The sequence below is a fragment of the Pectinophora gossypiella genome, chromosome 2 (assembly GCF_024362695.1).
Source record: "Pectinophora gossypiella chromosome 2, ilPecGoss1.1, whole genome shotgun sequence".
Lineage (NCBI taxonomy): Eukaryota > Metazoa > Arthropoda > Insecta > Lepidoptera > Gelechiidae > Pectinophora > Pectinophora gossypiella.
In genome coordinates, this window is record NC_065405.1 from 18236543 (window position 1) to 18380721 (window position 144179).

The 144179-nt window shown below is 39.9% G+C and overlaps 1 protein-coding gene across 1 annotated transcript; it reads left to right on the plus strand.

Moving 5' to 3' along the window:
• The first annotated feature begins 17678 nt into the window (after positions 1-17678).
• Positions 17679-109495, plus strand: LOC126375910 (Down syndrome cell adhesion molecule-like protein Dscam2). The gene is made up of 35 exons (XM_050023004.1): positions 17679-17733; positions 39892-40069; positions 64937-65079; positions 78650-78811; positions 86387-86536; positions 87009-87126; positions 87460-87670; positions 90341-90578; positions 97846-97999; positions 98453-98601; positions 98715-98805; positions 99020-99201; positions 99279-99424; positions 99505-99640; positions 99717-99750; positions 100457-100605; positions 100681-100888; positions 100990-101144; positions 101229-101299; positions 101389-101623; positions 101786-101913; positions 102181-102349; positions 102587-102707; positions 102984-103156; positions 103583-103765; positions 103947-104144; positions 104354-104542; positions 104888-105175; positions 105473-105608; positions 105898-106046; positions 106613-106804; positions 107178-107306; positions 108062-108182; positions 108875-109005; positions 109404-109495. Exons 1-35 carry the CDS (start codon positions 17679-17681, stop codon positions 109493-109495), a joined length of 5364 nt encoding a protein of 1787 aa, XP_049878961.1.
• Positions 109496-144179: the final 34684 nt, after the last annotated feature.

Consider the following 144179-nt stretch of genomic DNA (forward strand, 5'->3'; position numbering starts at 1 on the left):
TTTACACTATCTATATGAGGTATAAGAGAATTCGCCCACTTTATCGTTGCAGAGTTGCGAAAATTGTGTATTTATTTCTTTCCGGTGTGTCGTGACTACGTAGAGATTGTTGAAATTAGGTCAGAAGTAGTAGTAGCAGGTAGGCATGCCTGCTACTTCAACGAGTTTCACAATGGTTACGGGCATTTTAAACATTTCGGAGGCCGCGGCGCCGGGCTTCGTAATGCTGGGAATGCGAGCGGCCCGCACCGCGCGGCCCTGCCAGCGCGGCGCGCCGTCGCTGACGGCGGCTTAGCTGGATATTTATTATGCAATTTCCAGCTGACACCGCGCCATGCAAATTCTGCTGGAGCACGCGATACCGTCGCTACAGTTTATCTTCGCCTACATTGTATCATTTTTTTGTTTCGAGACAGGTGAAGTTTATTTCACAAATTGCCTTCATACATTAAATCTTTTGACTCCACTCTGGAACTTTTTTCCTCACAATTCATTATTCGTAGAACGTCTTGAATGTTTGTAGGTGTACAAAGCGCTCGAAATGCGCTCCAGCGTCGTGGAGCGGCGACGCCACTGCCGGGGTTGGCTTCTTGACGGGAGGGAGGACCGAATTCAATCTTCTTCGTCAAATACGGCTTTATATTGTGTACCGTACGATTGTTGCATGGACAACATTGTCCGTATTTGCCTGTCGTCAGCGACTCGGCAGCCGAACTTGTGTCGTGCGGCGTCGGTCGGGAGTCGTGCGACCGGCGATATAGCTTGTACACGCTGACGAGGACCTTGGGTCATGACCTCGTATTGATCTCTTCACATTACTGTAAAGTTGGATGCTGCAGCTGACCTGGCAATTCTCATGTTCTCTTTGCTTGTACTCACAGTAAAAGTCCTTCAAAATAATTAAGGTTTTGATCATCCGGCAGTTTTATTTAAACAACCAAATGAACAATGTGCGAAATAGATATTTAGGTACTTAAATACATTCTGAAAGAAAAATCAAAAAGTGTCTAATTATTTTTCTGTTTATTGTGTCGATGGCAAACTAAATAGTATCGGTCCAACACTATTGCAAAAGTATTAAGAATTATTGTCAGGTAGTAAAGTGCACTGAGCAGTCGGCATTAGCTCATAAGTATCAATCTATGTAGGTGCCCCCTCCCCGCTGCACGTCGCCGCCTGCACGCCGCGGCATCCACGCAGCTTGCCCTCAAACACGTCCCTCTCCTCAGTGCAACTTCACGCCGCACTCGCGGTATCGGCGTGTGTTCCAGCTCACCCTTTGGCGACTAACTCAATACCATATTACAATTTCTACGGTCGCGACGTGGAGTTACTAAAGTGAAATTCGCAAATCTCTTCCGAGGGATTAATTATAAATTCAGCGCCCGTGACGCCGACTCTAATGCGGGGCTTTGCAAGCTTTGCTCTTGTCTGTGAGGACAAACGACTTACTTGATATAAGACTTGTACGGCTTTTCGTTTATCCTGACGTCGAGGTAATGTTGACGTTTGAAACAATTACGAGATTTGAGATGAATGGAGGAAAGCGACGAGAGTAGAGAAAGTATGAAGTGGGTGGTTTTTGGCAAAGATATTAATACGTAACGCACAGCGGCGGCGCGGCTAGCGCGGCACGAGCCGGCAATAATGAAAGTAAAAGTAACGAATGCCATAATAAATCTCCAGCTCGCGGCTATAATGAAACACACGTGAAATGTTCACGCTCAGGTATGAAGTATTTCCGCGAAAAGGAACGTTGTTTTTCTTTTGTTATTTTCCTCTAGTACCGACAAATATGAATTCTTAATTACATTTGATGATATACCTAATAAATACATACAAAAGACAGCATGAAATTGAACTGAACAGGATGTCTTTAGCAATTAATATTATGTACTTGGTACGATTCTAAGAAATGGGCGTTATGAGTGAAGTCAATTTTATTGTTTGTAGCCGTCGCTAGACATCTATTATAGCTGTCTACGTCGCGTCGTCGTCCGCGGACGTACATTCATAAATACATACATAAAATCACGCATATTTTCCATCGGGGTAAGCAGAGACTTTGGAATTCCATTTGCTTCGATTTTGACACACTTCTTTTACTTCCTCCACATTCATCAATCGTTTCTTTTTTTATTGTTATGCATTTGTATTTATTTGGTATGCCTACTTACTTGAAGCAATACTATTCTTTTCACATAATCTTTCGTATATATGATCATGGTCAGAATTATAAAGAAAATTTAGCAATTTTAATTATAAGATATCTCTGTTCTGCCCATCACTATGGGGCTATCATTGGGGCACGAGTTAGTTATTGTATTGTTTGTAATGTATGTAAGGAGTGTATTATCTGTCGGATCAACAGTAGTGATGGACGATTGTTCCAATTTATAATAGACTTGTTAGAATTATTCCATATTATGGTATTAAAAAGATCATTCGTCATTCAAATGATAATTCAATATTCGAATTATTATTGGCTGTAATAATTCATTCGAATGATTTTTTGGTCAGGTACTTTTCATGTGTGTGCTGCATTATATCTATTCCTTTGTTTGTGTTATTGTCGTGATATCTAGTTATTTATTATATTTTTGAAAATGTTAATAAAGTTAATTCGAATTATGCAAATTCATTCGAATGTTTTTTTTTTAATTCGAATCATTCATATTCGCCCATCACTAGTCGACAGTCGGTGTTTGAGTAGCTGCGAGTCCCCCCCGCTCCCCGCGCCCCCGCCGGATTACTGCCCCGTTGTCAGCACTCGCATCCACTTGCCGCGAACAGTTAGATTGTTCGGCGTGCAGACCCACTTGCCGCCACACTCCGCCACCGTTTGCATATTCAAATGTAACTGTACGATAATGTGCTGTAAACTTGCTCTCTATCCTACTTCTATTATATAGGTCTTAATTTAAGCATAAATTAGTAATAGAGGTTAATGTTCGCGTCTGTTTCAGGGATTCATTTCACTCTATTTAAGTTAAAACGAGCGAAAGTTTGTCTAAATATTAAAGCCTTATGATTGCCGTTGACTCTGCATTGTGTTCAAGATTTAACAACCAAAAGACTTGAGAGAATACAATAAAATGATGATAGGGGAATGTCCGTCCGTTACTATTATCCGTTAAAGCCAGTCCGTCAATCCAGCACTCGTCAGATCAGAACCTCGCAGACAATGCCGCCGGCGGCGGGACAATACTAGCCCGCAGTCAGCAGCTGGCCGCGAGTCTAATCCCCGTTTGATTGCCGACGATCACTCTTATTAATATCACCGCATACTTTTATTGCACGGACTCTTCAGTAGACAGAAGCAACTTTTGGAATTCGCTTCCCAAGATCATTAGACTACATTGAACTGTTATGATCTGCCAATTATACTATAAATTTACACAAGAAGCGCTGTCTTCGTCGATTTCAAGAATTATAGTATGACTATTTTAAGTTTTCTTTTCGTCGTTTCAACCATCCTTTGAACGATATGTCAATATTAAAGTAGGAATTACACTATGACTTGGGTTAAAGCATGAAGAAATACTGAATTAGTGTGAGAAGGGCGAAATCCTTTGCGTTGGCAGAATGGTGAGGGCGCAGGTAGCGGCGGGCGCGGGCGGGCGCTGCAGTGTCGCGATTTGCATGTGACAATACTCCCGGCGACAATGCCCGTTAACTGACGATTATATTCTCACAGCCGACAGTGAAACTACGCCGCCCCGCCACTGCTGGGTACATTGTTGCATTCCAACACGATCGAATTTTGACAGGATTAAGGACTTCGGACCAAATTATCAATTCCTGATTTCTGAGTATTTTCCTTCACATTTACTCCTCATCACGAACAAACTCTTGTATTTGGATAAACGAGGAACATTTTCACGACGTTGTTTCCACTTATATTTTGTACCAACTTGATGAATTGGGCATCCAATTTCATACGGTTTGTTTTATCAATTTGTTTGCAAATTAAATGGAGTGCTTTGAATTGGAACAATTATTTGCACTGGCAGTAGTTCTCAGTCGCAGTCGTGTGTGATCTGTTAACATTGCGCGGCCAGAATGTACGCAATTGTGTGACGGAAGGGTGCTATTGATTTTGGATTAATCACTTCCAGATATAATATAACATAATAATACGAGTCTATATATTATGTCGCCATATGTTACGTATGACGCTTGTGTTTGGGAGATTATCCAATTATGTTCCGAGTAGTTACATCGGAATACGAGTAGTTGGTCGTCGTTTGAAGTGGATATATAAAGAATGTCATCGAATGAAATACCGGTCCAGTATAATTGGATTCCTCTCAAATGCGAGTTGTTCCGGCGAGGTGTCGCCACGCTCGCCGCGATGTGACCTACATCAATCCAATTCTTTGGGAACCATTTGTTACTTTTACATTTTTTTTATATAAATATCCTCAAAACAAATTACATGTAATAGCTGAAACTGGTAGCTTTATAGAAAGTCGGATACTTACATTAATTATCCGTTAATAACTGTGTCTCGTAGGTATTCATTAAATGTGATTAATATCGTCGAGTTTAAACAATTATTTGTTCCGAATATTAGACCACATATGCGTAATAATTAATTATTTCGTATAATGAAGCATTTGCCTATTACCAATAGTGTGTTCCTACTAAAAAAAATAATAGACTGGATGACTAGGAGGTGTCTTCCCTCACGTCGCAGTGATGTGCGCGATTTTTACCAATTTTCCGTCTCGTTTCCGATTAGTTTCAAGGTTTGCTCACAATCCCATTTGACACCTCAATATTTTGTGCCTTCCAAAGCACGGATCATTTTACTTTCGGACAATCTACAAGGATAAGACTGTTCACGCCTGTAATATCACAAACACAAAGTGATTTTTCGATTCGGTCGCGGGACCAGCGTAATCGCTACACAACAACGGGGTCTGTGGCGGCTCCATAGTAACCCTGACACCAGGGTTGAGGGGGATCATTGGTCTCACAAACCACACGAGAGAAGTAGAGTAACTTCTGTGATAAAAAACGAATAACGATTACAAATCAATATGAATCTCCATCGTACATCATTGGCTCATACAGGTCAGGGCTGCCAGAATATGGTGGCGTTGTCCAGTACACATTTGAGATTTGAATTACATCAAGCATCGTACGTAATGAAGTCACAAGTCGCCCCACACCCTCTGCCAGCCACAATGACACACGTCCAGCGATTTTTGTTTCCATATGCAGCTCTTTGATCAAACTTGTTCGTTATCCAAAAACACGTGGAACTACAAAGCGGGCGCAAAGGTAGAACAAGGATTTTGTGGATGTGAATGTTTTGATAGAGGGCGAAATGTTGACCGTATGCCTGACGCACAATGAATACGAAAATAGCTTTGTATGTACGATCGGAAGTGGAATATAAGTGGCAGCGCGCGCTCATTACGACGTGACGTCACGGCGTCGCGACCCCGCCGGCGATTGCCTCCGCGCTACAAAGCTTTGTGCACTCAACGGCTCGCTCTAATACGACTAAATCGAAATTGAACAATTGAAAGATCTGATGGAATCGAGACCTTAGCTCGCTGCAATGTTTCTTTGTAAAAAGCGGGAAAATCATTTTGGTTTAGTGGGATTAGTTTGTACCTTGTGACTTTGTATTTCGCACACAATCTTTGAGGTAGCTTGGACTCGATTCAAAATCGCTGGTCGGAATGAACAACAAAAATAATTTAGCTGGGCATGTGTGTGTGTGTGTGTGTGGTGTAAACTGCAATGTCCGGCAGCGTGTCGCCGGGAGCACCCCTTTGCCCGGCCGGGGCAGAGCGGCAGCAGTACACAGCCGCTAACTACAGGGCGCGCTGCATTGTCTGCCAGTTCCGGTAATCTCATTCAGTGGCTTGTGCTCGCTAACGACAAGGCGAGTTGATTCGATTCCACAAAGTGACAAAGCATCTCTCTGACGGCACTCGACGCTCTTTTATGGTTGTCCCCTTTTTGTTAAGCCTCGCCCCTTCATGTTTAAGTTCTTTCGAGCAAAGAGTGACGTATTCATTGACGTACGACATCGGTCAGTGCAACGTGCCGTCACGTGACGATGCGGAGCACGCCTCACATATTTTCGACGGATTTTAATTAAAACAATTGAACGTTTCGGATGTAAATTGGCGCGGCAATAAATTCTCTCGCTGAAAAATGCGCGCACCTAATGAATGTTTGCACGCGGCGCTCCCTTACACGCACAATTTGATATTTTGGGGATCATTGCTGTGATACTTCTGTGCGCTGGAAGTCGGCGATGAAATTAACTTCTAATAGAATTAATTTTCATGTAAGTATTGTAAAAAATCTGCAGTAATAGAAAATTGTATTACCTATAGGTAACAGTTAACAAGAGCAGCCAAAAATATGAAAGAAAATACCATAATACCATTCTTAAGCCATAAAGTAGTGGTATAGCTGGTCTGAGCGCGGAATATTCGACCGAGTGTGTCAGAACGCGCTATAAAAGCAATTAGTGACAATGGTGGGAGGTAATGGGCTGTATGGCGAGCTGGCGCGGTGCCAGCCCGCCTCCGCCTCCGCCTCCGCCTCTGCGCCCGCTCCGCCGCTGCTTCTGGCGCAGGAATTTCTCATTTTGTTTCGGATACAAGTACTATATACTAGTGCTACCTACAAACAATTTCTGCACATTCATACCAAGTTTCATGTCGAGTACTAAATTCCCAAAACATTCACCTTACTTGACTGCAAAACTATAAAAATACATGTCTACATTTTTTTAACATTATTGATAACAAATAGACACATTAAATACACTTACTCCACAGTGGAGCAGCGTGGTGGAGTATGCTCCATACCCCCTCCGGTTGACTGAGGGGAGGCCTGTGCCCAGCAGTGGGACGTATATAGGTTGGTTATGTGTATGTGTATTGATAAGAAATAGACACATTAGATACACTTAATAATATTGGTAATACTGGTAGTAAATGTAAGTAGGTACTGCAACTCCTGTAAGACGGTACGATCAATATGAACGATTTTATGCAAATAAAGCGATGTTACGCATTTAACATATTTTTGGCTTGAAAATTTTTTTTAAACATCGTTAAGTATTTTATTTCAAAATACATTAACATCTACATAACTTAAAATAACTTACTTTAGGCATTAAGATTACAAATAAATAAAACTATACTACTAAATCTAAATTAAAAAGCTCAATTAAAGATGCTCCCTTTTATCACCTCTCGACCGAATGTGCCCATCACGCTCACGCCATCACGAGAAAATTGAGCAATAAACTTTATAAGTAATGTAATTTAATAGTGCATTCGGTAGCTTAGCTGACTGTCACGTGCTCAGGCGCGGACACGTAGTCCGGCTTCACGATACCTTACAATAAGACATGACGTCGTTACGGCCGACGAAGAGCTTTCTTTGAAATAAAGAGCTTTGATGGCTGCTAATTAACTCAACGCTACAAAACGAATGTCCCTCCGAGGACTTTTAATAAAGAAACCGAATAATTTCCGGAATCCCTTTTGTTATTTTTAAACTCTTAACTCCTATGTATGACCTCTAAGCATGTAAAATTGCCAGAAAGGTAGGGATATCTGAACAAAGGCGGCGGCTCGAAAGGGATTCAAAATGAATAATGTCGGTATCAGAGCGGCGAGGCTGCCGGCCGGATCCGGCGGCGGACGGTAATTGTCGTCCGCGGGCCGCGCCGCCGCCGCGGGCGCACCTATCATGAGGAATTTGGAAAACGACGTCGATCCCGGATCAAAGGTGATTCCGGGACTTAGAACGAACAGAGCGAAGGTGACAACGATCGTAAAAGAATTTGCGGAGGTTTGCATTTTATTACAAAGAAGATCGCCGCACTTTTCCTGGGGGATTTTATCATTTCCGTAGTTGCAGAAAATGTGAAACTATTTGATATTTGAGCGGCAGGTCGGAGTGTGCCGGCGGGAGCATGCTTTATGGATTGGCTGTGAGTGAAGCACTGCCTGCGCTCGCTGGGGCGACGTACCAAGAGCAAAAGCGGGCAACCCTCGTGTGATACCGTAACAGAGGAGAATTCGCGGGCATCGTTATAGTTTTGTCTTGTTTTATTTTGCTACTTACCTAATATACATTTTACTTTCGTTAATTTCAAATGTCCTAGTTATAATTTGAAGACATTTATTTACAATACCACCACAACGCAGTTAGTAAAGGCAACCTGGAAGAATCACAATGTTCTAACTCTTCACGATAGAGGTCGTTTACCTTCAATGAGGCTTGAAGAAGATTATAGTATTTTAAGTTTAAGGAGTTTTTTATTGATTAGTTGTTTACTTTAGTTTTACGTTTAAATTATGTATACTTGTTATTATTTATTATGTTTAAGCCTAAAAAATATGCTTTAACTCTCCTTTAAATTGTTGTGCCCAATCCGGTTCCATATGTGTTACTTACCTTATATTACCAACCTCCTAACATGTGGAACGCAATAAATGATATGATTATGATTAAGTTTGATAAACATAAATACATAATAATTAAACATATGCGTATAAACGACTTATTAGTAGAATCTTCACAATGTGCTTAGAAACTATTCCATTACCTGTCCCATAAGATTCAATACTAACTTAAAATGAAAACGAACTTTACTTCCTTCAAAATCGTGTACGCTTGTGCCTCACGCCGGCTCCCGAGACCGGCAGATTGGCTCTTGAGCGGCTGCATTCCTGCGCAGCCCGCTACCAACCCACCACACACCACCACACGCCACCACACGTCGCTGCCTTACACGTTCACAACCTCTTCGGAACGGGAACATTCACTCCTCGTTCCCACTGGACCTCTACAACATGCATTCTGGGAACACTTATAATACTGCTCTGTAAAAATCGGATTTCCGTTTCTTTTTGACACTAATCCATGACGGCCCTATTCGGTGACTTAGGTATTTCGGTGACGTAGTGTAACTGATTCGAATCCTAATCGGCTCCTATCCGGTTCGGGCGTTAAACCACTGAATTCAATTTCATTTCATGTTTGGATTCTACGATCCTGACTGTTCCACGTGGTTTTCAGGATTTATATGCGTTAAAATACAATTCAATACACTCCCTATCTGCCTATCCCTTCGGGGATACAGCCTTGATGCTACATATGGACCGGAAAATAAATTATGTACTTATACAACTTTGGATGTGCGTAATGCTCCGCCAGTCCTGGGAGTGACGTCACACGTCAGGAATGTTCCGGCGTGACGTGCGGTACACCTTACAGGTTCAAACGTAGATAAAGGAGATTTAAATGCACTCAAGGTATGAGGTGTAATCTTTGAGGGCTGTTAACTCCGTGTTTTGCCCGTATTAAGAGTACTTTTTTAGGAAGTATCTAAAAGTTTATTATATGGAGCAGTTTTCACAAATAATCTAGGGCTCATGACTACCTCATATATAGGTTTTTTTTCTATTTTAGTCAAGTGTTAGTTTCATTACCAATAATAGTAATAACTTTGTTTTATTTTTAATTTGGCACTTTAAATCAAAGATAAAATAGTAGCAGATGACTTTCTAAGGAATAGGTATGAAGTAAAATAAAGTAATTAGGATGAAAAAGATAGCAACAAAATAATGATTTCTGACGTTAGATAGAAAATCTCGAAAAAGGTACAAAATGGGTCATATCTCTTAAACCGTAAATAATATGTGAACATATATGGGGGTGTTTTTGGTAGCCAATAGGCCCCTCTATCTATTTTTTTATATTGAACATGAACCTTTGGGCCACCCTGTATATTTATCCTGGGAAATGTAAGAGCTGGAGTGTCAAGCACCTGAAATTTCGGGGTTAAAGTGGAATGCTCGGCGTTCAAAGCCTGAATGGACGACGAAAATATTTGCCATAGCTTACGTATCTTTTATATTATTTACGATGTATAAATAATAATAATATTATTATGGAACTTTTAAACAAAATGTATTAGATATACTTATTTAATACTTTTAAAGTTCTTAGAACATTTAGTAGCTATTTGTGTTCAAAGCCGTCTCCACGTGTGATATATATTATGAGCGCGATTAAACTATTAAAGAAAGGACGCGGCCTGCCGGCATGACGGCAGTTGCCGGAAACTCATCGATTTCAATTAGCAAGACCGCGAGCAGTACTGACCTGTGCTTCGTTCGCTCCGTTCGTGTCGTCCGCTTCGCTCGCTTCGTTTTTGTCCAAAACCCCCGTCAAGTGACCTTTGTCAACATTAAATTGTGACAATTTAATTGAATCTGCAAGTTTGTAGTTTAAATTAATTACATTTTAGAATCCTTATAATCGAATTTAACTTTGAAATAGGAAGGCAGAGAATTTAATAGAAGACGTGATACTTGGAAGGAAATAAGATGAATAAACCTTCTTTTAAATACTGTTCAAGTATCTATTCAAAAGGTGGACGGTGTGTCAGGCCATAGACCCGGACAGCGTCGTCTCGGGCTCCGGATAAAAAAGACGGGGAGTCCAGTCGCGACACAGAGCAATGACGGCTGCCGCGTCGCGTGACGTCAGCCGCGCCCGCGCCGCCTGCAGGCGACACTCACAGATCTCCATCACCATAGTCATTTGTTGCTGTTTGCTGCCACTGAGAAAAACTACACTTCTTTGAAATCTATAAGTATTTCAAGTACTAAACGTGACGGCCTACTTAATTTGATATAGGTTAAAGAACGTTCGTGTTAAATATAATTATTATGGCTATGCAAGTCCTCTTCTGACCGATTGTATATCTACACTGCTCACTATAATGTTTTCACCAACTAGACTATTGACATTTGGTTCAATAGTCAGTTAGCAAACAAAAAAGAAAAAAAATGAATAAATTCATTATTGAAGAAAAGACTTTTGTTACAGTCACGGAGTTTTAATTTGAATCAAATAGTATGTGGATATCAGCGCACGGATATTGAACAAATATTGAAGTTCAGCGATGCAGCGCGTATGCTGGCGGGAATGATGTGGAGCGGCGCCGAGTACAATGCACGCTGTGGACTGGTGTTTACTATACCGGCCAGGACCCACCGTGGCAGGCCGCTGACATTTAGAACGTATATAGTAACAGCAGGTCCGCTATACAATAATAAAAATTCGATTACGACCTCGATTACTATTGTTGTTAACGTCAACCGCACCAGCAGGGAGACTCTCTAGCTCCGCACACGCTTTATCGAGAAAACAAAAACCAATAAAAGCTTTTATTTTCATTTGGAAACCCAATGTTATCCCGACATCTGCTGTAAACAAATATTTTCTCGCTAACAACCCTTAATGGAGGCCGATCGATAAGGCGTGACGCTTTAGCACGCAATATTATATGAAACGTCTAAGATTAAACAAACTCAATCCGGGAACTCAAATAGAAAATCAAGACAAACCCAGGCCGGGAGACTTGTAGGGGCAGGGTGAGCTCCGATTCAAAATATAACCAAATAACAGTTCCCGAGTAACTAATTGAAATTATAAACACGACGTAATCTTGGCGCGAGTGATTCGATTACGTCCGTGAGCCACGCCGCCGCCGCGCCTGCCGGACCCGCGCTGAATACACAAAGCCTGTCGATTTGAAGCCACTTAGATTATTTCCAAACTTAAACCAATTACAAGGATTTCCCGTAATTTGGTTACTGCGTTTTTCAGTTTTCTACTAACTTTAGCTATTCGAATCTAAAACAAAGTTACCTAACTCAAATAGTCGACAGCTTTCGTGTAAAAAAAAATATTTTCACACTAGAAAATACAACAAAATATTCAGATAAATAAACAAATAAAATAAAATACTTTAATTATATCTTAAAAAAACTTTTATGATAATGAGTGGCTAGAACCTCGTCTTAAGCTAGAATAGCCTGTGTCAGGAGGTACTGATATTCCAAAGCTATTGTATTATCTAATGTGCTTTGGTAGCCTATTACGAGTATCTTAAGTAATTATTAAATTATTATAATTAACTTAAAAACTATATAACAACGTAAACTGATCTTAAAATCCATTAAAATACCTATTTGGTATATAAGTAGACCAAGTAGGTATTTTAATGGATTTCAGGAGTGCTTGTCAGTACAGCACTCATATACGTAGGACAGTTTTTATGAGTTCTCATTGAACAAAATTTAATATTCACATTTTTAATTATACTTGTCTCCATCAGTGTCTCTCAATTTCACAAAGGGTGGCGTCGAGGTGGATTGCCGACGAAATAAATTAGAAATTCTTGACGAGTCGATCGCTGTTACAAGTAACGACCGCGCGGCGGCGGAGTGCGCGATGATGGCGACTATTTAAACTCAATCCAACTTTATGTTCCTGTAACTTGTCTCATTTGCAGTAAGTCACGGGAGCAAGGTGCCGGCGCCCCGCGCCCCGCGCCCCGCGCCTGCTCCCGCGTCGTCCCCGCCTCGTGCCTGTAAGGAGCTCCTAAAACAGTTAAATTTAATTTGGTGCCAATGCTCGCCGGCACTGGGAACACTTATTGGAAACATTGTACATTCACAAAATAATGTAAGTGCCGCTCGGAAATTCTTAAATCTTCATTGTTGAACTTTTATAAAGGGAATTGGATTTCCAATATTTGATATTGGCACAATATTGAATTGTTTATTGTTGTCACTCGACGGATTGGTGATATTGGTTGCTTGGGAACGGCTTGACAGGAGTACACCTACACGCTGTTGTGAAGTGTGTTGTGCTTGTGTGGGTGTGAGCAATTAACTGTAGAGGTTGATGGGATGGTCGGGCCGGCAGTGGCGCACGACTCGGCGGCGGCACATTGCGGAGGCGCACGGCGGCGGTCGCACCAAGCACCAATTACGTCGGCACTCACACGCCGCACACAGGACGTGCGTCCCTCCACTTGCACACCGCAAGTGATGGGAAATGTGCAGACATGCGGGAAGACGGGTGGGCCAATTGTAGATAGTCAATTCAAATTCATAAATTACTTATTAAATGTTATATAAAATTATAAAGTTTAGTTTTAGATAATGTTATACGTACATACGAGTATACAGTGAGGCATAACACATCATGTAACTCAAATTTTGGAAACATCTTTTATTCTCTTGAAGTGAATTGTTCTATATTTGAAGTCGCTGTTAGGTGAGATCAGGCGAGTTGTCCCAACTTGGTTACGGCCACATCACTTGCGTCGATGGACGCATCCATTTAGGAATTAGCCCCTCTCTGCCTGAACTTGATGTACATCCTCTGTCTCAGGTATGCCCCCCCCCTCCTCCACCCGTCCCCTCCGCCCCGCCGGCCGCGGCTAATGGTCTGTGAGCACAAATTAAAATGTGTTCACTGCTCTGTAGTCTGCCCGTTCAATTATTACCCACTTACTTCTTGCCTCACATTTGGGGTAACTGCAGCGGTTAAATGAACCTGCACGGCAATATCGTCGCGTTAACTGGTGTTTTTTTACTATTTTCATTTAAATTTGAACATCTGGTTTTTCTCTGTTATAGAGCGCTGGAGTTGAAATTTTTAACCTAACCAATTCCGAGTATCTTTTGGGAATACTTTGTACCTACATGTTTAAGTATCAGGGAGTCCAAAAAGGCCACATTGAAGCAATAACACTAAAAAGAAATGCTTCAAAATGGCCTATTTAGACCTCCAGTTCTATTATCACAACAGGACTTGTATTTGTAATTCGCCTGAAATGTAAGCTCACAGTCTGGTAATCAACATTATTTTGAAATTTGGATGATTATAATAATCACGCCAATTATTTTAGTATTTCATATGCTCTATACATTGTTTTAAGTTTACGCGGTTATTATCATAATTAAAACACATAATAACGGGTTCTTACCGCGTTTGGGAGTCTCATATCCCCATTTAAACGCGGTAAGAACCCGTTATTATGTGTTTTCATATGCTCTGTTATAATGAAATACAGTTTTTTCCCACATAAAAGAAACACTATTATCCTGTTAAGAAGCAGATGTGACTTTATTATGTTAATAACATCGTTACAGTTAACTCCGCGAGTCTAACGGTCGGTTAATCCAGAAAAAGTTTACGAACTTATTTTATAGCAATAATAAAGTAACCGAGGCGTGACTTTTTGCCAGCAGCAAGAAGGAAATCTGAGAATATCCATACTGCTTATTGTAATTGGCATTTCTTATAAGTCCAGTGATCATACGAAATATTGAGTTAGGTGATACTATTTGCAGCTCAAAAGTATTATGCTTCCGTATTTGAAAATTAAAAGTGTACGCAGCGTAGTCTGTGTCTACTTGTGGGTCTGATTACCACGATATGGATGACGTATGTACCATGTTAGGGGCGGGAGCGTGGGCGGCGACGGACGCGGCGGCGGCACCCGCCTCCCAGCGAGGGCATTATGCAGATGAGGGCACGAGCCGCGAGCCACGAGCCGCGCGGTAAATCACCGCCACGTCGCTGCTTGAAATAATTACGACCGCTTTTAATCAACGCAGCCACTTCTGAATATAACGCTCATAATTTTTGCCGCGTTCGTTCGCTAATTATCTCTTCCGCCAACTTCTTTGGCGCCGTCAACTGCAGTGTTTATCCGTTATCGCCACTTCACAGTGCTAGTTAAATCTGCATTTTCAGTTAATTTTATGCCTGTAATAACTTTAAATTCGCTGCCAGCTACAAAATAAAATTTAATCCTTAAGCTAATTGAAATAGGTACTTCAAAAAACGAAACAAGTAAATAATATAATGTAGAGTTTACAGCAAGTTTGGAAATCGTGACCCAATAAAACGTTACAGCGTTATCAATAGCGGCAGCGTGTTTGTGGCAAAACATCCGCTGCGTCTAGTGTCGGCGGTGCCCTTACAGCGCTGCAGCGCTGGAACGACTCGCGGCGACCTCTGAAGCGATATTTTATATCTACGTGACACTGTTAGAGGAAAATTACAAAATTGAATCTACTTTTGTCGCATTCTCAACAAAACGCCTTTGTCACGAAGATTGATTTACGAGACGGGAGAAGTAGCTCGTGAACGTTTACAGTTTCAAATATAAGTTATTGTGCTCGAAACAACTTGTACAAGTCATCTACCCGATGAGCCTATAAACGCGTCCATTTCCCAGCATTCGGGCGGGTAAAGTTGCGAATCATCGTCGGAGAGTATAGTTCGGCCGGCAAAAACCTGGCTGGGTATAAAAAGTGTCGGCGGAGCGGAGAGCGGCTCCCATTACACGTTTGAGTGGGTCTAATTGCAGGCCGCGGCCGGGGCCCGTCAGCCGGTGGCGGGTGCCCTCTGATACGCATAACGTCTGTAATCCTAGTTTCGATAAGCATAACGTGTTAGTTAGTGTAGAAAATATGGCTAAAAATATTTTTTTCGGCGTAAGTATAAATTACATTTGTAAGTCAGAATTATCACCAAGGATCGCGAGGAGTGGAAATTTGTTATTCGAGCCCTATATCCCTACAGGGGATAAAAGGATTAGAAGAAGAGATAAGTCAGAATCATACTAAATTCTTATAGGCACCTATGTTAATTTCGCTATAAAATTAGTTAGTTTTGATAGGTACTTATGCTGAAAACAGCAGCCAGATATGGTTCTACGTGCCCCTCAAGTCGTGCCCCCGCCCCCCGCACTCACTCGTCGCCCTGTGTAAAGAAGCTCCTCACGTGTCAATATAGATATTGCATTTGCCTCTCCTTTATAAGTTCTCTGAAAGAGACGCCAAACTAACACAGAAACGCTTTTTTTGTCAGAAAATTTTCGTTATGACATTTTTCATATGAGATTGAAAAGCCTTTAGTGACTTGTTGGTGAGTTGTCACGATATTCCTTTATTATTTACCTATTCACATATTTTTCTATTGGATCTCCGTTTGTTGTTAAGAAGCTTTTTGATGTATTTGTAAGTAAGTAACAAACTGAAGTAGAGTGTGTCCTCTCAAACACGAGAGAGTTTTTGCATCATCATTTTGTTTAGAGTAGATCAGAGAGATCCCATCTGCCTACTGAAGCGATACAAGCAGTGACCGCGAGGATCTGTCGTTTAAAAGAAAACATAATATAACATTCAGTTTGAAAGTACCCACTGTCATTATTAATATGTTAGGTAGTAAATAGACTTGCAAAACAATAACGACAAATGACAGGACGACATCACGAAACAAATGTCTTTAGAAAGAAGCAAGTTTAATTCTATACATTTCGTTCTTTTGTTCATTTATTTAAATCACGGTGATAGAACTGAATCTTTGTTCCTTTCAAATTGTTTTTATCACTCCTCGAAACACTTCTGTAGCGATTTTTTCTCTCGAAAACATTTCAAAGCGTTAACCGTGAGACATAAACGAAATATATTACGTTAGGAAAGTAAACTGTGAAAACCGCTGCATGCCTCGCCCGCACCAGTTGTACATCCATCACTCGTTTCATGCACGTCTGCGTTAAACGTTCCGAGGCGTGTAAAGAGATACAAGTGGGTTACACCTCGACATGCATACATTTATGTTCGAGTTCGTCCGCTACGCGATTTGTTCCACGAGGTACTGGAGGGTACGCTCGGCGTGGTGTTGTCATACGATCCTCATTACACGCGCGGCCGCGCTCATATCAAATAATGCGGTCGCAGAAACCCTTCACTCTTTGTCTTTGCTCGATGTATTGTTTTTGACGTTGTCAACGTGGAAAATAATTTTGATTATAATTCAGGTGCGGACATGGTAAAAAAAATGTGTGCTGAATTATAAGTAACTTTGGTAGCAGCATTTCATGAATAGCATAACCTGAAAGTAGACTATAGGTAAATAAATACGTTATTGAGGCTTTACTCGTCTTTTTAAATGAGTTCTTTCACCATTTATCACAACAAACATCCTGCGTATTTGCATGTAAAATGGGACTCTCTACGGACTCAGTAAGATGAGTCCCGTTCAAGCGCCGCATCTATGTAGCAGCGCAGTAGCGGCGTAGTGGAGAGTGCGGCGGCGCCTGCGTCAGTCATTACACGTCTCGCTGCTCTAATTGCTTCCGCCCGTACCTTGTAGCTGCAACTTACAGATGCAGCCTGTACTATCTCACTGCACTATATTATTGCCAACATTACACTACAATGTTACTGTCTACAAGCAGTTTGTTGCTAGTGACGGTACACTTGAATGAATCATTAACAACTTTTATACGTCGACTTGCTGGGCGCAGGCCTCTCATCTATCAGAGAAGGTATAAAGCGTTTGCCATTACTTTGCTTCAAGCTAGCGACTGTTCACCACAAACTTGAACCTAGATTTACGAAAATTCTGCTTGTCTTTACGTTACAGCACAGCAGGGGCTAACCAATTGTACGCATCGAATCGTGACGTCCCGAAGACACGCAGCTACTGTAGCGTAAGGTGATCATTTAATTCGGACAGGTTAATACGCCATGTTACGCGATCGAACGTTATTGCAAGTTGGTTATTCCCTCTGATGTCCTCCAGCTAGCACTTTGAACGATGCTTATGTTTGACTAATTGTATCTTCTCTATCGACTACGCCACCGTTACGAACTCTTAATGCCAAACAACACAGTCAAAACTAATAAACAGTTGGTAATTATAGTCCAGTAAGTTGTAAAAGTTTTTAATAGTTATATTTTTGGACAATACTGCGGGACGGTCCGGATCTGGTAACCCACGTGCTGGCACAGTGGTCGTGAATAATGCGCGGCGCGGGCGGCGGCGGCGGCGCGTCATTGGCATCAATGTTGCACGCAGGTCGCTTCCACATCTATTTTGCAACCGCAGCCGTGTTCCGCCTTCTGACTACACTGACACAGTATCAAGATATCAGTAGGTCCACTTCATACAGCCGTGTACTATCCGAACGCCTAATTAAATAGATCTTCCGTACGGCCCCGGCCATAATAATGTCATACCAATACGTTGCGCTACCCGCAGACCTTGTACAGGGAATCTACCGTTTGTAAAAAACAAACTAAACTACACTCCCGTTTGTGGCAATGGAAGCATCGCCTTTTCTGTTTCAGAATTTGCAGGACCTATTCATACTAAGAAATTCACTTTGACTAAAACACATTTAAACGGTGAGACTTTAAGAGCTCGTTGAAAGGCGCGCGTAATTTTCTGTTACGTTGAACACTTGTGAATGCCGAAAATACCTGTTAGTTGTATTATAAAACGTATATTCGTCAGTTGTATACAGGGTGGTAGTGACACCGTACCGCGTACTGAGGGAAATGATTCAGCTGATGATTCTGGGTTAATATCAAGTGGAATTTTCCGTCAAAAATTCCCCCCTCAATATTCGGTCACTAACACCCTGTATAATTATAACCTATAGCCGTACAGTTAATATATTTTTCGTTTCCTAAATATTAAATTTCACTTTTCTCAATACTCGTAACCTTATCAGGTATAGCACGATTCCAGCTAATTCAATCAAAGCAATTGCTGTCGATTGCGGTGTATGGTAATGTGGTACAAAGCTCCCGGAATGGCATCCAGTGCGAGACGCTGAGTGCCGGCGGCGATTAGCAATTCGGATGCGAGCCGTTTGCTGCACTTGACAGCAACTGCTATACTATAGGACCATCTACACACTTATATCGGTCGTCTTTGATCTACTCCATTTCGACGGATGCCATAAACAGCATCTGTAAGGCATCGGTTTGTAAAGGAATCCAAATATTCTCCATTTCAATCTCAGGGAAACAAAGTCTGAGAAAATTAAAAGTACGTAGGTACCTAGTTAAAATCAAGCTTTTTGAGTGTTCTTTCAAAAAATGTCTCAAGGTAATAATACTTTTAAGAGTTCTTACTGGTGTCAAGGGGCATATTAAAACAAAGCGTTGTTTTCATTTCGCGACTTTGACAACAGCAAACAAGCGCGAGTCGCCCTGGGTGTGACGTCATCAAATACACCGCCGCCACCGCTACAGTACCATAGTCGGTACTCGAGAGCACGCCGCCTGTCTGTGGTGAGTGTTTGCGACGCCGACTGCGAGGCTGCCAGTCGCGCCACCAGCTGCAGATGGCGGCTAATTAGCAATTCCTATGATTCCAGTTCTCGAGGCCTCTCACTGTGCATTGTGTCTTATCTATCACAACTTTACTGTTCAAACTTGACAGTTTGTGAAAGTAGAAGTTTCTAAGGAACAATTGCAGAAGTTTGTTAGGTTGTAGCTTATTGAAAAGTGTAATTATTTTGAACTAGCCGACGTGCCATGTAAAATTATCGGTATGAATGATATTCCATGCTTCGGTCCATAAAAAATCTCAAAATTATGGATCCAGTTGAAACTTGAGAGCTAGTTCTCTCACATAACTGATTCAGTGTACTTATATAAAGGCTTTCACTAAATACAGCGGTGCAAGTAAACGAAGCATCATAAACATGGCGTCATGAGGTAGCGAGGTGAGGCTCAACAGTCGCGGCACTCGACGTGGATTTGCATCCGACAGACAGACAGACTTGCGAGCAACATTACAATAAACAAACGTCACAACACACGCCGCACTCGACGGCTACAACACCACTTTGCATAACAAACGACTCGACGTTCAAAAACGATATCGTCAACCACGTTAGAATAGTTTCGCGAATTTGGCCCCGCACCAAATCCGATCTAATAGATTAAATTCAAATAGCCTGTCACAACGGACCGACTTTATCTCGCAGAGACGCGTACGATGAATAATTTCAATACCAAAATTAATTTCTGCTTGGATCAGAGAATGCCTTTAAGACGCTTAGGTTTACCTTATCTGAATAATGTTGTAACAATCTTAGATGAGACGGTAACAAAGAGGTTGTCGTCTGTTAGTCTCGAGCGGGCGGGCGAGATAATCGAGACATCAAGGTGGTTTATAATATAGGAAGTTAGAATGGGAGTGAGACGGTGCGGCGGGACGGCTTCCGCCGGCGGTGCGGCGTCGCATCGCGGCGGCGGCGGCGCGGTATCGGGTGTCGGCTCAGCCGCGCCTCATCCGCACCCCGCACTCCCGCGGACGATCTTGTAAACTGATATCACGTTAATAGCTTAGCGACAATTGTCTCGAACTGTAATCAGTTCTCGAATTTAAATAATCAAATTCATAATAATATTAAAATGCATCATATCGATTTTATTTTTACTCGAGTGAGTAATCGATTTGTAGGTTATATATGTCATAATAACACTGGCCAGAAAAAAGTTGATGCTTTTGGCGGGCTGTCATTACGAAAAAAAAACTAAATAATTTTCAGAGAACAAAAGAAGGTGCATTAGAACAGAGAACAGAAATCAGTGAACATTCAGATTATTCAGAAACAGATTAGAGAAGAAACAGTGTGTTTTCAGGTATAACAATCAACAACAGTTTTATCAGACTTCCTGTCGATGTGCAGGAAGAATATTCAGTTAAGTCTTATAATACTTATATATTTTCCTAATTACTTAGATATCAGTTATGCTATATTTGTATTAGTGGAATGTGTCATAGTTATATGAAATACCTATGGGCAATCGCCTCCATTGAGACCGCCTTCTGATATGGATGTCGCGTAATGTACTTACATACTTTACAGTGTTGTCCATAAAAGCCACTTTCAAAATGTTTCCTCCACTTTTTATGAAACATGGCCACAGCCGGGATTACGGCGTTATAATAAACATTTATGTGTACTTTATGCGCGCAAAACTCGGCGTTGTTGGCGCAAATTTATAGTTGTAATTATTTGCTGCGGAATATATTAGTAGAGAAGTTCATTAAAGTCGGTCTCGCTTTATTTGAGAATCCAGAAGAATGTTAATTTTCCTCAGGGGTTGAGCTGAAAAACGGTGCGAAGAGAAAAGGGCGAAATCTAATCTGCAAGAGGACAGGAACAAATTGATGGCGATACCGATACTAACGCGAGGGCGTGCAAAAAAGGACATCGAGTGAACGACACCTCGCCACACGAGGGATCGCGTCCCTTGTCGGGAACTTTGTCAGATTGTTTCGATAGACACACGTGTATAACACTTAACATACAAAGCGGATGCTCTAGCTCGTGTTCTATATAGAGGTGCAGGTACACGTCCTAGTATTATCCGCGCGCTGGCGGAGCACGAGGGTTGTTGTGGGTTTGTTTCCGCGCCATTTACCCGCGACCTGCGCTTGACCTCGCCGCAATACTGTCCTCGTTACATCGCCACAACTCCTGACATATTCACGTAAATGAAGGAAGCGAGATACACGTTCTCATCAGTCCTACTTGAGATTCTAGCGGAGTATTCTCGAAATTATTAATGAGAACTGAGTCCGATGTTTTGAAAGAAAATAGGTATCCTGGTTCGCGTACTTGACGGCTCTCTAATTACATCCCGCGAGTCTGGGAGTCTTTCAGTGCAGTGTCGGTTGGTGAATCAGCAGGGCTGTGCACGATACGTCGTCTAATGAGTGTCGCGTCCCTAATGAACCGACGATATGTCCCCGCCTCATCCCACTCGGCGCAGAGATGATTAATTAAGATTTTTACCGCGAAAATACATTATGATACTTAGATGTCGCATGGGATACTGTGTGAGTGCTCGACAAGAAATATTATGTGATTTATCTCATCACACTGAAAATGTTTCGTAGTGCTAAAAATGTGTGGAGTTTCACGTGAAATAGTGAATTATTTTTACTCGACAGTTTTAATCCGTGAAATTTTTTAATTTTGTTCTTTTAGGACGCGTATCTCTACATAGTATAGTAACTGTTAGGAAACGATTTTATTGGTTGGATCATTTGAAGTACGAGTACTTACATAACATAAATAGCCTATATTCATCGCACTGCTGGGCACAGGCCTCAATCAATCGGAGGGGTATGAAGCATACTCCACCACGCTGCCTACTGCGCCTGCCTACGGAAACCTCTTACTTTTTCGGATAATCAGGTGACTCAGGTGAGTGAAGTACATCACCCTAAAATATATATTTTTTACCTATCTCGAATGCAACATGCGCGTAACAATCGTGGCTTTTAGCGAAATTAGCAAGAATATGTGCATCAGTATTGTGTAGTGACTGTGAGGTTTTTCTCCGCCGCGTGAGCACGGGGTGAGTACTGAGGGAGTACGCGGTGAGTACGGGGTGAGTGCCCTCGAGCTGCCGCCTGAAAGCCGACACACTTACCTTAGTACTGCGTGGTTCTGTGGCCTCCTAACAGAGGCGCATTCTGCCTTCCGTGCTACGGAGCCTGTTTATTTATTTTTACAATTAGTATTTTGTTGTCACTTGATTTCATAAATATACATAATATATATACAGGCTGTTAGTGACATCGCAACGAAAACTTTGAGGCATGATTCAGGCCATGATTCTGAGTTGATATCAAGTGTAATTTTCCGTTGCAAAAATATGGAACTGAAAATAATTAAAAAAAAACATGAATTTTCCGACAGGAAATTCCACTTGATATCAACTCAGAATCATGGTCTGAATCATTCCTCTTAGTATTCGTTACTATGTAACTAACACCCTGTATTATTGAACCTCACGTCCATAATCTATGTTACACGCTATAACGCGTTACGTGGTGCTGTTGCTCAAAGTAAGTAACTTGTACTCTGAAATTCACAACTAACTTTCATTGTTTCATAACAGCACTGAGTTTTGAGTACCGAAGTTTAAAAACTAGACTAAATATTTTCTTTATTCATTTCTTACTTACGTATAAACTAAACGGTTTAACACCATATTAATGGTTCTGATATATCTTATATTAATTATATTTGAAACTTCTTTACGCAAATGAACCCACACTGAACCCGACAGTTGGAATCTTTCTACGGTCACGAGCATTAATATGTATACACTTTGGTACCATGTCACATTAACTTTTTTGACCAATTGAACTGTAAGTCTCACTAAATGTCAAATATGTTGGTGCGATAGAGTCCTAAAGTGGGTACATTATATTGCTCATGACTGTACAAGTCCCCACAAGTGCATACGCCTGTATAGCACCTAGTGTACACGCACGACTCGTCATGACGTCACATCGTTCTTACGACCGCTCCCCGCGTCTCCGTCTCTGGCGACGATTTGATGGAGGCGCGCGCTTTGTACCGCAGCACACGATTGAACAATGACAGACTCTGGCTACTTGCCGCTACTCGCGTGCACAGTTGTCAGTTTGCTTGATGCAGACGGAGGATAGAATTGCAGGTCCATGTATTTTAGGTGCAATAGCCTATAGTAGCGACAGCAGCCCGGGCGCTAAGAATTGTATAATGTCTTTATTGTTTAACGGCACGATAGGCAGTATAGAAATTTTATTTTCGCTTTCTGTATACGCGTACATATAGAAAGAAGTAAATATTTACATTTAATCAAGTGAATTGCAGGTCCATGTATTTTAGGTGCAATAGCCTATAGTAGCGACAGCAGCCCGGGCGCTAAGAATTGTATAATGTCTTTATTGTTTAACGGCACGATAGGCAGTATAGAAATTTTATTTTCGCTTTCTGTATACGCGTACATATAGAAAGAAGTAAATATTTACATTTACTTAAAGTCTAGTGAACATTCTATGCAGCCAGAGCGTTGTAAAGTTTAGCGCGCAGTATCGAGTGTTGTGTTTACATCGGCTGATACAACAACAAGATGCGTGGATTAGGTAAACGTGGTTCTGAATTGTTTAACTTTGGCGTTTAATAAATCTTCAAGACATTTTATAAAACTTATATTTTAAACATTTAAATGCACCTTGATTGATTCAATATTCATCAGTGACAAAGGTGACGTCAGTGAGTACGTACATATTACGTTATTATTAGTTTATTTTCTTAATTTAGTGTTAAAATTACTTTTTAAATTTTGCGGTGGTCTTATTATGTTCTGGTTCCGTGTGTCGGGTGCGAAGCGGACGCGGGTCTAATTAGTGGTCAACTTTTAATGAATCAATGATCCGTCGCGTCGCCGGGATATCCCCCCCCCCCGCTCCCGCTGCCCGCAGCGGCCGTCGCTTCCTCTCGACGTAGTTAGCCCGCTACACTACCAACTTGATCTCTGTTCTTTTTCTTTTCTTCTTCCTTTTCAAACAAGCCGCAGTTCTCAACTTTGCTGTAACTTGCTACTTAACTAATAAATGAAATATCCAGCAAAGCGTTCCACTTACTTTATTTTATAGGGTTTGCAATCTCCAGAAATTGGCACTTCTACCTTTGAAACTATCCCGGAAGGTAACACCGCAAGATTGAGTCTTAAAATCATATTAGATTTTATGATATCATAACTGAAATTGTTTACTTTTATACTGGTCTATAAAAGTAAGTTACAATCTACGCCGTAATTGCTCGCGGCGCGTAGCTGCAAGTAGCTGCGCTATCGGCTAATGAACCGATGGTCGTACACCGCGTGCAGACTAGCGGCTCTAACGCCCACACTAGTGGAATTAAATTGAGCAACCCGTGTGCTATGTAATTCGCAATAGGTTTCATTACGCTCCGAAATGACAACGTATTATGCTTTTGCATGTTAGCAGTTAAACAATATTTTATGAACAGATAATAATTAATCTCTACAAACAGGAAACACACTCAAAGATAACTCATTTTTGTGTGAGTTTTTAGATCTGATGTTTTTGTATTATTATTGTTTATGGCGCCTTTTCATAATAAACACGTTTTTTCTTCCAAAGGCTTCGGCGTGTTATTAGATTTTTTCAAAATTGAGGGAGATGTAACAACCACAAGGAAGTATGAAACTAAATATATTTAGGTAGTCAGTTTTCTTGATGCAGACGGAGGATAAAATTGCAGGTCCATGGATTTGATATTGTGATGAAAACGTAGGGTACATTGATAAAAAACGATTTTAAGACATAAGAGTTCAAATGTTCAGTGGAGTGTGAAACTCCTACTGAGTAGACAGTCAGCTTCTCCAACTAGAAGCGACATCACGCAGAAAAAATTGACGTTACCAGCCTCATTACTTAAAAGGCAAGTTTGAGTTGACGTTCATATCCTGAATGAAGAGCGGAGGTAAACAGCATTCACGCAATATTTAGCGGGATCACGGATAGTGCGGGCGAAGTTTTAATTAACTCTGCGCACAATGGCGGCGCGGCGCGAGCCAGAGACGACGCGACGACGGCGGGTACCAGGAAACTCCGTAAGATAACGCCGGCATTCTTGCTCGGATATCTTGGGATTGTACTAGACTTTTACGTGGAAGGAACCGGCAGTTTTTTTGTGTTACTCGTCGCCTAGCTAAATTTGGAACGGAGTTTCCAGACGGGATCGTCGGAACTCGGGATGACTGATCGTGCTCTTGGGAATTCACAATGTCTGTAACACACCAATTGTGGTTTTATTGTATTGGATGTCGTTTATCCGAGGAGGTTTAGTTGAACTGTTTTATTACAGCATCATATTTTTTAATTTTAATATGGTTACAGTCTGTAGGTTGTTTATTTGCTTTTCTTTCATTCCTAACTTCCAGTTTCATTGACTTCTTTCGTTATGCTAGTTTTTGTTGTGTAATCTTTCAGAAGCTCCTTTAAAACTCATTTGCAGTGCGGACAAAGTGTATGTAAATTTTGGTAACATTAAGCTTTAGTTCGTCCTAAGTTGAACAACAATGCTAATCCGAGGAGAGCGGCGGGCGGCGGGTGGGGAGATAGTCGCAGGTTCATTACTCGTGTAATCCTCTAACCTGCAGCAATTGTCTGCGGATGCAATCTCGTCCTGCGCCGTGCACCCGGCGTCCTGCGCCCTGTGTCGCGTCCTGCAGCTGCAGGTACAATGCAGGCCGTATTACGGAGCGTACAATTGTTTTTTCGCGAGCACATATTGCGTCGCCGCCCGCGGGGTATTAAATGTGAAGCGAGTGCGTTCATATCAGCGCAGACGAGAATGTTTTGTGCGGCGGTAATTTACTACCAGGAAGTACGGCGCTATATTAAATCCTTCCACCGTCCCAAGTTCCATTTCTCTTGTATTTGCAAATATTTGCGCAACGGCTTCAGTCACCAGTTCGATTGTTTGTTCAGGGCTTATTGTATTTGTGTTCGCGTGTTCCCTGTTTCTAAGTTCGTGATTCACAGGATTCCCAATTGAGGATAAGGTGTGATATTGATTTTTTTGAGATAGTCCTCTCAAACAGTGTATTAATTATAAACAACGACGAAAGATCTAATTCTTTCGGTTTAAAATTATTATGGCATGTATCTGTTGAGTGAAAACTTCGGGTTATTTTTTTTTACTTAAGACTGTGATTGGACTTACGCTACTTAGCCATTATACACTTGCCTTAGAGCCTCTCTAAAACATCAGAATAACCCATAACCCTTGTCACTCCTCAATATCTATCACAGTCTATCACCCAATTCCTACCAAAATTTGAATAGGAGCACTTAAACAGTGTGTAACAATGTTACTAGCTAGTACAGCGGGGTACAATCATAACTTAGCACTCAGAGCGCGCGGAGTTATCGGAGCTAGGCTCAGTGCCGGGCGTGGCGCGGGGCGCGGGGCGCGGGGCGCGGGGCGCGGAGGATTACCGCGGCCGAGTGACGTCACCTTGTAATGCTGATGAGTTTACAACTAGCAGGGGCTAATCTGTTTGTTACAGATAGATTAACTATTTCATGTCGTAGAGACCGTTCCAAGCCTCGTTGAACTATGGAAACCTTATTAAATAATAGGTATAAAAGTAGAAACAGACTGACTGACATTAGTAGTGTTGAGTATCTGCTTAAGCCGCTGGAACTACAAAGTTGAAATTTATAAAGCTTTCTTTTATATTGTAAGAAAGCACTAAGTAGATATGTTATAGGAACTCAACCTTTAAAAAAGTCGTAGTCATAGGCGAAGTCAGACTGTTATTACATACATACATAAGCTTATTATGACATATTATTCTTTATTCCTTTTTTATTTAGGACTACTCACAATGTCACTGCAGCAACACTACACAGGCATAAAACTTAAATAACGTCGACGTGACCCATGTTACTATAGAACATAACAAGAAAATAAATAAACCTAAAATTTTCTAATATTAACCAAAACCAATCGAAAGAAGGCATTGAAAACATAACATAACCTTTTCCAAATAACACGTCGTCGGCAGAGCGGACCCCGTATAAAGGGAATTGAAACAAACCGTCTGACAGCGCACGTTTGTGACGTCACCACACTGCCGCTGACGTCACGCTCACGTCGTCAGAATTGAATCGCAACGAGAACATTACAACTATCCAATAAAATAATAAAGTGTTGCTAACCTTACGTGGATAATACATAAACGTCCGTAAAGGAGTGAGCTGATCCACAAGTAACCAGAAGACTTTTGATACGAAGACCTAGGATGGTTAATTATGGACCGTACTGAGACCGTATGGTGACGGGACAGGTGATCAGCCCGCCTATTATTATGCCCAGAAAGGACACAACCCTTTCGCTGGTTTTTTCCACGTTTTCTATATTTCGCATTCGCTCCCAGACCAGCACAGGTGCTCGGGCAGTCACAGCAGGATATCAGTCGATACGTAATCTTTTCGTAACTTCCGAGTTATATCATAAAGGTCCAAATATAAGAGCTTTAATCCCAAAAAATATTACTAGTTTATCGAAATACAGGTATTATAATGGCATTTAATTTTAAATCGCAGAACACTCTAATCCTACAGATTCCAATAGTAATGCTTTATTGTTACCGCCTGCTATAACGACTCTATCTGAACGCTGGTAACAGCTACCGTCGACCGTATTATGTAATCCTATTGTCGTACTGTGGAACGTTCTCAAACGACCTCCAGGGTGCAGTCTACCTGGCTCCCAGTTGCTCAATCGTTACAACATGATAAACCTGTCATTCAATATTAATTCAGGCGAAATTAATTCACTCGTTATTCATGGGGCGAGTCGGGGCGGAAATTAAACCGGTTTGTACGGATCCGGTGAACAACGCCGGCGCTACTACACAGGACTCGGGACTGAGGCAGGACCATAGACAATTGTTATACATACGTGCATGAACCTATCTATCAAGTTGTCTACGGCCACGCTATCTACGGAACTGAATAGCGACCTGAACATTGTCGATAGCGCTCAATGTGAACATAATGGTCCAAAATGTTAGACGCGAAATGGTCTTACAAGACATTCCGGAGCTGTTTTTGTTGGCCGGTTGCCAATAACAGAAGTGGGAACTATTTTTTTACATTTTGATATTTAAATACCCCATATTTTTACCCACCTCGGAACTCTTCACATATTTAAACTAACCTTTTCTAGTAGGTGTTTATGGCCCCCCTGACCTCACTTAATGCAGGTCCATTCAGCGCGCGGCGCAAGATTCAAAAGGCTGAGCGTTGGTCACAAAGGGTACGTATCATAATGCATAAATTTAAAATCTATAAGTTTACAATGTATAAGTTCAAAATATATAAAATCAAAAAGTATAATAGTCAGAAGAAATAATCATCAATATGCATAACTTACGTTATATATAAATATCATAATGCATAAGTTTACAATGTATAAGTTCAAAGTATATAAAATACTTAAACTAAAATCTTCACCGCCGCCTCTCGGCCCTTCGGGCCTCGATGGTCACAAGTAACCTAACCCACTCGGCTATATGGCAGGGGGCTCGCTTTGCTCGCCCCCTGCCATACAGCCTTCGTAACCTATATCTACAGTGTCGGGGTGCCCGTAACGCGGAGCTCCATAGAAAAAAAAAATAATTTTAAATTATTTATAATAAAAAAAAGGTAAAGCCAATATGCCAAAAACCACTATGCTACACAAGAACAGGGTAAATATCTTTAGGCTTAACAAACATTATGCTAAGTAATGTTATAAAACGTAGCCTTAGGAATCATTATTATGCATTGTGTTTGTTATATGTTTCGACCATTATGGCATTCAAACTTAGAAATTTAGAACTTATGCAAAATTACTTTATACATTTTGATGCATTATATATTTTGATTTTCGGTATTTTAACTTTATATATTCCAACCATATGTATTTTGAAATTATATATTATGATACGTACCCGTCACAAAGCGCGGCGCGTCCGGAGTTTGACGGAAGTTCCGGCCGCGCTGGTCCCCACTCGCGTTTGTCCGGACGCAGGACGCCGGACGCCGATCCCGGACACGAGCGCAATTAATAATCTTCGCCCCTGACACGTTTACACACGGCTTCAAGTATGCCGCCGTTACTATTCCATTGGCGTACGTAATGGACAGACTCGAGCACTTTTGTTTTCTGTCGAATCTTTTTTATTCTGCTATTATATTCAAGGAATTCCTACGTCTTAGTAAGTATCTGTATCTGAATCTTAAATTATTTATCAATCCAACGCAAATTTTAAGCGTCACAGACTATGTCTTTTATTTATTTAATGAGCATAAATTGTTTTAAAACTAAATATAAATCAGCCTTACTAAAAAAACAATTAACTGCAGAAAAATTGAAACATTCCTACTGGAAAATGCTCAAGTTAAAAGATCATTTTTGATAAAATACTAACCCCATTCATTATATTACTGTTAAAATAGTTTACTTCTGACATATATATTCATTCAAACACAATCTAACCCAACAAACACGCTTACACACGCACGCACGCACACACACACACACACACACACACACACACACACACACACACACACACACACACACACACGCATACACATACACACACACACTCAAGAGTACCTACTTATAATTTTAATTGATTGTCTTTTTATTGTTTCTTTTTTCTACCTAAAGCTACTGTATAATTCTATTTAATATCCTCTAGCCCTCGTTGACAATTACTTCCGCACAATATCTCAGGAAGAGGAAATGACTGAAAACCAGCGCTGGATGGCGCCATAGCATGGCTCCATCGCAGCACAAGCTGAGCCATTTCCTTTTGCCCGTATTCGCAATATTCATAATTACTTAGTTTATATAGCAAATGTAAATTGTTACTGGCAATAAATTTATTTTATTCTTATTCTTTCTTATTCTTATTAACTCAACAACCCACGTCTCTTCACAGCGAGAACAGTTCATAGTACTGTTGTATAGAATTGAAGTCACGTAGTGGGTAGCAAGTTCCCGGGTACAGACCCGCGAGTGTAATTGCATCCGATACCCGGGCTCAACTACTCACTGCCACCATTCTACTCTTTATCCCTATATTAAGCTATTTATTAAACTATTGTTATCGACAATGTTATGTTATTATACATGTAATTTAATTAAGGTATAAGATTTTAAAGGAATCGCTCATCAATCATCATTGTTATAACCTCGTAACGCTCGTAAGACCCGGATTTCTTGACACTACAGTTAAACAATGGGATTTGGATTTTAGAAGGCATCTGGGGCAAACAAACCCGTGTTATACTCCTTAAACCACTGAACTACACTGAAAGCTATTGCGATTCGACAATTAGACGATGCGTGTGTCGTGCCATCCACTCTCTTCATACTTGTCAAGTAATATTGAGTGCAAAGTGTATCAAACAGCGTTGAACTATGTTCAACTACTCAGAGCGCGCTAGACTTGAAACTTCAGTCTGTGGTACGTTATATTGATTCTGTGTATTCCATTAGTTTGAAGTTCATTTGCATGAGTACCTATCTAGCTTTAATAAGTATATCTTTACTATCTCTTACGAAACTGTAACTTATAATTATGGATTCTATTTGCAATTCAAACTTAATAAGTACTTAGCAGAATGTCTCGAAACAAATTACTTAACAAAATATAAATTGCTTTTTCATAAATTGCATGCGAACAATAACTGAAAATGAAATAATGTTTTCAATGGGACTCAACAGTACAATTATTTCAAATGAGTATCTTGTCCATATTAGACTGGGTACAGTACTTACTTTATAATTAATAATTAAATAAATAATTATTTGTACTAAATACATATAGGTACGTAGATACAAGGTTCAATGAACCGTGCCGATCATAGTGACAAGACGGTCGTTTTAATAATTACCATAAACTTGCGCTTAATTACTTTCTAACGCTTTCTCGCAAATATTTCACGTTAGACAGTGAAGTATACAGCGGCATAGTGAAAATGTAACAGTAGGTACATTGCATACGTAACCATGCCATTATCTGAAACGGTTATTTAAATAAATAAAGATGAGGCATAGAAAGATGGTCGTGTCAATTTGTTATTTGACTTGATGTGGTTAAATCATGGGTTGAAGAAGAAGACACAAAAGTGTCTCATTGGGTACTTTAGGGTCGTGTTAAGTTGGTAGCGTTATGAGTCGAGCAATCTAAAAGTATGCGTTTGAATTCGTACTGCCTAGGCGCTTGTAGAAAAAGAAACAGCTTGTAAGAAACTTGTGCTTGCTGTAATGGTTACACTACGTCACCGCAGTGTGTATCCAGTTTGCAATGCTAATATCTCGGGCCGCGTCTCGGAGTCGCACGGTAACTTCGTTTGCATCTTATTGATCTACTCATCGCTAGTCCGTTAACTACTTATTACCGCCGCTTAACTTGCGAGTGGTTGAATTGATGATGTATAAAACATCTATCATAGGGTAGATTCATAGGTCAAAGATGAATTATGAAAATCTGATTACTAAATAAAGACAGATCTAATGGTGACAATTTATTTTTCTTTTTCTATTTCAGTACTTAACTTATTTATATATTTTAATAAAGAAAAAAATAAGTGCGAAATTTTGTCACGTTTTTCTATTACGTCACAGGTTGTTTTTTCATACACATTCCATAGTAATTTCTTGTTTTGACATTTAGTAAAAAGTAACTGATTTGACTAGTTGGAGATTACCGTATTATAAGTGTTGCTGGAAAACATACCATGCGTTCAGTAAAAATCTTGTAATATTCGTAGACATTATTATCTGTGATGATAATGTGATGACGATGAATTATGTAATGATAGGTGACCGGCACACTTGTCACCAAATAGTACATCAAAATATTATATCAGGACTTCGAAAAAAGTATCTGCGAGGTGTTTGTTCTTTTGGGTGTGCGCACGGGGAGTAGAGACCACAAGCGTATATTTAAGTACGTACGAGTATGTATGTATGTCAAATTGTCAGGTTAGGTAAGCGACTCTGTGAAAAAGGAAATAATGCTAATGGATGATGATCTATGTTTGTGTTAATTTCCTCGTTTACCTAAAATCAGGGTTGTGGAAGTTACGGTTTCGAATATGGATAAGGATAATAAATAATTTCGGATTATCCGTTAGTTTTGAAGAGTTACTGTTATATAATATTTTTTTAAGAAATTTTCAAAATAAAATACTAATAGGAAAGTAATTTTACTTTATTTATAAATCATAAATGCAAACTTGTCCTGTATGTAATCCAACAATGACTGACTATGTACGCAGCAATAGAATAAATAGACAATGCAGAAGACACGGTGTCAACTCGCCCGGGGAGAAACACAAACCTATCGCAATGTGATAGACGTAACGTGTCATTTAGACTCTGCCCCTATCCGATTTGATCCGAAACTTTATCCGAAGTTTTTTATTTCGGACATCGGATAATTTCGGTTTCGTAGTTCTATAATATCCCAGTCTAGAATCTACAATAGCGTCTCTCAAGTAACACAGATACACATATGCACAACACGTAAAAACCAGCGAGTGCACCACATGTGACTGCGGTGGTACACCGGCGTGCGAACAATGCGACTCGCGAACTTGCCGCAACAACAGCCGGATACTTTTTGTTCCGCCCACTACCTGCACGGTCGTTTGTTTAGAAACCTGGATTATACCTACCTAGGACTCTTGTATATCAACATAATCTCCCCAATGTTTATCCCATTTTTATTCTACGTAGGGGCCGCTAACCTAATTTGAAGTTGTAGGTAACGACTGCCATTAGCCAATGAGGTGTATGTCAATTCAGAAACGGCTACAAGTTGTTTTTAACCGACTTCAAAGGGGTTATGTAAAGTCTATCGTGTTCTCTCCATAGGGAATGTATCTACCTGTACAAGAGAGGCTAGTCGACTGTTTCTTGAGTAAACAGACCCAGACAGCTACAGACAATGAACTCGTCGTGGCAGTGGGTTTGACCCGGTGACGACACTGCAAGTAATTACATTGGCATTTAATTGCAGTTGTGGAGACGAGGCGTACCACCTCACCGGGCTGCGCTGGTGGGACGGGTATTGTCCGGACATTTCTCAGGAATGTGGGATGCCTCGCGATGTTTTCCTTCACTGCTGAGCAAATGATAATCATTCAAAGGTCCAAACAAAATAATTGCACATAACACACAACAGGACAGTACATACTAACAACATATACATAGAATCACAAGGGGATTTGTTGATTAACAGCAATTCTTACACCTTCGATTAATTCTGTTTTGTTCCGTTTATTTTACCTTCGTCTACTACCCATTATCAATATCTTCTCTTCTCTTGACTAGAAGAGATAATCATTAATATTTCTCTATCCTCATCCTTTTGAGGGTCAAGCCACATAATTCGAGTAATTTCCTTCTTCCTGGAACACTACACCCAACCGCGGCAGGTCGCGGGCGCAGGCTCGGGGTCGGCCCGCTTGTAATTATCGCCACTAGCTGCAATTAACCCTGATTAACGCAAATACCTACTACCGTTTGTTCACGTCACATCCTAGGCACCTATAAAAATATAAGTTGAAACTAAAACCCGACTGCGGAATAATCGCGCTCTAAAAAGTATGAAACAAGAAAATGTTTCTCTGAAATTCTTCCAAATAGTGATGATTGGAATTCAAATTGAAAATATATATAATTATATATACATAAAATATATAATATCATCATCATCATCATTGGCCTTATACGTCTGTTTCAGACGATTTATGACGTCATTGCCTCGAAGAAATGCACTTAATATTAGGTATATACATAAAAATATAAAATATATATATATTCAGTAGAGCTATATTCAGTGGAAATAACGTGCTTCCAATATGTGTTTTATGCAAGATTTAGAGATAAAACCGACGACTGTCACGTCTCCAAACTAAAAATCACTACACATGACCGGTGATGGCAAATGTTATAAAAGCTATGTATTTAGTAACTGGCTATTAATAATAATTACAAACCAAAACAAATATTATTACTAGTTCAATTTACAATTGCAAATATCGGAGTGCAGTACGAATTTGTAATTAAAATTTCCTAGCAAACAACAAATCCGCAGTGGCCCAGAAAGCGCAATAATTTAATGGTCGAAATATTATGTTGAAAAATGTTTCCCTCACGAGGCCGTGGCACCGGCTGGTTTCTTGCATGAGTGCTTCCGCCGGAATTACCAACATTTACATACATTACTCCCGGGATTATAACTGACAGATGTACTCAAACACATCTCAAGTTTGCAAAGAGCAATAATGATTATCTCAGACGATTTGGCTTATTCCGTCATGTGTCATCAGAGACGGCGGAACTGTGACGTGGGAGGCAGCTGTGCTGCTTGGATGAAGGAAGCTTTCAAGTTACCTAATGAAATCTTTAAACTACTTGATTTTTTGTGGAGAATGAGACCACGGAGAAAACTTTATTTTGCTAGATAAGAAATTCAAATGCAAAAGGTATAGTGTCAAGTTTGCGTTGAGTATCGCTCGACGACGTGTCGTGCTCCAAGCGAAATATTGAAGCGACGGCGGGAGTAGCTGGTGACATGTTCAGAAATCGGCACTCTACATTTCGTCTATAACACAAGGCAGAGCGTGGCGAGAGATCTCTGTTCATGTATCGTGAAGCAGCCGCGTCATCGTCGCATTCTTCCCGTAATGGGAGTGGGAAGCGGGAGCCGTGGGGTATTGGGGACACGCCGTAAAACATGTTATGGCCGTAGACGTAAAACGGCGATATTTTTAAACGTCGGCGATAAAGGCGCATCTGCGTGATGTTCATTAGATTAGTACTCGACGTGTATGTACGTCGTAACGTGGTGTGTGTGTATCGGTCACATGAAACGTGGCTGCACTTAAACTTAGAGCAGACTTTATGGAAGTCTGATGTAAACAAGTTAGCGTGCATTCGTTCTCATTAATGCTGTACGCGAAGAAAGGTGCCGGAGTACACGATCTTACTGTCTGTATATAGCTTAAGGCATCTACCTGCTAAGGTTCATCATAAGGTTCACCATAAGGTTCATCATATCCATCTTAGGACTTCGTATCAACAGTGGCTGCAAGTTGTCTTTGATTGCTTGTGGCTCTGCCCACCCCATTTGGGATTACGGGCGTGAGTTTATGTATGTATGTATGTATCTACCTGCTCGCTACATATAGCTAGTCGTAAACGGTGAAGAGCTGGAACAATTGACACCTCACTTTCAAGACAATCACTCCACGCCACCTCTAACATATCTTGATAATGATGGAAAACTAAGAGAGTTTTCTATTTTTAAAGTCATAATTGACGTCAATGACATTTGACGTTTTATCAATTTAAAGACAAAAAAGTAAAAAATACGTATTTTTTGCCTTTAAAAGAGAAACCATTTACTTTTCAGGCTCCATTATTGTGTTTACTTGTTCAAAATATCGTCTAGATATTTCTTTGATTTCATTTTAAATTTATCGCAATTATTTAGTCTTTGTCTTGATAAAACACAGTTTATTCATGTTCAAGTAGAAAATGTTTTCCAATCCTTTTCCTAAGCATTTAATAGCCGCCTACCATACTTAGTCATACAACAGGCTTACTTATTTCTACAACAGGCTTACTTATTTATTCATAATGCTGCGTTCTACGAAATTATAAGTATAGTTACTTTTTATATGAAAAACACTAATCTCTGGCAATCGGGTAAATAGAGTATGTGCTAGGGAAGCAATAGTATTCTAATTGTCACAGCAGCGGAGTGGAGCTCGGTGTAATTGGTCGATGTTTGTACGTATCTGCTACGCTCCGCACTCCGCTTCAGACCACAAATATAATATGATTAACAGCAGCAAATATAATGAAGCATGCTCGTGTTTCATAGTACCCGTTGTCAGCCAGCGGCCTCAGTGGCGACGCACCCTAAACCCCGGATAGTACGCAAGTAGCGGCCCGCGCAATAACCGCGCGTGTGACGATTAAATTTAATTTACGCGCAGCTCGACGGCGCGCCATTAACCCCACTTCAAATTACTTCGCTCACATTGAGCCACAATAAGTCACACACGTTTCCAACTCTTAATCTCCCTTATCTCGAGGCGTCAAAGTTGGAAGTCACTGCTTCCGGGAGAGACGGTGAAAATTGTCGTCTTGTAAGTACCAAAAAGTTTATTATCCTATTTCTATTGGGGTTTTTTTTCAAGAGTTAAGTACTACTTACTTGCCTACAATTTACTATTATGTCTAAATAGAGTAATATAATTTCCAGATCAATCATTTACACATTTGTACATCCGTTTATTTCGACGATTCTCCATGTTATGTATTTATATAATTAGCATTCGCTGAGTTCAGTCGCCCGCGTTAAGTATTTGTCTAAAATAAAATAACTATGCCGCTGAGACTGTAATAATGACAGGCATAGAACATGTTCAGAATGTATTACTTCGGTACTCGCGCATGACATCCTTATCATATCGAATTAAAACCAAATTAAATTTTAATCCAACCCCCTTATCCGCTCGTGGCTTGCGGCAGGCCCGCCGCTGTATATTTGCGTCACTCCTCTTGTTTAGGGTCAAAAGGGGTGAAAGTTAGCGGGTCGTTGCCAGCTATACCGCTATTGATGGACTTTACAAACTATAACTAAGGCCTATGCGCAACTCTACTCCACTAAACTTACATACTTGACTGAACTTTGTGAGGCGTCATTAGTCGATTTGCTTTTGTAATGTAAAGCCTTGAATATATACATAATTATGTATTCATCATCAGCCTATTAACGTCCCCACTGCTGGGGCACGGGTCTTCCCTATGGATGGATAGGGAGATTGGGCCTTAAACCATCACGCGGGCCCAGTGCGGATTGATGGTTATTAACGACTGCTAATGCAGCCGGGACCAACGGCTTAACGTGCCTTCCGAAGCACGGAGGAGCTCGAGATGAAAACTTTTTTTTTGTGGTCACCCATCCTATGACCGGCCTTTGCGAAAGTTGCTTAACTTCAACAATCGCAGACCGAGCGCATAAACCGCTGCGCCACCGAGCACCTCAATTATGTATTATCTTAATATAAATATTTTCTTAAAATAAAAGAATGTATTGAATTGTTTACCAAGCGATTAAAAAAAACGCACCCGTCCACTTCTAGGTATAGCTGTGAAAGCATGGAAATAAACAAGTGTTACGACAGTTTAGCGCGCTACGGATCACCATAAACCGCGCTAACACCTGCCGTTGGCCGAGCGCCCCCTCGCCCCGCCGGCCCCGCGGGCCTCGCGCGCGGCGCGGCACCAGCTCCCTCGCGGAGCACTTTTTACGGCCCCGGAGACGAGGCAGTAAATTTGAGTGCTTCCTAGCCTAAGCTCTTCTAAGCCTCGGAGCGCGTAATTTCGTTTTATTAAGTTTCTTGCCGTCATACAGGATATTAAACGTCCTTATCCGTGAGGGACGGCCGCGTCTATTTGTCGAGTGCGAGCTGCTTCAACCCAGTGATAAATGGTTCCGTGTTCTCCTGAGATTAGTGTATTGGTTGGAGCCTCCAGCCCATTGTTCTCGGCCGGGCCCGCAGCCGACACCCGTCTGTCTCGTCAAATATTTAATTAAGTCCCTGCGGCTTGGAGATATAATTTTCTAGAACAGGCTTCGCCAGGGACTTTAAAGTTTCTCTATTATTAGCGAGAGTCTCAAGGTAATAAATAGCTAAACAAGTTCAAAGCTACATTTCAAAGGGGAGGTTGTTTTGAATAATCGTTCGCTACAATTAAATGTTGCGACACAGGCCTGCCATTATCAACTACTAGTATCTAAGTAAAAACCTCAAAAGTTTAAAATTTTTCCTTATAAAACGATTTTTACAGTTATTCGACAACACTTATGAGTGTCAAACTTAGTGCTATAGTAGTATATATTCTACAGTATGAAATAAAATAATATAACAATATGAAATTGAGAACAGTGTTCACATTTACATAAAATAAAAAAAAAAACTTGTTGTATTAGCTCTATGTGATTGTTGGTGTGAACTGTAAGGTAAAATAACAACTAGTAAAAAATAAAAATAAAAGTTCACAAATTAAGAGTGTTCCCATTTTTTACCCAAATGTGAAAGTGCCAGCTAGTGAAAAAAATATTACTAGTAGTAAATTAAACTACCGACTGAACTAGGCGCGCGCTGCAGCGCAATCGATAGGTACAAACAGACTACACAATACACATTCATAGAACTCATATTTACTAATATGTACTTACATTATTCTAACATTAAGTATATAATTATATATAAATTTGTGTGATATTATTTGTTTATCTACACCATGTACGCTATTAACACATATATTTATGGAACACGGCGTTCATGTCTCACTCAGCAGGATCCACGCACCTAATACCAGCGACGTGGTTCACGTCGCGACTTGTGCTGAGTGAGGCGCTTTTGTCTCAGGACGTCCACCACCACTTTATGGTTATTTCGACGAACATCCGTATTGCGATTTTGTAATTGTTTTGTGAAAATTTTAAATAATGTTATTGCCTTGTTTTTGTTTGTAGTGTCCTTTTATAATAAACAATTTTCTATTTTATTCTATTCTACGATAAATTTGGGAATATAACATACTGAAGTAAAATCATGTGTAAATTTAAGAATAAGAATAAGAATAAGGAAGGAATAAAATATAATAAAACTCACCTTCTATATATATCAACATATATTTATTCATTCCTCTTCTTTAAACATAATACTCTTAAGCTTCTTATCCAATTTTATAAACATCCATGACAAACCCAAAAACAATTCCCCGTCTACCAACATTTTACTTTTTAAACCGTATTTCTAATTCCGGCCAGTGTTGCAATCTCACGTAAACATTTTACTCGTGAGATTTTACTCGATTAGAATTGACCTTACACTCGTCCATCCTGACACATCCAATTTCCGAATCTTTCTCCTTTGCTGTAGTCAACAAGTGAGTGATCACAACACCGCCGGAAGGAACCCTCTCTGTCAGCGGTGACGGTGTTAATAAGGCTCTATACAGGTGCTAATTACGTGCGTGACATCCCGCCGTGAATGCCGCTAATTGTGCACGGAGCCTTATACGCAATATGTTGTACTTTGCGTAATAAATGTCTCGCTGACGCGTCAAAGCGGCGAGGGGATTTCTTAAACATTGCGTTTTGAAGCAATTAGGTTGCCGACCACATTAGACGCTACAAGTAATCTAAAGTTGAATTTATTGCCCTCAACAACAACGACCCTGGAGGACGGTTAAGCTATTCATAATTAATAACAATGCGGTTCATACGTTATATAATAACGTTGATATAATGATGTAACCAATTATGATAGTCAATGAGAATGAAACCCTCAATTTGCCACTTTAATCCGTTTGGATACGGTCTGATGTGTAAGCACGTGTTGGTTACTTATAAATATCTTATTTACATCGATCACAGTGATGAGGGTTGCTTAGTTGATATTGCTCACGTCAGGTGGGCTGAAATCTAAAATTAAATCTCTATGTTTAATAATACCTGAATGTTTACTCTGCAAAAGTACTCTTTTGACAGAGTCTGCTACTCTTGTGGAATCGTAAATACTGACTGACAGGCAAGTACTCAACGTGTAGTATACGGTTTCAGTCAGATTCCGAATTGTGTCACGCCAACAATCCTAACCCGTTTCCAGAGTATGATTCGTTGAAAATGACAACTCCTGTCAAATTATCAAATTCAGGATAGGTTTCAATCTGTAAAGCAGTTACACAATTGCCATTAAGGATAGATGACTAAGTACATAATATGTGTCCGGCAGTGTACGGGTGCGGCGGGCAGCTGGTGTTCCTGGTGGAGCCGCCGGCGCGGCTGTGGTTCAGCAACAGCTCGGGCGCGCGCGTGGCCTGCGCCGCCCACGGGGCGCCGCCCGCGCCGCCGCCCGCCGTCAGCTGGCTCGCCGACGACGGCGCGCCGCTGCACGACGTGCCGGGGCTCAGGTCAGTACTGCCGCCTGCCGCCTGACGCCAGCACTGTTGTTGATTGAGCTATCACTGGTGTTGGCAATATGCAGCTTGAATTTATTTTGAACTCAACTTGCTTTATTTTCAATATCTTGTCTTTCGGGATTCTTTCTCCAGTGTTTCCTTCGGTCACGCTTCCAGGACAGCGTCCAAATCATCTCGTTTAATAGTCACATTATCATAAAACATATTTTTTTATATTATTCACCAAATAAACAATCTGAATCAGATTTTTCAAATCTGTAACACCTAATAAAATGTTGAAAGTCAATATTCCAACATGAATCGCAGTATCAAATCAAAGATGACAGTTCAATATGGCCGGCGTCACACATTGCGTGTCCGCGAGCCGAGATTAATACTCCTATCCGCCCAATGACGTAACTGGTCACCAGAGACGGAGCAGAGCGGCCCCCGGGGGCCTGCCCAGCCCTGTAGTCTCGCACTATATAAACACAACTAATGCTATGAAAGTATCACTAAAAGATAGCTTGCAGTCACTCTTGAACTTGCAGTTCCAAGCTGATTAATAAAAAACCGTTTAACAGCAGATGACCGGCCTATCGATTGAAATGTAATGATTAGCAAAGTTGTCTTTGGATAGAGATAGATGGAAAATGCTACAGCGACAGGGCCGTGGCTGTTAAGTTAATGACGATGAACCAACTTACCACTACAACTGACAGACTACAATGTGGAGAGAGCATAACAGTTCAAGAACGTTTAGTGGCTAATTTTACCTGCTTCATATTTCTAGTGAATATCTGTTGGGCTCATGTTGTCCAGGGCCTTGGTCCTAGCGACGCCACCGCGACCGCCATCTTTTTGCCGTCCCCCGTCCTCGCGGCCAATGACTGATGCGCCTGCCCAATGTGCCCACTGTGCCCTTCCAACAAACGCTGGAAGGCAATTAATTCCTGTCACTTCTTGCGCTGACGTAAAAGAAATAAGATAATATGACCCCTTTGACAAAAACTGCGCGAATGGATGTTTGACTGTAGTTGTCTGATTGAGGAGATTTTCGAGTTGAACTGAGTGTAATCTGTTGTTGTCGCTACTATTTTATAGATTTGTAATTTAAAACTACACAAAACATAGCATCACGCCTGTATCCTCAAAGGGATAGCCAGAGGTATATATAATGTACACCCACGTCTCGCCAGTTATGTTTAATAGAGGACGAGTCTATTCCCATTAACCGGGCACAAATCTTAGAAACCACGTTATTAATTTTAATTAGCCAATGATCTATGATCCAAACATGAATTCAAACACATAAAGTCGAATTCTGTATATTCATATCTACCTAGACAACCTTAGACCAACCCGTTATAATAATCTACGCATATTTGATGTGTAATGTTCATTATAACCATAAAGCAGTCAGAGCCACGAGTAATTCTATTAGAAACCCGACACAGCAGAGTGGACCACTCGAACTTTGCATTTTCGTTTCTGGCCGTGCAAGAGACGTAATAACGTTTTAGCATAGAAAGCGTTCGACAAGTAGTGATATTAGCAGGCACTTGTATGTAGTGAGTATTATTGCTTCTAACAACGTTACGAGGCAAGACGGCGCAGTTCAATTCAAAGTTTCCACACGAGAGGCTAGGATAGTTTAACAGCCAGCTGAAGTGGCGGGGATTACCCGCGCTGACGCCTGGACGTCCGGTATCATCACAACTTCACCCGGTAACTTAATGAACTTAGCACACAACTTTGACGGGTACGGCTCAAGATTATACATGCACGTTTTCACCTGAGTTTGCCTGTTATTTTGCAAAGTGTTAATATAACTTTAATATAAGACTATTTATTTCATCCAGGAATTTAAAATTAAATAACCCGAGACGTGAAATAAACGTAATATATATAATAAGTAGAGTGGAACAGATAACATTGAAGTTATGTTACTGAGAAACCATAAAAATATAGTATTTTCACAGTAATATTACTCTAGCATCCTGTTTATTATCTCCACTAAAGTACCAAGATGACAAAGCAAGTAAGAGAACATAATTAACGCGTATGAACATCGCGGTATCTACCATTAGTCATGTCGGGCACACGACGTACTTTAATGAAGCAAGCTCTCACAGTGTCGTCCTTCCCGGATTACTGTCGTAGACACATCTGACATGGCTGTCCGTGACACACAAAATTACCAGGATGACGGTGCACGGGTATAGGAGAGGTCTGGGTAGAGCCCGAAGCGTCCGGGAATAACCGGAGTGACCGAAACGGGCTGGAGGGATCCCCGCCGCGACGCTAACGAAGACAAACTGCTCGCACCGTCCAGAGAATATCAACAAACCGTTTTTATTGACTACATTATACTTATAGTAATGCCAATTCGGACACATTATTACGAAAAGAGCTCCACCAATTTATTTATATTTCCGCTGCGTAGCTGATACAACGTAACACCATCAAGTGCTTCCACATTAAGTGGCACTTTCATCACGGATTCCAATTTGCGTTTTAAATTTTACGCTAAAAAGGACATCAGACGTTGGACCTGACGATTTTCATTTTTAACTCTTCGCCATTTTCCCAAAAAAAAAGGGCGAAAAAGGGTTGAAATGGGGCTCGTAACTTTTGACGCGGTCGTCGCGTCACTCCGTTAACCTCCCGCTCATGTACATAATTTATCAATCATTTATCACCGCGGGGCGTGGAGTGAGGGGGGCAGCGAGGGGGAGGGGGGGGCGGTGGTGAGACGACGCTCTCGTGTTGTCTGATGGATAATGAAAATTGGTCTCAAAGGTACATACAGGTACATATTTTGTAATCGATTCTTGCTATACATAACACTTCATCAGATGGTAGCGTTAATCACTATTAAAATAATTTCAACAGTGTCTAGAAGTATAACAGAACACAAGGTAGCCATATTTGTATTTGGTTTCAGTTCCATTTTCTGAAAGTTTCTTTTTGTCATTTGTCTGTTTCTGAACGTTTACGTGCGAGTAGTCGTTGGCAAGTCGCCAGCGCGGGCCACCTGTCGCCACCAAAGAGTATATACATCACGGTATAAAATCGAGGACGGAGGTTCTAAATTGGTAATTGTCATCATCAATCTTGTCGCCGGCCCTTCCGGCTGATTGGGCGCGAATGATCGCAGCGGCCGGCGGCGGCGCCGCGGGATTAGCGAGCGTCGGCCCTCATACGGGGGCACTAGACCGGAACGGGGTTGATAGACGCCCGGAAATACCTCCTCGTTTATCCTGAAGGTTGTATCCACACTTACGTAATACAGGAAGCGGGTACAATCTGACCTAAATACGTTATGAGAAACTAACCTGATTCTGAACCAGAGTATTTTATACCAATATATTTTAAATCTGTCTGTTTTTGTATTTCCGAATATAAGGTAAGCGCGTCAGGTGGCGGTGACTTATTGACTTGTTCCAGAAAATACGTGGTTATTTGCGAGCGCATTATTCGGGCGGCGCTAAGCGGCCACGCGGGGGCGCTATTCATCTTCGTTAGAGCCGCCCCCCCCGCACTCCCCGCGCCAATAATTGCGCATGATGTATGCTGCCGCCGGAGCCGCACCTCCACGAGTTATGGAGTCCGCTGAGCCAGCACCGCTCGCTCCTTCACAGGATCATAGCCAACGTCTCCACGGTTGTCATATAACTACGTAGCGCAGATTTATTTGTGTTTGTACTAACACTATAGGGTTCAATCCGACTGTGAATTTTCTGAGAGAAACTGCTTGAGGTGAACATTGAGAAGGTGTCAGCATTTTCCGGAACATATCGGCAGCGCGGGCGCGGCGGTGTCGCTCCACTCAGCCGTGAACGCGATAGGGCGCCTCCTCAGCGGCCATTCCAGCTAGAATCACTTTCACCACACTGGAGTGAAGACAAATATGATGCGTAACCTCGTTTACATGCCACATCGCGCCGGTTTATCTATTCAATATTCTTTCCTTTGAGACAAAAGAAATAGCCCGCATATTACCATAAACAGAGCAGTCGGGACGAAAAGCCGCTTTATTTTGTGATAGAAATATTCGTAATCTGTAGACAATACGTTTTATTGGACGAGAAAATTTCGTATTTCTTATTTATGTAGTTATTTATATGCGTAGTTATCAGATCGGAATGAAAGTGGGAGGCAATTGTCCGCCGTTCACACTTGTTCGTTAAGAGCGTCACTGTTCGTGTAAAATTCACAATTTACATGAAAATTGGCGCTCGACGACGCGTGTGCACAATTATCGGACGGTGGAGGCTGCGGGTAGCCGGACGCATCGCTGCTAGATATATCATACGAATTCTATTTTTGATATGGGACACGAAAACTGGGGATACGATTATATATAATTGATTGAAAAAAATATTACTGTTTCTGCAATAAAATACTAGATATATATGTCATTCGATTGAATAAGAAAAGTCTTCTACTACTTATGAAATTACAAGGTTGTTTTTCATGTATGCAGAGGATTACCAACGTAAAAACCACGACAATTCAAATGACCGAATCCTACTTGCCTCGCTGACGGGTCAGTACAGCCGTCACTTTCGGAAGCTATCTCCTGGAGGCAGCCCCGCGGGCGCGCGCCGCCCGAGGCGAGGCACAAAGCATGTCGCGGACATGTGACAGGGCACGGCGCCACTCGGAAAAACGTCCGATAACTGTGACATCCACTCTGTTAGGAACCCGCCGGCTACTCCTATTGCAGATACACCTGCGGACTATAGGTAGGCTTTATATAATACAATGACAGTTAAAACAATCTAGAGAACTGTATCGATGTCATGTTTCGAATTATATATTGTTCTACTATGTCACATAGTAGTATACTCTCTCGCGGTGCTAGGGCAGCTGTAAGACTAAACTAAGTAAATTTATACGTATGTGTGTAATGTGTATGTATGTGTGTGTATAATATGTTCTCAAAGGCATAAAAAGAGCAGTTTAAAAGCTATTGAATTTCCTTTCACGGAATTATTCCGTCGCATCGACAGCCTGTTAGTTTGAAAAGACGGTCGGAGTGTTCCCACTGTGCGATTTACTTTTACATCGAGTGTCGGGAACCCATAAACCGCTTGGTGTTTGCGGCTCTCTCGTTTTATTTTTACTCCGACAGTGTCGCCGGGACCTTTCCCTCCGTATCACCCTCTCTATTGGCATTTATTTCTCGACCCTCGCTTTATGATTCCTTTTATTTTTGGATGGATCAGATTCTATTTCCAACGGTCTCGCGGAATGACAACTGTGCGCTTTTCCAGGGATGTTATTGCCGTTATATTTCAAAGCCATGTTGGTATTCAGCGGTCTTGAAAAGCATTGAATTTGGGAATAGCTTTTTCACTGTATAGGTACCCTTTCATTTATACTCATGTCAAACTAAACTGTTATTTTTTTGCGCCATAATCCTTAGTGTTGACGGTCGTGACCTTCCTTCTGCATCAGTTTCCCTCGTACGATCTTCCTCCATCTGTTTCCGTCGCTGGCGGTGTGGAGGGCGTCGTGGACTGTACAGTCAAGAGCGGTGCGGGTGAGGTCATATTCGTGTGCGTCCACGAGGCCTGTTCTCATTTATTTTGCCTGTTACGAGTTCTCGAGGTTGTTACCGTCTTTTCTTGCAATGTGACTGGAGTACTCAACAAATGTAACATAGGACGTTCTAAGTCATACCCAAGGTGTTAAGGATATTTAATTATGAATTTATAAATTCGGACCTTTACCACCACCAGATACCAGTGTGAAACGAAGTTCACAGCCACCAGCGCCCCCTGAAATGGTATATTTATTACTGACTGAGAGCCCTCCAGTTGTCTGCTTAAGTATTTAATACCTTTAAGAAAATGTGAACTAAAATAATTATATTAAATCGATCTTTATAAATAACGAAACGGACGCTCAGCAAAATTACTCTCATCTATTTTAGACCCTCAGAAAAAAATAGTAGACACCTCTTAAATTAATAGAGAGAAAAACCAATAATTCTACTTTACTAAAACGATCAACGTCAAGAGAATGGAGAAACTTCAACCTACATTTTTACAAAAAACTAAGTGTATGTACACGCGATAATGTTCTTTCGTTCTTCTACATATATAAGTATATTTTTAACTTGTTTAAAAAACTACAGCAATTTGGTGTGGAAGTAATAACCGTTGGCGCATCAATCAGCGCGCGGACGGCGCCGACAGAGACGCATCGCGGCCGATCGTGGCTCGTCTCACGCGCAGGCTGCGTACACACAACACGATAATCGCACGATGATCTTTTGCTGTGGTAAAATGTAAAGTAACAAAAATCCGGCGACGTAGATAAATCTATAAATTGTGAAGAAAAAGTGTGGTCGGGAAAGAACAAATGCCGCTTACATTACCCCTTATTTTGTCTGTGTGGCGTAACGTTGGAAGGGTATCCCTGTGGGGCTTCGACCAATACAAGTACGACGTTTACCTACGCTAACAGTATTCACTGTATCTATTTGCGAAAGTCCGTCTTATTTGTGGCGACGTTCATTGACATGAGTTGAGTATCTTCACGACAATTCAGACGTGCCCGTTAGAAAATTGAATTGTACAGCGACGCCTGCGAGCAAACATAATACTTCTTTTTCGACTTCCATCTTCAAAAGTATGTTGCTTTCTAACCCCTAGTCCTCTAGCCACTCTCTGAATACACAATTTGTTATAGAAACTACAAAGTATTCAGTTGCACCGTACCCGCATGTTTGAACGCAGCGTTAGACTTGTAACAGACCATCCTTTTTTGTTGGTTTACAAAACTCGATTGATTAAATGCACAGCAGCGCAACACAAAAGAATAGAAAGTCAATTTTATGTCTTCTAAACTATTTTAAACTTGACTTGTCTTACTGTTGCTTAAAAACTAGTTTCCAAAAGTCTAATAGGCAAAAAAATGGTTCAACAAAAACGGTTACCTAACATTCAATACAATTTTTGTCAGCGAAAACGATAAAGCAAAAAAGTATTAAATTAAATTCTTTATAAGCGCAAAAGTAGACTGGCGATATTTCGTTGGCGATGGAAAGCTTTGCCGTTAGACTGTTGACAATTAAACGAGCTAGGTATGCGTAAAACGGCTTCGATCGGCGATAAAAGTCGGTCGTCGTTGGGGCATAAACCTGTGCAACTCGGCGCTCGTCTGCGCCGCGCCTTATTGGCAATAGCCAGTGAGCGCGGGAACGATTGCCCTCGACCCGCACTTACCTTGTTACGAGTTTTGATATCGGACGATAAATACACTATGATACGTTATTACTCGCTTAATGTGTTCATCTATGAATGGCTTTTCTACGTTATTTATATACTTACGTTCATAGTAAGAGTTCTTAGTACGTATTTAGAATGCTGGTCAAGGATTATTTAAGGCCGCCAGATTGTGCTGTATCTTTCGTCCATTTGTGTAAATTTGTTTTATATTTTGTGTGCAATAAAGTATATTTGATTTGTTTTTGATTATTTTTAATTTTTTGTTTTGCAAACATGCCTTCAAACAAAAATATCTAGTCAAATAAAACACTTTCTATTTTAAGTCGAAAAAAAGACAACTCATAAAAGATAAGACGCAAGGTCCAGGAAAAATACCTGACAATCAGTCCTCGGAACCAATAAAGCAAACGTTGGTAAACTAGACTAACAACGGAGCGTAGTGACAATATCGAATTACCGCGTTCTAAGTCGTCGCTCCGTTAGCGTTTGTTAAGAGCTGCGAGGTCCCGTGAAGATCTGGTCATTGCCGTGGGGCGCAGGGGACAGGGGACGGGGGACGGGGGACGGTGGGGGGACGTGATCACCTGCGTCCGGCTCTAACGAGCACCCGCTCGCCCGTGATACTGGATCCGGCCCTGACCTTCGCGAACTTCACCGCCCCCTGTCGTCCCTTCAAATATATCCATAGAGCCCGATAATTTAAATTATACTTCAAAGTTTGGCGTCAAAAAGGAATTTAAGTGAAAAGAATGTGAAAAACCTCAGTGAAAAGTTTAATAATGAAAATGAGCAGAAAAAATATCCAAGGGGCCCAATATTAATGTCTGCGACACGGGACACGAGAAACAATATTTTTTTATTCGGTTATTATAATATAAATCAGTGTGTAAGTACTATAAATTATAGTATTATGTTATCATGGATAATTGTTTATAATAATGGTCAGTCTAAATGACTACAAATAAGGAAAATGAGTCTCAGCGACAGAAAACTATTAATATAATTACGTAATGTACTTGTTGGACAATGGAAAAGATAATCTTGGTGCGAGAGAAATGAGTCTGTCATTCATCTGGCAGTGGAAGTAATGTAATTATGTTTCGTTTAGATATTCAGCGATGGATGTGCGGCGCGCGTCACAACGGACGCGTTCCAATTGCCAACCAGTCAGACAATATTTCACGTAACGAGCGAGAACCCGTGATGTATGGACTGAGGATCGACCGTATAACCAAGTAGATTACTAATGTTTCTTTTTTCGCTTAGAAATTATTGAGGGGGGGACGCACGCTGTGTTTTAATTGGTTTTCACATAAAGCCGCCAATTACCATGTACCATTAAGTCTCTTTTGTAACTATTCCTTATTTTATTTTTGTGCAATAAATAATAATAATAATAATAATATAACGTTTATAAAGGATATCTGAAAGTTCACGGAGATGGTCGCGATTGGTCTCAGGCGACATGTATTGTCACATCTGGTCTTTTTGTCAGATGTTTTGACAGAACCCGTGCAACTGTTGTTAATGGTCTAATCTAGAGGTTGTCTCGTCGATGTCTTGGAGCTAACTATAGCTTGTAGTGTTATGTACTCTGTGGTAGAGGTTGGTGCCGGCATCCAGTCGACACGCTCCAATACAATAATACTCCTCTGTCACTATATTTTATCCACGATCACAAAAAATCCACAATGGAATTGAATAAAATTGGCCTCAGACAAAAGAAATAAATTGAAAGTGGAAAACGAACATTCAAATAATAGTTACACTAAAATTCATGTTGTATTTTATATGTCAGCTGCATTGTGGATTCTGAGAATATATTGCATTTAATTGTTTTGCAATAATATTTTTAATTGTTCTTGATTTATTCGTCAAAAAGATTGGTATTTCAATTTAATTACATAGACCGATACAAGAAACATTGTCGTGTTGTCAAGAATTTATAAAGAAATAATCTTTCTTTTTGATAATAATTCCTCTACGTACATCCAAAAATTCAGTACAACTCAGTGGTGCAGGGCCCAAGCCGGGATTCGAGCCCGTGACCTACAGATGTCACTTTAGATATAGTGCAATAATAAATAGTAACAATGAAAGCTGTACATCCAGCTGTACAAAGTAGGTACTTAAGTAGGCTGAGGCGGCGCTCCATCACACTGCGTCATCCCGGGACGCGGCCCCGCCGCCGGCCTACGAAATAACTTTCTCTGCAAACACTGACGAAAACACTATTTAACACTATCCATTATACTTAGTATTTGAAAGATGTTACAGAAGTCACGCTATGTGCCTAATTACATAAAATCCGATGATAGTCTCTACACTTTAGTTAAACCGATCCTGGAATAAACTTTATACTGACAAACGATACTTACTACTTACTTTATACTACTACTACATTACTACTACTACTACTTTTTTTTCTTTTTACTTTTTTTTACTTTATACTGAGTATGGATGATGTATAATGTCGAACACAATGTAAAAATTATTAACGATTACATAAATTAAATTAAATTAAACGTCAAATTCTATTCAGACTACCTTATAAAGAATATACGTATAATACATACACGCCGTCACGCCTGCATCCCTATAGAGGTGGGCAGAGCATTTAAGACCTGGTAAAGTAGCGTTTATACAACGGCGTATTATATACGCCTGACGCACAAAGAAACTCAAAGATGTGAAAAGGTCTCTTAACGGTCATACACCTTATTGCTGGTGCGACCGTGGTCGCTAGTGGAATAGGGCCCTAATATTCCGACTAGAGAAAGTACTAGAATATTGCATATTCAATTCGTTCAATTCTTTATTCACAACAAAATATATTAAAATGGTAAACGATACGTGTAATTAAATGTTATTGGACTATGATTGTTAAAGTCCCTCCCTGCGGATTTACAGCTACAATACAAAGTTATCAAGAGAATGATCTACAAAGCAAGTAAACTAAAACAACAAGACACTTTAAATTATTACGGAGGAAGAATAATTAGGTTTAACTTTCTGTGTAGCGCGAGCCAAAACTAGCTTGTAAGTTGTAGCTGTCGGAATCACAGCGGAGAGATAAATCTGTGGGATCGCTCCAGAGGGGACACTTTGTGTGATTCCACGGGAAATTAGCATACGTGGACGGCCGGGTTGGTAGGGGATGGCGGGGATGGTGAGGATGGTGGGGATGTGTGGTGGTAGCGAGTGGCCGGAAGCTCCAGCTCATTACAGCCTCACGGCGCAAACAAGCAGCTAAACTAACTCAGCACTATGTTAACGTTCCTATATTTGCACACTCGCGACCGTTTCACCCGCATATTTGCTTACTGTTCAGTTTTCTCATGTCCCTTGTGTTGTGTTGCAAGTGGCTAATAGTAACATTCGCAAAACTAATACTATAAATGTCAATTGAATCTTCTTCTTTGCGAGTCGATGGCGATCGAAGCTAAATTTTTGCTGACCAATAATTGGCCACGCTTACGGCATTGTCAGTGGCTTCGTACAGGTCTTCAATAGTGCAGGTGTTAGGGCACTTAGGACAGCACAAAAGGTGAGCCATAGTTTGTGGTGATACTCCACACTCGCAATCATCGCAACCATCAACCAGGTATCCCCACCTGCAGAGATTATCCTTGCAGCGGCCCACCTGTGTCCGGAGCCTATTTAAAGACTTCCATGTGGGCCACGCTAGATTACTTACAGGCGGGAGACCCTCCGATGGCGCGATAAAAGGGGCGGGAGAACACTTCCGCCGCCAAAGATTTAAGCGGGCTTGGCTAGGTTCGGAATCCAATGGAGCCACCTCTTTAAGGAAGCTGTGACGACTTTTAAGCCTTTGAGGCACCGAAATGTCACCATGCATCGGAATTCAAGTCAATTGAATAGTAAGCCATTGTTCCATCTAAAGGCATCAAATGTCTATAATTCTTACCGAATATTATGAACATATTACGTATCTTTAGTTTTATTGCCCATATACAACTATTGCACCTGCACGATATTAAAATAAACAGGTAAAACTTCTGGAAGTAGTCGGTTAAACTTTATGTATTCACGTTCGCAAGTTATGGCGGCGCAATAAAATTTCAGCTCGTGAGGTATTCATACCGTCTGCTTGTAAGTTTACGTTCAAACGATGACGTATTAAAGCGAGGTGGCAGATAAGCGTGTTATATTGATTAAATAAAGCAAAAAGAGGCGTTAATAACGCGGCAGTGAGCCAGTAGGAGCGAGGACGCCGGGGCTGCAGTAACAAGGCGGGTAAATAATTAACGCGCCGACGAGGAAGTCAATAAACGAAACTCCTTTAAGAAAGCAACTCTTAATAACGTCGTAAATACTTAAATCCAGCTAAAATTGTTTCCAAGACATTAATAAAGCCTCGAGGAATACGTGCAAACTAAATCCTTACAAATTTTTTCGTTTTTGTTCGAAGGAGAGACCTCAATGTGAAATTAAATGGTTTGTGAATGAGCAAGTAAATATAAAAGGACTTGTGGGTTTAATACATTATAACCCACTTTGAAATTGCAAAAGTAATAAATACAGATAAGGCTGACTAACTTCGCAGCAGGATAAGCCGGCCATAAACAGTGCGGCGGCGGCGCGGTTGTCGCGCTGCAAGCAGCTCGCGGGGAGATAGATAATATTACATTTGTCTGAGTTCCGTCGGTTTGTTTATTACCAAAGTTGAGCTAATCCGTGGCTGATTAGTTCGCCGCCGACTGAATATTACAACAATTTTCCAACAACTTGAATTACCTGTCACTCGCGCGTCTAATTACAACTCGTCTCTGCAGCCTCTGGTTTGAACCTAACTACAGGAATGGCTGCATAATTAACATCTCTCAAAGTTGAAATAATGAGCAAAATGGCGTTTGTAACTTTGAAACTAATTTAATACTTGTTTAAATCGTTATCTGTGTGTAAAACAAGCGGATAGTTTTATCAAAAGGAATCAAGCCGCACATAAACAAAACTGTCAAAGTTGAGTGAACAAAATTATGCGGGTTGGTCCCGCGGCGCGGCGGGGCAGCGGGGCGCGGGTGTAGGGGCAGGGGGGAGGGGGGGGGGTGTCACACGTGCTCGGCGGGATAATTGGCAGCCGAAATCAAATGCTCAATGGATATGGCTTTCATTGTGTCTAATTACAAAATTGCTCTACGGCACCTCGTACCTTCCGTGGCATTCGTAGCTCATCGTACCAATTCCCCGTAGCATTGTGTAGGTACTGTCTACGCAAATGTAGGGTAAGCTTCCGAATTAGACTTTTACTTTTTCTTTAGTGAACAGAATCGCAAGGCACACAATGTTGATCACGGAGGAACTAATGCGTGTTGGCGGCAGACGGCATGGTGCGGGCCTTTAATTTAACTTTTTTATTCAGGGAGTAATTTATGTTGCGCGATTGTTGTAGCATGAAATAAGCGGCTGTATGCAAAAAACCAGGTGCCAAATGCTGTAATTTTCAGAAAAAGAAATCCGTTGTTTAAAATTTCACGTTACAACTTTTTTTGACCTTCACGTTGCCTTTGCCAGGCTGCAGTATGAAAGCTTTCCGTTTTACTTTTTAACAACAACATTCTCGGGGCGCCTGTGTCTGTCGTACCTGGAATTCACCTTTACGGTATTCCGTCCAAATTTATAAGTGTAAAGTTAAACCTTTGTCTAGCTTATATTCAAGTTGTAATAGGAAGTAGGACAGACAGAGAGCAGTTGTAAATTTGTTTTACTCAGGGAAACACTCGGCAAATTCATTTAAACACACTCGAGTGGAACAAAAGAGTTTAGGCCCTTTCCCTTTCGAAGTCAAACCAAGCAACTCCAAGTCGGAATGGTCGGGAAGTTTGCTCGCGACCCTTTGACGATTTTTCAATTAACGTCGCTCTGCCGAAATTAATTTCATCCATCGCTACGAGTTTTAATAAAGTGAGAGTTAAACAAAAATGTTTAAGTCACCCGGATTAATTCTAAGGAAGCCAACAGACTATTAAAAGAGAATATTAAATCGAAAAAAAATCTGAATCGGACGGGACTTGAACTCGCAGCTCTTGTCAAGCCGGGACGAGCGTGTTAACCATTACACCACCGGGTCCTCCTTCTATTCCGAAATTCTTTATTTAAATACTTTATTCTATTTTTTGCGAGTTTCCCTAAGCACGGGAGAGTGCTATAAAAAACAAAATCAGTTAGCTGTTACAATTTTGTGAAATATTTAAAATTACTTTATTGAAAAAGTTATTTAGCTTTACTCCTACTTCAACCCTCCTCCGAGCAATAATATTCTATCTTATCGGTGATACTTTGAATTATGTTCCGTTTTCCTATATTTAGTTAGTATTATATTCCACTACATAATAATAATAGATTACTTTTTGCTAGCGCGAAGTACCTTGGGCGTTATAAATACTTTGATATACGGGCGACATTTTTTAAGGTCTGCAAAGATAAAAATAGACTGCGGAGGGAACTGAAGGAAACGTTGAGTGTTGACGGCCCGGGGCAGCTCAGGACACACGCCGATGGTTTGAATTAACAACAAGTTCACGAGCGCGAGATACTTCCCCAGACGTCCATTTAATTTGCCAGTCGAGGAATTGCCCGCAATAAAGGTCCCGGCCGCGGCGAGGGTCGCCCGACATTGCTCTTCTATCACAAATATTCGCCACCGCCCGCACCACACACGCATTATAAACCCATCCGTTAAAATTAAAAATACAATACCATTACAAAACAACCTTTGTTCGCTCGCAGTATTGTTCAAAGAAAATCCGGTTTCCAATTTGCGATTCTATCAACAAAGAGCCGTCGGAATTAACTGTATTACGCGAGTATTACCGAACTCCATCAAGTTTCTCATTATGCGAGAAAAGAGTCTTGTTGTCGTTTTAAAAAGGTGGTGAAATAGATTCGAAAAAAATATTCGCGACCGTTATCCGGAGTATAATGGAGGTTGCTGGGAGGTTTCTGGGCAAATTGCGTGGTGTCGGACAAAGGAGGGTCGGAGGGCCGCGGTCCTCGCGCGATTTGAGCAAAAATTGTGTTTCCTCATAAGTGTGGGCGCCGGCGGCCTGCGGCGGGCAGGTGCGCGCCGACGGAAGAAATGCCGCGACATTACGCCGGCTCATTTCATTAGCATACGACGGTGATTCACCCTCGTAAACTTTAATTCACTCGTTATTAAGACCTTGTTGAAGGAAACAAAATAATTTATTTATTTCCTTTTCAACGGACAGTGGAATAAAATAATGTGTTTTTTTTATTGTGTTGTTCGTTGTTGTATTACTTTTACGGTATCGCAGTCGGGAACTTTATACACAGTTTGAAATAATCAATTATTCCCATACTATGATGTTTTTCATGTTATTTTTCTTTTTGTTCTTTTTTCGTTCATATTTTATTTTTTATATCAGTTTTTGTATTATTTTCTAGTCATACAGCCAATTAGGTTACTCTGTAATTATGTATGTACTTTTATAAAAAATAAATAATAAATAAATGGTGTACAAGTTGATAAGTTACATATTATGAGTTTCACATCACAGACCCTTTCGGGCACAACATACTATAAGTTTAAAACAGAGAAGGAAGCTTTTCAAATAGTAACATCTCAGTATCATTAAAGTATTCACTAGTGCTGTAGAATTAGAAGTTCTGTTATTTTTTAATAAAGTATTTTCACTTTTTTGTACTTTTAATATGTTAAGTAGGCATTTTGATGGACATCACATATGGGATAGAAAAATGTAGGACCAGTCTACTAGATATAGGTAAAAATCTTTTTCCATTACGCAATGTGTATTTCACAGGGAGATCTTCGCGTCGTTTAAAAGAATATTGGTATTTACGAACAAGCTTTTTAAAGACCGTCTAGAGTCCTGTGCCGAGGTATTCTTGAATTTGAGTCTAAAATATATAGAGAAAAATGCGTAAGTAGTTTTTGATTTCGTATTGCTGTGCTTTTTATATTATAGTAACAAAATAGTCGTAAAACTATTATTCTGCTGTACTTCATACAGCACGGCAGCCCTACACTGAAAACAATTAAACGTCCGCGCTCTACACTATAAGGATCTAGTAAACTGCAATGTCGGAATAAATTGCACATAGTCGTAGCAATGTAGTTAGGTACCGCTTTGCTACGTCGTGGCAATATTGGCACTGCTTGCTACGGCGTAGCAATATAGTTGTGTGTACCCACGCGGTTCACACGGGCGGGCACCTACGGGACTATTGTGAAAGGACTTTAGCTAGTAGTTTCCAATCCCAAGATGCGGTCGTGTCATAGGGCTAGCAGACAGCAGACAGACACATGCAGACACACTCATATCCGTACACAGACGCGCGCGCACATTCACACATATACGCACTCAAACGCACACAGAATCTTTACGTTTACTTTACATACTTCTTTTGTGTACCACTCAATTTTGATATTTTATGTTTTTGTTTTGGCTTATAAACTAGGAGTTCCGTAAAAGGTTGGGAGCCTGGTGATCTGTCACACAGGGTCACACCTAGTATCGACACCAGTCTCTCACAATAGCACTGTAGTGTGTATCATTATCCTAGTTAAGTTTACATAATTTGTGTTATCTTTGTGAAGAGAAAATAAAGATTGGGTATCATTTAAGCTATCACCAATTTAATTAGTTTTGTGTTTCTTAAATAATAGGGTTTGTCCTCAAAATAGTAGATCTGTCACCAAAATGTCGTCACCAAACAATGCAAAATCAGTTCCACAATAAATCACCTAAAATCCTGAGATATAAGGTCTAGTACCAAATAAATGTTTTTGTATGTATTATAATAGGTGTGTCCTAATAAGTATTTAAACAAACTAATTTAAAGAGATTACCAATAAATCATATTATGTTACTAGAAAATTGCATTAAGTTCAAATAAAAAATTAGGGTTGTCATCATCGTTTCAACCAAAACATTCTGCTACTTAACTAGACTCCCAAGGTTCTAAATTTCCACTGGTAGTATAAATTATATTTAGCAGAGTAGTAAATAAAACAATTAAAGTCAATATAATCAATATTTATTGTTTAAAATAATTACCACTGAACAATCAGCGCTGGTTTAAAATAGCTGGCTTATGGCAAGCCGCCCGCGTCGCGCATCGTGTGATCGAACCTAGTTACCTACTACCCATCGTTGAGGCCGGATTGGTCAATTTTTAAAGCGCGCCAATTTGTCTTCGCCCCTTTGATCATTTTTTCATTAAAATTATAAATTGATGTATTAAATTGGTAACGAATACTATTAATTTAATATCTGAACGAAATAAAATGTTTAACTACTGTATTGGTGACAAAATATCAAATAAAAAGGAGTCGCAGTCAGGGATCGATAATCGATTTATTTGGTGACAGATCTACCATTCTGAGCACAGAGTTATTATTTAAGTAACAAAACTGTTATTATAAGAACGAAGTTTATATTCATGTAATGCAATATAATTTTATTGGTTATCGATCTCTTATTTTACACATATATTAACATTAATTTGATAATTCATACCTGGGAACAATTTTTGTTTATCTGAGAACGAAAATATTTCGTGGCGATAGATCTATTTATTAGGTGATACATCTTGATGACAAATATAAATTTTGGTGATTTTATTTTATTTATTTGTCTTTCACTGTTCATTATAACTTTATAAATTATTTTAAGTAGAAAAACTTATTTTCGCTCTATATTTCACTACGTATATGCATTTTACAAGCATTTTATAATACAACCGGGTCTGAATTTGTTTTGTTATTAAATCCGATTCAATAAGAAAGAAAACGGTGAAAAAATATTTCTTATTTGTGAATTTCCACCTGAAACGTCATTTCGTTGTTGATCGAGGATGTATTTTTAACTGAAGTTAACGTATTTAATACTTTAAGCCAAGCCGATCGCGGCCAATTTTCGATTATATTTTCAAAAAAGTCCAACAACCACTGCATCAACTATATTATTAAACACTCCCACAGCTCCAGTCCTCATCAAAGTACAAAACTTCAACTCTCACGCAAGTTTGTTCGTCGGCCGCTTGACCGGTCCAACCTGCCGTTATGTGCCTCGTTCTAACAAATATTTACCCGTTGCCTCCCGGCTCCTGCACAGCTAGTTTGAATTTCAACGACCCCTGACCCCATTAGCTGGTTCCCTGAATTGATATGGCACCCTTGATGAATGTAGTCCCCCCCTCCCTTCCCCCGGACTAGCCCTCCACAAAAGATCTGTTTGTTCGTTTGTTCCCAGCCGCAAGATGGATGGTGGACCTTGGTCTCTAGTCAAACAAATCCGCTGGAGTTAAATTGAATTTGGCTTGAAACTTATTGTAATTTGTGTAACAGTTGTTAATGGTCACTTTGCAACGATATCTCACTGGCCTAACACTAATACTGGCCTTATTTTGGTTAATAATGTCTGAACATTAAATTACTTAAAGGGCCGTTCGTAAATAAACAGAGAGCATACATGGAACATTTCGCTATTCCATTCACAAATAATTTATCCGTTAATGAAAAATCAGCCCCTTATTGAACAACTATACCGCTCTTTCGGTGTAACACTTTCCTCTGATTTACATCCAATGCTGATTCTTTGACTTCTTTATTGAACCAAATACATTTAAGAAAATGGAAAAGAATCCTTTTATTTACAGTGACACAATATTTCACCTTCGCTTCCAGAAAAGGTTTAATAAAAAAAAGAGGTAGAGCATCAAATCGGGACTCGCGAATGTCGTGAACATGCATAATTTACTTCCCCATAAGTCAGAGCCCCTACACGTGGTGACGTCACCCCGCACCCGCCGCACGCGCCGATAATTCAATAACCTCATGCGTTATTCATGGATTACCACCGCACGATTACAATATCAGCTCCCGATTCTTCCGTGTCAGCTGTATTACGAGTGCAAATAGTCACTGTGCCTCTGTTTATACGATAATATTACTAATTCGATTGAAGCAAACATCTCCATCGTCAGTGTAGCAGAAATCCGTAATTATGTAATTGCTTTCATAGAATATTTAAGACGGAAAAAAACAAACACCTGGCTCGAGTGACTATAATCTGACTAATCTTTTGATCGTTATAATTGGATTCGAAACTCACAACAAATTAAAATAATCTCAAAACAGGAAAAAAAACAAACTGATAAAAGGAGATAGTAAAGGTACTTACATGATCGGCAACAACATTGAATTTACATAATTTAGAATTTTCTTGCAAATTTCCGCGAGGCGGCGTCGTGCCCGGGCGATTCGAAAAGAAACTAACGTCTGATGCGTTTTGTTTTCTTGAAGTTGATACACGACAATGGTGCGTTTTTTTGCAATTTTTTAAAGAGTAGCCAAACCACTAGTACTTTACAGGGGGATTTTTAATATTTAACAATTCTGCTGTGCTATAATATGGGGCGTCCAGCTAAATCATTCTACGCAGATTGGTGAACCCTTTCTCCATGATATTGGTAGTCAACTTCACGGAATAATATACCGGAGAAGGATATTTCTAAATCCAACTTTTATATGAGATTACAAACAACCTAGTTTAGAACTCACTCATTCGGATACAATTTGATTACGTATAGTCTGTCAGAGTTATATAAGGTGTTCATTAACATAGAAGAGTGTGTGGACACGAGTGTCTGTTCCACAGGCACCTCAAACAGACGCGGCAAGCTTTGATGTCAGGTAATTACAAAGAAAGTACCTTGATGATGTAGTCGTCGATGTTCGCACAAAAGAGCGCCTCTCTATAATGCAGCGAGGACCGTAATAGAATCAAGTGTTGATCGAGGGCCTGGAAATTGACCGGCCGGCGGCCGTTTCCGATAGTTACCGATACATGACATACTTAGCGTTGAGCATACTTACATAAGATATTATTATAAAAGTTATATACGTCCTACTGCCGGGCACAAGCCTCCCCTCAAACAATCGAAGGGGGTACGGAGCATACTCCACCTCGACGTTCCGGTATGGATTGGTGGAGGCGTCCAACCGAGACTATCGACTTAATTTATAATAACTAACAATATTATTTTAGTTAACTCACATTCCCGAGAAATGCATTTTCGGAAGTATGTGACCTTACCTATATTAAGCTGTTTTTCCTTTCGCGGGATGAAAGGTCAGACAGGCAGTCGCTTCTGTAAAAAACCGGACCTGTCAAATCTTCAGGTCAGGTAAGAGGACCCTGTGGAAAACGGAATAATGCTGGAGTTGATAAACAATATTATTTTAGTTTGTATACACAAGGACGCTGTTAATAACTAATTATTGTGAAAAAAACCTACTTACCGAAAAAATCGAATGTGAAATAATAAGTAAGTTATGTTGGTAAGAATTGAAAGTATCTGCAACATATTTTCTCTCTCTCTGCGTTCCAAGTAAAGAATGCGGTGCAATGATGCAAGTCTTGTCGTATTACGCTTATGACTCCACTCTAGACTAACCCGACATGCTGTACCTACATTTTTCACCGCGTTATGAAATATCTTGACAAGGCACATGAGACTAGTTTACTGGACCGCACGAGGTGCCTCATTTATTTATTGGATATTTTGATTTCAAGTACATAAACAGCTAATATACTTACATAATACAATATCAGCTCATGACTGCATCCCAATTGGGGTAGACAGAGGTACAATCGCAAGATTAACTAATTAGTCACACCTCACCGAGCTTTCTCTTAGACCAACGTGATCGGTGGTGAGCCGTATCACCGCCTATAATGCTGTATACAAATAATCTATTACAGAAGATTCGACTAAGTATTAACTCTTAGACATTCCTATACACTTTATTTCATGTTCATGCATGCAGGTCAGTTCTAGATCTGCAGATTCTACGGGAGAAGTTTCCTACTGGTGGAATATTGTCGATTAGCTGACGTTTCGTTCTTAAACTCGCCAGTGTTTGGAACCAGACGTTGATATGGTTTACACTAATATCTTCTTGAGGCCGAAATTTCTAGACACCACAGTTAAACAATGGGATTTCGAATTTAAAAGGACATTCGGTCTTACTACTGTAATATGCTGTTAATCTACTACTAAAATACTAGCCGATTCAATATCACTAATACCGCCTACTGACTGACAACGTTGCGACCGGACCAAGATTTATAGAATAGTTGCTTTTTTACTCTGTACCACACCCCGGACACTTCATACAACAACCTCATTTTACACAGACACTACACATTGATATTATCGTATATCGTGTGTGTGACGTCTGACACCATACGATTCAAGTCTAAACTATGTTCAAGGGGGGTGAGGTAAACCTAGCTCAGCCGCTGGTGGGGAGCGGAGAGTTGCCGTTCTATACGTAGTATTATTCCTTATTCTATGTCTGTACTACTACGACATTAATTTAGGAGTCACTTTTTGTATATACGTGTATAATGTATGTATGTAGTGCTGTATCTCCTTATCAAGCTAGCAGTAACCAGGTTACCCCTGGTGCGGCGAGGTGGAAGCTCAGAACCGTATTAGCAGTGATCAAGGGGAGGTAATCAACTCGCTCTAATTAATGTCGTTACACGTATCAGCCTCGCGTAATTGGTCGACACAACAAACAGCTGTCGAAACGGATTTTAAACTCGCTAAATGCCAGACAGCCGGTTAATTTGATGTAGCAAGAAAGGCAATAAAATATGAGAAGGAAAATTCGCTACACTGTATCATAACAATTATGAACATATTATAAAGGTTTCTTCTAAAATACCTTACTTTACGTTTCGAAAAAACCATGGCATTTCTATTAAAATAGCTTATTTTTTACGAATTGATGTGTATATAAAAATTAAATAAGAGTGTATCAGGATCATGCCGAAATTCCGTGCTGTCGCTATGCCCAAAATGAGCCCATAAACGTCCCACTGCTGGACACAAACCTCCCCGTGATAAATCGGAGGGTATGGATCGTACTCCACCACGTCGCTCCACTTCATGATCGTATATCCTCACAAATAAAATCATATTGTTATAATATATTTCTTCGCCACACATTCAACTCTGGAAACCCATTCGTCTGGATGCTACCCCTATTCTCCATACAAAATGCAATCATAAACGTTATTTCTAATGACACCGTGCTACATCTCATAATAAATTCACAATGAATAATTAACTATCAATGTCAAGCTTTTTTGCTTGAACTGGGAATTTCTGAATAAGTAGATGTGGGGCTCATCACGTCACCATTAAATTTATGATATACTTATCGACATTTTAATGCAGCTGTAGTGGCTTCTGTGAACCAGTAATTGGGCTTACAATTCGAGTTCGAATCGTGTTGGGGATATAATAATATCATATCACGTGTAGACGTTTCAGCCCAGCCTAGGTAGCCCAGTTGGTTGAACTCTTGCCTCTCACTTTGAAGTGGCAGGTTCGAATCCAGCACAAGCTTTAAACAATGATTGTCGAATTTGTTTTCGAATTCATTTTTGGATCATAAATGGTTATCACGTGCTCAGCGGTGAAGGAAAACCTTGTGAGGAAACCAACATTCCCGAGAAATGCATTTTCGGAGGTATGTGGCGTAACGTGTATTAGACTGGTTTTCTCTTTGCATGTTGGAAGGTCAAACAGGAAGTCGCTTCTGTAAAAAAACCGGATATGTCAAATCTTTAGGTTAGGTAAGCGGATCCTGTGTGTAGACGTTACAGGAGTCTGTCAGGCCTTTGGCAGCTCAATAGTAACTCTGACATAGGGTTAGATTACCTCATACGATAGAATAAAAGTGTAGCGGCAAGTTACTCCCAGGTCTGCTCATGCCAATAAGGGTCACGGACGTGAATTTATGTATGTATATATAGAGGTTGGAGTGTGCAAACAGAGTCGCCGCGTGACAGTGGCCGCAACATCGGACATCCTAATTCCAGCTTCATGTTTTATTCATCAGGCCCGTCCGAGAGTATGATTATTTTATCGAGTCCCCACATTGTCTACCCAAGTAAACACTATCGTTACTTGCCAAATACATTTTTTTTATGGGCGTGATGTGATGCATGAGCCGCGGTTTTTGTAAGGGAACTTTTCTTGTGAATAATGACTCTGACATGTCACGAAAATAAATACCTAACAAATTAGTTCGTTTATAATGCTCATATATTTCAAGTTAAATGTAATAGAAACTAGCTAAATACATAAACAGCCTATATACATCTCACTGCTGGGCACAGGCCTCCCGTCAATCAACCGGAGGGGGTATGGAGCATACTCCACCACGCTGCTCCAATGCGGGTTGGTGGTGTTTTTACGCCTAATATCCGGGACCAACGGCTTAGCGTGCAATCAGGTGATTCTAGCCTGAAAAGTCCTTACTAAACAAAGAACAGTCTCACAAAGTGATTTCGACAATGTCCCCATCGGGAATCGAACCCGGACCTCCAGATCGCGAGCCTAACGCTCTAACCACTGGACCACGGAGGCTGCTGGAAACTAGCTATTCTTTCATAAAACAAAGGGAATATGTACGCCACGAGTCAAGCCTAGTCCATTACACTACAGTTTATGAAACGTAAAAAGTATTCTTTAATAATAAAGGGAAGATTGTGAAACCTTGTCATCAAGTAAAAGGTGTTCCAAAAAATTGCTGCGCCGCGATATTCAATCATGTAGGTGTAGCCTTTATGACAAAAGTCATCCACATCGTACGCGCTGTCGGAATTTTCAGTTTTCTATGAAATTATAATTCGCTTCACAGCTTGGCTGTTTTCCCATATACATGTTTTAAAAATGTCACATTTTGTATTCAATGCTTATATAAACAAGTTCGGAGCTATATTTTATATCAAAATACACAAATTGCCGAAAGTATGAAAAGTATGGTAAGTTGATGACAACTTGTTTTTGTTTGTTCACAGCAAATATCAAATAATTATAATTGATATTTGCTGTGAACCATTCAAATACAAATTCATTTTACTGATGCAATAATTAGTTGAATTCACGGAATTTCATTTCAAATGTCAATTTCCGTATTATGAACTGTATCCTAATTAACGGTTTTGTCTGTATGTTATGCCGACTAATGAATTGAAATATGAGTTAAGTACCTATAATTAAATGTCAAAAGATAAAAGAAACTAGCACCTATTTCCATCAGAGATTCACGGGTCGCTTTAATTAAGTTGTTTGTTAAATATTTGTTAAGTTTTTCAACATAGCGCAATTCAGAAGAGTAAAACCAAGAATCTTTACACAGTTAACATAAGGAATCCTTCTAACGATGACTTATAAAACACTAAATAAAAAAAGCATAAAGCCACCGCACATAAATAAAAAGTAAAAGAAGTGGCGAGTTGTACCTATTTAAATGAAAGGCTACATTCAAATGGTGTATTATCTCGTAAAGATCAACCGATATTAATGGTCCACGCTGGGCCCTCCGCCGTTCCACACCATAGGCGCTGCCAGCTCCTGGCCGCCATTTTTCTTCCATTTCCAAACCAAAAATCGCTCGTCATTAATCTTATTCACAAACTCCGGATTCTAAAACGATTTAGCATTCAGAAAATGGCACAGCATTGAATAGAAATGAAAGGAAGCGTTGATCTCTTTGATTAATTACACAATGATCTTGAATCTGACTGCTTTGTGGAGAATATCAAATGGATATTATGAAATAGCTGAAATCGGATTTTCATTTGCGATTTCATTGATTTCGACTCCGGAAGTAAGGCCTCGTTTACGAGATGCGGTGCATCGCGCGGCGAATCTAGACGTCAGGCATTGCACAAGTGCACTCACGCAGTGGTGTTGTTCCGCGCGTATCGTGTGCGGTGACACCCTGCGCGACATTGTCGACTCCACAAAGATTTAATACGGCAAAGTTGCGCGATCGATCGATTTCAATATGGAGACTTTTCCCAATTATATTGGCATTAGCTAGAACCAAATTGAACATATGACGGGCTCATTACGCAGACATAAATCGCCTTATATGGCTCAGTTGTGTGTCCATAATAATAATCAAGTACTTGTTGCTCCCGTTGTATATATTAAATTATTATATTATAAATCAAAATAATAACGCACAGTCTGCTAACTAGATTTAAGTATTTGTTGTTCAAATTTTATCATCGGTTAATTATTATTTATTACGATGGTTACGATTAGTGTAAGTTTTTTATAATTAATCCACGTAAGTATTTGTTAAAGAATCGAACTGAGAAGGAAGAAATTGAGAGAATACTACCAATCTAATAGACGATATTTAAGTATAAATAGATTCTCTAAGGTAACTGGAAACCACGTCTATAATTCAGAAAAGAATTTAATTAAGTTCATAAAGTCGAATTCAATGGTTTAAGAGACACCCCACACTAGCCGCGTCTTTCGAGTGTCGGTAACGTGCCAGCGTCAGCGCGACGGCTACGCGATGTCAGCGCTGGCCGGCTGCCGAACGCCGAGCGTACGCGGCTCTGGCGTCGCGTAGACGTCGCGCTGACGCTGGCACGTTAACGACACTCGAAAGACGCTGCTAGTGTCTTGTCTAGGGTCTTTAAAGCCCGACGCTGGACTCGAATCCGTGACACGGCGATGAAAGTCACGCGTTTTCGAAACAGGGCTGATTTTAAAATGTGTTAATAAAGTATTATGCCCGCAGGGAGGCGCTACCAAACGGCACGCTGTGGCTGTCTCCGTTCTCAGCGGCGCAGTACCGCAGCGACGTGCACGCGGGCGTGTACCGCTGCCGCGCCGCCTCCAGCGCCGGGACCGTGCTCTCCCGGGACATGCGCGTTCACGCCGGTCAGTACTACACTATAAATGTATGATATAATTCCCCACACGTATGCACAGTACTCATTCTCTTGGTATAAATTGGAAACACGGCACCTATGTTATATTTTTCATATCTTTTTACAAATATTTACAATATCATTTCATTGGATTTCAATCTTCATATAGTTATTGATTATAAAGTATTTTCTTTAATATTTTTCATTTTAAATTTAGCGTTAATACTTTTACAAGACTGGCATTTCGGGCCTACTTACGTGTTGGTACCACATACATACAGTTTGAAGAGCAACAATCAAACAGTCATGTAGATATTAACCCGTGTGCACATGGCACCCGCGTGTGACCACAAGACGACACGGCCGCGACCACACCGCCGCCGCCACGCTGTGCGGCGCTTGTAACACCACCGCACGCACAACCTGCGGGGGACGTCACGTACAATAATACTGGTTCACCATTTTGGGGTTGGCTGACACGTTTAATTAAATTTAATCAAAATAATTATGAATTTATAGTTACGAAAATAATAAAGAAAATTGTCAGATACATTATTTACCTATTCTTCTTGTTCTGTCGTATGGGTCGTGAGGTGGATTACCAACCTCATCAACCCTGGTGTCATGGTTACTATTGAGTCGCCAAACGCCCCTGATATGAATCATTTACCTATTAGGTTTTTAAGACAAGCAACATGATTTTATAGGCTTCAGTACGATAGATTTTTTATCATAATTATTCGCTCACAAAACGAAATGTTTCCAGAAAATCCAGAGTGGATAAAGTCACCTCACCTCTAAATAGCAAACACCACTATACAAAAAGAAAACTTCAAGTAAAGGCAAAGGCCAACGAAACAATGAAATAAGAACAAGTGAAATAGTTGCGAAAGTTGGTAGCATTGGAAGTGATATCGCGGCCGACGCTCTACTTTCCATCTCGGTCTACCTTTAGTAGTCTTTCTAAATCGAACTTGTTCGAATCCCAACAATTAATCGCTGCCTCAGACATTCAGTATTATTGGTTACACTGCACCACACCTTCAATTTCATAATAACGACGAATAAAAATAAAGCGTCGTGCGAAATATTCAAACATATAGCAATACATAAAAGCGTTTACGCGGAAGCGGTATCACAAATTTTAATTTCATTAATGAGGCATCAGGCTTTCCAGTTAGAATGCTTTATCGCTTATACCTATCGCTTCTGGCGCACGTTATTGTAAACTGGTACTATTACAAATCATTTATTTATAAAGCATCATTACATATTAATTTGAACGAGTATTATAATTGTACACATTAATATTGATGAATGTTGCTATAGTAAATAATATACGCTCCAATAAGCCTTTTGATATAGAGTTTCAATTTATGAATAATCTCTTTACAGTAATATGTGTATCATTCTATATTATAATAATATGATTTGAGTGAAGTGTCAATTTTATAATGAAAACAGCTGTATTAAATATTACTAGATAATATTCTAAATGTACTTCCAAGTATAAAGCACTTTATGTACTAAGTCTTTACTTCGTTTACATCTAGACACGCGGTAGCGTGTCAAGCCAAGTTCAAGAAACAGAACTGGCGAGCCGCACCGTGTGTTATACGAACCGTTTGGAGCCACTTTTGGCCCCCTCATAAATCAAAAACTATTTCACAAAACGTATCATATCATAATACATAATCAAACATGATTAGAGCTACGTAAAGTCTTTGCGAAATTTTGTTAGTAATGCAAATATATAAACAAGAAAGATTGTTCTGTTTTGATGCGCTTTCCAATCACAGAGGTGCCGTCTCCATGGCAACGCAGCGGCCTGTCCCGTCTAGTTATCGTCTGGCGGGCTGCTGCCATCTCCGGGCGCGGTGGCCGGGCCATTAGACCGTTTTGTCTCAATATGCACTTAGCCAACACTCACCCCGTCGAGTCGAGTTAAGCCACGATTTTTGTCGCTGCTAACAACGTCGGCGACTGACAGCTCTCAGAAATCGGGTTTATCTTTCAAGGGAATTATCCCTTCTGGGACAAGGGTTCTACCAGTTTGACCTACTTATTTATCATACTGTATTAATCGCCCTAGTCTAATACGATCACAGCTTATACCGCTTTGAGCTGGTGAAATCGCTAGAAGAACAGTCACAGAAGGAATTATGCCTTTTCAGTATTAGGTCAGTGTAATTGTACCTTTCATCCTTGTTACTGACCCGCCCCCCCTACACTACCCTTCTTCTGATTGAAGGGCTGGCTCACTAATTATTATAAGTGTAACAAATATATTTCGAAATAGAACAGTTTTTGATAAAATTATCAAAATACCTGATAAAATTGAAATACACCAGGTCCGAGATTGTACCTATAGTACGAGTTAGGTACTCGCCTCATAGAATTATAAGGGTTGGTGACCTGTGTAAAGTGACCTCAGCGAATACATTATTCAATTTTGTATGGGCTTGGTCACCGATACCAGAATAATTTATGATAAGTCGAGTGAGAAATTATGGACTTTCGGGACGCGGGTTTATGATTTAAACATTGATTCCTTTATGGATTTCAGTATGTTCCTTGTGATCTCCTCAGCATATTGATAGACATGATTACGTTAACGAATACATTGACAGTGGATTACTACCACTCACAATAAGTATACAAAGCCATGAGAAATTCTTGAGTTTTAGAATCTAATATTAGAACTGACAGCTAGGTACGGTTCTACTCTGTATAAACTGGTTAAGTACTCACATATTTTTTGCCTGGGTCAAACACGATCGTACTAACTAAAATTCGAAACAAAAAAGTAGGAATATATTATTCATCTAAAATTGCAATAACACTGTCCTAGCCCTGATAAACTTTGTAAGAAAGTATTATTCTGCGTTTGCACACTTTTTGCCTTTTCTCTCTAAGCTTTTCACGTATTATTCAGGAACGTCTCCCCGCCCGCACCCCGCCGTAGCTCGTTGCACTAAATAAGTTTGGAGTCGTGAGCTGCGTTCACATTATTTATTTACCTGATTACGTTCACTAAACGGATAGTCTAAACGTCGACCTTACCCCTCCGCCCCCCGCACGCGTTGTCGCTTGTGTAGAAAAACATCGCACGACGTGACTCGCCTGCCGTATATTCAATCCGCCGGCTAAAGGGACCGACGTGTGACGAGAATGCTAACCCCACAACCTTCCACACAGATGAAATTGAATTGTTTCTCACAAGAATTTTTTGTGGACGAAGTTAGGTAACTTACCCTAGGTGTTTGCAATTGCTTCCAACAAACTTTTACGTCGGTGACACACAACGGAGAACTTTGTAAATATAGTTGCTATTCTTCCGTCTCAGAGGCAACATGGTACACTGCTGACACAATTTCTCAGTACGTTTCTTTCATGAAAGGGCTCGATAATAGCAGAGAATACGACAAACAAAAAGCAGCTCTCACAATCGACGATAAAGCCAGTAATTCATTCGTCGTGAACGTGGCCACTTGACCTACCGTATTGACATTCGGCAAGGCGTGAGTCGGGATCAATCTCTTGCCAGGAATGCAAATACCATTCTTCATGGAGCGGCCCTAACCCCAAGATTGGGCCGGGCCAATATCCTTGCTTTGTGTAGCCGCGAAAAAGGTTCACTAATGGAATCAACGCTCGACGAATTTCTCAGGAATCTCATCTATTGCGATGGCAGAATCATTTTTAGGGCGGAATTTTATATAAAAAAGTGATCCTAGTGAGTGATGATATAAAAGAATGCTGGCGTTGTAAAGTGTTGGTGGGGTTGCGGCCACTCACTGAAAGTTGTTTAGACCTCCATCCCCGTCGAGCACCTGCCACTGGCCTGACCGCCCATCACACGGTAGTGCGTGAACTATTGTATTTATTTAACAAACTTAAGCATCGCTTTTCTACACGTACTGAATTTAACGTGTTATTTTACATTAAACACTCATATAATCTGGGTGTTTGTTCGATCCCTCCTACACGCGTTGGGATTGCCATTGATTGTTGGTTTAGGATAGCGTTTATACGTGGAGAGGGTTTGTTCAACGACTTTCATTGTTCGCGGGCAAAGCGTCCTCAGCACTCGGCGTATCAACCGATTTGCCTCTCAGCGATACGTCGAGCGCTCTCCACACGCCTTTTAGTTCGCAATCGCCAGAACAATGCCTCCGCGCCGCGCGCGCCGCACCCCCCCGCGCCCGCTGGACCGAGAGGGCGCCTTTGTTCCGCACCTCGCAAAAAAACGAAGTGTCGTTTAATTGAAGATCTCAAAGATTTCCACGCTTCCACCCGCGTTACAAGTGCCTTAAACGCTAAACACTTAAAAAGGTATTTCTTATTCCCGTAATTAGATACAATCTTAAAGTATATTAAAACAGGTTGTCTCTTATTTAAATTTTAATGTTCTTGTTATGATTACGCCGCGTCTGTCTAAGGGTGAGCTGAGTGCTAATTAAACGAATTAAATTGAAGCGGAGGCGGGATGAAAGACGAATATAGATCAAAATGGGGCGGGTAATAATGTGCAGTTAACTTGAGGGTCTTAAAAATACGTACTCGGATTAATGGCTCTCGGATACAAAGGGTATTGTTTCACGAGTGTGGTTGAGTGGTGGTGAGGTGGAGGGGCGCAGCCGTGGAGAGGCGGCGGCGTGGTGGCGCGCGCGCCTCACATATGGACAGCTGATCGCTCGGCAGTGATCTCGCGCTGATGGCGCGCCGTTTCAATAGCGATCCGCCAAACAACCGCCCTTTATTGCTACTTTTAATACCGGGGGGAGCTAAACGCTGACAAAGTTGTTACTTACAAGTTGAAGCTGTTATTACGGTAGGGCTGGTTTTATATATGTGCAATGCATTGCCTGCTTATGTCATGTTTCCTAAAAAATGTTGTAAATGATGATTGTCACAACCATTTTGAGATCACAACAACAATAATATAATAAATTCTTTTTCTTGTTAAAAACATCTACTCTCGACATAATTTAACAATTAATCCCACCCAGTGCCCAAGCAATGAGCATTATTTGATGCATAATCGGGGGCTGGCCCAGAATGGGTTGAGCAGTAGCCGGCAGGAGGTATGTAAAGCGGCCATAACCCGCAGCCGGCGCGGCCTTCCGACTAATTAACTTCTTTGGCGAAAGAAACGAGCAGCGAACAAACTGCAGATACCTTACTGCCGGCGATAAGTTACAGGCGATGCTGTCTGGACTATAACTTGTACTTATTTCGAATGAAAACGGTGGATCTTCTCTCGTGTGGGTTGTGACACACACCGACGTTCATCAGAGATACCATTCAACCGCCAATGGTCCATGTAACGACTACATTATTTAAGTAACTAGTAGTCGGGACCGACTACTTTACGTGTACTCCACGGTTCTCCTGACCTTCTGGTAATCGGGTGATCAATCTGCAATGTCCCTATCAAACTAGGGATCACAAAGTGCTTTTTTGATAAGTCCCCACCGGGAATCGCGACTCCTTCAAATCGAGAGACCAACGCTCTAACTGTTATGGCACACCTGTAATTCTGCCCATTCCAATAATTAAAATCACATAAATCAGACTTGTTTGCCCGCATGCAGCGCATGTGCATTTAATATCTAATAAAGAAATCGTGGATGTATCTGCATTTGATTCATTTGTAAAAGTGTTTAACGAAGAGACAGTAATAAAATACATGATGATGATGATGATGTGAGTCATATCATGGGCCTATGGCGGATCAGTAATAACCCTGACAGGGTTGATAGGGTTAGTAATCCACCTCACAACCCACACCATAGAAGAGAGAAGTAATAAAATAGATGATAAACATTTTAACAGCCAAATTATTTCACCTTACAAGATGGAAAAAACACTGTGACACAAGCAGGTCACCCAGGCCTATACTACCATGGCGGTGCAGTAGCGGCGCGAGAGTTAGATAATATATGCAAATAAATCAAATAATAGAAACAATAATGAGCGCTCTGGATTTATTGCAAGCAAATTAACAGCTTCTCGCTACTCGTACACAGTGAGAAAGACCCTTCAATACAAATTCAGCTTAAATTTTAAACTCAATTAATTGACTCCTTAATAAAGCGGCGCTGCATGTATATAGGGTGTTAGTGGCATCGTAACGAAAACTTTGAGGGATGTTTCAAGCCATGATTCTGAGTTGATAACAAGTGGAATTTTCCGTCGCAAAAGAATGGAACGGAAAATACTTAAAATTTAAAAAAGCACAAACATTTTTATGAATTTCCGGACAGGAAAATCCACTTGATATTAACTCGGAATCATGGTCTGAATTATCCCCGTCATTATTCGATACGATGTCACTAACACCCTGTATATACATGTCAGTACAACCGACTTCGATTGCTCGTCGAAGCAGTTATACCAAACATAAGACGTATTTGTACGTACGCCGCTTATATTTTAAATTTATCTCCAAAAGTCTTTGTTTATAAAGCAAATCCTTCCATTGGCATTGAAAACACGTTTTTAATTTGCAACGATCAGCCTGTAAACAGGCAAAATACTGAATAAATTAATTTATTTCACTTTATTCTATGAGAAGATTTCCTTGGGGGGATATTAAAAGTTTAGTGAATAAGTAAATATGAATAAATTTTATAATACTTAAGTATCGCAAGCGATATTTTTCGCAAAATTTCAATTTGATCCCATTGAAAGAATTAACAAATAAAATTTTATGCGCTGCAAAATTGTGCATTGTTATGTTATGTTATGTTAGTGGGCTCTGTTTTCCGCATTTAGACTCTAAGATGGCCCATTATGCGTGTGATTGTTGACTACGTAAGCCAACCTATCTCCTTCCAGAAGCTCAGAAGCCTCCTGGGGTTTTCACAGGCTTCGCGGAGCGACCCCATTTCTTTGAGGATTTTTACCCGTTGTGCTGACACTCCCGTGCATTCCAGGATTACATGGGGGGCAGTTTCTTCTGCGTCTAGACAGCCTCTGCAAAGTGGGCTGTCCGTTATCCCTAAGTTAAATAGGTGCTTGTTGAGTGGGCAGTGACCCGTAATACTGCCCACTACTATTCGAAGGTCATTGCGGTTTAAGCGAAGCAGTCGACGAGTGAAGCTCTTGGATATCATAGGCATGATATCCTTCGACTGTCTGCATGTGGGCAGCTGTGCCCATCTGTCGTTGTGTAGTTGCAGGGTATGGTCCCGTACCCACGAGCGTAACTGACTGAAAGGTATCGGTAGGATTGGTTCGGGTCCATATATCCTTGTGTCTGATCCTCTCCTTGCCAGTTCGTCGGCGGCATCATTACCCAGCGATCCACTGTGCCCTTTAATCCACTGCAGGGTAACCTTGTTAGTTAAGGCCATCTTCTGCAGTTCTCTGTGGCACTCGTATATTAGCCCCGAGGTTATGTTGTCACTATTTAGGGCTTGTAAGACAGCTGCGCTGTCTGAGAGGATTCTGATGTCATAACCCTTGACATTTCTCTTCCTCACTGTGCTGGCGGCCTGAATTATGGCTACACATTCGCATTGAAAAATGGAGCTGTATTTTCCTAAAGCCACTGATTTTTGAATGTTTAAGTCGAGAGAGAAAACTCCGGCACCCGTCCCTGAGGACATTTTGGAACCATCTGTGTAGATGCGGAGTTCCCTGATGCCGGATTGATCTCGCTCTGTTTCCTGCAGACTTATCACATAATTTCTTTCTGTAATCTGTGTTTGTGGGATTCTGTCGCATGGGGCGAGTAAAAGTTTCTGATGTTGTATTGCCCTGTCTAGAATTTTGGTATGTGGGCCTATGCCATTTGTATCCCATATCCCGGTGTTGCGAAGTCTCATCGCTGCCATCGTGGCTTCCTGTTTAACGATCAGGTCCAGGGGTGGCAAGCTCAGAATTACTTCTAGTGCTGCAGTAGGTGCAGTTCTCATGCAGCCGGTAATAGCAGAGCAGGCCAATCTCTGGAACTGCTGTAGCTTTGTAATGGTTGTGCTGAGCTCGGTCCTGGGCCACCAAACGACTGCTCCATATGTTAGTAATGGTTTTATCACGGTATTGTATAGCCAAAGCGTGATCTTAGGTGAGAGTCCCCATGTTTTCCCCATGAGCCGTTTGCATTGCCAGAACGCTATGCAGGCTCTCTCCAGTTTATTTTCTAGGTGTTTGTTCCATAGCAGCTTATTGTCTAGAATAACGCCCAGGTATTTGACTTCGCTACTTAATTTGAGATTTGTGCCGAAAAGTTTGGGTAATTTTAAGTTATCCAATTTCCGTTTATTTGTGAAAAGTATAAGTTCCGTCTTGGACGGATTTACCGATAGGTTGTGCCTAGTGCACCAGTCTTCGACTATCCTCAAAGCGGATCCCATGAGATCGCATAGTGTGTTTTCAAATCTCCCACTGATGAGAATAGATAAAATTGTGCATATTCATTAAAATTTTAATTAAAGCGAGCTTGCAGCGCGCCGACTCAAACGTACACCGCTGTGAATGTTATACGCGATTTGCTCTGATAACAAAGACACACCTGCACTCACGATTTGAAACACTGTTTTATAGTGCTTGCTAATCTGGTCTAGATTCAGATTAAAATAGTGTTTGCATAATATATGAATTATTTCTGTGCAGTCCTTTACTATCGTGTGGGTTATGAGGTGGATGATCAACCCCATCGAGCTTGGTGTCAGGGTGTTATTGAGCCGCCAAGGGTCCCTGACATGGCTCATGTAACGACTACGTGCTTACATCAGTAAGTAGCAACTGGGACCAACGGCTTATCGTGCCTTCCGAAGCATGGATAATATACTTAAGGACATTCAGGTGATCAGCCTGTAATATCCTAACCAAACAAGGGATCATAAAGTGATTTTTGTGATTTTTTCCCACCGGGATTCGAACCCGGGACCTCCGAATGGTGAGCACAACGCTCAACCACTGAACCACGGAGACCGTTAAAGAGGTGGTCTCAGTTATAAACTATATTAAGTTGTATTTAACACACAAGTAAAAAAGAAACAGAACAAGGTCTGTATGACGTCTTAAGTATAATGTAAAACTCATGAAAATAAATTTATGCATTTAAAAACAAAAACTGATGAACTATGTGTTTATCATTCTTTTCCTTCGTCGTTAGTAAAAATGAGAGACGATTTATTTAATACGAGTATCTATAGATAAAAATAAGGAAACGGTTTATTAAATCATATATTTGGAGCATTGCACTCTATGGAGGTGAAACGTGGACTATGACACAGAGAGACAGAGAGAGGTTGGAAGCGTTTGAGATGTGGTGTTGGCGAAGGATGGAGGGTATAAGCTGGACTGAAATGGTGTCAAATGAAAAAGTGCTGGAAAGAGTTGAAGAAAAGAGAACCATATTGAAGACTATAGAGAACCGGAGAGGAAATAAGATTGGCCACCTGATACGACACGATTCATTTATAACAAACATTATAGTAGGAAAAATTGAAGTCAAGAGAGGAAGGGGTAGACCTAACAACAAATAAAAGAGAAGGTAAGTATTTGTTATGTTATGTTACGTTATGAAGGTGCAGGTCGTGTCGTATCGGGACGTGAAGGTTTTGGCGGGAAGAAGAGAGGAATGGCGGTTACTCCACCGACAAGAGCGCAGCTCTTAAATAGAGAGAGAGAGATCTATAGATATAGCGAGGGTTTATTAATTATTGAGTATTACAATTAATACTATAATATTATTACTATAATATTATTTGATTCAATAATCAAATATGCTAAAAGAGATAAGTAATTCGCTAATTGTTTTTATTATTTAACATTTAATCACGTATCAACGTTAAATATAGTTTATTATGTATAAATTATGTGAATCTTTAAAGCGACTAATCTAGTTAACATAAGCTCACGACTATATCCCAAATGGGGTAGTCAGAGGTACGTCCATTGCAAGATGAACAAAGTACCCACGCCTCGGCAAGCTTACGGCTCACTATCTATCCTTGGTCTAACAGAAAGCTAATCTAGTTCATGGTAAAAATACCTATTTCAGGTAGTTAAATAGCGATTTGTGTATCTGCAGTGAGTGGCGGGTCACCTGCGTGGTGGCGGTGTGGTGGCGAGGGAAATCAAAGCGAGCTTATTATTCATAGCGCGCCGTCATCTGCGCGCGTCAACTTATTGCTTCAAGCTTCATTTTCATATCTGCTGCGCCATAGCTTCTACACTCATTACTGAAAATGTATATTCAAATATGGATTAGTTTTCGTATTTTACTTTGCAAAGTTAAAGATTGGTATTGACTGAGCAACGACTACGGCAGCAAATAGGTATATCGAGGTTACCTTTCCGCTCGCGACGCTGTCCGCGTGGACTTCGTATATAACGCGCGGTACGTTTTTTTTTGTTTTCCCTTTGTGACCGCATTAGAAGGTGATTTCAGACAAAACTATATTTTTTGTTTTTCACCCAAATACAGTCTAAATCGGTTCAGCGGCTAAATAAATATTAAGTGTGGATTTAAAGTGTCGCAAGTTCTAAGTTGAAAATCAACTCTTAAAATTATGTGTTGATATAACTTATCGGGTCCTGTATTCGGTGCCAGGTTGCAACAATTTAGGAAAAAAATTCTATTGTCTGTGTGTTTTCCACTAATTCGTGGTAGAATGTGCTCTCTATCCCCTGCGATGTATGTATTGAGATCTGGGGGCATAACAAGGCCATTTTGAAGCAATTCATTTAAAAAGCAGTATTGCAGTTTGATATTTGCAGTAAATTGGCAATGTAAACAAATATCAAATTGTAAAATTATGTTTATAAGGAAATTGCTTCAATCTGGCCTTTTTAGACAGATCCGCTTGTATTTAGCAATGGGATATCAATAGACTGTAATACCTGAACCAAAACCAGAATCATACTTAATTCATATTATTGTAGATACTAAATTAATATATCCATGAGCGTATAAATAATGTTTTATAAATAATATAAATTTAAGCTCACGGCTATTCCCAATAATGTTTATCATACAGAACAGCTTGTCTATACTAAACGTTCAGGTTAACGCCGCCCGCGTCCCTATGTGGTGGGTGTTCTGTAAATCAATTTCACACGCGGCTGGCTCCGCAGCTTTGATCACTCCCTGTTAATATTATACGAGGGCTGGCTGCGGTTCATAATATACAGGGCCTTAGTGACATCGTAACGAGAACTTTGAGGGATGATTCAGACCACGATTCTGAGTTGATATCAAGTGGAATTTTCCATCGCAAAAGTATGGAACTAAAAACAATAAAATAAACCAATTTTTTTTATGAATTTACCGACAGATTTGATATCAACTCTGAATCATCCCCCTTAGTATTCGTTACGGTGTCGCTAACATACGTACTTGTATGGCGACTTGTACCAGTATACGGGGTATGAGTGACATAGTAATGAATACAGAGGATGGTGATTCTGAGTCAATCTCCTCAGTACTGGTTACGATGTCAGTAATACCCTGTATAGTTTACAGAGGCCAATTTGATATGTCACTTGTGTGTTGCTATGGATATTTCAGATTCAATAAAAAAAAACCTTCTTTATTTTTTACTAGTATGTATGGTATTATAGATCATCTACTAATTATTACAAAATCTGTGGTATGGAGAAAGACTATAACACCACTAGGTGTTATAGTATTTCATGCGCACCAGTCAAAGAAAAAGTTCAAACTTGCGTACTTCTTTTATCCGAAACGGTAATAGTCTAAGAAAGATAAGATATTTTTTTGTAGGGTACCTATAGAGCATTGGAATGCCATAAGGTCTTATTTTGCATGGCTTGAGTTAATGGATATAACTATCCCAAGAAGAACTAGTACCCGCGCTTCACCGAGCTAATCCGAGCTAATTAGACCGACCGGTAGGTGGTGGCTGTTGGCCCCGGCTATTAGCCGTAAAACACCTCTCCAACCCGCAGTGAAGCAGCGTGGTGGAGTATGCTCCATACCCCTTCCGGTTGATTGAGGAAAGGGCCTGTGCCCAGCAGTGGGACATTAGGCTGTTGCCACATAAATACGTGATATGTTATTGTAGGCGGTGAACCGTAATGACGCTATCTGTAATGTCGCCCACGTATTTCAATAGTGATCGAGTTGCATTGCAGCAATGCCGGATGGAAGGGACAGGACGGACGTGTAATTAATTGCATCAGAACTTGTCATGTCATGGCACCGGGTTTGGAGGGGGGGAAGGGGGGGGTGGCATTGTGTGACGAGGGTAGCCAGACCTAAAATATTCGAGTCAAACGCAGCAGGTCATTTATTCTGCTAGGGTATCCCACGAGCCGGATAATGATAATAGTTTTAATTTGAAAAGTTTCATTTTTAATTGTTTCAAATAAAACATTAATTACTTCTACTTCGCGACATTCTACAATAGAAATAGTTTATTTCTGTTCTATAATGTCGAAAATGGACGCCACATACAAAAACAAGACAATAATCATTTAAAATTTTCATAAACAATTACAAAAAAAAAAAAATACAAGGCGGATTAGCTATTTGTTTGTCTATCTGTATTGGAGGATTTCGTAGATTTCTCAATAAGTAGGTAAGTATAATGCAAGAAATGTCACAATTAAAACACTGCTAACTTGATTTGACTTGACTGCACTGATCTTTTTGCCACCCTAGCGAAAAACATCCGAACTGACAAATATTTCATGATTGCATTTCTATCACGATTATTTTAAAAAATGCTATCATTTAAATAATACATAAGTATGTCTTCTAAAATAATACCGATCAATTTATTTTTCCTGTTGTTTACAAAATTGCGGAACTCCCAGCTTCCGAGGGTGACTGTTTAAACAGTAATTTGGGTCACTAGTAGGTAAGAGGAACAAAATGATTAATGTGAATTGAAAATTAAATTCGTATAAGTACATTGAAGACAACTATATAATATGAGACCCCACGTTCGCCTAATGCTCTTTTCGTCACGGAACTGAATATGCATTCAGGAAACTAAACATTAAACTATTGAATACTTTCTCTTTCGTATAATTGAATGAAAAGTGTGCCATTAACAGCCAGCCGACAATCTATTTTTGACTCAGTATTCTCTAAAGATTTCTAGTTACAATTTATAATTTGATGGCATTAACTCTTTATAATTGCTCTGAAACCTCTAACATTTCATTGTCAAGATAAAGGTGATGTTTTAAAAGTTTCATAGGTATAGTTGCCAGTAGAAATGTAAAGATAAACAAATGATCATTTATCTGAATATCATAAATAATTTATAGTTATGTGTATTTTGTGAGTTTATAACGAAGTTAACCTTTAAATACGAAAAAAATTAACAATAACTAAAATAAGTGGCTTCAATGATCCAACACAATCGTAACGGTTTCTTTTCTAAAAGCAAAATTATTCATTGCTACGATCCGTAGCAGACGTAGCTGCTACGACTTCTACGAACCGTAGCAGTCTAGCTGCTACGAGAATATTGTAGTTGACGAATTACTGTTCATCTTGATAGTTACGGACGCGATTTTGTTTATCTGCTGCAAAGTTATGCATTTAGTGCTCATACGAATTTGTGTTATAATGTATTTGTTGGTTTCAGTGATGGACGTATGGTGGGAGGCGCGCGTAACTGCGCCGGCGGCGGCGGCGGGCGGCGCGGCGCTGCTGGGCTGCGCGCTGCCGCCCGCCGTCGCCGCGCATGCGCGGGTCAGCGCCTGGTACAAGGATGGCCAGCTGCTGGCACCTGGGCCCGCCGACGCCGGTGAGTACTAACAAGCATTCCTTTCGAAAATCTATGCCATTCTAACATAGCGCTAGTACGTGTCAGGTCACAGAATTATATTTACTTTTTTAATTTGTCTTCTGAATATTAAAAGAACAAAAACACCGCGATTAATAGATAAAATATTGTTATTCAAAGTACCTACTTAACTTTATGAAGCTAGCTCATCTGGTAACAGCGGTATCTCTGCGTGGGTACATCCGGGGCTGCTCATGAAACTCAAACATTGTCCTGATCCACACAATGCCTCTGGAAGCTCGCCAACGGAGGAACTTATAAATCGAAATTAATTTCCCGTCGGAGCTCAGCCGCCGATTATTGCCCTTTCGTGAGGCTAGACGCGAAAATTGTGGATTTTTCCTCCGCCGGCTGCCCGCGACAGAAACAAACTCGGCTTTCTTTACGACTTCTAATTCTCTCGATTGCACGCCCAGAATTCGATTAACGGTCTCATTCCGAGTTTTCTCTCGATCGCCGCCATGATGAGTAATTAACGTCCAATTTACAATTTCGGACGCAAACGCCTATTTCTTTTCAATTTTGTCGGATTACAAACTTTTATCCGTTTCTTTATCGCAGTTTTTTATTTAAATTATGTTTCTTAAATTATTTTTTGTTGATGATTGTTATTCCTATTTCATTTGAAGAGAGGGAATCTAAATTTTTATTCGTAAAATAACGCTGGATGTTGTTCATTGTGAAAGCGTTTGAGGATAGTGCGGACGTGAGGAGTATCTTACGTCTTCTCATTTCAAAGACAATGTATTATGTAAGCACTCCACATACAAACTAAAGCTTCTGTCAGAGTATTAGCTTGTTGAATAACCGACGCTATACGTAGGTATACCTCAATACAATATCTGGCGTATTATATTTTAATTTCAACTTTCATCTTCTTTGCGGTTACTGAAAATATACAAACTTATACTTTATATTGCATGGACATATATCCGAGTTTAATCTTGACTATACATGTCATGGTGTTAGTGACATCGTAACAAATATTGAGGGGAATGATTCAGACCACGCATCTGAATTGATATTATGCGGAATTCCCTGTAAAAAATACATGATTTTTTTAATGATTTTCAGTTCCAAACTTTTACGATGAAAAATTTCACGTGATGTCAACTCAAAAAATGGTCTGAATAATCCCTCAAAGTTTTCGTTACGATGTCACTTTCTTTTTATTGCAAATAAATTCATGAACATAATACCTTAAACGCTAAGAAGCATTGTTAAACCCGACATGGGTTTGTCTCAACGCAAAATATAATCTAAACATCAGTTAGCAGATATAATCTAAACATCAGTTAGCACTAAAGCCCTGTATAGAGACATGGAGCCGGCTTACCTTACCTATACCTTCATTATATCGATATACCACTATCTACACTCAATCTAGAGGTATAAATAGTTTAGAAGTAGGCAGAGCTATATTGTATGTATATACGCCCACTTGACAAAATCACGTCTCTTGTCTCCATACAAGAAACGTGATTTTCGCCTCTCTTTATACTTTACTTTTTGTTGTTTTTATAATTTGTTGATAAATCCGCCATAATAATACATAATCTGTGAAATATTAACTAACTACAGATTAGGGTTCGTAAGGACAGGCGGATGGACAAACAGCGTGGGCTTAGTTGCGGTAGTAAGTACGGCACACTAAAAACAAGTTAACACCAATGTTGTTGATAAGTATTCACCAACAAACCAAGATGTTGGCTTCATGTAACCAGTAATTCTATTAATCTCTCTTAATTATTCAGCGAATCGGAAAGACAATCTATTCAAAATTTATCTATTAATGTAACAATAGACGTATTTATCTGAAGATTTGAGCACGAGAACGAATTGGGCAATTTCATAAACAAGATACTGTAATTCAGCCCTTCAAATTGACTAATCTGTTTCATTTAGACTCTTCAATCCATTTTATTATAATCCTATATTTTATTACAGTCCCGAGATGTCTCGCACGTGTAGGTATCTTATCTTTGAATATTATAAAAACATTTTTTCCTATTCTCACTACATTATGGCTCTACCTACCCCCATGGGGTTTACGAGCATGAATCGTGTAAACAATTATACAATTGCAACTAAAAGAACAGGTGGTCCATAAATTCAAAACTGCTATCTAACTCTAGATCGTTATTAACATTAAAACAACAATGTAAGTGATTTTATTTCTTAAACTCGCGTGTAATGCGCGGCCATTCATCTCAAACTGGAAGGTAAATATAATAATAAATTGAAGGCAACTCGGTCCATAGTTGGATGTAAAGTGTGCACACTGCACAACTTGCAGGCTTAATGCAAGTTTAATGTCCTCTGATGCAGTTTGCACCGACAGCTTATAAAGACGGCGCGGACGATTAAAAAAACTTCCCTCGCGAACTTCGCGCTTCACAACTTTATTTTTGTTGACTGCTTAATCTTTTTAATTATTTTTGGGTTATTAGTGAAAAGGGAGAATTCTCTGGCTCTGATAATGGCAGAAAGTTTAATATTAGTTGACTAGTAATGGTATGGTATATTTGCAAATGTAAACTTTAGCAGTTATATTTTGTAATCGTCACTTAACTAATGTGCGGTTCCATGTCATGTTCATAATAATATATTTATGAGGTATAATGTCTGCAACACATTATACTTCATAATTATGCCGTTGTAGTCCAGTTGGTAGCAGTTGTCTCTCACTTTGAGGTCTCAGGTTCGAATCTAGCATAGGCCTAAACCAATGATCGAATTTGTTTTCAAATATATTTGGATCGTAAATGATTATCACGGGCTCAGCGGTGAAGGAAAACATGCCACATGTGAAGAAACCTACATTCCCGAGAAATGCATTTTCGGAGGTATGTGACCTAACCTGCATTGTGCTGGTTTTCCCTTCGCGAGTTGGAAGGTCAAATAGGCAGTCGCTTCTGTAAAAACTTGGACCTGTCAAATCTTCAGGTTAGGTAAGCAGATCCTGTGAAAACGGGATAATGCTAAGGAGATGATGATGATAAATGTCTGCAACGTCTTTTATAATGTTATTTTCACGACAATTTATCAGGCAGTGGCAGTAGCTACTGCACCATGGTGTCCTAGTCAGATATGGGTCTCAAGACACACAATTGAAACAAACAAAGAAAATATAATAGCGCCTATAGTACCTAAATAAAAAAGAAAATATAGTAGTAGTATACGGTACCTATAGCACCTGCACGTTAGCTTATCTCAACATAGACATTTATTCAACATGATGTATTCAACTGGATTACTGCTCTAGTAAGCTTATTATGCGTATAAATTGGATCGTGCACTAGGTTCAAGAAATTATGAAATTCTGATTACTTACTAAATAAAGTCGGAACTAAAACTAACGATAAATATTTTCTTTTTTCTATTAAATTATTCATGAATTTTAATCAAGAAAAACGTATTAATGAGTCCGACATTTTATCATGTTTTTCATGTGTTCGTTTTTTGTTTATGACCTTACAGTGTGCTTCTTCATAAAACAATTCTTGTCTTCTTCTTCTTATCGTGTGGGTTGTGAGGTAGAATACCAACCTCATCTACCCTGGTGTCAGGAGTATTACTGAGCCGCCAAATGCCCCTGACATGGCTCATGTAACGACTACTTACTTACATCGGTAAGTAGTAACCGGGACCAACGGCGTGCCTTCCGAAGCACGGATCATTTTACTTTCGGGAAATCAGGTAATCGGACTGAATTTGGTGAATTTCATAATAGTTTCGTGTTTTGACGTTTAGTAAAAAGTAACCGATTTGACTAGTTGGAAACTAATATTGTACATCCGATACCTAGAAAGCTATAGCTAGCTATCTGCTGCCGTGTAGCTGAACTACCTGCTGTACACCTAAGTAGATTTGTCGTCTATCCACCCACGGCACATACGACTAGATGATTTGGTTAGTCAGAGGATCTCGCAGACGAGTCGAGTAACAGTATCAGCTTGACGACTGGAAGCGAGTAAACATGGTTAGCCATCTTCACGGCGAACTATCACTGGGTGTGTAACTGTCAACATGCCCTCCGGCTGCTAGTGCTAAAGCAAATCAAATCAAAATCATTCATTCAACGTAATTATCACGGATAAACTCGTTGAATGTCAATTTAACATTTTTGAATCTCTGTCATTTCGAAAGGTTTACTTTAAAAAACAATAGAAGACATCTATGGAATGTTGAAAAAATTTATCTACAATATTATTACATTATTATGATATTCAATCAAGGATTCATAAAAAAGAGCTCCACTCAAACGGCAACCCAAGACGTATACCCAAAGCTAATTCAAAATGCTTCCGCCCCGCCCCGCTGTCAGAATTTTCAGTTTCATTATGAAATTTTAATCACCATAACAGAGAATAAGGTCGATTTTTGTTGTGTTAATTAGCAAAATTCTGATGACGTCATTAGAAGAATTCAGTAAGTAATGTCACTGGATGGCATCCATGGTGGTATTAGTGATTGTAATTTCATTTAAAACTAAAATATCTGATACCATTTGCGATGCGGAAGAATTTTGATCTGCAGTTGATTTGTTATAAGATTATGCAGACAAAATTTCGCGTGTAAGGGAGGGGTTGATTCCCTCTACGTGTGACTCAGCAAGTTATTAGAACCCCAGAGGATTATCCTAACATACTGACGATTATCTAATCTCTTAAGGTATTCTCCCGTATGTAACAATTGATAACTAGTCGATTAAATTTATGCAAATTTTTTTTCTTTCTAGTTTTGTTAATAGAACGTTGATCGGTTGGGTTCGATTCCCGATGAGGACATTGTCGAAATTACCTTTAAGACTGTTTTTTATTTGGTAAGGACATTTCAGGCTTTAAATTACCTGATTGTCCAAAAATAAGATGATTACTTGCTTTGAAGGGCACGTTAAGATGTCTGGTTCCGGCTAATATTTACTTAAATACGTAGGGAGTAAATTCAGGGTGGCAATAGTCCTTCTGATACCAGGGTTGATGAGGTCGGTCAATGACCTCACAATCCATACGAGAGATGGAGTTCTTCCTTCGCATTTCCTTCTCACACAAATCCCTAGCTTAGCTAACTTTTATGACATGACTAATTCTAGCTTTAGAAATCGAAGTAAATAGTAGAGGATATAAACTGACTTAATTAACAGAATTCCCGATAATGTGTATAGTTCGCCATATAACCGGGTTAACGTTTTGTGAATTGGAACATACATTGACTTTAAAAGCAATCGAAGTTTCCGAAATTCTTATGAATTGATGTTATAAAGTGATCGCAAACTATCAAATTCCATGGTATATGAATTCCTCGCATGCCAAATTGCGGTTATATTTGTTGAACTAATATAAAATATCGTGGATAAGCACGTCATCAGACGTAAAATACTGAACTGAACGCTCTTTTTGGGTTCAATGAGAACGATAACAAAATTATTCAGGCGGTAATTGGAAATATTAATTATTGGTAAGTCAATGAAAATATAAACCACACTGTGATATTTTTACATGAAAGCTTTAAAATTGAGTTTAATAAAAAGCAATTTCCAGTACATTGTCTGCTTTTTGAAACAAAGAGATATTGTTGAGTTGAAGCATACTCACTTTTTTCATGAAACAATAAAATCGTTGTGAGCCTTTTATCTTTAGTCAAAGCTTTTCACTTATGATTTTGTTAATACTTTGACAAGCGGATAATAATGTCGTCATTATAATGTTCCGCTTGGGTGGTGACGTCACGATCGATACGTTCTATTGTCCCTTCTGCAAAAATTGCTATTTGATTAATTAGTGCACTGAATGCGCGTGCACGGCGACAGAACAATAACAGTGAGCAAACGAGGCACCTCGGTCGCTTTTGAACACTGTTTTCGTAACAATTATGGACGAAACAAGCAATAAGACCAGATAAATACGAAATAGGTGAGTGTCTGTACGCCATATAGTTTAGTAGTTAAGGCATTAAACAACGCCTGTACCTAAAGCCATTTAACAGTAAAGTAGTACTTTTATTTGGAAATGATCTTCAAACTCTTCTCAGATATTAATTTTCAGAAACGGGAATTAGGCGTTCATTACATCTAATTACCAAGATTAATAAGTGAAGAGCAACAACAAAGCTATACTGGGAAGTTCGAAACCGTCGATAAAAGAAGTAATTTTAAACAATGTCCATCATCATAAAAAGTGTCATTAAGTTGAGACAAAGTAACAACTGTATCTGCGACATCAGTGGCACGGGGTGGGTGCGGGGCGCGGGGCGAGGGAGTGCATTTAGAATTCATTGAAAAACTCGCGCTGAAAGTTATCAGATCTTGCGAGGGGCGCGGGCGCAAAGTGGACGGTACAATGTCACCGCCCAATCCAATGTCCGGAGTTTTGATGTGACAACTTTTGTATTTGATGGAACAGGGTTAATAAGAGGGTTGGGTACAGAGATTATAAAGTTGTAACGAATTTATAGAGGACAAAAATATGCTTTGCAGTTTTGTGCAGTACGTAAACGATTTTGTCTTATGATGCAATCACACATAACACATGCAATATGAAATAATGTAGACTGTGAGACTGTTGGAGAGCCATAGTAGCCCAGTTGGTAGAACGCCTGCCTCTCAGTTTGAGGTCGCAGGTTCGAATCCAGCACAGGCCTAAAGCAATGATTGTCGAATTTGTTTTCGAATTCATGTTTGGATCATAAATGATTATCACGTGCTCAGCGGTGAAGGAAAACATCGTGAGCAAAACCCACATTACTGAGAAATGCATTTTCAGAGGTATGTGACCTAACCTGTATTTTGCTGGTTTTCCCTTCGCGGGGTGGAAGGTCAGACAGGTAGTCGCTTCTATAAAAAACTGGACCTGTCAAATCTTCAGGTTAGGTAAGCGGACCCTGTAAATATTTTTTTTAATTTTTATCAAATATATGTACGAACAAAAAGGCCTTTATAAGACCTTGTCACACCGTCTCGACCCCTTCAAAGTACCTCTAGTCGGCGAGAGGTTGATCCATTTCTCTGTAGGCGCAACACGAGCTCTATGCTAAACTATGCCGCACAAGTGTTGGTCCGCGGGACCGCTATAAATGTGTAAGTGCACTCGATACTGTCTCCTAATTTCAAAGTCATGAGCTCCCGGCGTCCGCACTCCAATCCCCTTTATCTGTTACTTGCCATCACTATTCAGAGTGCGTCCTTAAGTTTAACTTTTTTTTCTCCTTTGAGTTGCCAACAAATGGATATTGAAATTGATTGTTTTCTGATCCGGTTTTATATCGGTTAGTCTACCTTTCAAGAATTTTAAAACGATTTTATTATGGATCGTATATTTTACTTTGTAGTGTTATTGAATCTAGTCTTGTTAATTCTTGCCTGTATTTTGAAAATAACATTTGCCTCGGCAACTCAGCATACAAATAAAGCTTAGGGTTATTGTTATTGAGAGAATCAACTATACCCGTGTCACGCTCATACCAGTATGCAACCCCCTTGACGCAAGGCGCCTATTTAAATCGCACGGGTTATCAGTTCTTCTCCTTGTCTATCAGGAGGTCGTTACATAATCGGCGGCGGGCGCGGCGACCTGCTGGTGGTGCGCGGCGTACGGCCCGATGACGTCAGCAGCTTCTCCTGCGAGGTGCAGCACACGCTCACCGGCGAGAAGAAACGCAGCGCGCCCGTCACGATCAATGTCTCGCGTGAGTCTGCCCTTCATCGTTATGATCTACTGGTGATACACAGTATGAGGCCGAATGACGTCAGCAGTGTCTCCTGCGAGGTGCAGCATACGACAAGATACGCAGCGCGCCCGTTACACTCAATGTCTCGCAAGAGTCTACCTTACAACCTTTTCTTTTTTGGTCTTGGAATCTGAGGTAATCAATGTCAAAGTATGTATTGCAAGTCACCAGAACACAATTTATACCCCTTGGTATTGAAGTTCCAAGATCGATATAATGTACCATAATATGGTGATAATAATATATAATTATGATCAGTCAATATCTCACATGGATAGCGGAGAAAACACAATCCGTCAGAAGAGATCTACATATCCGTGACGACATAATTATGCTGGAAATCTAATTTCGGCTTTTTATTTTTTTCCGTTAAATACTCAACAAGAAATAACTGCAACAAGAATGTATTGAACAACAATTATGATTGCAGACCCTAGCGGCAGCATGGCGCCCCGGATAGTTGCCGTGTCGGAAGAGGAAACCGTGCTGGAGGGTGCAGATATACGTCTGGTCTGCTGCGCCATCGGCAACCCGCCTCCAACATACAGGTACGCTTACTTTACTTTCTAGACATAGAAATAGACGCACACGGTAAAGCTGGTGACTGGTGGAATCCACGGCAACGGAAGAAGTGAACAAAAGGTGGAAGTGTTTTATTGAACGTGAATTGTTAAGGTTCCGTAAAAAAATAAAATAATGACAGTTAAAATAACTTTATCCTTAGTAATGATCATATAGTCCAGTTAAGAATCAACTTATGCTAAATAAGTTAAGTTGAATTTTGTAAAAGATTATAATTATTTTGAGCTCGATGGTTTGGTCCTGTTGCGAAAAACCACGAGAGTGACTGACCTTTAACTAACTATACCTGTATGTTGCAGTTGGTTCCGGCACACGAACGGTCGCCTGAGCCCCGTGTCCAGCAGCATCCGCGTGTCGGTGTCGGAGCAGGTGCTGGTGATCCGACGCGCGGCGCCCACTGACGCCGGCGTGTGGACCTGCCGCGCACATAACCAGCACGGAGAACAACGCAGGGACGCGCGCCTCCTCGTGCGCTCGGCCCTCCTGGTCACTGTACATCCGCAGCTACAGGTGCGTACCGGCAATTGCTAAACCTTTTGAATTTTCCACTCCTGTGTCTTATCCTGACCGGCTCCAGCGTGTCGTCGTAATGTGATTGACATTCCTGTTTTGCTTATGCTGAATAAATCCTTAATTTATATTTTGCTACAAAATTATGAGTCTTTTAACAGCTTATAAACTTTATTCGTCGATTCCATTCGCATGTAATTTCTTCTTCTACTTTTTTTTGACGTCATACTATCTGGGTTGGCAAAAAATAGCAATGCGAAGTCGGATCTAATGCAGCTTCTGAATAAATATCATATTCCAAAAACCTACACTCATCAAAAGTCTACCGACGGGTTCATAACAAAATTATGTATATTCAGTCAGCACCTGTCCCAATTTGAAGTCATCTTCGACCCAATACTGCTTCTTTATTCAATTCCAGATACAAATCTAATAACCACCTTTTGTGAATACAGAATCGTGACCTTCGACTCTCGTAATTCAAACCGTTGACACTTGAAACCTCCATTTCCATGGGGGAAATTGAAAAATAAGTATTCAGTCCGCAGCCCGCGGTGGCAGCGACGGCGGCCGTGGTGGGGGAAGCGAGTGCTGCATCAGTATAGTGGGGAGGAATGTATATCATGGGTGTTTGATTTTTAGAACAAATCTTATGTTAAAAGAATAAATGAATATATGAGCTCAAACAAGATGAATGTGCATCATTTCAAGCTGAGGAATTGGAATGAAACAAGATTTCGTAATTGGCGTAAAACGTGACATAACTCAGTTGTCGACGGCGCAAGTCGCTCCAATTCAAAGACAGGAAATGAATTAAGGAACGTAATAATGTATGAATGAAAGTTTAAAACCGGTGGTCCAAGTCAAGAAAACTGTGCTTCTGGTCGATGGATTAAACTATTTAATATTAGGCATGCAAATTGAACAAATTCCCAAATGAAACAACTTCACACGAAGGTTATAATAAGATGTTAGTAAACTTCTATTTAATTCTAGAAGTTCATATTGTTCCGTAACTTGATCGGAAGTTTGCTAAGTAAGATTTATGTAAACGGAGTCAGAAGTTTTCTAATACGTAACTCACGCAGGCTTTAGGTATAATTTTATTGTTTGTGATAACATAGTTGTGGTTATTTAAGGAACTATTATACTTACCGGAGGATTGTAAACTTGGTAAACAACCGGGTTATGGAACAATGTATACCGCTACAGTCCAACTCTCGTTTTCCTTGTTCGATATTTTTATTCAAGCACTAAGTACTTCATTTTTAATATCTGCATCTATACACAAACCTTTATTCAGTTATATAATAATTTTAAAAACGATTTACAACCTAAATATTATTATTTTTTAAATATTATTTCATTTAGAAATTCTAATAAATAACGCAACAAATATGGCTATGTAAGTAGAGTAAGAAAGTGTTTTCAGATTAGTCTGTTCTCTTTTTTTTTGTTTTTTTTTTTGCAAGAATTATTGTAGATTTGTCGCAGATGGCATTAACTACTTGGCCGGACAAATGGGGAGCGCTGAAGGCTCTCACCCGGTACAACGTTTAAGACAACAGGCCTGAGAGTGCCCAGTTGGGCGCGAACCTCGGCTCAGGGAGTCGTCTGAGAGGGAAAATAATTGAAAGAATTAATCGACCCTAATGGGTCGATAGCGATAAGCGCTGATTGAGGGAACTCTTTACTATGGAAGTTTTAATATATGCTATATTGATTTTATAACGCCAGTGACTGTGGCTTGCGCGTGCTGCGGCTGGTAATCCGGTTTGAGGCAGGATCGGCGTGACGGAGGAACTGACGCTTCCGGCTAAATTATTCATGAGATCGAACTGTGTGCCTATTGCGAGCCACTTCACCCGACACGCTCCTGCCATTTTATTATCTCCTGGTACTTTGCGTTCACAAACTACAGTAATACCTACTCAACCTTGCCCTGTATGCACGTGTTACAACAACTTGAACCTTATTTAATAAAACTCAACTTTTATCTCAACAAAGCAAAAGTTTCCAACACTTTGTATTAAGATAAGCGGTTTGCATTGTAGGTAGACGCTCGTAAATCAGAGATTTCATTAAAGTTTAACTTAATTTTATTTTCCTGAATGAACCTGAAAGAGAGTGAAGTCTGCCCCATAATTTGTTGCTCGTCGCTGCCCCTTAAAGCGACAGACGGAAATTGTTTTCAAAAGGTGTTGTAGAGGAAAAAATCAACATGAACGTTGGTTTAGATAGTTGTACTTTTTATATTTGTGAACACTTGAAAGCGTATTATATTTTTAAGATAATTAGAACTTATGCACAAAACGTTTCTTTATATATAATTTTGTTTATTGCACACAACTGGATGCGAAAATAAAACGTCCTAAGGCTTATTACTTATAATATGTAGTTACGTTCCACGCGCCGCCGTAAGCAGGCGACTAGAATTTCTCACGCGCATTAGCGAATTATTTCATCGTCATCTTCCTAGCGTTATCCTGTTTACCCAAGAGAAAACCAGCTTATTTACAAGTTACGTCACGTAGATCCTAAAACACATTCTTGAAATATTTTCCCCACGGTTTCAAAAATGATCGTCTCGATTCTAAAGTATGATATCGTAACGAAGGGAAGAGCAATTCATCATGAAATACTTAATATTTTCTTACGTTTACTTCCCAGGTGGCCAATTCTGGTAGCTCAGTGACATTCAACTGCTCGGTGTCCGGCGGGGGCGGGGGCGGCGGGGGCGGGGGCGGGGAGCCCCGCGTGCGCTGGCTGCACGACGGCGTGCCGGTGGGCGGCGGGGAGCGCGCGCTGCACGTGCACGGCGTGGCGCGCGCGCACCGCGGCATGTACCAGTGCTTCGCTGAGCGAGATCTGGACACCGCGCAGGCGTCGGCTGAATTGAGGCTTGGAGGTAACATTTCCTGCCTAGCACAGGTATGCAGAACAGACCGCAGCGTAGCGGCGACTATGAAATGTCATGCATTACCCGCGTTGACCTTTGTGATGCAGGTCGCGACCTCATAATACATTTTAGTATATTAATGTAGTCCTTATTGCGGGTCGGTACTGATTGCAAATTCCGCAGTAACTGGGGTTTATACCTCATCATCATCATCTTCCTAGCATTGTCCCGTTTTTTACAGAAGCGACTGCCTGTCTGACTTTCCAACCCGCGAAGGGAAAACCAGCCCAATACAGGTTAGGTCACATACCTCCGAAAATGCATTTCTCAGGAATGTAGGTTTCCACTGGTGGAACTGTGGTTTAGACCTATTATGACTTTTTTGGATAAATACACTAGATTTTGTTAGCATAGGTACATAAATATTAATCAGTTGACGACGACGGCGGTGACGTATTATTTGTGAGAGTCCGCCGTGGCACTCACACGCCACCATGTTATTTTCGTTCAATATTTTTATATTAGAGCTGTAAATAGAGAATAAATAAAAAATATTGTACCGTTGTATTATGAGCAGTATCATCGGGAACGTAACGCAATGAAATATTGCGAATTATTTCGCGGAAAAGAACGATAATATGCAAATACCATCTTAATTAAAATCTCTCACAAAGTTATCGCCGATTCCAGCCAGATTTAATCCTTTGCTTATTTTTTGTTCAATAAGAGGCCGGCGACTGTTTTTATTGCTTCCATACATTTACAAAGTGCTTTTGAGCTCAGAGTAAATTTTTAAAATGTATTTTAACGAAAAATTCCCAGCACGATCCAACTCGATCGCGCGACTAAAAACTTTACTTGTTCCACATTTACGACGTCCTCTTCACACGAAAGAGTATTAAACTTTATAGTTTTCTAGTAAGTAAACGAAACAAAAGGTTTTAAATTGAGTTCCGAAACGGGGCGGACGACGCGAGTGTCGGCGGGTGAGCACGACTGACGTCATCAATGCAAAGTGGCTCGATGGCTGTACTGTCTAATTGATTTTCTTGAAGCTCCAGCCTCATTTGAATGCAGATAAACACCAGTGCGTACTCGACGCGCAGTCTCGAGCAAACCTGAATAATGGGCCGATCAATTAAAGCGCTAGAGTATTAGCTGCCAAAACATCTGACTTTGTAATTTTGACTTAATTATTCTGAGAATTCTGATTTCAGCCGTACAATTTGAAATATTCGTGTTATTAAATTCACATTGCTCTTATTTTCATAGGTCTGAAATTCATTAGTGAAGTTGCTTTGAAGTAGGTTCCCAAATAGCAGAAACCTTTTTTAATTTAGAGTCAGTAAACATTAAGCAACCTCTGGGCTACCATTGATCCGGTCTAAGATCGCCGGATCGGCCATTTGGCTGGAAAAAACCTCCGGGGGGGAACTCATCTGAATATTTATGGTGGTGCACCTTCGGTTTATTGCCCGAAGCTGGCTTCACTGGAAAAGATTTATTGGAAGTCTGCTTCCATTATTAAGTCCATTAACTGTGTTGGAGATGTTTTATTGGGTCTTGTGATCGTTCAACACTTGATACTTCACTGGATGTTTTTCTTTTATGTTTGGCGTAAACAGCATGTCAATAACTTTAATGTAAACGTTAAGGACAGAATTTGAAGGGTGTTTGTCCTCAAACATTAACTTCATTTAAACTAGAATCAGAATACCCTTATCAAAGTCCAAGGTACCTCTCTGACTGTCATTTTTGTTATAGAATAAGGAATAATATAGAACGACAACTCTCCGCTCCCCACCAACATGAATATTAATAGGTTTGAAATCAAAGTTTATTACCTTTATCAATAACTCTGCTAGCAAATTCACTTGATATGCGTTACATAAATCCGACGAAGCAAACCGACACCGAATGCAGCCAATTTTAATAAAGGGGCTTGTGACGTCATGTTGAATGATGAAGCGGCCTCTATACGATGCAATGTCGAATTTCGGGCATATAGCATTGTGCAGGGCAGTGTGAGGGGTAGGGGGGAAGGGGGAGGTATCGATTATCGCAGCCTGCAGTAATGACCGGCGTGCGTCACTCCGTCACCGAGCCACGGGACAAGCGTCGAACTTCCAGTATTGTTGTGCACTGAACCACAATACTCTCTGGGCCAGGACAATACCGACTTATAATTGGGTTTGAGAGTGCTCGGAGACTCCCCGAGGTGTGACCCCAGGTAGTCGAATCTGTGTGATATCTGTTTAATTGTTGAATAGTTAATCCTTGCCACTGCAAACTTTGACTTGGTCCGGATCAACGGCGGCTCTAGGGTTGTTTAAAGTTGATTACCTCTGCAACTAATCCATTGCCAAAGGATTTGGATATAACGTATAAAATTTGTTTTATAATTTGGTAATACTTATATAAAAAAAAATCTAATTGCTAATCATTGACCGGGGTATTAGGATGAGAAATAAGGGACGGTTAAATATTGGCAAAGAGAAAAGCAAAGCGTAGCCTCATAAGTTAATAGCCTGACAGAAGCGTTGGTGATGTCGGTTATTGACCTTGCAACACACGAAAAAAGTAGAGTTAACAATAAAGCTCTCTTCTCCTGTCGTGTGGGTTGTTAGGTGGATTACCAGCCCCAACAATCCTGGAATAGAGTTCATTACAAACAAGTATTTTATTCATATTTTCCATGTCCAACGTCAATCCTGTTTCACTCATAACTCGAACCAGTGCTTTAGGTCAGGCCGCTGGGAATGGCGTCAAACTCGGGGTTTACGTCCATAGGATCTGCAGTTATGTGCCGCTTGCAGCCTCCTGATATTGTATGTGTTTGTCTTTAGCATCGACGATACAACCTCTAGACTTGCTTGACCTTTCAACGTATTTGGGATCTTAGTGAGCCAATTAGTACGCAACGTCTCGCTTGTCTCATCCTAGCCTCAGCTAGTCTTCTCTCGTATGGATCGTGACCGCCATGATCGACCACATAACGTCTAGTGTCAGAGAGTTACCAACGTCGAGAGCCGCTTAAGGCACCTGGCTTAGGTATTTCGTGTGGGCTGTGAGGTGAATTAATAACTCCATCAACCCTGGTGTCAGGGTGACTCATATAACGTCTACATACTTACATCAGTAAGTAGTAACCGGGACCAACGGCTTAACGTGCCTTCCGAAGCACGGATCATTTTACTTTTGGACAATTAAGTGATCAACCTATAATGTCCTAACCAAACTAGGGATCACAAAGTGATTTTTGTGATTTTTCCCCACCGGGATTCAAACCTGGGACCTTCGGGACCACTGGACCACGGAGGCCGTGCTTACCACATAAACTTACAGATAGAGTAGCCGAGTCGACTGCTTAACGCGCTCTATTTCACGTAATCCGGTGATTATCGTGCAACGTCTCATCCAAACTAGGGATTGCAAAGTGATTTTTGTGATATCTCTCCACTGGGATTCGAACACTGAACCATAAAAGCCGAATCAAAAATCAAACTTCAGGCGTATATCTGGTTATATTGGCGATGGTTCACGAGATCTGCAGGCCGCTGATACCTACCCTACCTACCTATATACAGGGTGTTAGTGACATCGAAACGAAATCTTTGGGGGATGATTCACACCATGATTCAGGTGAAATTTTCCGTCGCAAAAATATAGAACTGAAAATAATCCTTAAATGTACCTACCAGAAGGAAATTCCGCTCTATCTTACGATGTCACTAACACCCATACGCACTCGTATGGCTCTGTGTACGTACTTGTATGGGATGTAAGTGACATCTTAACGAATATTGAGGAGGATCAGCTCATAATTCTGACTTAATATCAAATGGAATTTTCCGTCGCAAAACTATAGAATAGAAAACATTTTTAGAAACGCACAAAAATAACATTAATTTTGATACTTAGATTTACCTTTTTGATATTAACTCAGAATCATGAGATGAATCATCCCCCTGAGTATACGGTACAGTAATACTAGCACCTTGTATATGTACAGGCATTCTACAGGCAACTTTCAGTATTGGACCAATTTACATACTACACAGTCTGAATGCAGTGTTCCTGCAAAAGGGAATTTGGGAACTAGTTGTGATTGGAAACTGAAGCTCAATCAAACTTCGGCATCTGAACTTATTATTTATGTTTACCGGTATTATCGAAATAAGGATTAAGTTCCAAATTGTACTGGCGTTTCTAAAAGCACTTTATTTGGCGCAGTTTGACTGGTATTAAGTAGTTTATGCCTACCACCTGACCAATATAGAAGTATAAGCCCGACTAAAACCACTAAAACCCGACTATAGAAAAATCGCGCTTTAAAAAGTATGAAACAAATAAATATTTCTCCGTAATTCTTCCGAATAGTGATTTTTAGGAGATATCCGTGGTCGTATGCCGTGGTAAGTACATTTTTAGTACAGATTGGCATGCGAATAGGTCAAATTAAACACTTCATTCCTCGTCAAGCACTTTTAACAACACCTCGACAAAAGAGTACGTATATTAGATTAAACCGACACTCATCGTCCCGTCACCTGCTGAATATTTATGAGCTACCGATTTCTAAGTAATGTCCCCACAAATATCATATGATAAGCAATTATTGAAGCTCTTCTGAATGCATAATTCGACACGAGCAATAACTCACGGGAGCGATATCGCGAGTACAACGCTAATCCCGCGTAATGGAATAACGGTGACTATCTATGGCCCATAACTTCTTCACATCTGACAATATCACCGAATTATACCCTATTCACGCCGACGTCGGACCGTTTCCTACAATAAAAGGTGGAACGGACGAGAATTTACGGTTTTATGAAACATTGACTTAATGTGTATCCTGTGATAATAATAATGCTACTTGTATAAAAAAGTCTACATTAAGTCAGTCAGGTAGATCAGGTACAATAGAGCAAGAACATTATTTATTAGTATCTTAAAATTAAAATAAAAGCGCACTTCACATTCACTTACAACATCTGCTCATAACACACTACAACCAAGCTTCCCCGGATTATATTTTTTGAATGCTCTTAACCGCGCAAATTCGAAACTATACATTTTTGAAATAAGAATTCGAGTATTAAAGTCGATTTATCCGTAACGGTATTATCTCCATATGCAAATTGGCAATTAGTCTGTATAAATGAACAGAGCAGTACTGTTTGGTAGCCGCGCGCCACGAGCCACGCGCCGGGCGCCGCGCCAACACGCAGATATATGGTGCAAGTAATAAAAGCCGAAATGCGCGCCCATTTTAAACTGACGTTATTTTTATTACGGAAGCCTACAAAACGATAGCAAGGACTTAAAGTTACTGTGGTTGTTCGTGGTGTTTCCGTGTTAATCTATTTAGGTCACGATCCGGTAATTTTGCACAAAATAACGGATATAAAATAGCAAACATTGCCGTATGCAGAGTCAGACTTGATAAGCAATAAATTTTCTAGATGATCTGAGTATTACTAACAACTATTCTATATTTACTATCACGTTAAAATAGGTCATGACAATTATAGACTAACAAGCCAGTCTTGACAACCTCCTAAACCGCAATGGAAATATTTTACGATCTGGCTATTATTGTTGTCTTTGAATAGATAACAAGCACCGACCCTTAGACTAGTTTATAGGTCGTAAAGCATCGTCCGCTGAAAGGCTGCCTCTGAGCCGCGTCGTAACGTATTGCTTGTCAAGCGCGTCCGGTTTCACCAGTAATAAACATCTCAAACGCCACCCGACGCCAGTAATTTAGATCCCGTTCGAATCTCAACTAAATAAGGCTTTCCATATTTCATGCTACAGTCAGTTACATTTAGAAACAGACTTCTGCAAGGATGGGACGGAGTGGTCGTTATGTGCGCACTTTTGTAAAGTTTATTACATAGCGTTGCCTTATAGCGAAAGGCTCGTAAGCGCCTTGTTTTGTAAAACAGCAAAAAACTTCTTTCAATTAATTTCAATCCGGATAAAAATGTTGACCATAATTTTTTACCTTTTATCAGAAGAAAAGTAATAAAATGATAGAATTCTTCCATTGTTTTTACTATCGGTAGAAAAGAGACTTAGTCTTTCTAATAAATTATTTTATATCTTTTTTTGTTTTTAATGTCCACAGACTTAAAATTTTTACGCGCTCGGTGGTGATTTAATTTAGAATATAATACTTGTTCCTATTCCATTACAAAACGACATGGGCTGTCTAACGTTCCAGTTTTCTGTTTAGAGCAAACTTACTTAAATCTTACAACATTTGTACTGCTACCCTCTACTCCCCACAGAGCAATCGCCGCGTCCGGCTCGGCGCTAACTCCAACACATCTTGGTAACCCTCAGTGACGCATGGTCGTCAGGAGGCCATATTTCCCGGCTAATAGCCCGCGTTATGATCCGTGATAAACGACCGCCATACATCCCCAGCCTTGTTTATACCCTCACTCTAAGCGCTGATTGGATTTTGTTGTGACAGCGCAGATTTATGCGATCCTGATGTCGCCAGTGGACATCACTCATGGTGAAAGCCCATGGAACAATGCTATGTCAGCCTGCAGAAAACATTTTCAATCAGTATTGATTTATCGGCCTTTTGGGATGTTGACGGCGGCTCATTAGGACGCCATGTCTAATATACTATTGTTTCACATACTTCATATACGTATAAAATGAGATTTTATTCTAGTTGCCAAACCCTGCAACTGGATTAGGTGGCAACTCGCATATACCTCCTACATTGTGCCTTAGGTGCAATGATATTACATAAATTTACAATTTTCGATACAAGCTGAGCTTAGTGCAGGGACCTAGAGCAATTGGTCAATAAACGATATTATTATTATTTGTATGTCGTTTCCATATCTCGGGCCTATGGAGTCCCGGACTCTTGGAATTGCTTAAATGGCATCAAACACGAGTACGTACTTAAGTTCTCGAGCCGGCCAGTACACTTCTCAATCGGTTTTGATGTTATAATAGAACATTCGACAATACTTCCTTTGATACATTTTAACAAGACTTTAGTCAATAAAGATCAAAGCAGCAGTTTTCAACGTATTATAATAATATAATATTTCCTACCTGCTTGATCTCGGCACACCATCAATGCGCTAAAAGCCTTTACCAAACTGACTAAATCGCTACATTATCGTCGAAAAGAAATACAACGTTGAATACTTATCTATTTCTAATAGTTTTTTGTCACAATAAACTTGCAAAGCATTGGCTTACAAAAAGTTTTAACCAAATTACTGTTTCGTTCCAGACACGGCTCCTGAACTGCACTACACATTCATTGAGCAGGCGCTGCACCCGGGGCCGGCGCTCGCGCTACACTGCGCCGCCTCGGGCGCGCCGCCGCCGCGGTTCACCTGGCTTATTGATAACCAGCCCATCGAGGAACACAATACTGCGCAGAGGTACATTCATTCTTTATCTATCGTTTAGCCCCCAGGTTTAGGTAGGCCTCACTAACCCTGGTGTCTAAGTTGTTGAGCCGAAAGAGGTCCCTGACTTTGATCAATAACGATTACGTAATTACGAGTACTACAGTGAGAACAATGGATTAACGTGCTTTCCAAAGCATCTATTATTTATTTTTTCTATTATTTCTAGTTCATGGAATAATTACTTTTCTCGGACTGCAATAGTCTAATCAAAGAAAAGACAGTTTCACAAAGCGGTTTCGACAAATGTTTCCATCATACATCGACTGAATGGTTTCACCAATAATTATGTCTTGTGTATAAAAGTTTTGATCATTTCTTCGGTTATTGCTTGGACATTGTGGGTTAGAATCCTGTTCAATTCAGAAATTTAGATTTTCTCTGTTTGTGATTTGCTCTTAGTGTTCAATATAATGTATTCCACAGGAGCATCTCGCACATGATGTCTCCGAGCGGCGACGTGGTGAGCTTCCTGAACCTGACGGCGGTGCGGCCTGAGGACGGCGGCCGCTACACCTGCCGCGCGCACAACTCGCGCGGCCACGTCGAGCACTCCACCCGGCTCAATGTCTACGGTAACATACATACATTACAATCTGAAGAATCTGGTACAAGTAAACGAAATTGTATTTCTAGCCCTGTTGACTCATTAGATTATTAAATCTACGTGTACCATTGTGTGCTGCAGGTCCTCCGTCGATCCGCAACATCGGTCCGGTGCGAGTGGTAGCCGGCGTCAACACCACCATCTACTGTCCCTACTCCGGATTTCCAATCAGGTTGATGGAGGTGCATTTGCTTAGTTAAATTATAAGTTTCGTTTTCCTTTGTTTTTGTCTTATCCCTTATTGTGTCCTTCTTCAATGTTGTGTTTCCAAAAAGTTATTAATCTGGATCAGTTTTCAGATAGCATGATTTTGTGTTACAAAAACTGAACGTTACATTTTCCTTTCCAAAAAAAAAATTTACACAGAATTCCTTATTTTTTTTCAGTGAAATTCGTTGGCAACGCGGTGGGATGGATGTGAGTTCCACCAGTGGGAGAACATTGTCAGGGCTTGGTGGAGAACTACTTCTATGGCCCGCGGAGCAGGCAGATGCTGGAGTGTATTCGTGTCGAGTCACCGCTCCTTCGGGACAATACGCACAAAAAGATGTACAGATATTTGTTAGAAGTCAGTATCTATTTGATCATAATAATATAATTTCATCTAAGATTATTTTATCTTTAACTAACTGTTCTCTTTTGCAGATCCACCAAAAATCGCAGGTTTTTCGTTTCCAACGGATTTGGTTGAAGGCAGTTCGATTCAAGTTCTTTGTGGTATTACATCTGGGGATAAGCCAGTGTATTTCTCTTGGCTTAAAGATGGACAGCACATACCATCCAATTTGCAGGTCAGACTTAAATTATTCTCTGATGCTAATTTCCCGTTACCTTTATCTACTTTAAAACAATATTTTAACTGTGTTTTCAGGTTCAAGAAAAGTCCCTGGATGAGTTTAGTTTTCTGATCTTCTCGCATGTGACGTCGAAGCACAGTGGCGAGTATACTTGCGTTGCTAGTAACTCGGCTGCTGAGGTCAACCACACCGCCAGACTCGCTGTTAAAGGTGATTTTTTTCACTACTCTCTCTCGATTTTTCTTCCTTGTCTCTTTGCTCTTCTTAATGTGTTTTATTTTTCCAGTGGCACCGTCATGGGTATTTGAACCACAAGATGTGTCAGTACTGCTTGGTACTCAAATCTTGGTAAATTGCGCTACTAAAGGCTACCCTGAACCGCGAACTACTTGGCTAAAGGGTCACGGTAATATTATTTCACCATTAATTTTATAAATACGAGTAGCATTGTATGTGATTCATTATGTAATAAGAACAATTTTTTTAAATATAATTACAGGTTCTTCAATGGGAGACTTCAGACCGATATCCAATTTAGAGTTACAATTCTCTGTGCTTTCGAACGGATCGCTGAGTATATCACCTGCAGCCCATCATCACGAAGGACAGTATATGTGCCGGGCAGAAAATGGCATCGGACGAGGACTTTCTAAGATCATTAGCGTTTCAGTCAATGGTTTGTACGCCTCAACGATCATTGAGTTATTCCCCTATATACCGGAGTAAAACTACAAGACTTTGCGTCAAGTTGGTTGCATACTGAGGTGTCTGTTTATTCTTATATTATGCTTATTTGCATTTTAGAACCAGCTCATTTCGAGTTCTCATCTCGCAATATGACTGTGAAACGAACAGCACAAGCCACACTCCAGTGCGACGCGAGAGGTGATGCTCCAATACAATTGCAATGGACTCATAATATGAAACGGGTTGACCTTACTACCTACAGGCAAGTCTCTGTTTGATTTCTTGCTAAGTTTTTTCTAAATATATATTATTTTGATACTAATTGGTGATTGTTTTCAGGGTATCAGTATCGGAGAAAAGATCCGAGAGCGGAGTCAGTTCGCAACTCAGTATAGCACACGCAGAAAGGCAAGACTCCGGAGTTTATCGATGTCGGGCGGAGAATGCGTATGGAAGGGATGAGCTGCTTATATACTTGGCTGTCCAAGGTATGGTACTGGGTGACTAAAGTCAGACGAGACTTCCTTCGTCGCAAATCAACAATATTTTTTTTTATTTATCAGAATTCCCCGAAGCGCCAAGAGGTCTCCACGTATCAAGAAGAGAAGCGCGAGGAGCAATCATCGCATGGAGACGAGGATATGATGGCAATGCAAGAGTGCAGGTGTACCGCCTGCAGTACAGGGTCGTAGGAGACAGACATAGAACAGAACGAGATGACTGGACGCTTGCACCCACTAGAGATATCCCTGCTGATAGAATTTACGAGAGGTAGGAAAGAGTTGAAAAATTGAACAAAGATAGGGTCTTGTTTTAGATGTTGATACAAAGGTTGACAATGATGCTGAACTTTATGATGTTTTGTTTTCCAGGCAGGAGTCTTCAGAACCCGGCTCGGAAGTAACATTAGAATATAGAGTTGAAAGTCTTAGACCAGCTACTGCGTATGCTTTACGATTAGCAGCTGTTAACGCCATTGGAGACAGTGAATATTCAGACTCGATTATTGTCCAGACTTTGGAAGAAGGTAAGGGTTTATTTGTGTGTATTTAATATGCGCTCATAAATTATTCTCTATGATCTTTTTGACCCGTATTTTTTTTTTCTTTAGCACCCTCAGACCCACCACATAACGTCCAAGTTCAAGCTACTGCTCCCGGGGAACTTCTTATAAAATGGCAGGTAAACATCACAATTCAAAATATTCAATACCTCAACTAATTATTACTTGAAATCCTTCAGCTCTTCAATAGTAACCTACAAAATTGCAGGCACCACCACAAGATTCATGGAATGGCGAGCTACTAGGATACGTTGTGACGTGGAAGGAGGTCGGAGCAAATGAGAATACGACGCAAGCACTGACAGCATCGGGCTGGGGAGCGACGCAAGCGACGCTAGTAGCTCTGCGCACACATGCGCACTACGAAGTACGCGTGAGAGCTTTCAACGCCGTCGGCGCGGGACCATCGTGTGCGCCGCTTACTGCTACTACACTTGAAGGAGGTAATAAAAGATGAGCAATAAATGTCAACAGTAATAATCTGTAATCCGGTACGGCGTTATGAAACATATTTCCTTAAAGAAAATGAAAGAATAGATCCACATTTATTGCGGTACACTGAAATACCATAAGTGGTGAACTTTGAAATATTTTTCTAATTGCAGTGCCTGAAGCACCACCGGACCGTGTCCGCTGTGAACCACTGTCAGCGCAATCCATCCGGGTGTGGTGGGAGCCGCCACCGTTAGCCACTCGTGGTGGCGTCCTCTTGGGCTATGAACTTCTTTATGAGGTAACCAATTGTTGACTTTTTACATTTTTATTGATTGATATCGATCGATTTTTTAAGTTAGGTAAAGCATTGTCAGGTACAGTCATCCTTTGGAAATGTGACCATTTAGTAGTTCTAAATATTACGAGACTTTAAAGTCTAGAATATCTTACTGGAAAATGACCTACAAGTAGCGTTAGAGCAGTGTGGTGGAGTATGCCTTACGCATTTGATCAAGCACTTTTTTATCAAATTACTACGGAATATAAAATGTTACACTTACTTCAGGCTGTGGACAACTTGGAAGGGCAGGTGGAGACCCGTCGGTCAGGAGGCATGGAGACGGTCCTGCAGTCATTACAACGAGCCGCCAACTATTCTATAACGATCCGCGCCAGGACCGCCGCCGGCGCAGGACCCGCCTCCGCTCCCGTCTACTGCACCACGCATGAAGACAGTAAGTGGAGTTATATTGTTAAAGTATTCTTGATGGAGGAGATATGATAAACTAAATACATTGCTACAATATCGGGGTTAATAAATCGGCAGTGGTTTCAGTATCAACAGTGGCTGCAAGTTGTCTTTGATCACTTGTGGCTCTACCCACCCCATTAGGGATTACGGGCGTGAGTTTATGTATGTATGTATGTCAATGTAAGCAAAGCACTATATACATGATTCTGTATAGTTCCAGGTGCGCCGGCCGATATCAAGGCGCTGGCCAGCTCTGAAGACTCAGTGGTCGTCAGCTGGCTCTCACCAACTCAAAGAAATGGGAAGATCAAACACTACAGTGTCTACAACAGACCTCAAAGGTTTGGTATTAATTCATTTATGTGATCTTATTAACTTGATAACCGTCCTTAATAAAACCAAAGAAACTCAAAGCCTAGTCCAAAAAAATATATATTGAGCAGCTAATAACTCCTATCCTACCTCATGTCACGACTTCCGCATGAAAATAACAGCCGGAACTAAATAAAAATGGTGGATAGTGGATGTTTGTTAATCGAAGGCTTTTCACATCAAGAGCCGAACATTCTTGCCACTAGGCCATGGAAGTCTTTTAATGATTCTCGTCTTACCTTCAGGACTGGTCAACACGCACAACTGATGGTGCTGCACAAGGATGATGAGGAGGAGTATCAGATGGAGGTCCGCGGGCTGCAGGAGCAGCAGGTATACGAGTTCTGGGTGACAGCTGCTACGTCCTCTGGTGAGGGGGAGATGAGTGCTGTCGTCGCCAGGAAGCCCAACGCTAGAGGTAACAGAAAAAAAAACAAATGTTTCAATGCAAACTATCGTTGTCTTTTTCCGAGTATTTTCTGAAAAGATCACATTATAACTAGTCTTTATCGGGACCTGCAAAGCCACAAATAACCAGAAGATTAATGACACTTAGTGAATTGGAAATAATTTACATTCAGAAATCAGAAATCAGAATCATTTATTCAACGTAATTATCATGGATAAACTTGTTGAAGGTCAATGTAACATTTTTGAATTTACGTGATTTACATTTTAAGCAATATTGGATTGATTCATCTTCCGAATATCAGATTGCAGATTTATACAATACATCTATCGTGCCATGTCGTGTCTGGACTGATCTGGATTTAAAATTAATTTATCTAACTAAACATGACAAATTATGGTAAATTATCATCAATATGTCTCACAATTTTTGCAGCTCCAGCGAAGATCACCTCGTTCGGGCGTCGTATTTACGCGGCGATTGGGCGGCGTGTGCGCATCCCCTGCGGGGCGGTGGGCGTGCCTGCGCCGTTGCGGTCGTGGAGTCGCCGAAGACCGTCGCCGCCCATCGTCAGCGACCCGCGGTTCCTGCTTGAAGGACATCATCTTGTTATATTAAGTAAGTAAATTTCAGTTTCTTGATACTACTACACAATCATAATGTAGGTTTTTCATTTATTGGTGATCTAAAAAGCTTACTTTTTACATGTATTACTTCACTTGTTTTAGCACGCCTTTACTGTATGACTTTGCGGCTGTATATATTTTTAAACAATAACGATGGCATCGACCGTTCGCAGGTCTAGACCGCAGTGTATCAGACAACTACACGTGCACGGTGCGCAACCCGTGGGGCGAGGAGCGCGCGGTGTGGGAGGTGCGTGCGCGGGCGCCGCCGCCGCCGCCGCAGCTGGCGCTGGCCGGCGCCGGCGCCGCGCGGCTGCACCTCACCTGGCAGGCGGACGCCGACGTGCACGCCACGGGGGCTAACATACATTGTGAGTCCATTCATAATTAAATAGCCATGTTATCCGGATGCCTGCAAAAGTATGAACCTTTAAACACGAACATGCTGTAAATTTAAAAAACAAATGGAAATTAGGGTTCTTGGCCATGCTATTATTTTTTTAGTTCCAGCAAGTCATACGTACGTTACTTGCGGAGTCGCAATCTACGAGTTTAAAAAAAATACACTTTACATTTCCAGCCTATACGTTAGAATACTGCCGAGAGGATGAAAAGGTGTGCCAGTCAGTGCGGTTGGCCGGCTCTGCGCGTGCGCACAGTCTGGAGCGACTCGCGTGCGGGGCGGCGTATCGCGTGAGACTCATAGCGCACAACGCGGTGGGCGCCAGCCCGCCGAGCACTGACCTCATCGTGTCTACTAAAGGAGGCCGTAAGTAGCAGTTGCCTGTTTCGACGCTTATGTAATTTAACGGGTGAAAATTGTAAGTTATGATTCTTCTGGTATGATAAGTCTAAAAGTAATTTGATATTTTCTTTGGTGATTCGACAAAACTGGATCTTGGGTTTCATCAACAACGCTACTTTTATTTGTTTTGTACTTTACCGTCGTTCCGCCGTTTATGGAGTGAATTTAAGAAAAAAATGATTGTCGAAACACCATTTAACCTAACCTAACCATTAACTGCTTAGCCATTTATTTCAAACTTCGAAGCGATAGTTGTTTTTTTTTTATTTGCAAACGCTGTCACCAAAAACCGAATACAAAAATCCACAGGTTCAAAACCAGCATCAGAGAAGGACCTAATCTCAACAAACAGCACGTGCGTCCGCCTCAACTTGCTGACGTGGGACAGCAACGGTTGTCCACTGACGCAGTTCCAAGTGTCCATCCGCGGCATCGAGGAATCCGCGTGGCGCAGCCAAACGGTCCCGGCCGCTGCCCAGCCTGTAACGCTGTGTGGCCTCGTAGCTGCCATGTGGTATAGGTTGAAGGTTGTTGCTACGAGTGCGGCTGGCACCACGCTTGGGAACTACTACTTTTCTACTCTTACTGAAGACGGAGGTAAGGAAGGAGATGGTCATTATCAATTAGCTAGATTGGTTATGAAGAATCATCAGGTTTTTTAAAGAGCAAGTCAAGCTTTTGTTTAAGGAGCTGTCGATGAACTCCTTATGACTTCTTTGGAATTAGTTACACTAACACGACCTAATTATTAACAATTTGTCTTCGACGTCTGTGGGTGCGCTATATGAATTTTATACAGTCCCGCTACCAGAATTTAAAAAAAATATAAACTCACAGGAAGATTCTTGACTACTAAAGCATGATATAGAAAATAATGAATGTAAATAATTCCAGAACGGATACCAGCGCCAGCGCAATTCCCGCCGGACGGCGAGGGCGGCGGTGAACACGCCACGGTCGTGCTGGCGGCCGCTGGCTGCGCGCTGGTGGCAGCCCTACTGCTGCTGGCTGGCCTGGCTTGGAGGAGAAGGTATCAGAAAAACCTGAAACTGAAACATCTCGATCCTAACCGTCAATTTCTCCAGTAGCTAGACTACCCCACCAATGTCACACATTATGGAATTTTTAGCTTCTTAAAAATGTGACTACTTATGGAATTAAAAGTAATAAAATTAATCTCTTGGCTAATCACGTAAGAAGTCTGTGATCACAGACTTTACTAGTAGAAATGTTCCAAAAGTCTCACACTATCCAAAATTCACAAACATAAAGATATATAGCCATAAGAGATTTCAATTTCTAAATATATCTTTTTGTAGTCCATCAAAGTCCTGCCTGCGCGGCGGCTACGTGCAAGGTGACATGTCTGAGGAGGAAGACAAGTGTGCAGAGCGAGACAACCGCCGCAACACGCAGCAGGTGTACACCTCCTCGCCTAGCAAGCTGCCCGGCAAGAAGGAGCATCAGGGTGAGTACAATGCTATATGAATGCTAATTAATCGTCATTTCTTATTAAGGTAGGTAGTAGTACTTACGAAAGAAGCTTTTATTTATTTAACAGATAAATCACAAACAAATCATTTTGAATCATGAAGTTTCACAATATAAATAATTAGGCTTTACTGAACCGATTTGCATCTACATTTTTACATTACGCACTTTTATTAGCATGTTTTGATGAACAATAAATATGAAAAATAAATATTTATAGGCGCGCCGGCGACGCGGGCAATTACTGTAAGATTAAATATTCCAATCAGACGAAAGACCATCAGCACCCAGATTCAATATTCGAACAATATAAACTAAACTGAAAAATAATAATAAAAAGCCCAGCCTTCATTATCAAAAACTATGTTCTAGGGGGAGCGAGGTAAACATAGTTCAGTCGTTGGTGGGAAGCGGAGAGTTGCCGTTCTACACGGAGTATTATTCCTTATCTCTCGCTCATGATGAAATGTCTACATCGTACTAAAACCCCCTTCCATTTTATCAAAACTGGAACATAACGGGAAACTGTTTTCATTTTGGCAGAGATGTACGAGATCAGCCCGTACGCCACGTTCAGCATGTCGGGCGGCGCGGCCCCCCCGGCGGGGCCGGGCACGCTGCGCACGTTCGGCCGCGCCGAGCCCGCGCCGCTGCTGGCGCCCGCCGCCCCCGCCGCGCCGGCGCATGCGCAGCGCGGGCTGAACGCGCACAAGCACCGCTCGCCCACGCACAGCGGTACACCACCGTAGCATTTATCCCAAATATACTGGTGGCATCTTCTAAAGCCTTCCACAGTTCTAAAATCTGGACGATTAAACTGTTAGCAATTAAATATTTTTTATGTATTGCTATGCAATTCTCCTTCGAAATGAAAATTCATCGCTAACGACAGACTGCGAAACAGATTCGAAGAGCGAAAGCATTGTTTTTAATACATATGCGTCATTGCATTTGACCACAATCTTACCTGATGGTAAGGCAAGACGTGGCCTACGGTGGAGCACGCTTACCTAGGTATTATCTCAAGCTTGAGGAAGAGTGAATTAGGTAGGGATGTAGGTATTTTTGTATCTAAAGAGACGCATTACTAATTATTTGAGGTTTCCAGATGAGTACACGTTGTCGCGCGCGATGACGCTGATGGTGCGTCGCTCGGAGTCGGACTCGGACTCGAGCGGCTCGCCCTGCGCCGACTGCAGCGCCAGCGTCTCCTACCGGATGCCACAACACGCCAAAGGTATACTGTCTTATACACCCCACTACTGGATCCCCTCCTGGTTCTGAACATTATGATAACTGCGAGAACCCCGTGGCACAGTCAATAGGGTTTGATGATCAAGGACATCGCGGAAATACGTAGTAATTTAAACTACAAAACCTATTGTCTGCATTTACTCAAATTAAAACGGCCTCCATGGTCCAGTAGTTGAGCGTTGGGCTCACAATCTGGAGGCACTGGGTTCGAATCCCGGTGGGGACATATCGCAAAAATCATAGTATCATCAATCATAGTTAGTTAGGTTAGGACATTACAGGCTGATGATCTGAATGCCTGAAAGAAATGATCCGTGCTTCGGAAGGCGCGTTAAGCCGTTGGTCCCGGTTACTACTTACTGATGTAAAAAAGTAGTCGTTACGTGAGCCATGTCAGGGGCCTTTGGCGGCTCAATAATAACCCTGACATCAGGGTTCATGAGGCTGGTAATATTCCACCTTACAATTCATACGATAAGAAGACTAAAATTATACATATATAACACCTAAAAGTTGCCTGGAGTAAATTGCTACCTTAGCAATTTAGTTCGGCTAGTGGGTCATTGATCAGCAAAAATTTAGTATCGATCGCCATCGACTCGCAAAGAAAAAGAAGAAGTGGGTCATGTCTGTTAAGTGTGTAATGTTTTCTTCTGTGTGCGTTAAATAGTTAATGAATATTATGAAGGTTTGGTAGGGTTGAGAAGGCCTTGTTGACGCCGTTGCCGTTGCCCCCAGAGGAGGCGGGCCGCGCGGTGACGGACTCGAGCGCGGAGTCGTCGGCGGGCCGCCCGCCGCCGCGGCCGCACGACACGGCGCGGCGCCGCCCGCGCCGCCACCACGCGCCCGGCGGCGCCAGGTCGGTTGCGCGATCACTTTGTAGTCTAACTAATGTTATCTCTAATTCTTACCCGAATGCGGTGAAGCGAAAAGGAGGGTAATGGTGCTTGACCTCTATGTATGTATGTGTGTATGCACTTCTATTCCATAACTATCTGTCATAATTTAACAAATAAGGTGTCACTAGAAGCGTCTTGATTGTCCGGTGGCAAGTCCGATGGTTGTAGACTATGGCGCCCTCTAGACGACATAACTGAGCACGAAAAAGAAATTCGAATGGTAATGTGTTGATTATCAAATGAAAGGGTTTAATTTGCACATTACAAACATGTTCATAATATTACTAGCTTTTAATTGCGGGTTTCCTTGTCTTTACTCGATAATTACGTTGAAATGATAATAATATTAATACTCAGACATGTTCCGGATAGGTTTTATCTCTAAATATGATTGAATTTTAGTTTTTAAACTTATAATTGTTTTGCTTTATCTATTTAATAGTTTTTAACATTTTTTGACGTGACTTATTGTGTGTACATTTTCCGCAAATGGCATTCACGACTTGTCCGGACAAATGGATAGCGCTCGTAGGATAGCGCTGACGTTGAGCCCAATCTCGCATGATATATGAAAAGAAATTCCTAATGTAGAAAATTCCTCGTTTTTAAAATAACTCAGGGTCTAAATTCGGAAACCTTTACTATTTTGCAGATATAGTAGAGACTTAGAGAGTGCTGAAAAGAAGTTCCCTCATAAATCTAAACTCAATCTTTTTAGTTTGGTACGACGTTACCGCCATCTAACAGTGAAGTTCAGAAACGCAATAGTAAAAGAATGGAAGCGTAAGTTAAAAGCCTAGAGAGGAATGCACGGTTACAAATCACAAGCTTGGAAATCGTGAAGTTCAAAAAAAGAACACTAGATGGCTTTTTTATCCTGGAAGGCAGAAGGTCCTCGGGGCTAAACAATGGAAAAAGTACAATAAATTCAGAAGTGACGCCATCTGTTGATGCAACGTTACCTAGCTAACTGTAACGTAAAACGCTCTAAGAGCAAACCGTTCACAAGACAAAAATTTAAACATTGTACCAATGGCTACCGATAGATGTCTCTAAATTATTTTCTATCGAATGGCTGGGTCAAAGATAAATTAGGTATAAAATGTTAATCTAGAAATAGATGCCATTTCACTACTTGGCTGGATCTTTGGATTCTATATTTTATTATAATTTTGTTTCAGATATCAACAACGACAGGAGCAGGAAAGGCGAGACTTTACAATACACGTATAAAATGATTAAGACAATAAAGACTGCTGAAAGCAAACTTTAGGAAATAATAAAATTTAATTAATATATTGAAATTGTTACTAGAATAATTATCGTTTTAGATAAATTACAATAAGGGTTAAACAATGTAATTAGGTGGATATTTTTATCAGTTTTGTACATTCGATTGTCAGGGCCTATTTGGTAAAGAAATTGTAAGAAAATTGAAAATTTTTAAAATGTATTTTTAATTTAATTTTTAACTAGTAACTTTCTATAATTACAAAAACCTATTGATCGGTGTTCATTTTCAATAGCGGGTATAGTCACAAAACGATTGCCATATCTGAAATTTGTATAAAGTAGATAATAAATAATGAAATCAATAAAATAAGTACAACACTCATCGTTAGCAGAATTATAGAAAAATATTATAAACTGTTTAAATTAAACATTTTGTACCAGTTTTCTAACTTATTAATTTTCATGAAAATTCCGGGGGTTTAAAAAGGCCACATCAAAGCGATTATCTAAAAAAACAATATTGCTATTTGACATTTGTTCGCATTGAAATGAAATGAAATGAAATTTATTGCGCACTTTATATGCACAAGTGTCAAGTTACTTCGATGTGGCTTTTTTAACGCACTGATGTATGTTTAATTTCGAAATATGCGTCTTATATACAATAGGTATATCTTATAATGATGTTGTAGAAATGAAATATTGTTTACCTGTCGTGCCAAATATTTGGTTACCAACTGTCACTGCCTGCGTTTAATATTGTAAATGTAAATACTTAACGATGTCGAAGAAGTTGAATAAATCGTGGCATTCTTTTACATGGTGCTTATTTTAATTATTTGCGTAGCGTTGTCTTGACGGCGTGCGCTTACCTAACATGATGATTTGACAGGTGCAGTCTTTTACAGAAGCGATTGCCTGTCACACCTTTCAACGCGCGAAGAGAAATCTAGCCAATGCAAATTCAAATACATTTTATAAATTATAAAAGTAGTCTGTATAAGAGTACGTCCCACAACTGGGCTTCGATCTTCCCTTGATCAAACGAAGATCTTTCAAATATTTTAGAATACACAGATGTCCTTTCGATGATCACGCAGACCAAAGTAAAATTAATTGGTATAACCATGATGATCTATGGCTGTTACCTGAACTTCTAACCTATGCGTAGGAGTGTTGCGTATTTCAATATCATTACAGAAATATATTATCTTACTTTAAAGATATTATAATTAATCATTTTAAATAACGACTACATGCAGGGATCGACTGCTTTACATGTCCTCCGAAGCACATATCATCTTTAATTTCAGACGATTGGGTGATCAACCTACAATATCGTAACCCAATTAGGTATAATTAAAGCACATAATAACGATATGATATGAGACTCATATCCCCATTTAAACGCGGGAAGAACCCTTATTATGTGCTTTAATTATGATAATAACCGCGTAAACTTAAAACAATGTACAAATTAGGTATTACAAAGTGATTTTAGTGAAAGTTCCCCAACGGGAATCGAACTCGGGACCTCCAGATCGCGAGACCAAAGCTCTTGCCACTAGACCAGGTCATCAGGTGATTTTGGCGGTTCAAAGGAAGTTGTTAAATTATGTAGTTGAGAAGAGGCTTACACTGTGAATTATTTAAATCATTCTTGTGAGTCGTTAAATCAAGGAAATGTTAGTACGTGATGGAAGCTAAGAGCAAACTTCATCTGCAGCCAAAACTTTGGTGTTAGCCTAGAAAGTTCGCAATAACTTGAGTTTTGATGGCTTCCAATCGAAGCTATGGCAAGGAGCCAGGACCAGCCGGCCGCTGCTTTATGAAGTCGTTATTTGCAACTCCATTATAATACGCACTGCACTCCGAACAACATGTACTTATAATACTTCCAAAATCATTATCATGTCTCTGGGCGTTATCCTGACCTGTAAATTTGACAGGTACGGTTTTTTATTGAAGAGACTTCTGTCTGACCTTCCAAACAGCGAAAGAAAAACCAGCCCACTACAGTCACGTACGTCCGAAACGCATTTCTCGGCAATGTTTCCTCACGTGTTTTCCTTCAGCTTTAGGCACGTCAAGAATACTTAACTTACATCTTAATCCAAACATGAATTCGAAAATCATCGGTTTATACAATCGATCTGCGATCGCCCAGTGACCGCACAGAAAACGTTTAAAATAAAAAAGACGAATCTAAATATAGAATTTGACAAAACCGCAAACGAAATCCGAAAGGTGTATAATGATGCAAACAGAATAATTAAATAAATGATTATAAAGCGAACGGGTAACGTTTTAATTGCTCGACCGCGGGGTCGCGGTTCGCATACATTCCACCCCCCCCTCACCGATCGCATGCGGAACGCACCTGTAATGGTTTCAACCTCATTAGTTGACATCTTCCAAAGACAAAATTAACATTCTGGCTGATTACAATTTAAACTTTATTCGTAATGGGAGGTTTTTTAGAATTAAAAAATAAATAGTTCTCAAGAACTCGTTAGATGGCGCTTAACCAACTACGTTACTGGGCCATTGCCAAGATGCCAAGGATAGAAAAATTATCATTTAATTTAAGAAATAAATAAACGGGACAAAGATTTATTTTCTATTTTAATTCTCTCGGAACATTCTGATAAGATTCCGTTGTCTTTCTTCGTTATTTATTAATTAATATGATTTTCAAAACATAATCATTGTGAAAAATACGTTTCGTTTTATGATTTCAAAAAGAAAATCACAAATAATATAACGTTCCGTTCCTTGCAGTAACCTAATACAAAGTTCAGGGCCGTCTACGAATCAGGTAAAGCAGGTAAGATAAAAATTAAAAATAGAAAAAGAAAATCCCGCATTACAGTTATAATAAAACTGTGATTTTTTTTCTGGCATCTTCAATAATTCTCATTTCGACGCTGCCGAGGCACACTTGTTATATTTTATTTTGATCCTTTATGTGGATACCAATAAACAGTGAGTTTAGAAAAATGGAGTGATTTTGTTTGCGGCGTTTCACCTCCTCTTTCTTCTCTTGCATAACTATCCCCATCTCCCTCTCCCCTTCAGCTTCCACCACCCTCAGAGCCTCGGGTAAAATGCACACCATTCATGATTTATCCCTAACATGCTATTATCTGAGTAATTACCACATCCAATCTTGCCAGTAAAAGAACTCGTAGCAGTTCCCTACGTGCTACGAATTTGGGTAGCGCTGCTACGAAGATTTAAAAATACGGTAATAGAACGAGCTAGCATGAATATAAGGCTTATGAATAGTTAAATTTTGTATTTTTTTAATAATAAGTATATTTTTTATAATTTTCTTTTCAATGTGCCATTTCTTTATTATTATTTTTTTTTATGCATATTTGTACGCCTACATGCAGGCCGAACACATCACAACATTGTTATTTGAATAATTTTACCACCTTTTTGTATTTTATGTGTTCTCGCAAATAAATTGATTAGATTTGATTTTATATATTATCTATGTTTTCTGAAGTAAAAAAGCGTTCACATAATCTCATATTTAACTATTTCTTGAAATTGTCTTGAAGTTATAGACGTAAGAATTAATAAAATAAACCGTTCCTATTCAAAATTATTTTAATAAGAATGAAGAGACACTGTTGTCTAATGAAATAATTTAAACGTTTGCCCTTGTCTAGAGATGGTTCTTACAAATTATATTATGAACTGAGCAAAGTCTAGCTAGTCTAGCGCACCAGTCTTGCTAATATGATGTTTGTGACTCCGAAGCTTGCGCGTGCTCGACCCTTGTTTATATAATTGCACATCAACCCTTTCTACTGCAGACTATAATAAATACAGGTCAATTCCATCATCATTAGCGAAATAAATTTACTACAATCAAATCTTAAAAATATATTTAAAAAATATCTTTATATATGTTAAGGCTGTCTTAAATAAACCGACCAGTTTCAAATTGAATAAACAATACAGAAGTTATGACTATGTGCAAATCCCCATATCATAAATAGAACAACCGCAGCCAGTCCTGATATCTGTCATCATTCATCCATTCATTATCGGCCGTACGACGCCCACTGCTGGGCATAATCCTCCCCCACGGATCTCCACGACGATCGGTCCTGCGCTGCCCGCATCCAGCGGTTTCCTGCGACCTTCACCAAATCGTCGGTCCACCTTGTAGCGGGCCTACCCATATCTGTCATACATGAATATAATTTTAGGAAAATATAACGAAATTTTCTTATTGACGAAATTAAAAAGTCATAACTTTAACTCCACCCCAAAATAATATTGAATGACACTCATTCCTCAGTTGACAGTCGCAGCGAGTGACAGTAAGCTGATTAATAAAGTTTATCCTGTTTACTTCAGGCGACTCCATCGGCGATACAACCGCTAGACTCCTAATAAAAGACGTGCAAGTTCTGTCAAAACATGTGGCTAATAGTTCAAGATATTAGATGTCAAAGTAAAAGTATTTATGGCACACCATATGGCAAACAGTTGTTATACATAGTGATAGTACCACATATGGACCCGGGAGGGTATAGCAAAAACAAGCAAAAATGACAAGAAACTAAATCAAGGCAGAAATTCAAAATAATAATAATAATAAGTACTTAACATTAATCAAAATTAATCAAAAAATAACTTACTAATGTTGACGACGATCGACCAATTGCGACTACTTCCGTGACCTTTCAATGGTTTTAGGATCTTGAGTGAGAACGCAGTGTAACCTCGTCTCGTCACCCCTTGCACCAGCTACTTGACAGAAAAAATCTAGGTATGCGAAAATAAATCACACGTTAGACGTCTATATGGTTACATCATCGATGGGTGACACACTCACACCGGTGCCTCGTTTACCTACGCGCTGAATATTCCAAGAATTTGCATTTTGTATGCTCGAGGTTTATAGCTGCCGCGTTGGTTATGTTTCATTTCTGTTTTATACTGAAGTAAAACATCGTGAGGCAACGTAAATTTTATTGTTTTCAACATTAGTTGCGAATGTCTTAGTCCAGAGAGGCTTCATGTACACTAATATTAAAGTCTTATAAATAAATTTGGGAAAACCACTATTGAAAAACTTACACAAAAACTAGTAACATAATGCGGATCAGAAATGTCAATGCATACTCTGTAATAGGCTACAAAATTTATAGTAATTATAATTATTTTTTTTTTGTTGTTGTTGAGATTTCCTCAAATACTTGGGAATTTCCAACATAATTCTTAACAGCCCAGAACGGTTTTTTTTCATGTGTACTAAGGTTTTAGATGATTAGAAATCCGATATTTTTAATTCAGTTCTTATTTCAATAAAAAAGAAACATTATGCAAAATCCTACTCCTTAACACGTACAGCCTACAACTTCCCGCAAGTTGCTTGTAATAAACATTATCGTAGTTCCCGCCACCCCGGAAGGGTGTACATCGCGAAGATATTTGTTCACTTGTTTGTTGTGTACATTCTCTGGATGACGTCACCTGCCTGTTTATACCCGGAGAGTTTCTGGGAACACCTCGGAGTGTCAGCGGGCTGAGGTATTGCTTACAGTAAGTACTGAGTATTCATACAGTTATAAACCTTTCACACTTGGAAAGTTAATGCTAGAATGTGACGTTTTATTTACTATCGTTGGAAAATACAATTTTCTTTTTATATTTTGAATTTCGAATTAATTTTTTCTTACTATATAGAATTATAATTGATCTGTGCTATATATCCTTGTACGGCCGAAATTTCTAGACAGAATAGATAAACAATGGGGTTTGGATTTTAAAAGAATATTCGGTCTTATAACTATATAGATCTAGAAGTGTAGTAATCAATACAAACTTGAGGTTATATTTTGTATCATTGTATCTATGATACGTTAACGTTGTTGTTCTTCTAGCTATTTCCTCAGTCCAACATCAGACCAGCTCGTTGTTACTATTAATATTTGCCACCGAGTTTCCTAAGTATATTACGCTTTAGACTCCGACGGTTGGAGTAACTAGGTCAAAATTCAGTTGCGTTTGACCTAAACAAACATGCTAATTAATTAACAGGTGAAGCCAACTAAAGGGTGAAAATCTCGTGTTTTAGCATCCACATTTCCCCGCTAGCAAATAGAAAGCTCTTTACTAAGGAAATCTTTTAGAACGGAACTAACTTCTCAACGTCGCATACATACTCCGCGCCGCGGCTCCCGTGACAAGTGTCCTTTACCTTCCCCAAGACAACTTCAAAAGCCCGCCGCGCGCCCTACCACAACCCTTCTTTACTCCTATTTCACCTCTCAACCGTACAACTAGCTCTTACTCCCAAGCAATAGAAAACAATTCAACTCAAGCCTATTTTTTTCTTGAGCAAGTTGATGTTGGTGCCACAGCGCATGCGTTGTAACAAGTCGGCCATTTTCAGGGAAGCTCAAACAGATGCGATGTGCATGTATACCACACGCACACATAAACAGATGGCTTGTCAAAACACTGCGAGGCCGCTGAGATTGCGCGTGTGTGTGTGTGTTGCGGTGAGCGCCGTGTGAGTCGGATGCTGGGTAAAGCCCGCTTCATACTGTAGCTGGCTAATTGAGAAACATTGTATGGACGTATTTATAGCGACAGCTATTTAATTTCGAAGGTGCTGAATTAGATGAGGTAAAGCGAGAACAATGCAAGGTCAGCTTTGTTCACAGAAATCGGATTGACAACAATATTTTCATTAGAGAGTTCAACATTCAATGAAAATAATTATGATAAAAACACTATTCTAACAAACTAACACGCCACAGTGATCTACAAAGCGACAGATTAAGGCTTTCTAAGCATAGCAGTTGGTTAAAAAACATTTTCTAAAGACAAACCTATGATGAGTAACTTGTTTAATATTTTATTCAAATTATTATCATCACAGTCGATCCATTTAGTTCTTAGCTATACCTACTAGATGTTAGAATACCTACATTTTTTTTAACTGCAATCATGAGAGTGATCCTCAGAAATCACAATCGGCAGTCGCGTTATGATTGATGACTGTGTTGCAGTTGTATGACAGTGTCACAGTGGATCGGGGTGCCCTATGAAATCTTTGTGTCGGTGTGGAGCGCGCTCTGTGAATGCCCCTGTTGAGATCAGTGTGCCCCGCGCCGCCACCGCTGGCGGACCTCGCGACCCCTTACCCCACACCCGCGGCACCCGAGCCTAGCGCGCCCTAGGTACGTAACGTTACGTTTTACCTATCATAGACACACAACCTCTAAAAACTGCATTTCCTAGTGTTTTGATTACCTGCTAGTTGACAAAGCCCGGTGTGTTCAGAAGAGGTTATTCCCTGTCAGCTGATACGGACAGTCCTGACGTGTACCGGATATCCTAATACGTTTCCCAAATAGGTAAATATCTGTTAATTTTTTTTTTATCTAAAATGTTAAATATGTAAAGAAGGTAAGAATTTTTATTACCCTAATTCCGGCAAAAACGTATTCCTGTTGACATTTTATTTAATTATATTCGTTTTCCTGCTGTTTAGGGAAACTCTTTGCCTTCCTCTACTATATAAAATGAAAATAGGTTTATAAGCAGATACTTGATAAGCTACTTAATAGGTACTTTGTTTAGTTACTTTCTTATAAGTTTAACAAAGTATGTAATCGAAAAGATAAATTACCTTTATGAGTCATGGATTAAAAGTTAATAGAAGAAAGGAATGATTGATAATACTCTGAGGATAACACCAAGTGGTACGCTTTATAGTATGACATTAAAGTTTCTCTAATATAAACATTATTATAGCTATTTTATTATTATAGTATGTAAGTATACGAAAAATACAAGGTGTTTCTACAGTAAAACATAGCAGACTTGAAAATGTAATGGAATAATTATAAATTCAGTATTTTTATTTATTTTTTACAATCACATGAGAACGTCTACGGCATTTGCAGACTTTTTTTTGAAGCTACGTTTCCTTGGTTACTTATACAGGTTGTGGAGCTTTTTAAGTGGATGAACTCAACTTCCAATTCATAATAGCGGCTAAGTGTAACTACATTATATACTGAATAGAGATATTTTTTGAGTTTAAGTTCACATAACAATATTAAATCACATAAAAATATTTGACGGCCGCCGTGGACTAGTGGTTGAGCGTTGTGCTCACGATCCGGAGATCCCGGGTTCGAATCCGGCTGGGGATATATCACAAAAATCACTTTGGGGTCCCTAGTTTGGTTAGGACATTGCAGGCTGATCACCTGTATGACCGAAAGTAAGATGATCCGTGCTTCGGAAGGCACGTTAAGCCGTTGGTGCCGGTTACTACTTACTAATGTAGGTAAGTAGTCGTTATATAAGTCACGTCAGGAGCCTTTGGCGAGGTTGATGAGGGTGATAATGCACCTCACAATCCATATGAGAGAGGAAGAAATATTAAAGATATTATTATAATGAACTGCCGCTAGCCAAACCAAATATTATAATATACGAGCTGTACCATTTGCATGAGGCATTACGCGCACACAGTTCCTGGCTCCCGCATAATTATGTTTGTGTCCATAATTTCCTTTCCGCTGTTTATCAACGGGACGAGGAAGAGAAAAATGTTATTTTTCCGCACGATGCTGCAAAATGGGGGCACCCTACGTACCCCGTCCGGGCCGTAAGGGCGAGAGACCGTTGCAAATGTATTTTATTTAACTCTTTTAACGGCAAATAATTACTGAAAAAAAAGAATTAAATAGAATACAACTTTGCAAAATGCATTGTTCTCTTTCTATATTTTTTATAGTTGAGTTACTTCGAAGTACGGTGTACCATAAGAATAGATGTTTTTATATATATTTTGATCTCATAATAATATATACTTATACGATTTATAGACCTAAATAGAATAATGTCGTTGTTCTAATTTATTAATTTCATAAACGCAAACGATCTTTATACATCCCACAGAATACTAAAAGTAATACTCTTATCACGGACTGTGCCTGCGACAGGTTATGATCATCTATAACAAAAAGACAACATTTTCGACAAATGTGAGAAGTTATGCAATTTATTAGGTACATAGTTTAACCACTAACACCACTCCACTCCACACTTTGTCTATGGCTTTGTAACAGACTACTCTGGGCGCCATCCCATTTGCGTTAGACAGACTACTGTTTACTGAAGGCAAGAGTGCCCTATTTTTCCCTAAAAAAGTAGCTGGAAATGCTGTGCCGACAAGAGCGTGGCTCTTAAATTGATGATGATGAGTTTAACCACGCATATAAGTAACATTCAAGCCTACAGTAAGAGCAGTTACAACTTGACCAATTATAGTCCTGAAACTGCACTTAAATCAACATACAAATTCAAAACGAATTAATCACTTATTTATCGTGGACACGTCGTATCCGCTTCCTGAGCGTGACACTCGGCACAATACTGACGTCCGGCTGGCACCAAACTTGGCAGCGCTTTGGCACCAAACTGGCACGATGTTGGCACGTGCCGGCACGTGTCAGTGTGATGGTATCGCGTGTAATGCGTCTTGCCCGCGTCCACGTCAGATCCTCCAGATACGAGTGCCGTAATTGTAAGGAAACTGGTTTTTGTACGGCACAATAGTGGGGAATACGGGGACCTGTCACAGGAAAGAGTTTTATGTTCCTTGTACTGCGATGCAATTTATTTTTTCTATGTTTACTCACCTCTTTTCTTTAGGACGTAAAGAAGTCCGTGTTTTATTTATGTAGTAGATAGGTAGGTACTTTAATGTGGTGCAGTGGAGCTGCGTCGCGGAGTGGACTGTGGTTAGTTAGTGGGACGTATTCGTATATAAGGTGCTTTTTATTTTATGTAGGTTCTTTATGTATTATATTTGCCTAGAGTAGAATGGAGTAGAATAAATGTTACAAAGAAAATTTAAACATAATAAACTTTTGAATTATTTATATAATGGCTCCAATTCCTGCAGACACCTCCTAATTTTATTTTAAGTTATACCCATAATTTTCTTATCCGCCGAAAAGGAAAGGGACGGATGATTATCAACAAGTTAATTTTTTAAACGAATTATTAACCCGGGCGAATAAAATAAGCATCTCGCTGGTATGCAATCCGTTTGACGTGCTGTCTACTTAAATCTGTCGGGTTATTCGCCAATGTAAAATTTTTAGACGGTTGTTTTAGATTTCAGCTTAAAATTGACGTGTGTTCCATAAATTTTATGCCTATTTCCCGTCACTTTCTTTTTCAGCGGATAAGAAAATGACAGGTGTAACTTAAAATAAAATTAGATGACGTCTGCAGGAATTAGAACTAATATGTAATCATCATGTAATGCACGACTTAGCTATTAATAGAAATCAATTAACTAAATTTAGTTAATTATGCAAGTTAAATTGGTTGAATTGTGCTAGAGAATTATCTCAAAACATTGTTAATCTTACAAACAATTTTGAATCTTAATGTGAACATAAAATTGTCCAAGAAAGTGTTTTACGTAAATGACAAAGTTCATGACAATATAATTTATCGCTTGAACGAACTAAATTAGATTCTCGGCTCAGGTCGTCCGTTGCGATGTTAAATCAGATGAAACAACTTGAATCTAATATAACAAAGGACAATATAAACCCTTTATCGCCTTGTGCCACATACGTCTAAGAACTGTCGCGGTTATCATCCGGCTATACAGGTTGTGAGAAGCTGCAGTAGTTTTAGGCGGATGAGACGTTCGTTATGTAAAAATTGACGATTCAAATTGTAACTATGTTACCTACTGAGAAAAGATATTTTTGAAATTGAATTTGTCTTCTGCGATCGTGGCTGACTGACAAACGTCTGCAACAAGTAGAATTCAATCAATCAAACAACTTGCATCACTCTTAGAACTCCCACCAACGCTTATCACGCCTTCTTCACGTTGGTATAGGCAGAGATCACAGAATACCACTTATTACGATCATGACACACTAGTGACATGACGCATCTTCCACTCACATCAGTCTTCATGCATGCTCGCTGGTTTAGTTTAACAAACGACTAGACCAGCTTGCCGCAGTCTGTGTTTCCAGAACATTACAATCTCTGAGTTTTTAAGGCTAAAGTAAATAGGCAATTGCTAGGTAACTAGGTGTTCACCCTTAGGAAACATGATCAGCAAGCTGAGAGTGAGCGAACCTAAGATTGTCCAAACGCGACATGATAAATTATAAAGAACACTTCCTTTATTTTAAAACCATTTAAAGTAACAAAATTATGCGTTATAAAAGTCATGTTTATGTATTATGTTTATGACATAAAGTTTTACACAAAGGACTAAACAATATGATACATAAAAAGCGGTAACGACGCCATTGAAAAACGAAAGGAAACGCTCAAAACGAGCAGCTTAGTTGCTGAACTGTGAATAAAAAGTGGACGAACAACTTGGCGTTTATTTTTTTGCAAGTGACTTCCAGGAACAAGTTTCAAAGAGATTTTGTCTAAGTTGGAAGTTTTTTTTATAAGTTGAGGTGAACACTTGAAAATTGTTGTGTTCAAGACATTCCGCGCTTTGATCAGTACGGCGCGGTGCACTCGCGCGAAAACCGTTCAAACTTAACCTTTGTATCCACACGTAAATGAGCTTCCATAATGATTTCGCAGAACTGTTCTAATTATTCAACAGGCGTAACTGGCTGCCATTAGCAGTAAAGTGAAGCGTTTATAAATAATCTCGAAACGTGATTCAAAATAGAATTACCTATTGCTTTTGCGTTCGTCTGGAAACTATTTTGTCAAGTATATCGTTATTTTATTTTGTTTATGCGATAGTTAGATAGACACGCTTAAAATGATCGAAAAAACGGAACTATCATTTTTTTTATATATTGAATTTTATATTGGCGCAGATTCCAGCAGACGCCTTAGTTTATTTTAAGTTATACCTGTCACTTTCTTATCCGCCTAAAAAGAAAAGAAACTGATAATCGACATGCTAAAATGTATACTACATTTTTTACTCGACTGCGACGTAGCAAAAAAGAGAGTTATGCGTTTCACCGCTATGTATGTGTGTATGCACGTCTGCTTCCACCTTACTACTAAATCACCTCAAGAGTTTAACAAATTGGTAACACGATTGCTCAGTAATGTTCCGGGCAGGTTTTATCTCCAAATCTTGCACAAAACACGTATCGGAAGCACGTCATCTTAATATATAAGTAAAAACTAATAAAAATATAAGTTTAAAAACTAAAACCCGACCACGGAAAAATAACGCTCGAAGAAGTATGAAACAAGTAAATATCGAATGATCGATAGCTGAAGACTGGAACTTCACCCCGGACGAATCAATTCGGCATCTTGCTACGAAAACAGCACGCTCGAAAAAGTATGAGACAAAAAAGTAGATATATTTCTTTGAAATTCTTCCGAATCGTGTTATTTGGAAGATTTTTCTTACTATAGTATACTATTTCCCAAACAACACTACCTATTTGTAATAATTTCCAGAGAAATATATATATTTTCTTGTCTCATACCTTCTTCGTAGCAAGATGCCTAATTGATTCGTCCGGGATGTTGTTTCATTCTTCAGCTATCGATCATCCGTCCCTTTCCTTTTTGGTTGATAAGTTAAAATAAAATGAAGAGGTGTCTTCTGGAATGAGCACTAAATTATCACTTTCAAGGACAGAACGTCTAATGACGTTCCGATCCCGAGGAGTCATATTATTACCTATTATGAACCATCAATGACACAATACATGATCTCTGTCCGTGAAAGGGTTAGCCTACAAAAGTCGAATTACGTCTTCCCATATGTTAAGAATAACTTGTAACTAAATAGAATAGAATTATGTTTATTTATCAAAAAAACTTAAACATGTATACATTACTGGCGGACGCCGCACTAGGCCCTGAATCGCGAAGGTCCTGAACATTTGTTGTTAGCAAACACTTTTAATACACCGGCGAGCTAGCCTTTCATAGTAAATAGTGAATACCAAGAGTTAGCGACAACTGAACATTTCAAATAGTAACGTGTAACATATCTTTTTACGTCCAAGTAACGTACATCTAGAATGTTATTGTGTAGATCGTAGACACGAGGCTGCATCGCTAACAATAAATCTGAAGACGTATTTTATTCGTCTCTCGGCTCCATTTGGATCGTTAGGCTCCTGTTTCTTGCAGTCGATTGGGAATTCAGAAAAAGAAAATAAAAGAGGAAATTGCTCATGTAAGTAATTTTATTTTAGGATTTGATTTTTCCTTGTACCTATTGACAGAGTAATCTTCACTGAGTTATATAGGTGTGATTATTCAGGTAGCTCCTATTCAGTACATTTCCCGTCAAAGATCGTACAATAGCCACTTAAATAATTACGATCAGATCCGCAAATCCTCCTCTCGAATAGTTCCCCTTCATTATATAATGCCTATCTCCTGTTCGGGATTGCATAATTGATTCCAGAGCTGCGAGGGCAAATCTTTAAATTTACCTTGAGCTAAAAATTAGCTCTATTGCCACGCCTTTAGGGAAAATTTTACAATGACACCTCTGCAGCGGACAGGGGTAGGCGCGGGACCGTGGTTGTACGAATGGAAAAGGGAAAAATTCTTTTCAGTCTGTAAAGGTATGAAAAGAGTGAGGTCATTGCCCTCGTCTCGTCATGACTCCCGGTCTACTATAGTTGCAAACTTGAGGACGGATCGCGGTACTAACGAGGAAAGGAAAGTTAAGTCCGGGCAAGTTTCATTGATTGCGACGAGCGAGAAACAATTCCTGTTTGCACTCCGAAAATAGTTGTTGTTTCAGAGTGGATGTTTCGGATTATCCTTTGAGAAGAACGTCAAAACGAACTGGATTTTATCGGCTTTGTGACGGGCTCGTACAGATATTTGTCTACAAAACCGATACACAGATTAAAAAAAAATGGAAGCAATTTTATTTATAAATACCGTATGCAACCGTAGACTGAACCGGATTGTCGTGATGACACCTGTGCAACTAAGGTCAAAACACTTCCGAATAATATTTACTATTTCTGATTCTCTTTGACTATCCTTGAAATAAATTTAAGTAAATACGACTGTGGTGTAACAAGATCCCCGGTAGTTAGTTTTCTGAGATGAATGGCCGTGTCTGTCTTTGCTAACCCGCACTGAAGTAATGTGATTGTATTTGCTTTTTTTTTGTCTTACTTTCAATTGAAAGGATCAATTTAAGTAATAACATAACATAGCGTAGTATCACGACTGCATTCCCGAATGGGAAAACGGAGGTATAAGTACACCATGTTTAAATCCCATGTAATAAGGGGCGACGAGCCTACTGCCATTAACCGGCCACAAATCCACGTGATATCAATTATCAGTTTAGAGCCGGAGCCGAGATTCGAACCCGTAACATTATGATGTAAGTCACAACATAAATAACAAAATAGTTATTTAAATAACCCTATTCGAAACGCGTTGAGTGAATAAGCTTAGTAAACGAAGTATGAGAGCGGACAAATCGTCCCAAACACGTGGTGTCTTCAACTTACTACCCACGGACCCTTCAACCACTGAAGTTCGACCCTGAATAGGGAATGGGCCCCCGCCGCTAATTAGTGGCTAGAATATTCTATTGCCTGTGATTTGTGTACCGTCAGGGCCGCGTCAGGGAATATTGGGGAGGTCACCATTTAAGAGATCATATTATTTATGTTGCCTGCGTTTGTTTTCTACACGGCAAGGATGCGTGCTAAATAGAGTTGTAAGAAACTTCTGTCGTAAGGCTTCTAGTACTTTATTAGAACTACACAGGTATACATCCTCGTAATCTTAAACGGCTTGGGCACAGCCACAAGTAATCAAAGATAACTTGCAGCCACTGTTGATTCGAAGTCCCAAGATGGATAATATATGATGAACATATAATCTAATGTACAAGGTATCAGACTATAACAATAAAATTGTCTATCATTTTAGAAAAGACAATCCCAAATTAAAATTTCTATTAGAGTAGAACTATTTTAATTATTATAGTTGTAGGTATTAACGCATGGCATGATTAGTTAGTAAGAATTTTAAAGAATATTAATATCTGATTCCTAGATTTCATTTCCATAAGGATTTCAATTCATTTATAACAGTGTCAATTTGTTGTAAAAGCAGCTGAACGTACAAATGTTTATTTAGATAACAAATTACATAAGTAGAAAGTGCATACAGTACAGGTGAGTTTATTACGATATTTTCGATTTTCGCAAGAACAAATAGCGTCCCCCGCCACAAAAGTATCAAAGTGGAACAAACTACAGAATAAAAACAAACGCCGATAAGTCCTACCACCAGATAATGACACTGTGGAACTAAACTGAACCATAATTACACGATGAACACAATTCCGCAACAAATGTAAGTGCTTCGCGGCCTTAAATGTCAAGAGGTCATTGTTATAGGGTCGTGACCCCCTCTCGATCCCGCTTTGCCCCCTGACCCCCGACGACCCCTGCAGCATTAGTTTGTAAGGTGCGGTTCTCGAAGGGTGTAACCCTCTTAAGATAAATTACGAGAACACCTTTGATACGATTCTTGCGCCTAATGAACGGCTGAAGTATGCGGCGCGAAGCACTTTCCTTGATGTTCCCAATCCGCTCTAAACTTCGCTAACTCATTATATATTGAGGCAATTTAAATATTGATTTACTTCTGAGTAAACCAACAAGAAAATAAAAATGTTTTATACACTTACCTTTGTAAAAAGTTGAGCTGGCCACGTCACCCGGATCCTCGCAATGAACCGCTGGACATGGAAGAAAAAAGAATACATTAGATTCGGAAAGTCAAAACCCAGGATGAAAATTAGAAAAGGGAAGACTTCTGCCCAGCAGTGGTATCATTTAGGCAGATAATAATTGTATGTCAATGAATTAGAAATTGCAAAGCAACCGTTACGACATTTTACATCATGTATGCTGGTAAATAATTCTTAAGCGTACAAAGCAAGGTTTTTGTAAAAAAAAAACCCGCTAGATTTTTATGTAAACGCATACACACCTACAAAGTCGAGATTTATCATTAATACCCATGATTAAGTGTCGGGCGCACGAACCGGAAGTCTTACGTACGAATCCAGTTGGGGACATAGTCATAAAATTACTTTGTGATACCTAGTTCGGTTAGGATATTGCAAGCAAGCAAAGTTAAGACGATTGTCCGGAAGTACGAAGATCCGTGCTTACCGTCCCGGGTTCTATTTACTTAAGTAAGTATGTAGTCGTTACATGAGCTGTATAAGGAGCTTTTGGCAGCTATTAGTAAACCTGACAACAGCGTTGGTGACGGTCATTGACCTCACAACCCACGTGAAGAAAAAATCCAGCCTGGAACGCACTCGATGTCACCTCTGTATGCAACAAGCTTATGATTTATCTACCTATCATAGGCGGCATGTGTCCCCGATATGGAAATTCCCACGTCTCTGTCTGTCAGAGGATACGAGAGTAGGGAGTATTCACACCAGATTAGGGACAAGGTTCCGTCGAGAGGGATCGTGTTGAGACACACGATTGTGTTATAGACAATGAATAATTTGTACCTATGATTATGAAACACAAAAAAAATAAGTTATTTATTCAAAATATAGGTTCAACATACAGTATTACTTACGGATCATAATGGTTTCGTGTAAAATGTAAAGTGACGCGTCAATTACAAGGCATACTTCAACGAGATCATGAGATATAACCTTCACAACCAATCATCCTGCGAGATTTGAAGTCTACTGTAATATAAAATCTACACTATTTTCATCTCAATAAAGTGCTTATTCCAATTTAGCTAATTACTTCGTTAAGTAAATTACTTAGCTTGTCCAAAAATACGAAAGTTATGATCAATTTTCATCCAAGTTGAGTGCAATAACGTAGATACAGCGACGACCACACCGCTCCGACTCGCGACAATCCCATCTCAAAGATCGTATATTCTAATTACCGTAATCCTGAAACTTGGTGTTATCTCTGTCTAACTTGAACAGACCCCGTAAAACGAGCAAGAAGTGGAATTAAGACTGTCCTTATCCCGCAGGAGTTCGCTGGCTGCCATTTATCAAACAAGAGCAGCTACTTTAAAAACTCGTCACAAAGATTTATGTTAGTGCGCGGGACTTATACACTGTGTGTACTCTGTAATTGTTTGTGGAACAAACGTGTGCTCATCTTGAATGTGCTAGATGTTATTGCTTTAACAGAAAATCATCAAATCCATACTAACATTATAAATGATGAAAATGTATGTGTGTCTCTGTTTGTTTATTTGTCCGACATTCACGCCAAAACGGAGCAACGGAGATGGGTAAAGTGATGGAGATTGGCATAAGTTATTGCTTGTGTCTTTCTTACCCCCACTTCCCTAAAAGGGACTGAATGTGTTTATGAAAGGGCAATTTTCAAGATAGAAAGCTAAAAATTTGTGTGCGGTCTATTTGTTAGCAACAAAATATGCCCCCAACCCCTTCAAAGAGGGGGTGAAAATTTATATGGGTTTTTCACAGTTTTAAAAGCAGGAAGCTAAAAATTTTTACATTAGGAAAGAGGAACCGTATTACCCCGAATTTAACGCGAGGGAAGACGCGGGCAATAGCTAGTACTTAAATAATTATACAAAAACATAACATGAAGAGCCTAGTACCTTTTTACAATACTCGTATATACTATATTTCAGCTTAAGCCTAAAATAGACTCAAACCCGTATCATAAGCAATAGTATTTCATCTGATTAGTCTTCTGTGTTTGTTGCAGGATTGAGTATCGTAGTGTTGTGAGTGCAGCCAGTGCGATGTAACCGCGGGTGAGGCCGTGACGTCATCATGTGCTCCTGGGTGGTCAACGCCCTCATCATCCTCTTTGCCATGGGTGAGTACTTCTTTGAGCTCCCCTACCACTCCTATCCATATCGTCATCTCCCTAGCAATATCCCGTTATTCACAGGGTCCGCCTACCTAACCTGAAGATTTGACAGGTACGGTTTTTTACAGAAGCGACTGCCTGTCTGACCTTCCAACTCGAAAATGATTTTCTCGGGAATGTTGGTTTCTTCACGATGTTTTCCTTCACTGCTGAGCACGTGATAACCATTTCTATCCATATGTACCTACTAATATAATAAATGCGAAAGTAACTCTGTTATTAATTTGTCCCAAACCGTCTTAAATGAACATTGGCACAGTGACTATTTAGTTGAACTATTATGTATTCTGGAACCAAGAGATCGATATAGGATACTGTCTAAGGATTTATTTGGAGCAAGTTCGTTTCAGATGTGTAATTAGAGTGGTTATTGAGATATAAATATAAACAAAGTCCACCATCCGTTCCGTCCGTCTCTCCGTCCATCCGTCCGTCATTCTGTGGATTCCATAATCTCTGCTTACTGCTGCTGCTTATTTACTAATGGGAAGTAGGCGTGAGTTTATGTACGTATGTAAATATAACTAATATTCACGCGGACAAATCGCAAGCGGAAAGCTAGTCAGAATTATAAGTCGTTGTAAAATGCAATTGCTCACATAAAATCGACTAAAGGAAAAGGTACTCACAAGATTTCTTTTGTAATTGTAGTGTGAACACGGAGTACTTTGCTTATATTGTACTTTTCAATGTGGTATACGCGAAATTATTACGATTAATACACTTTATAACGTTTTTAAAGTTCTTGCACAGATACGCGCGATGGCTGTACGTCGACTGAACTCTTTTTAACGCTTGGGGGTAGAAGGAGATTTTTGGCGGGAACCATTTTAGCGCAAAACATTTAGAGTGTTTTGCGCTAAGTCCGACCCGAGTCTGTGAATGACGGATAGTAGAAAATCACTGAGCGGATATCGAATGTAGTGCGTAAGCTACCATACAAATAGTTCCAGGGCCACTTTGGATTGGTCATTCTCATACTTGGATTGGATTCTGACTGAACATAGTGTGAAAACACTTATAGTAACAACAATTTATATCAGCAATATTTAGGTGTCACACGATTGCCTTTAATTATATGATTTCGACAAAAGGACGATGAGTCTAAACGTCCCCCTCTATCAACAGATTCCAGACATATCTTATTCGAAGCATCTTAATGAGTTGATATATTTGTTCTATGGCGACATTCTCGAAATTTCTCGAAAAAAATCGGGTTTTTAAGTACGATTTTGGGTACCGCTTGGTACAACATTGTTTCAACCAATTTCGATTTTCGACAAACCTTTATTTTTATTTTATTTCTAAACCCCATGGAATTTGAATTTATACAGTTACGGTCATGGTACGTAAAAATTGGCGGAATATAAATACCCCGGATTGGCCTTCACAGATTTTGCAACAATTTCCCTATCATCACAATAGTCGAAGTTCGCGTTTATCGAAGGACAAGTTATTTTGATTCAATATTCCGATCCTATGTAGAGGAAAATAAAACGAATAATAGATAATAATATGTAACCACACGTGTGTATTTAATTTCCACAAAGAAACCTTAGCTTAATATAAAAATAGAAGTGAACCTTTTAGTATGAAATGGGCGGACAGTTATTGAAAGGATTTGTAAAATATAACCCACAGAATAGAGACAATAGGGTGGAATAATAAAATCCACAACACACCACGCACATTGTAGTATTATAATAAATAATGTAATTTATAAATCATTATCTTTGACTTTATATTTTATTGGGAGTACTGGTATGATTTGATTAAATTACCGGTTAAATTACCGTTGACTTAAGCAAAGGTAAACTTTGTACCTAAGTGTACTTATTCACTTATAATTGTAATGTAATTGCTTTAAATAAGCATTTCAAATTTCCCACATCTTTACACGTGTCAGACATTTTATTTTTATACACGTAGGTCAGCAGAGTTGGCGCAATTTTAATGTTTTATACCAAGGTTCATAAACCAAGAATCACGTGGAATGAGGACAGGCCCCTCGTGCCATGTAATGTGTGTAAATCACTACACTGTAATGATTGATTGGTCGCGCGCTCAGCCGTGAGTTGGGGTCCTCGTGATGCGTTTAGGGTACCTTCAGGTTAATCAAGACAGGACGAGTATGTACGTCTTTGTAGTGGCATAGATATATATAGTATTAAGAAGTAAGTATAGCATGTAAGCTTTATCACGTATCGACGTTCTGATGACTTGACGGGTGAGCAGTCTTAGTGCGGCTTCTTATCGGTCTAAGTAATATTAGTACTCGATACATATATCGAAAGAATTTCGCATACACAGGAGGACCATGTGGTGTTATATGGTTAACACGGTCGTTTGCAAGTCCGAGTCACAATTTATTTCGATTTAATTTTGTATTTGTGAGTTGTATGTAATATGAATATTATCATCATCATCATCAGCCGTACGACGCCCACTGCTGGGCATAGGCCTCCCCCAAGGATCTCCACGACGACCGGTCCTGGTATGAATATTATAGAAAACAAAAATCAGTCTTAGCGCGGCGGACGCTCTTGTATTACGTGTGAGAACTGATTAATTATATTGGGACTAATATCAGGAAAAGTGATTTCATTCTTACTCCCGAACTGAAGGACTAGAACACGTTTGAATACACGTACGCACATATCTGAACACGATAAAATTAACATAAAATCTTCATAGTTCTATTTAATTAACGTGCCAGTCTGACGCTATGCTATTAATTCCCTGTTATTCGCTATTAGTAGTTTCCAGGATTTACGCCCGGTTAATGGCAATAGGCTCGCCCTAGCTGTCGTGAAGTGGGTGTATATATTATTCACGTCTGCCTACGTCTGCTTATTGGTGATACAGGCGCGATTTTATGTTAAGTTGTTGTAATTCCCATCTGGGTAGGCAGAGCAGACTGTCAAAGCCATTGTTATGTACCTATCAGTGTCACAATTGATGAGGTTGTTTATTGATGGGATCGACGAGGTCGGTCATTTGTCTATACATCCCGCTTAGGGACGGTACTGAAAAGTATTGGCGAAGGACATAATATAAGATCCCGACGACCCGATGACTCTAGCCATAGAGGCAGCCAATCAGCTCGCGACACCAAACACTTCAGGACCCCGATACCGACCCCGCAGGCGTGGTCGACGATTTCCCTCATTCAGCGCTTATCGCTATCGACCCACTGGGGTCGATTAATTCTTTCAAATATTTTTCCTCTCAGACGACGACCTGAGCCGAGGTTCGCGCCCAACTGGGCACCCTCAGGCATGTTGTCTTAAACTTTGTACCGGGTGAAGCCTTCAGCGCTCGCCATTTGTCCGGCCAAGTAGTTAATGCCACCTGCGGCAAATCTACAATAAGTCACGTCATAAAAAGAAAGATAGGGATACGAGCGTGACTGTATGAATGTAGGTACGTTATGTATAATCATTATCTTGTTGAGTAAAAACATACCAACCCAATGCTTCACAAAACCATTTCCACGAAAAAAAAACACAATAAACCAGAATGTCATTTGAAGTTAGTAAGTAGGAGTGAGTAAGTAATTTCCTACAATGTACGTACCTACCCGACGGGGTGGAAGACGTGTGTAATTGCGGCTGCGGCAGTCCCAACCTTCTAGCGCCGGACTAAGTGCCCGAGTAAAGCTTTGGTGTCCCCTTCCTTTCGCCTAGCCATACGTAGAATGGGAAATAATTGATCTAGCTCTACTAATTTCTTGTGGTTTGTGACTATTGAGCCACCAAAAGCCGCTGACGTGGCTTATTTAACGAATACATACTTACTTAAGTAATTAGTAGCAGTGGCCTTGCGTAACGTGTCCTCTGAAGAACAGATCGTCTCATTTTAGGGAAATAGCCTGATCAGCGTCTTCTTCTTTATTACTTATGCTTCACTAACGAAGCTTCAAGCTCATTGATTTACGGTTGATGTTTAGAACTAAGTCTCTTATTATTGCTCTGAACCAGAGTGCGTGTATGAAACGATTGATGAATGTAGAGGAAGCAAGAGAAGTGTGTCATCGAAACAATCTGCTTATCCCGGTGGGAAATTGGCGTGAGTTATTTATGTATACTTAAGCTTCTTATTGCTCATTATTCCTTATCGTTTATTTGCACATTTTCATTCTGCCCAAAGAGAGTGTGCGTCAAGCTAGCGGCCTCAAAAAAAAAATGGGCACGAAAAAATAATTTGACCATACCAAAAAATAGTACTCTTATTGAAAAAAATAGTACCTGTTGTAAAAAAATTAGTACCATCACGGTTCTGGATTTATAGCCATGTTTTATTGCACTTGCTAGCTTGACGGTGAGCGAAATTTGGCGAGAGTTAACGACAAGGTCTTTCGCTTTGATTTAAACGCCAAAAAATAGTATCGAAATAGTACTCACCCCCTGCAAAATACCGAAAGTAGTACTTCAACGGTTCCAAAGTTATAAAGGCAGTTCTTTGATCCCGCTAGCTTGACGTTTTGAAAATACCTATTATCTGGGGAACGCTTGCATATTTCAGTATGTAACTAATGTCAATAAACTCGTATGAAATAGTACTCCCTACCATCATAATTTTGATCCGATTCTCTTTGTAGAAATGTTAAAAAATCATCATAACCTATGCCATACATTTGTTGTTGATACAGTCACGTAGACAATTACATAACCTCACAATTTATTCGTAAGTATTGCCATTTTGGAGGTCTACCCTACCATTTCTTTGCACTTCAGTGCTGCTATTACAAAAAAATCCTATTGCATACACCCATATGCACTAATTTTAATAGAAAATGGCTGCATGGGTCTAGTTCTTATCGAAAACAATCTGTGATTTTAATACATCATAATACATTTTTAATCTGCTGTTTTATTTTATAATTTATACCTTCATGTTGAATTTGTTACGGATCGAAGTGTTTGTTAATAAACAATTTGCAGTATTTGTAGAATAACTCAAAGAGTTTCAACAATGATATTACTTTCATCTAACAACCCTGGCACTTCACCAATTTTTACCCAAAAATGGGGAAAAATACTGAAATCTGACAACATTCTTGACCATGTGTAATAATTTTGTTCGCGACTGTACTCGTCTTGATAAATGTATGACATAGGTTATAATGACTTTTTGACATATTTCTACAAAGAGAATCAGGTCCAAATTATGATGGTAGGGAGTACTATTTCATACGAGTTTATTGACATTAGTTACAAACTGAAGTATGCAAGCATTCCCCAGATAATAGGTATTTTCAAAACGTCAAGCTAGCGGGATCAAAGAACTACCTTTATAACTTTGGAACCGTTGAAGTACTACTTTCGGTATTTTGCAGGGGGTGAGTACTATTTCGATACTATTTTTTGCCGTTTAAATCAAAGCGAAAGACCTTGTCGTTAACTCTCGCCAAATTTCGCTCACCGTCAAGCTAGCAAGTGCAATAAAACATGGCTATAAATCCAGAACCGTGATGGTACTAATTTTTTTACAACAGGTACTATTTTTTTCAGTAAGAGTACTATTTTTTGGTATGGTCAAATTATTTTTTCGTGCCCATTTTTTTTTTGAGGCCGCTAGCTTGACGCACACCAAAGAGAGCGAAAGTAGGCACATGGGATTTGGCGCCTCGAGACGTGGAGTCTAGGCCTCCTACCTATGGAATGAATCCGACCCTGCGCCGTACATATTTCATCGCGCGGTAATTCCGCCGTAAGTTCCGGATTATCCTGCACCGTCTTACTTCTATCTCCAAGTAAAATGTACGGAATATTTTATTTAGTACGAGTACGAGTCAAATCTGCGTCTCCATGTTCGTTCGCCACGTGTAGCGGCTCTACGTGGCTTTATTGCATTAGGTTTAAGTATGTTTGTTTGGAAAGTTACTTCTAGCCAGATAAGGAATAATAATTCAATATACTTAATATAACTTTCTGAAAATGATAAGCAAACTAAAGAAAAAATGTCAATGAAGCTATTTAGATACCTAAATACATAAAAGAACTGTGTGTAATTGATGTCAAATATTTTAATGTCATGACCCGTAAAATTGGTCTTTTTCCGACCTTTTATTCACCTGTATAAACACCATTAACTCATATAATAATATTACCTTATTTACACTAAACCATGCACTTAAGACGACCGCCACCCCATCAGCTCAACCCCGCGGTGAGTCTGTCTTAATGCACCCGACTTGTACATAACTATCGCCAGGTACCAGCGTCGTATACCTAAACCTACATAACTACCTACCCGGGTGTACCACAACTCCTGTGCCCAACTTCCCCGGGTTACCCGGATGTTTTATTAAACAATCCGCTTTGTGCATTACCCGGCACACCTATGACTGCATGGTCCCGGATTTCGACCTGGGAATTGGCAAACTCGGTCGCTTTGTCTTCACTGGAAGGGTTTCATTTCTGTGAATTAAGTCCCGGGTTATTAAAGTTGTTTTATAATACTTTGCATTTTATATGATTTCATTTTACCTAGCTTAGTATTATTGTTGGATAGTTGGAAAGGCCTCCGTGGTCTAGTGGTTAGAGCGTTAGGCTCACGATCTGGAGGTCCGGGTTCGATTCCCGATGGGGACATTGTCGAAATCACTTTGTGAGACTGTCCTTTGTTTGGTAAGGACTTTTCAGGCTTGAATCACCTGATTGTCCGAAAAAGTAAGATGATTCCGTGCTTCGGAGGGTACGTTAAGCCGTTGGTCCCGGCTATTAGCACACCTCCACCAACCCGCAGTGGAGCAGCGTGGTGGAGTATACCCCCTCCGGTTGATTGAGGGGAGGCCTGTGCCCAGCAGTGGGACTTATATAGGCAGTTTATGTAGTTGGAAAGGGAACCGTGGTAGCCTGGTTGGAAGAACATTTTACATAACTGTTAAGTAATCTGTAGCTTGAATTGAGGTCGTAGGTTCAAATCCAGCACGGGCCTAAGCCATAACTTCCGATATTTTTTCGAATTCATATTTTCATCTTAAATGACTATCGTTTGCTCAACAGTCCAGGAAAACATCATGAGGAGCCCCGTAATGTGTTTTCAAATGTTATACTAGGGGATTATACCTGTAATTGCGCTGGTTCTATAAAAAAACAAACTTGTCAAATATTTAGGTTAGGTAAGCGGACCCTGTGAAAACAGGTTAACGCTAGGGAGATGATGAATTAGAAATCTCTCTCTCTCTCTCCTTAGCATTTATCACTCCCATCTGATGGTGGGATCTGTCTCTATCAGACGTGTCGTTCTCGGAGACATTGCACATGCACAGGTCCTTTTTGAACACATCCGCCCATCTTGTTTTTGGTCGTCCTCTCGGTCTAAGCCCTGGTATGTTTAGAGAGATAATGAATTAGAAATGAATCCTATAAATCGAATAAATATCCTACCGTCCAAACAGCTCTCCCTTCATCGGAGTTGATATTATGCAGTATTACTCTACTCCTCCGTAGGGAGAGACATAATGTCCATTGAATAACTGTTATTATGTTAGTCTTACAACTTGCGAAAGGTTAATAGGATTCAAGGAAAAATTATAAAACAAAATTGATTTCCTCCTTAGAATAGCGACTTCTCGGAATTATAATATTTCATAAAAGCTTGTTCTTATTAAAAAATAAATCATTAATCAGTTTGTGGGATTCGATAACTGTTTTTCTTCGTAAATTTAATTCTTCTTCTCTTCTTATTCTCTCGTGGTGGTTATATATTACCAACCTCAGCAACCTTCGTGTCAGGGGGCGAATACGTACTTACATCAATCACTAATTAGTATGAAAAATTTATATTTTTTAGCTTAACGTGCCTTCTGAAGTACGAATCATCTTACATTCGGACCACCTAGGATGATAAGTCTGCTATGTTCTAACCAAACTAAAGATCACAAAGTGATTTTTGGAATTCGTACCCGGATTTTGAATATAATTTAAAAGTTGAAATATGTATAATGTTGGGCTCTCCGTTCCCAAGATATCAAATATGCATCCAACTCGTCACGTCATCTTGGTCTTGTTTGACCACGACGCCTCTTGACATTTGGCACCCGTTACGTGGTGGATCGAGAGGAGTGGAAGAAAGGGAAAGAAGCCTTTGCCCTGCAGTGGGATGAAGTAGGCTAGAAATAATAATTATAATATGGATAATGTTAGTATGTTATATCATTACAATACTTCTTAGCATTTGAAAAAAAAAAAACAGATACTCGTCACGAATTAAGCGGAATCCATTTCCACGTCGGCTTAAAGGTTTATATGATAAACCAATTTTCGTGAGCAAAATGTATTTGGGGTAACACTAAAGAAAAAGCGTAGTTCCATCCATCAATCTGAATAAAACATACTGGCTTGGATTTTCTCTACCAACTTACTCGCTTGGCTTATTCAATTTGTAAGAGATTTTTCCTAAAATCGAGGTCAAAGGATTTTTTCTGCATGTGATAGAATTGAACCCGCTTTAATACTTAAATACACAGTCTTTTCTTAAAAAAAAACAACAGGTGTGAACATATGTAAAAGTATTTAATAGCCAAGCAAAGTTTGGCGAAGATTGCTGGTAGGACTGGCGGAGGAAGACCTAGAAGAACGTACATTCATCGAATTGGGGATGTTCTCAGAAAGGGTCTAATACCATCTACTTTGAACCGGAGCGCTTGTATGAAATAGTAGTATCTGCTTACCTCGGTGGGAAATAGGCGTTCATGTATGTAAGTATCTAATGATTGATTAAATGTTCCTTGGCTGTTAAAATATCGTAAGATTACGTCTATAATTCGGTGTGTAAGGTAATTTTGAAGGTATTTTTAATATTTTCAAATGAAAGATTAAGCTTTTAAAAAAAAACTATTTTGAATAGTATTGCTTTTCATGCAGTATTTATCTTTTTTTTAAAAGAACGTCTCCTAAAGTAGGCTGAATGACGTCAATGCCTTTACTTAGTTTGTATTAGAATTTTAATATTGACGTTTTGTTATGGTAAGTGTCCAAACTGTGGGCGGTTCCTAAGTATACTCAGGTCCAATAAGAAATATATAAATACGATTTTGTTATTTTTTCATTTCTTAAATTAAGTTTGAATAGTTTATGCTTCTGATAAATATGATGAGAGTAGTGATGGTCATTATAATCGGAGTTATTTCATTAAGTTTGATAACCGCACACTCTTAGAACACTTTACTCTAGTGATGAACACAGATTATATATTATTTTTGATTTATTAATTATAAACGGCATTTGACAACGACAATTTTGGTAAACAGACTACTTTTAGAAGTCACATAAAAGTCAATTATTACACGATTTTTGCTATAATAAACACTGAAATAAGGTAAATAAGAGGAAATTTTGAAATGGTTTTAGAATTAGCGTTACTTATTGTTTCCTTACATACCGATTTATGTCTATGTTCTCTTCAGCGTATGTGAACGACCTCGATGGTCCAGTGGTTGAGCGTAAGGCTCACGATCCGGAGGTCCCGGGTTAGATTCCCGGTGAGGACATATCACAAAAAATACTTTGTGATCCCTAGTTTGGTTAGAACATTGCAGGCTTATCATCTGATTGTCGAAAGTAAAATGATCCGTGCTTCGGAAGGCACGTTAAGCCGTTGGTCCCGGTTACTACTAACTAATGTAAGTGAGTAGTTACATGGGCCATGTCAGGGGCCTTTCGCGGCTCAATAGTAATCCTGACACCAGGGTTGATGAGGTTGGTACTTCACCTCGCAACCCACACGATAGAAGACGAAGCGCATGTGATAGAGTTTTTATAATAGGTGATAGGATAGTATAAAAGTTTATCCTCTTACCTGTCCGTCTGAGAACTTTGACAAAGTTGAATTTTGGTATTTTGTCGATCTGCATACTCCATGATAAGAATTAAGTACCTAGTATGTTGTATCTTTCCTTCAGTGTAAAAATGTTTGGTTATAAAACACACATTAATTTACTGGGTTAGTGGAGGCTTTACATATAAATCGGGGCCACTCCGTACCGGACCTCGTCGAATAGGCACAGGGTGTTCCAATTTGCATGTTAATTGACAGCCGCAGTCGCGCGCCGGTAAAAATCTCCGCTAACAGGACACCCTTTGTTATGTTTAGATGTGTTTCATGTATGTGCAAGGGTGAGAGATAGAGTATCTGTGTGTATGTGTGTGTGGTGATTTGAAATTCATTTATACCACGTCAAAATTAGGTCAGAATACATTACTTAGAAGTGGATTTGAGACGAAATTCATTTGTATGACAAGAATATACAAGGCTTTAGTCCCAAAACGAAAATTCGATATTCTGATTTTGATATTACGTTGTTACGAAAGGAAAAAAGTAACTGTCTGGACTGAGTCCTATAGTGTCAACAAACTTACGGCCACCCTGGTCCAGTGGTTGAGCGTTGTGCTCACTATCCAGAGGTCCCAGGTTCGAATCCCGGTGGGGACATATCACAAAAATCACTTTGTGATCCCTAGTTTCGTTAGGACATTACAGGCTGATCACCTGATTATACGAAAGTAAAATGATCCGTGCTTCGGAAGGTACGTTAAGCCGTTGTTCCCGGTTACTATTTACTCATGTGAGTGAGTAATCGTTACACGGGCCACGTCAGGGGCCTTTGGCGGCTCAATCATAACCCTGACGCCAGGTTTCATGAGGCTGGTATTCTACCTTACAACCCACACGATAAGAAGAAGAATGATTAAATAAATAAAGTGTTGGTGTTATGGTAAAACCATTTTTAGCTTTCTGTAATAATAGGAATGAATATTCTTATTTCTGACGATCTCTGAACTCTTCACCTTTTCGCAACTAAACAACTGAGCCCTTCAACATAATCCTGTAAATAAGGTGCAAAATTACTGCATTACTCCGCCCGGTTTATGAAGCAGTAATGAGCTACAGAAAGCGTTTCATTAGGCGAGCGACGCCGCGGCGCAGAGTTAGCTGGCTTCTCTTCTCGTGTATAAGTATGTAAATACTTCTTGCGCAACTAGTGTTGCCAAGTTTGGATAAGTGTCTGTCAAAAGGCGTGACAGTTAGGGTAAGAAATCGGGACATAGCTACCTAACTACACATTACATTGAAGATTCAAATAGACAGTGACAGTTTGAATTTTACAATAAGAGATGTAGAAATGTTTTTTGTTATTATTTATTGTAGATTTGCCTCAAATGATCGGAAAAAAAGCAATGCTAAAGAGGAACATTTACAAGTATATGAAAGTCCCGCAGATTTCTCCCTTAAAACATAGTAATAATAATTTTATGTACTTACGCTGCTGTCACATTGTATCGCTTTTCAAGACATGTGTCGAAATTCGAGACATATATTGTGTCCCACGTATCGTAACCATGGCAACAGTACCGGCAACCTGCTATCATGACATTTTGGACTAAATCTGTGGGTTGCAGAATATTTGTTTCTTTATTAAAATGGTTATTAATGTTGTTAGGTATAAGCTGGTATTTGGGGCGAGTGTATATTTTGGTAATGTGACCTAGGTGTGGGTACTTAGTTCATCTTGCGATTGATGTATCTTTGGATATGGCCGTGAGCTTATATTATGTTACGAAAATGTCTTCAAAGTTTGGATGGAAAAAACCGTTCTCAGAATTATGTACTATTACAGTTATTGAGCACACCAAACATTATATATATAAACTGCCTATATATGTCCCACTACTGGGCACAGGCCTCCCCTCAATCAACCGGAGGGGGTATGGAGCATACTCCACCACGCTGCTCCACTGCGGGTTGGTGGAGGTGTTTTTACGGCTAATAGCCGGGACCAACGGCTTAACGTGCCCTCCGAAGCACGGAATCATCTTACTTTTTCGGACAATCAGGTGATTCACGCCTGAAAAGTCCTTACCAAACAAAGGACAGTCTCACAAAGTGATTTCGACAATGTCCCCATCGGGAATCGAACCCGGACCTCCAGATCATGAACCTAACGCTCTAACCACTAGACCACGGAGGCTGTTACACCAAACATTATTTCTAAGTATTTTTATTGCCTCTGAGTAATCTTGTGTCCATAATGTGGAAGTTTCTGCGAATATTCATTGCATTAATGTGACAGCTGACAGCTGAAAGACACAACAGTACAATCAGCAACTTTCATGTCTTGGACGAACCTTTTTACTTGATCATTTCTAATAGAAGCGGTTAAGGACTAGAATTCTCTGTAGGCGAGTTGATTTCTCGAAAAGTACAATCTGGGCCTATTCAAGACAAGAACAAATAGGCACATTCTAAGTAAGCATGTCCCATCTTCGACCATATCGTCACTTACCATCAGTATAGTATAGTTATGGATAAATAATTACCTATCTTCCACAAAAAAAATCTTTTTTACAGTTATGAACCGAATATGGAGACTTTGGTCTAAGTAAAATTAAATTAAGTAGTAATAGGTACGCTTGTCGTAATTGACACCGTTTATCGAATCAGTGTGATTTGGACGAGCACCGACGAAAGACTTGTCGCGTTTTAATTAAAAATACTACGAGTCATGGAAATACATATTTGACAATCGACAAAGGAGGTATGTACAAAGTACAACTCTCGATTTTTCTCACTGATTGATTTTTTATTAATACCTAAAAAAAACCGTATCCCCAAATAGTGGATTTAATGTCGAACGAATTTGAAAAATGGAAACTCAAAAATATGCAATTCCTGGAATTTGAGGCGGCCCACAACAACGGGCACGTTCGCTGGTATTTTTCATCTCGCTGGTATTTTTTCTTTTTGAAAACAAAATGCGTGCTTCAAAATAATAATAGGCAGTGACGTCATACATCGCGCGGCGTTCAACCTTTTTGCATTTCATGAATTGTTGCGTCGGTGGTGAGTGAGTGCTTCCACGCGGTTTGTTTCTACAATTTGTTCCTGTTTTTTTATACATCTACATACGAACATCTGGAGGTCTGGGTTCGATTCCCGATGGGGACATTGTCGAAATCACTTTGTGAGACTGTCCTTTGTTTGGTAAGGACTTTTCAGGCTTGAATCACCTGATTGTCCGAAAAAGTAAGATGATTCCGTGCTTCGGAGGCCACGTTAAGCCGTTTAGCCGTAAAAACACCTCCACCAACCCGCAGTGGAGCAGCGTGGTGGAGTATGCTCCATACCCCCTCCGGTTGATTGAGGGGAGGCCTGTGCCCAGCAGTGGGACGTGTATAGGCTTGATGATGATGATGATGATGACATACGAACATTATTTCAGAATGATTCAGAAAGTTTTGAGTCACTTTACTTTATATTTTAAATACAAATACTTTATCTGTAGATAAAAATAAACAGAAAATTAACCGAGTAAGCGCTCTGAGTATTCCTCATAATTTATCAGGTCAAGTAGTAGGTCAGGTACATTACTTTCGAAGGCAAATTTTAAATGAATCAATTCAGCAGTTAAAAATAGCTCTTAACAGTAAATTTGTCCTTTAAATGAGTTTGATAAGTACGTTTAAATAAACAATTTTGGGACATAATTGAGAATAGTATTTTTATCGCTAATTTAAGAGCCACGCTCTTGTCGGTGTAGCATTCTCCATGATACTTTTTTAGGGAAAAATAGGGCAATTGCCTTCCGCCCCGCAGTACTCTGTCTGACGTGAGTAGGATAGCGCCTAGAGTAGGCTATTTCAAAGCCGTACCAGGACTCCTGTCCTCCGCCTCTAAATAGTACTGACAGTTACTGCAGCCCTCTGTCAGGTTCTAGGTTATAGTGCCTGTGACTTGCCCCTTCCATCCTGCCGACCAAAGGCCTGATGCTTTTAAGGAACATAAAATAGGAGTATCGTCATCTCAGAAACTTTTTATAAATATTAATACACCTCACAACCCACATGACAGATGAAGAAGAATACTAGTTTTAAAAATTGTCTAAACAAGACATCTTAAATAATCGGCATAAGAGTTATTCTTTTCATCTTAGACTATACATGGAACGAAAAACAAAAACAAACACATTTCTCTCTTTACTATTTGACGTCTGGTTATCGCATTAAGTTGGAATTTTTGCGCCATTTAAAGGCACTTTGGCTTGTTTTTCGAGTTTCCCTCCGCCCCGGGGGTCTATGACTGATTGGGGTACGAACAATCCGCTACTTTTTACACAGCCACACAGGGGACACAAGTTTTGACTTACACAGTTGTGGTTTTACAACGTTTTTATTTAAGACGCGATTGTTCAACACTTTGTCGCGTTTTATATCGCTTAAACTTATCTTCCTTAAGCAAGTTTACCGCCATTGAGCTTAATAAAGTTTATATTTTATTAGTTAGAAGTTAAACTCGTGATCCCTTTCTTGATAGACAAAGACATAATTCGCCTGAGACAACTCTGGTATTTACACTTTGTGTTGGAGTCTTAAGAGAGACGTGACGTACCGGGTGGTGACAAGTTAGCAGCCTATCGCTTCCTTCTTTCGAGTGCGTTGTGAGGTGGATGACCAAACTCAGCACCCCTTCGCTCATTGGTATAAAAAGTTCATTCATCATGTGTGAAAGTACATAGTTACTTTTTAAAATGATTTTTACCGTATACTCGGGAAGATAAGTAGATGCCGGGTATGTTTTACCCAATCCAGCAAAGATATTACCTATGTAAGATTGGGTAAATAAAATCCAATCAAAAACATAAATGTGAAGTGAGAACCAAGTTCGATATAGTGATTAATGCCTTGGCTGTTGACTTGAACGACAAAAGAAGTGAGATCTAAATGGGTGCCAAGTTCAATGGTCAGTCCTGAAATTTATTTATAAGTAACAGTATAACATAATATCATATCTTCTTATAACATAGGATAATGTATTGTAGCCTAAGGGTCTGTCTTGGCTCTGCGGCCAACCGGCCAGCCGCTCATTATTGCGTCATCCGTGACACGAGTGAAATAGTAAAAATACTCAAAAAGTTATTAAAACAGTGCTATGTATGTGCTGCATGTAAGGACAATGAGAGTTTGGAATTTCGTTTGAGTAGTAAATGAACCAAACAAAGTAAAATGTAGTTTGTATGCGAGTCACTAATATCTCGTGGTGTTGGTAATTCTGAGTTTTATTTAAATAATGCAATTGACTTTAAGTACCTAATTAAAACACATAATAACGGGTTCTTACCGCGTTTAAATGGGGATATGAGACTCCCGATATTTCGACACTGTTGCAAGTGCCATATGATCACGGGATGACTGATGAGATTGGAGTGGAGTAGGTAGATCCGCGGTAAGAACCCGTTATTATGTGTTTTAATTATGATAATAACCGCGTAAACTTAAAACAATGTTTAAGTACCTACTCAAGAAAAAAATAATTCCATAACACATTTACATAATTAATACATAAAAAACTCCATAAAACATTTCACCTTACTGAACCTATAATCAAAATTATGCAAATGAACATATATTTATTTTTTATGAACGTTCTACCCCGCAAAGGATCTGGGCGTGACATGTATGAATGCTCGCTCGTCAACGTAATGACGAATTTCGGCCGAAGTTCCGTTTTATGAACCGAATTTCGGCCAAATGACGAAATTCGGTTAAACCTGCCGAATTTCGGTTAAACCGAAATGAAACGAAGTTCGGTCCATCCCTAATATATATTTTATCCCCAAGTAGTAAGTTTGGCCTAAGAATGCTGTCGACTCCTTTCACCAACCTTCATGAATCGATCAAATACACAGTTTTCTAAGCGTTGCCACTCATAGTCAATACATTTGCATAAATTTTTCCCCAAAGTAGTAAGTTTGGCCTAAGGATGCTGTCGACTCCTTTCACCAACCTTCATGAATCGATCAAGTATACAATTTTCTAAGCGTTGCCACTCATAGTCAATACATTTGCATAAATTTTTCCGCAAAGTAGTAAGTTTGGCCTAAGGATGCTGTCGACTCCTTTCACCAACCTTCATGAATCGATCAAATATACAATTTTCTAAGCGTTGCCACTCATAGTCAATACATTTGCATAAATGTTTCCCCAAAGTAGTAAGTTTGGCCTAAGGATGCTGTCGACTCCTTCCAATAACCTTCATGTATCGATCAAATACACAGTTTTCTAAGCGTTGCCACTCATAGTCAATACATTTGCATAATTTTTTCCCCAAAGTAGTAAGTTTGGCCTAAGGATGCTGTCGACTCCTTTCACCAACCTTCATGAATCGATGAAATATACAATTTTCTAAAAGTTGCCACTCATAGTCAATACATTTGCATAAATTTTACCCCAAAGTAGTAAGTTTCGCCTAAGAATGCTGTCGACTCCTTTCACCAACCTTCATGAATCGGTCAAATATACAGTTTTCTAAGCGTTGCCACTCATAGTCAATACATTTGCATAAATTTTTCCTCAAAGTAGTAAGTTTGGCCTAAGAATGCTGTCGACTCCTTTCACCAACCTTCATGAATCGATCAAATATACAATTTTCTAAGCGTTGCCACTCATAGTCAATACATTTGCATAATTTTTTCCCCAAAGTAGTAAGTTTGGCCTAAGGATGCTGTCGACTCCTTTCACCAACCTTCATGAATCGGTCAAATATACAGTTTTCTAAGCGTTGCCACTCATATTCAATACATTTGCATAATTTTTTTTCCAAAGTAGTAAGTTTGGCCTAAGAATGCTGTCGACTCCTTTCACCAACCTTCATGAATCTATCAAGTATACAATTTTCTAAGCGTTGCCACTCATAGTCAATACATTTGCATAAATTTTTCCCCAAAGTAGTAAGTTTGGCCTAAGGATGCTGTCGACTCCTTTCACCAACCTTCATGAATCGATCAAG

Coding starts and splice junctions, on each gene's coding strand:
- LOC126375910 (XM_050023004.1), top strand. CDS start 17,679: ATGCGCGGCGCGGGCGGCGGCGGCGGCGCGTCATTGGCATCAATGTTG. Junction 104,145..104,353: donor CACGGGGGCTAACATACATT/GTGAGTCCATTC, acceptor TTACATTTCCAG/CCTATACGTTAGAATACTGC. Junction 109,006..109,403: donor AATAGTAAAAGAATGGAAGC/GTAAGTTAAAAG, acceptor ATTTTGTTTCAG/ATATCAACAACGACAGGAGC.